Genomic DNA, 144,179 nt, shown 5'->3' on the forward strand with positions numbered 1-144,179 from the left:
ATGGCAACTAAATCTAATCAAGTCATTTACAGTTGCACTGCTTTGAGTTGAAATAAAAAGCGCAAAGTACTGCTTGACTGTGCTGACACTTCTTCACTAAAGGTACAAGCACAAACAAGGTGGATGGATGATTGGGCTTCGCTACTTTTAAACTTGTTTACATACTACAAAAGAGGCAGTGTTATAAATAAGCTGAAGTAAAAATCTACACTTAAAAGGAAGGAATTAAGAACATATAATTAAAATCCCTAAAAGATAATAAGATGGTCAATGGAGATAGAATGTCATGTTCTTAACAGATACGCAAAGGTATGAGTTCAGTGTCTGAATTCTCAGTAAACACTTCAGTTTTTAAAAATATTCTTAAGCACTTGCAGTTTCTATGTCAGGGGAAGTTTGGTCAAGCAGTTAGATTATTTACATTTATTATATAAAAAATGTTAAAACATTGATTAAATGTTTTCTAAAAAGAATTCTGTCTGGTTTGAATAGATCAGTCCTAAGCATTATTCTGTAAAGTAATTGTTTCAGTCTGGATCTGCTTATATGAAGTATAAATACTGTAAAAGTACAGCTTTACCTAGCTAATATCCTCTGAACTATCAACTGACAATTCTAATGCATTGCCTGATGAAATTATACGTTTAACCATGAACTTACAGGCTTGACTTCAGTAATTAAAAAGGTTTCCTAAGGTTTATAAAATAAATATCTGACCATATATCCATACATGGTTGGACTGGATGATCTTGAAGGTCCTTTGGTGATTCTGTGATATGAAAATGGAAGAAAGGCAGGAGTGGCTCAAAAGTCTTACCAGTTGCATGCAATATAACAACACTGGAAATTTGCACTTATTTTTTTTCATTATAAATATGAATTCTGGGGATAAAGAAAAGCTCTATTTATCTACCTACATCCTGCACTTGGCAGTCTGTTCTTCTGTGACAGATTCATCATCTAGGAACCTTAAATTGTTATTTGTGTTTGTCAAGAAATCCCCTTCAAACAGTTTCATTGTTACAGCGTACTTACTGTGGCTTTTTTTTCCTTCAATATTTCTACTTCAAAAATCTAAACATCTAAATATATAGGTGTGTGAAAATAATATTCGTATTATTTTCTCTAACTAAACTGATATGGACAGCTATTAAAATGTAAACAAGGGTCTAACTTAAGGTTTTTTAAGGCAAGAGAAATTAGTACCTGAGGGTTGCTCCTATTTTTATTAAGTTGACTCCACAACATCAGAGGTGGTTGGTGGTGGCATGGCAGTAGGAATTGAACCTTCTCACCAACATCCCATTTCATTTTGTTGCTATATGACAGATGGCAGCAGAGGGCAGTCTGGCAAAGTGATATCTGACCTGGAAGTGCTTATGAAGCAAAGATGTGTCACTGATTTCCTCTACATGGAGAAACTGGAGAAATGACCATTCATAGTCATCAACACTTGCTGAATGTTAATGGAGACCAAAGAGTGGGTGTGAGCACAGTGAGGTGGTGGGTGACGCGTTTCAGCAGTGCAACAGTAGGTAACCTCTGCTGATACAGGTTTTTACCTGTGGCATACAGACTTTTGTTCATCTCTGGTGAAAATGTACAGCTAATGGTGGTGGCTACATTGAAAAACAGCATTTTTGTAGCTGAGAATGTTCTCTATTTGTTAATGTTATTGTTTTCCTTCTATCTGTTGTAGTTTACAGTGAAATAAATGGATCTCACCTGTCTCAAAAGGAGAAAATGTTCCTAGCCTAGGGGCTGGAAGGACTCATTGAGAGGGCTTTAAACTAGGCATGAAGAAGGAAGGGTACAAAATGAGACTCTCTAGAGAGGAGCTTGGGAGAAAATTGCCAGGTTGGGGGTGTGACAAATGACTTAGCTGAAGTGCATTTACAACAATGCATGCTGCATGCAGCATGAGCAATGAACAAGCAGAGCTGGAAGCCATCATGCAGCAGGCAAGCTATGACTTAGTTGCCATTGCTGCAACAGGATGGAATCACTCTCATGACTGGAATTCTGTTATGGACAGATCCGAACTTCAGAAGGGATAGGCAAGGAAGGAGGGGTGGTGGCATGGCTCTCTATGTTAGAGGGTGTTCTGATGTTGTTGAGATCAGGGCCAGCAATGTTAAGGTAAGGCTGAGGGGTAAGGACAACAGGACTGACATTCTGTTTGGGGTCTGTTAGACTACCTGACCTAGATGAAAAGATGGATGATGCATTCTACAAGCAGCTAGCAGAAGTTGTATCAGCCTTTGTTCTTGTGGGGGACTTAAATTTCCCTGATACGTGCTGGAAAAAAATAAAGCAGTGCAGAAGAAGCAGTCCATGGTGTTAATAGAGTGTGTAGAAGATAACCTCCTGATGCAGCTGGTGAGAGAGTCTACCAGGGGATGTACCCCCTTGACCTGCTGTTACAAATAGAGGAAGAATGATGTGAGATGCAGAGGTCAGGAGCTGTCGTTGGCAGAACAACCATGAAATGGTAGGGTTCTCTAGGTGAAATCAGGAGGGAGGTAAGTAAAACTGCTACCTTGGATTTCTGGAGGGCAGACTTTGAACTATTCAGGGCCTTTCCAGGAAGACTGAACACTTCTCAAGAAGAACGTCTTAAAGGCATAGGAACAGGCTGTCCCCTTGTGCCATAAGATGAACCAGAGGGGAAGAAGACTGGTGAACAAGGGAACATTTTCTGAGACTCCAAGAGGAAAAGGGAACACATCTCCTGTGAAAGAAGGGGCAGGCAACTCAGAGAGAGTACACAGAAGTTGTTAAGATAGATGGAGAGAAAATTAGAGAAGCAAAAATCAAGCTTGAGCTCAATCTGGCCATTGTAGACAAAGACCAAAAAAAAAAAAAAAAAAAAAAAAAAAAAAATTACAAATATATTGACAGTAAGAGGATGGCTAGGGAGACTATTCTTACTGGATTATTCTATACCAGATATGATGGGGAATGTGACCTCTGAGGATAAGGAAAAGGCTGAAGTTCTCAATGCTTTCTCTATGGCTGTCTTTAAAAATCAGACCAGTTATCCTCAAGATAGTCTACCCTCTGACCTGGAAGTCTGGGATGGAGAGCAGAAGAAAGCCCCCACAATGCGGATGGAGACAGTTAGAGACTTTCTATTCCATCCAGACTTCCACTAGTCTATAGGGCCAGATGGGATTCACCTGAGGGTACTGAGGAAGCTGGAAGGAGGCAATAGCCAAGCCACTTTCCATCCTCTATCAGCATTCCTGAGAAAGGTCCCAGAAAACTGGAGACTTGCCAACGTAACTTCCATTTTCAAGAAGGGTGGTAAGGAGGATCTGGGGAACTATAGCCCCTCCAGCCTGACCTCAGTGCCTGGTAACGTTATGGAAGGAGGCTGAAGGAACTGGGATTGTTTTATCTGGAAAAGAGAAGACTCAGGGGATACCTTATTGCCCTCTATAACTACCTGAAATGGAGATTATGGTGAGGTGGGGTCCAGCCTCTTTTCCCAGATAAGTAGAAATAGAATAAGAAGGAATAGCCTCAGGTTGTACCAGGTGGCGTTAAGGTTGGATATTAGGAAAAATTTCTTCTCCAGAAGAGTGGTCAAGCACAGAAACCAGTTGCTCTTGGAGGTTGTTGAGTCACTGTTGCTGGAAATGTTTAGATGTCCTACTAAGGGGCATGGTTTAGTGAGAAATATTGGTGGTAAGTGCATAGTTGGACTAGGTGATCTTCCAAGTCTTTTCCAACCTTAATGATTCTATAATTCTGTGATTTTAAATAGGAGGTATTACATTTGGAGAGACCTATATATACGACTAGATTTAATTTCCTGATAATTTCTACTGTAATTTCAGAAACCAAAGTAGATCTTCAGCACCCTTCTCCACTGGCAAACTCTACTGATTTCCCAGGCCTGGTAACACCTCACTGTCAGACAGCTTCCCTCCTAATAAGATTTTCTACATCTACAATATGACAAGGCTTTAAATTAAAATAGTAGATATTTCAGTAATCTTCACAAATGAAAATGTTCTGTGTTCTGTGATGTACTTATTACACATGATTCCTAATAATTGACTAATGATTTCCTAATTTGATCAAGAGCTCTCTCAAGTAGCTTTGAAATAAGAAATAATGAAAGTCTGCAATAAAAGTGTAAAAAGTAAGGCAAACTGTAGGTGTATGGTGCAGTGTGTTACACTGCCACACCACTCTCAGCAACTGCATGCTCTCAGGGCTAATCAAAAGCTAAAGCATATTCTTGAGGTCACTGTACAAATTTGAACACTGAGACATGGGACATCATCTTCCTCTCTAGGAATCCTGATCTAGTGTTTGACCACTCTCAGAGCACATAATTTTTTCCAAATATTCAGGCTGAACCTCCCCTGGGGCAGTTATTCCCACATCCTACCATCTGTTCCCGGGAGCAGAGCTTGGCACCTCCCTCTGCTTCCCCTCCAGGGAGCTGCAGAGAGCAATAAGGTTGCCTCTTGGCCTCCTCTTCTCCAGAATGGACACACTGTTTTCAGCTTCTCCTCACATGATGTGCCTCATAGCATTGCTGCCAGTTGTGCTGCCTTTCTCTGGGTGCTTTTGAGGGCCTTAGTATCATTTTTATATTGTGCTAAACAGAATTGCTCAAGATTTTCAAGGTGCAACCACACCACTGCTAAATTTAACAGTAGGATAATCTGCTTTGGCAAGTTGACCATGTTGTGTTCAATGCACTCCAAATGCAGTTTGTCCTCCTGGTTGCCATGTCACGCGGCCAATTCGTGCTAAGCCTGCTGTCACTAGCACCTCCTTTCTGCAGAGCTGCTCTCCAGCATCTCATCTCACAGGCTGTACCTGTGTCTAGCATTACTCCAGCTCTTCTTATGTGCTTCAGCTCTGCTGTGTGGACATAAGAAAGGTATCTAGGGACAATTAAGAATCCTCCCAGGGCCATGAAGGGAACAGAGCAAGGTTTGGAATAGATAAGGGGCAAAAGGGGAGCTGAAGACTGCTGCCTAGCCCTATGAGTGTCACAGCTGTCAGCCTCAGCTGCTTGAGCTTCTTGTCTGTTCACACCACATGCAGAGCCTCTGGTATGTCAAATTCAGTCTCTGACTGGATGACAAAGCAAGTTTCCCCAGCACTTATCAGTCAAGCAGAAGGCAGGAGAGCTGCTAGTCTATGGAATTGGCTACACCACTTCCCTCACCATCCCCCACACCATCATACTCCACACTTTCCTCTTCCCTCCAGACAGCCAAGCACTCACCTGTGCTTGCTGTTCACACTCTTTGCCCTGTTTGGTTGTATTTGACACTATCACAATAGCGAATGTTCTTTTCACATCACAAAGGACAGAATAACTATACTAACCCATGGAATTTTCTACCAACAGGAGCAGTTACACAGTTTCCATGTACATCCACATCCTACTATAAAATTAAAATGAAAACTTCTTTACCACAAAGACAAGACCAGAAGAATTCAAGAAAAATTTCCCTCTGGTGCTCAGACTGTACTATTTCCTAATATAAATATTTCTTGAAACATAAATGTGTAATTTGTTTCTTTAAATGACACAAGTGGGAAGGAGTAGCTAACTGTGTTCTGAGTTAAAAATCCTTGAAACCCCATAAAGCAAAGGTGCAGTTGTAGTTATAGACCTCTAATAAATGGTTAATTAATAAAACCTTTTTGCACTGAAAGGCAGAGTTTAAAGTATCGTGTCTATTAGACAAAATCTATATGACTATGAAACATAGTACCCTGCCTACCATCTTGAAAACCACACAGAACCTCCAGCATTTACTGTCCTCCAGCATTTACTGTCTTCTATCTTCTGGACCTGTATTGGTGTAGTTGACATTTGCCAACAGATGCTAGGATTTTACCTACAGAAATAACCAGATGAAACCAAATCCTAATTAGCTGATTCCATATTACATTTTGCCACAGATTTTGCTGCATCTAGACAAAGGTTACAAGGGTGGTCAGAGTAAACACAAATCATTTGTCCAGGGGACTGCCTAACTCCCTGTTTTATCTCAGATTTTATTCATGAAATACAACTAGTGTTGCAGGCTACTAATTTTCATAGAAATAGTCAACACAACTTCAAATTCAGTAGCTCATCTTGTCTCTGTTAAGCTGTTGTTTTTGTTTGCTTATTGTTTTTTAGTTTGCTAAACTGCTTTTCTTATCAGCTTAAATAAATAAAATTGTGCACACATTTAGAAAACCTTCTATAAGACATGAAAATAGGGAGATAAAAAAATAATCCATTTCTAAATAGAAATTTACCAGCTTTGCCTGAGCAATTACAGAGAAGAAAGAAATGCATAACTCACACCCCATTTCTAATGCATTTAAATGAACAAGCTTTTAAGTTAAGGACTGTGAACAACTTGGCTTTGAAAGAACACACTAATATATCAGAATCTTTTTAACCTCAATAGGAGTGAGAGATCATAAATTTAATAGTATTCCAGTATTTTTCAAGGAATAAATTCCAGCTATCTCTTCCACTCTTGTAACAGAATAAGGAAAGGACCATTTTTACCACCTGCCTGGGGAAGTAACATTCAATAGGACTGAAAAAGGAAATTATTTTAGCTATTGTTACTGGAAGTTGCAATACATTTTGAACTGAAAAGGTGGTTCTAGATAAAGATGTGAATTTCTGATAGTTTCCGAAACTTTTCTCTCATGCATCATGAGGTAATTATTTCTCTAATATTTACGGCCACATGAAAGAAATTCAGCCCAGAAAACTTTGAAGTCTCAGATCTATGTAAAATATTAACCATCTCAAAATTCTAAAGTATGTAGTTATGTATTCAAACAGCAAAAGGCTATTCATTTCATTGAAAGTACTATAAGAAAAACCTTCATTCCATAAACTTTTCAACTTCCACACCCAGTGCAGTCTTTATTCCTGAAAATAATTCTACCTCCTGGAGATTTATAAAATAAAACAAGAAAGAAATAGCATAAAACTGTAGGGTCTTTAAAATGGTAACACCTTGATTTTGGATTGCAGCAACACACTGAGCAGTGATTTGAACGTTGATAAATACACCTGTGTTTATTAAAGCCAAGTAATTAAGCTTTAATACTGTCTTTAATAAGCTCGAGGTATTAAAGCCTCAAGCTTATTAAAAAATAAAAAATAAATAAAAAATAAGAAATAAAAAGGTAATAACACAAGAACATTCTCCATTTTTGCGAAATATCCACAAAATTACATAGGTCACTCTGAAAATAATCACAGAATCACACAGAATCACAGAATCATAGAGATTGGAAGGGACCTCCAGAGATCATTGAGTCCAACCCCCCTGCCAAAGCAGGTTCCCTACACCAGGTCGCACAAGTCAGCATCCAGGCAGGTCTTGAATATCTCCAGAGGAGACTCCACAACCCCCCTGGGCAGCCTGTTCCAGTGTTCCATTACCCTCACCATAAAGAAGTTCTTGTGCACATTTGTGCGGAACTTCCTATGCTCCAGTTTCTGGCCATTTCCCCTTGTCCTGTCTCCACACACTGCTGAAAACAGTCTGGCCTCGCCACCCTGCCCCCAAACCTTAGATATTTATAGACCTGGATCAGGTCCCTTCTCAGTCTTCTTTTCTCAAGGCTAAACAGATCCAGCTTACTTATCCTTTCTTCACAGGAGAGACGCTCCAGGCCCTTCACCATCTTTGTGGCTCTCCGCTGGACTCTTTCCAAGCGATCCCTGTCTTTTTTGTACTGGGGAGCTCAGATCTGGACACAGTACTCCAGATGAGGCCTTACCAGGGCAGAGTAGAGGGGGAGGATCACCTCCCTCGACCTGCTGGCCACGCTCTTTTTAATGCACCCCAGAATGCCATTGGCCCTCTTGACCACAAGGGCACACTGCTGGCTCATGGCCAACCTGTCGTCCACCAGGACACCACGTCCATAAGGCCTCATATTTATTTTCATGGAAATTATAACAAATACAAAGAACAAAATAACAGTACTTAATCAGTATTTCATAGAGAAAATTCTCAGCTAGAAACCATTATTTTTCACCATCATTAGTTATTCATTTTTACCAGTGATGAACAAGAGCCTGCATTCTGCGCTCATAAAAATTTGTACCAGTGGAGGTGACCAACCATCACTGTCACAACTGCTTAAATGCACCATCCACAACCTCACTGTGCTCACATTCACTCCTTGGTCTCCATGTACATTCAGCAAGTGGCAATGAACATTACTGGGTACAATTTTTTCCACATGGAGGAATTCAAAGACACATCTTTGCTTCATAAATACTTCCAGGTCTGATGCCATTCTGTCAGACTGCCTCTCTACTGCTGTCTGTCAAAACACAACAGAATGTAAGGGAATCTTGGTGGGAAGGTTCAACCTCTATTGCCATACTACCAATATCCACCTCTGACATTGAGGGGCCAATATAATAAAATTGGAAGCAATGCTTTTGGAGCAGCCCTTTTAGTTTCAATTAAACTAAAATTTCTGTGGGAAAACTGCTCCAGAAGTTAACTTTTTTTCTTAAGCAAGTGTAGGAAGGATCACTTAATTCTGTTCAGAGATCTTTTCGCTCAAGCAGTTATTAATCTTCCTCAGGTTTTCTTTGCTTTTTGTATTTTTATGTATATATGAGTTTTAGATAGGTCACAAAGAATTCATTGTGAGGTTTTGAGGAAGGGAACTAACATGATCAATCAGATATGAAAGCTTCTGGAATTAGAAATTATTAGGAATTATGCACAGAACATAAATGGTAGAATACAATTCCCAAAAGATTGCACATTAGATGCAATATTTAAGTATTTGTTTTCAGAATTCTAATTGTGCTAATAGTGCTAATTCTTTACTATTCTGATAGTTTAAAGTGGCACTTCCAGTGTGTATACATTGTATATATTACACTGGTTCTAAATCACATAATTTTAGGAGCCAGATCAAAGTAGATAGCCTATATCTCCTATATAGCCTAGTGCTAATTCAGCAAGGCTACAGTTTTGTGAACATTTGTCTCAAAGGCAATGCATTTCAAAACCCATTTGTGATAGCATATAGTGAAATAGACAGAGGAACAGATCTGAAAAAATAACTCATAAAAACTTAATCTAAATCTGTTCACTACAGAGAAGAAAGTGATATGAAGAACTTATGCTGACACTACCGCTACCAAGGAATGACTGTAAAACTCTGACCAGGGTAACTTATTAGCGCCCTAAGAGATTTCCTTCGCATTTTTTCCCCTTTTCACTAATTATTTTACATTTAAAATACATTCACTCTCTGACCAGAGTCTGTCAATATTCCTCGTATTTCAGTACATATTTTGGTCACAGCCAGAATTTGGTTTTTGTTTTTTGTGGTTTTTTTTTTAATCAAGAGCAACAAGATGTAACAGAAACTGTAACATCCAACAATACCACCAAACCAATTGCCTACTTAGATACCTGATCAATATCTTTGCTGAAACTCCTACAGTACCAAACACAGGAAGAAGCAAGCACTGCAACATACAGGACATTTGAACATTTAATATGCATTTCCAGCAGTCCTGTGGATAAGTTTAGGAGGAATGGAATAAATGTGTCCCCAGTGAGATGAATTGAAAACTGGCCAACGGACAGAGCTCAGAGAGTTGAGATCAGCAGTGGAGAGTTTGGTTGGAGGCTCGTAACTAGTATTCCCCAGGGTTTGGTACTGGATCCAGTCTTGTTCAACATCTTCAGTGACATAGATGAAGGAATAGAGTACACCCTCAGTGAGTTTGTTAATGATACAAACCTGTGAGGAGTGGCTGACACAGCAGAAAACTGTGTTGCTGTTCAGCGAGACCTGGACAGACTGGAGAGTTGAGCAGAGAGGAACCTGATGGAATTCAACAAGGGCACATGCAGAGCTCTGTAACTGGAGAGGAATAACCCCACACATCAGTACAGGTTAAGGTTCCTTTCTGGAAAGGAAATTTATGAATAAGATCCTTATCTGGGTTTCCTGGTGGACGACAGACTGACCATGAGCCAGAGGGTGCCCTTGTGGCCAAGATGGTCTGTGCTATCTTTGGGGTGCTTTAAAAAGAGTGGGGCCAGCAGGTTGAGGGAGATGATTTTCCCCTTCTCCTCTGCCATGGTGAAGTCACGTCTGGAGTACTGTGTCTGGTCCTGGACTCCCCAGCTCAACAAAGTCAGGAGACTTCTAGAAAGAATCCACTGCAGAGCCACAAAGATGATTAAGGGGATAGAGCATCTCCGTTGTGAAGAAAGGCTGAGAGACCTGGGACCGGGGGCTGTTCAGCCCAAAGAATAGAAGACCAAGTGGGGATCTTGCCAGTGTGTATAAACACCTACGTGTATAAATCTGCACCAGCAGAAGTGACCCACCATCATTGTTACAACTGCTGAAATGCACTGTCCACGACCTCACTGTGCTCACATCCACTCTTTGGTCTCCATAAATGTTCAGCAAGTGGCAATGAACATCAGTGGATGCAATTTTTTCCACATGGAAGAGATCAATGACACACCTTTGCTTCATAAGCACTACTGTATCACTGTCATCTGTCACATGACAACAAAGGGAAATGGGATACTGGCAAAAAGGTACAACCTCTACTGCCATACAACCAACATCCACCTCTGACATTGTACGCATTATTTTTGGAGCAGTCTTTTACTCAGTTTTAGGCTCTGGGTGGAAGAGGAAAGACTTCAGGATTCTGTTTGTCATTTAGTTTGTCATTTAGTTCCTTATTTATCTAACTATCAGAAATCGATTTGTAAAAAAAAAAAAAAAAAAAAAAAAAAAAAAAAAAAAAAAAATTAAAGCTTGCAATTATGCAATTTTCAATGGTTTGTTAGCTTCCTGGTGTTGAAAACAAACTGCTTAACTGAGATGACCCTGAATTGTTTCATTAATTACAATTTGGAATATGCTACATATATGACAGTCGCTGGTACACTTGTTCTAAGTTCTTAACAGATAAATACTGTTTCCTGATTGGGGGAATTCATTTATGCCCCTCTTCTCTCAGACTGAATCAGATCGGAGACCATCTAAGCAACCTGAAAGTCCATGGGATACGATGAGATACATCTAGGGTCCTGAGAGAACTGGCAAATGAAACTGCTAAGCCACTATCCATCTATTTGAAAAGCCCCAGCAGTTCAATAAAGCTCTCAATGATTGTAAATGGGGAAACATAAAGCCTGTTTCTAAAAGAGGAAAAAAAGGAAAACCTGGAAGAATTACAGGAGAGGCAGTTTTACTTTTCAGCTCCACAAGATCATAGAAACATAGAATCATGGGACACATTCTCCAAGCCCTTCATCAGCCTTGTTGCCCTTCTTGGGACCATGTTGCATATGCTCCTGGAAAACATGCTAAGGTACAGTGAAAACAAAGAGATCATTGGTGACTGCCAACAAGGATTCACAAGGAAAAATTGGATCAGAAAGATCGGGAGGCCTTCTATGATGCCATCTTGCACAAGGGAAAAATGACTGACATCACATACATTTGATGCTGTCCCACACATCTTCTTTGTTTTTAAAATGCAGAGCCATGGATTTGACAAACTGATCACTCAGTAGTTGGATGGTTGTGTTCTAAGAGTTGCAATCAATGACTCAGCATCCATGTTGGAGACCAGTCATGAGTAGTGTCCCTCAGAAGTCTGCACTGAGACTGAGAGTATTTAACATGGATATGGACACGTGAACTGAGGGACCCTGATACGTCTGAGAAGTGGTCCTGTGAAAACCTCCTGCAGTTCAATAAAACTAAGTGCAAAGAAGCAGTCTTTTGTGTAGGCTTATCTCGAGGAAGATGGCCATCTCAGGAGGTGCTGCACATGACTCTTACCCAAGTGCCAGGAATGTCACAATGGCAGAAGAAGGAGGATTAAAAGGGGACCTACAACCATAAGGTTTAGGTTTTCTGGCAATAGATTTCTCATGAAGAAGAGGTTTCTGACAAGAGAAGCCTCACAACCCACTTCTCTCTCTTCTGGACTTGCTCTGTGCTCTACCTGCATGCTGAAGAAGAACAAAGGATTCTGTCAACAGATTCCTCGTGAAGAAGATGAGGTTTCTGACATGAGAAGCCTCAAGACCTGCCCCTCTCCCTCCTGGACTGGATCTGTGACTTCTTCCTGCTACCATGCTGCTGCTGTTCTCCCCTGCAAGATGCCTGCCATCAGATTCCTTACTACAGAATGCCTGCATGCTGATGGACTCTCCTGAGCCTGCTACCTGAGTCCTGCTGCTTCCTCCCTGATTTACCCTGCAGCTTCTTCCAGCTTGCTGCCCAAAGCCAGCCATGCTGCTGCTTCTCTCCCCCTGCGCTTTTGCCTTGGACCACTGGGACAGTGTGCAACGGGACAGCTGCTAGATCCTGATAGTGATGACCCCCCTTTTATGCAATTCTTGCTTCTTTCCTATCTTTCTAATTCCCTCCTTCCCTTCCTCATCACAGGGGATCTCCTGGATTGGCTGCCACCCACCGTGCCACTATCCCAGCAGATATCCAGGTGGTTGAAATCCCCCATCCCGTCGCCTCCAGCCACAGTATTCCAGTCATGGGATTCATCCCACCATGTTTCCGTGATAGCAACCAGATCATAACTGTCCAAGTACATCAGGTTTCCGTATGGTAACTGTTGAGTCATGGCCTGAACCACTGATTGAGCACGTGGGGAAAGGAACTGGTCAACCCTGGGAGCAGGGGTGAAGGCAATTCACCTGTGTGAGCCAAAGAGGTGAAGCCTGGCTCCACCTCTCTTAGAACTCATTTAAGGACTGGCTGCCACTGGGGAAGGATCTCTGGTTGGAGATCCCCCCCACCCCACCCCTTGTGGAGTCTTTCCTGTGAGCCTAGATTTTTGGATGGATAAACACCTTTATTTTTCCTTTGAAATACCATCCCATCCGCACTAATCCTTTTGCTGTTCCAGTCATGTACTGCCTTTCTGCTGTGCTAATCCTTCCAATTGTAACAGTTTCTAACTCCCTTTGCTTATTTCCCATGCTGCTTGCATTAGAGAAAAGGCACTTCACATGAGCTTTCTGGCACACTACCATTATAGAGGGGCCCTCCCTCAAACCTCAGAAAGAATTCTGAAGTTCTTCCCCCACCGCTTCCTAGAGGGACACGAGAAGGTTTTGGATGGGGGTCAGCAACATTACCTCTTCTGAGGAGTTCCTGGAAAATTCTACAGGACAGTTCAGAGGCTTATCCCTGCCATCCCCTGGGTATGCCAGCTCCACCCCTGCTCTTAAAAAGAGCTTTTTTTGCTTCAGATCCCTAGTGCAGCCTTACTTGCCTTGGAAGCTAGTCTCTGCAGCAAATGACCGATGACGCGTTTGTGGGGCATTTAAACTGTACCACAGTGTGCCGTTCCACTCCTGCTCACTCCTCAGCCTACCCACAAGCTGCCAGCCCCTCAGCACAAGCTCAGCACTGTTACTGGCTTCAGAAAAGCCAGTTCAGCAGAAAGGGATCTGGGGGTACTGGTCAACAGTAGGCTCAATGTGATTGGGCAGTAAGTCTTGGCAGCCAAGAAGGCAAACCGCACTTTAGAATTAATTAAACAAAGCACAGACAGATATAGATTAAGATCAAAGAAGTTGATTCTTTTGCTGTATTTGATGTTGGTGTATGGAGCTTACATAGTACAGTCTTGGTAGTGGGTGTGGGCTCTGTGAGTGTCCTGTATGAGCAGCTGCCTCATGTCAGATCACAACCAGTTACAGCTACTTTAAAAAGGACCCAGCGCTGACCAGAGCTGAGCCATGAGCAACGCAGTGTGCTGCTCAGGCAGAGCAGAATTGAGAAAGGAAAAATACTGTTGCAGAACAGTAGGTGGGAGAGGGGTTTAAGAAATGTGGGAGCAAGAATCCCGCAGCCACCAGTGTTGGTGCACTGGAAGGGCAGAAGGGAGCAGAAGCTCCCTTCAGCCCAGGAGAGGCCTATGCAGGAGCAGGCTGTCCCCTACAGCCCATGGGCACCGTGCAGAGCAGATCTTCACATGCAGTCATGGAGGGGCCCACTGTGCAGCAGCAGTGGCTGTGATTTTTATTCATTATCGTTGAATTAAGGAGAAAGGCATTAAGGCAAGAACCAGTCCCTATGAGCTGAAAGTTGACATTACCTGATTTTTTTTCCCCTTCATATGGGGCTCATTCAGGTAGGATCTCTGCTCTACAGCTGCTGGACAAAAGAGCCTAGAATTATGCCCAGTGTGAAGTGCAAGTGATGCCATAGGCACAGTGCAGTTCAGTTGAGGATGTGGCTCAGCTGTTCTGTTTTTTAATCTAAGGGGTGAAAACTCTCAAGCCTGGGCCTTTGTTATGCTTCTGAAGAGGAATGCAAATGTCCACTAATTTCAGGTTATGAAATCCATGGCTGGAAAAGTCTGAACAAATGCTGAAAGTGGCCTCTCTTCACCTGCTGTTTAGACTATCCATCTAATTCGTTATTTGTCCCATCATAGAGTTGGTCACTGCTGCTGGAGTTTAGGAGTCTTGGAATTTTATCAATAACAAAAACACAAGTTATGAGGTAATAGTACAGCTAAAGTAAACTCATGCTTTATGATGTAAACACACCTTTGCAGGAATAAGATTCCTTTCTCTTCTCCCCTTCTCCTGTTTGCAAACTTGATCTTGGTAATTTTTCCTTCCTCTCTATTTTTAATAGACACAGTTTTTGTTTACTTCCTCACTTCCTCTCTTATTCTTGCCACACCTGCAGGTGGGTCTTCTGTTCTAATTGGAACTGATACTGTCAAAAACCATCTGTGAAATTGTGTGAACCCAAAACTTGAGACTCCATGCGTTGGATTACAGGAGTAGTGTGGATGCTAGATATGTGTGATCAGTGCTTCTCTCTGTGCAGAGTTTGTGTTGTGAACATATATAACTGTGTCAAATCTTCTGAATGTGTCTGCTTATATAACATATGGTTATACAGTCATATGGTTGTGCAACAAAGGAGAATCTGCAATGCAAAGTTGGGGGCTATGACTCTTAGCTTCAGTCCTGTCAGGCAGTGTACACTGACTGCCAAACTGTTTTGAGGCTGCTATTTTCCTCAGTCTCAAAATGCAGAGCTGGTCAGTGAAAAGTTATGGCTGTCCTGTGGGATCCCAGAGGCAGAGAGGCTGAAATGAATTGAAAGATGAAGCTTTCAGGTTCATATGCAGCAACCTGAAGTTTCATGTTCTGTGCCATTTCTGCCTTTGTTTCTCACATTTTTATTTCTCTGGATACTCACCTTGCAGGATCGGGAGATGTTAGGGAGAGATCAGTTTCCCCTAAACTGCTTTTAATACGGCCAATTTTTTTCATTCTCAGAAACTTGTTCCAGGCCTTCAGATTACTAGGTAATACAGAATGCCCTTTTACATACTGATTAGAGACAATGAAAAGACTGAGTAAACTTGAGAACCTAACGTGATGGATGCTTCAGAACTGTAGGACACTGGAGCACAGAAGGGAAGAAATGAGGATGCTGTAAAAACATAGATTTTCTTGAATTCCCTCTAATTTCATAGTCCAATAGGTTTTTCATAGTTGCCTGAGACATTTCACAAAGCACAGATGGAGGAATCTGAGAACCCCAAGGCTAGAAGTCAGGAACCTGATTAATTTTAATCTTTATGGACTTTCCTAATCTTGGTTTAGGTCTTCCAGAACTACTCCAGAGCAACAACAAAACATCAATTAAAAAAATAATTTTTCCATTCTGTTAATTATAGTTTTTAATCTCTGAATCCCATCTGCTGTGTTTTTCTGGGAGAAAGACTTAGCACACTATTGTGTTTTGGGTGAAACTGTACAGCTGATCTATTTAATGGCAGGCAGATTTGGGGTTAACTATTGCATTTCGCATTACATATATACATTGCCTTTTTTGACCCCCAGTTCATCCTGGACAAAATATTTTCACTGAATTATACGTAGTTACATTTTTCTCCTTTTCATACTTTCCCTCAAGTGCCTGGATGCCCATACTCAGCTTGCTTGTCCGGATCAGAAAAGACATCTCCCTCTATAAAGTGTTTTACTACTAATACCCATCTTTCCATTTGTTTTACATGTTTGGGTGAGAGAAAGGCATAGAAGCTCCAGGAAATATTTGTACAATATGGAAAGAAAATAATCCCTTGAGAAGAGGTGAATTCAAAACATTTCCTGTTTGGTTTGTTAGCATCTCGGAGTAGGTATTTTGGAAAAAAAAACATGAGCATGTATCTAAAAGTACTGTGTGAATGGAAAAAAGAGAAGGGAGAGAAAATTTGCTATAATCTTGGCATCATCACAGTGCTCTGAATTGCCATGTCCAATTGTGGACAGTGTTCACTGTTGTGGGTTTAGGTACCGTCAGGGTCATGCACATGTACAATCTGTAGCATTAAAAGAAAGGTAATTTTGATGGCAGACATTTTGCAATGGTTTGCTCAACTAGATGAGTTCTAATTCCAGACCAGACACGTTAGAGTGCAAAATAGACTTGTCTCTGTTGTGACTTTACTGAATATGGGGATTTTCATTATGGAACTCCTGCCTGAAGAGCAGGTAAATTCTAACTTCCAGAGTTCTCCTACTTGGAAACCAACTATTGTGGAAAACAGATTCCAGGAACTAAAAAAAAAAAAAAAAAAAGGAAAAAAAAAAGGAAAAAAAAAAAAAGATTAATTCCTCCTATCACCGGAGAGAAAACTTTAGCTCTTTATTGCCAAAGACAGAATGGTTTTTCCCTTAATATTTAATTTCTTGTTTACATTAGTGGACAAACTGATTTCCAGCTGAAATTCTGTATATGTCCTGCTGACAAGTTTATCAGGCTGCATCTCTGAGCTATTGTTATTGCTTAGCACCAATATACAATGTTCGCAGTTGTGGGTTTGTGTATTATCTGTGGGTTTGTATACTGTCAAGGAGGAGCCCACTGTGCAGCAGTGGATGGGATTTGAAGGAGGTATAACCCATGGAGACCCCCTCAGGATCAGCCTCAAGCCTGGGCTGCAGCCCTGGAGAGCAGCCCATGTGGGCCACGAGGTCTGGGGGAGCTACTGCCCCTGGGGACACATATGGAGCAGTCTGCAACTGAAGGATGGGTCCTGTGGTATCAAGTCATGTTTAGCAGAGCTGCAGTAAAACCCATGCAGGATAAGTTCAGTAAAGTTGGTGTCCCATGGGAAGGACCTCATGCTGGAGCAGAAGCAGAATGACAATGGAGGAGTGGTAGAGATGAAGCATTATTAACTGACTCTCGTACCCAAACCCCTGTGCCTCATGGTAGAAGGAGGTAGAACATGGTGGAAAGTTTTTAGTTTGCTTTTAGTTTATCACTGTTCTTGTCTGTCAGTAATAGGCAATAAATTATATGAGTCTCCCTATGCTGAATTAGCCCATGACAGTAACTGGTGATTTACATCCCTAGCCTTATCTTGACACTTGAGCCCTCTTCTATCATATTTTCTCCATCTGCTCCTTTGAGGAGAAGAGTGAAAAAGCACTATGATGAAGTTTATCTAGACACCACTGCAAAGCTAACAGAAGTAGTGCATCCTCAGCCTGAACATTATGTGCAGTTCTTGTTCTCACAATATAAAAAGATGTTAAGGTGCTTGAAAGTGTCCAGGGGCAACAAAGCTAGTAACAGGCTATGAGAAGAGACTAAGAACATTTGGGCTGTCCAGTTTCCAGAAGAGGAAGCCAAGAAGCAATCTCACTGCTCCCTGCAGCTCACTGAGGAGTAGAAACAGAGGAAAATGCTGGGTTTTAATCGCTGGAAACCAATGACAGGACTTGGGAATGACACTGAACTGCACTAGAGGAGGATCAGACTGGATATTAAGAAAGTAGTCTTTGCTAAAAGGGTGGCCAAAGACATTTACAGGCTTCTTAGCAAAGCAGTTGTTGCCCCACACATTTCGATGTTCAAAAGGTATTTGGATAATGCCATCAGAAAAATGCTTTAACTTTTGTTTAGCCTTGAGGTGGTCAAGCAGATGGTCATGATGGTCTTTGTAGGTCCCATCCAACAGAACTACTCTATTCTGTTCCATTCCATTTTATTCACATTTTCTATCATTCACAAAATCATTTATTCTCAAAAATTGAAAAAGGGATTATGCAAACTGCCAATAACACCTCATCTTTTTTTCTCTTGAAGTAAAACTTTTTAGTGAAAGATCAAAGACTGAAGTAAGATTCCTATTAAAAAAAAAAAAAAAAACAATAAAACTTTACTAAATTCAAAGTCTCTGTCTCTTGACACAGAAATTTTGTACTGCGATGGATGACAACAATGAAATTATATTTAACACAACACCATTGTCATATTGTTATGATTTCTTTTATCAGTATTCCACATCAATGTCACATAGTAGCATGGGAGTTAAAGACTTATGCTTCAGTTCCTGGGACAGTCGATAGCTCTGGGTAAATGGTTCTCAGAAGAGAAGAAGAACTACGTCTCCCAGAAGACTTTCACTGTTCCATTTCTGCTTTCCATTTAAAGGGAAAGATAAAACTGCTCAGGAATCATGAGACTGTCCCTTCTTTCACTGCTCATCACTGCGGTGTGTGCTCACTAGTTGTCTAGCCCTCAGTACTAAAGTAAGACTTTTGGTTTTTGGACACTCTCTTTAATTTATTTATTAGCTTCAATTTCAATTATATTGTATTATACTGTGTTATCTTGCATTCCACTGTCAAATTTAGTAAATTTGTTTTTTCCCTTAATTCATTGCTGCTGTTTTGTTTTCATGCCCATCCCCTTACCTTTTCCCCTTTTTTCCTTCCCCATCTTTTGGGGCATGGTCCTTCCACCCCATTAGTCTCGAAACTGGGCCAAGCCAACCCAAAACCATTGGCAATGTGTAGGATGCATATTTTCACAGCATTTTGCTGGTTAGGACACAAGTAGAACTCACATACATTTACGTTAAAATTAGTGTAACTTTCATTTCACCTGTCCTTACCTACTGGGCTTATTGAATGTAATGGAAACAATTGTATGCGGATAACATTATGTTGGGTTCATGGCAGTGAAGTGAGACAGACAGCTGCAGGGGTGACCCTTGTAAGAGGAAACCAGGGTCTATCTCATGTTGGATGAAGTGTTCTAGCCTGCTCCAAGAGGGACTTACCACTGGACAGAGTTGAGCCCATCAGAGACTCAAATGGCATTTCTGTGATGGCATATCATATGTACAAAATGTTGTGTGGCTACAGCTGAGAAAACTGTGAAAAAGTAGAGAGAAACAGTCCTGCAGACACGAAGGCCAGTGAAGAAGGAGGGGAGGATACGCTCTACACACTGGAGGAGAGAATCCTCTGCAGCCTGTAAAGAAGACCATAATTTAACTCACTACCCACTTGCATTCCATGGAGCAGACCTCTACACTGAAGATTCTGGATAATTCCATGCTGTATCAAGTGTAAATACTCCAAAGGAAGCTACAGCCCACAGAGTGCCAATGCAGAAGTAGGCTCCTGGCCATCCTTTGGAAAAGACCAATGCTAGAAGAGTTCTTGAGTAATAGCAGTCTTTAGGAACTGCTCCAGCAGTCAAATCTGGACCAGTTCCTGAAGGACTGCATGCTATGGAAGGGACCTTACACTGGAGCAAGGAAGAGAATGAGGAGAAAGGAACAGCAGAGACAAAGTACTATAGGCTGACTGCAATTCCTATTCCTATGTGCCTCTCAGGGAGAGGGAGGTGGAAAAGTTGAAGAAGAGTGAACTTGAGCCTCGGAACAAAATCAGGGTAGAAGAGATGGAGATTTAAATGTGTTTTTAGTTTTTGCTTGTTTCTTTCTCACTCTCCTACTCTGCCCCATTTATCACTGGTAATAAATCAAATATATCTTCCAAAAGATAAGTTTGTTTTGCCCATTACAGTAACTGGTGAGAGATCTCCATCTCTCCCATATCTCAATTTATGAGTTTATTTCATCACTTTTTTTTTACCTGTTCTGCTAAGGAGAAAGAGGGAAATAGCAGTGTGGTGCACCTAGTAGCCACCCAAGAATAACCCACCACATCCCTCTTCCCCTTAGGCAGATCAACTTGAGAAATTCTGTGACAAAAACAATCCTTTCTTTCTGAAATTAAAAATATAGGCAATAATATTCTGCAAAAATATTCTACAAGTAAAATAAGATTCACAGTAGTCTGCAGGGAATACTAATCTCACCCCCTGACTATTTTTTACATCAAATTTTTCAGTAAAATATTAACCTGGACTTAAAGACAGTTTGCAACAGAGAACTTACCACAGCCTTTTGTTAGTTCTTCCATGGTTACACTTACTAAAAAAAGGTCATTTGTTTCTAGTCTCAAACTATGTGAATTCACATTTTAGCCTTCTGCTTTACATTAATTTGCTGCAATGAATTTTTTTCCTAGATCATGATTTTTCATTGTTAAAACTGCCAAAGAAATAGACTTGTCCACTATTCAGTTAAGCTTAAAGTGCATGTTTTCTATTCTTCTTCAGAATGTTCCCAGTTTATCTCTATCCCCTTTGTTTTTGAACTCCAGAAGTGGTACACCTTCTTTCAAGTAAGATTAGCCAAAATGTTAGATAAGTACAATTTCTCTATTCTGGTGTACTTTCTGTTTATGTATTCAACAATTCTGACAGTATAACTTGCACTAGGAATAAATATTTGGTTAATTATTTTTGAATCTCTATGTTTTTTGGAGTTTCAAAACTCATAACGTACATCTTTCTTCTGTAAATACAGCTGTTATGATTCTGTACATGTCTATGATTTTTCAATGGGTCATTTTACACAAAAAAGACCTCTAGAAATAGAATTTCAAGCAATGTCAAATCAGACATCTTACAGAAGTTTATTCCTTTGGTATAAACACCTAATCAAGCAAATTTATAATTTTGCTGAGAGAAAGATCTAGGTTTATTTCAGATAACTTGATTTCCATAAGCCAACTACTTTATCATATTTCAATTGTTTTTTATTAAACCTATTTCAGATCTCCCATTATTCTGTTTTGGATGATTGTCAAGTTGATAGGCTTATAATTGCTTGAATCATTCCAATAACTCTTTGAAAAAAAAGTGATATGATACTGGCTTTTTGCAATTTTTTGAAACTTTTTCATTGTTCCAAGACTTTCTTAAAATCAGCATTAACACTTAGAGACCAAGTCTGGAGGGTTTCCTTGTGGGTAGTAATATGACTGCTGCAGTTTGTGGCTAGAATAAAAAACAAAGCTAGTTCTTAAACTTTATTTCAGAAGACCTAATTCTAAAAGTTTTAAAAGAGAACACTTCAAGAACAGTATTTTTTTTAATGGAAATCTTGGGAAGAATGCCCTTTGTTGCTCTGATTTTAAAGTATGAATGACTTAAGTGTAATCAACTGCACAAAATTGGACATAATTAATAATATAGTAAAAAAAATAAAGATGTAAATATAATTTCTCCTATTTGCATGTACAACATTTTAAGATTATTTAAATTCTTCCATTTGAGAATAAATTCTCAAAGTCCCAAGTTTTTTCAGATTAAAAAGTATAGCTTTATTAGACAAAATTATGTAGATGTAGATTCCTACAGTATATACACTTACAGTTATATATAAACTATTATATTATTAAATAGCAAGTATAACTTTATATCAGCAAACACATTCTTACACAGATTAGAAACTTCCCATCATTGTCCACAAAATCATGTATTTTGAAACTAATAGTGAAATATCTTTATAATCAGTTTTACAGATGGTACTTGTTCACACTGTTTAGTCCTTAAAATCTTATTACCTACAATGCTATATTATAAGACTGTTTTGCACAGAAGTTTCAGCCACATTGGTAGTTGAATATGTGAACAGGGAAAAGTCTACAACATGCTTGAAAAAGCAGCAGAATAGATCTACAGGATCTATTTGGAAAATAATGCAAATAAATATTGTTATATATAAATGTTTGTGTTTTAAATATTGCAAACAATTAAATGAGTAATTTGGTCTTAAGAGTACAACAGATCATATCCACCTCCTATATTAATCATTCTCTTTTATGAAATCAGATTCTTTTCTACTATGATTTATGTTTCAGTATTTCATCAACTACAGTGTACAGTGTCTTTATCCTGGGGACAACTGCACTCACATACATTTTCATTAGGACAATTTAGGGCTTGTTATGGTGGACATAAAAATATATGTGCATTTAGAAGGGTGAAACAGCATCTCATGATGGCTCTTCCACTTTTTGCTTTATCTGTAGTTTCTAGGAGTAGTAGTGGCAAATAATAAGAAAAATCCATGATGGTTTTGAAGTGCTTCAGGCAGTCTAATTTTTCAGTTGGATAAAAATAGAATTATTCTGGTATCCCCTAGTGATTTAAAGATTATTGGTCTTCAGAGCTGAAGACTGAATAATACTTTCGTAGTGTAGGAAGGAGCAGAATCTGTGGAAATAAAAAAATATATATATCAAACTTTAGCTATATAACCAAGCATAAATAAATAGACCCTTAGCTAGAACCAGCTAAGTCTGGGTTTGTTTCAAAAATATTCTACAAATGACATTTATGTAATTTTCATGTAAAGAAATTCACTTGATCTATATTATATAGCAGCTACTGCTTTTCCAGTATGCTTTTCACAAGCTGGCATTGACATAATTTATATCAAAAGAGCTCAGAATCCATGTGTGAATCTCAAACTAAATAGCATCAGTAAAAAAGGATGGAGATAAGTTTAGTCTGGAAAAGCAGGAATGTCTCCCTAAGCTGTTTTGGTCCAAAGATGTACAAAAGTCGTCCATGCTGAAAAAGATTTATTCAGACAAATCCCATTGCATTTCTTTACATTTATATTTTACCAAGTACCACTATATAGACCACTTAACCATAAAATCATAAAATCTTAGAATGGTTTAGGTTGGAAAAGATCTTTAAGATCACCAAGTTCCAACCCCCCTGCTAAATCCAGGGACGCCTGCCTTTAGAACAGGTTGCTCAAAGTCCCATCCAGCATGGTCTTCAGTGCTTCCAGGGAGGGGACATCCACAACATTACTCAACAACCTATTCCCAGGTAATCCATTCTTGCTTTCATGCCGCATAGACTTTCTTTTTGTCAAGTGACAAAATACAAAAAATGAAAAGGTCTCATAGTATTCATTTCAAAAATATTTTTTTCAGAAATAATTGTATACGTACAATCTCAAAGAGACTTGAACAGCCTCTACATGTATTTTGGCTCACAGAAAATATTCCCTCTTAAAATACTTCACTAAACAGCACTCAAGAGACTGACAGTTATTTCACAATAGCAAAATAAAACAATAAATAAACTCTCAGGAACTGAGTAATTAAAATATATATATATATGTGGATTTATTACATTCATGTTACACTGGTTAAGTAAGCAATACTTTCATACAAATGCACAAAGAATGGTCTAAAAGAAAAGAACATTTATATATAGTTTATACATTTTATACTTCTTCCTCAGGAGAAGAAGCACTTTGCAGAAAACTCAAAATCACTGATGCTAATTCCAAGACATGTAACTAAATCTGGAGAATAAGAAAAATCACTGCATATGTTAGCAGTGAAATAAGGCTAATGTGGATGTACAAACACATCATTAGGTTTCTACACATTTGTTCAATTCCAAGTGAGCTGAATATTTAAAAAAACTCTTTTGAAATTTTCACTTTTAGTCTTATTTAATACCACAATTGACAGTTGCTGTCTAACAGTGCATTGCTTGTACTTTTAAAAAATAATGTTCTGAGTGTATGTTTGCATTTATATTCCAAGGCAGCTACCATAAGTTACCACTTACCTCTTTCCTTTAAGTCTTCAATATAGGCTTTCATAAACTCTTTCTCAAATTGCTCTCGTTCACGTTCACTTTCTATAATTTCTTCAGTGTCTTCACATACAATAGTTTCAACTGGGCTGTTCTTGAGACTTATAAATCTAAAGAGAGAAATTAAAGCAACAATATATGCACAAGTTTCTGAGCATCATAGGGCAATATGAATATAATTTTAGAAGCCGCTACTAAAGCCAAAAGGGGAAATACAAGCAATATTTATTCCATTTATTTCTTTAAAAAGACAAAAAATACTTTCTAAAGATAAATCATTCCAACTAATCATACTGCTTGTTAATATCTCATTAATTGCTCTGTCTCCATCTGAACGTCACCTGCAGAAATGCAGATTCACAGTAAATTCAGACAAAATGATCTTTAGTTTTATCTTGAAATTAGCAACAAAGTTCTGTTTCATAGAAAAAGGTGCATAAATTAATACATTTACATGGCATTACTTATCCTTCTAACTAGCTGCATTTCATTTCCAAAAGCATACTTCCTATTTCTCTTACTTTTACTTACTTTAAACCTGTGGTAGACTCACACACAGCCGTGGGTATCTCAACCAGATCATCACCACTGACAACTAGCAAACTGAGTTTTGACATGTTAACCAACGCTCGTGGAAGATAAGTTAACTTGTTTTTCTGTAGGAGAAGTGTCTGCAGTTGATCTAATCTATAAAATTGTAAAGACAAAGATAACATTAAATATTTATTTCAGACATTTATTTAGATAGAATCATCTATCTAAAATAGTAGTACAAACTTAATTTTGTGGGTTTTGTTGTTGTTGTTGTTGTTGTTTTAAAAAAAAAAAAACAACTATAACTCACATCATCTATGGATTCTGAAAAATTACTTGTAGCACACTTTTCCCAAACATTGTCTTCAAATTTAGTGTAAATTTCCATAAAGGGTTCAACAGTATAGATATTAATAGCATGTCTCTGATGAGCACTCAAAACAAATATTACAAAAATTACTGTACTTCCATACAGAAGTGTCAATAGAATATGATATAAATTCTTACCTTGAATATCCAAGAACAAATGAAAAACTGGGGTCACCAGCTCACACCTTTGCCTATATTCTGGTTTCTATGAATTAGATATACCTGTGCTAGGCAGTATATTCCCAGCTACTGTTTTTCATTAGTAATTAGTACTGTAGGGAGCAAAAGAAAGACCAGCTCCTGATCATGTGGTTCTCACATGTTGCTCCACTGAAATTAATGTTATGACAGTGTTTTGTGGAAAAATGTGTTAGAATGCTTTTGCTTTATTTGCTGCTGGGGAGCTTTTCCAAATGAACAGCAATTTATAGCTCTGCACTTATTCCTCAGAGTAAATAGAAGACAAAAAGGGAAGCAAACTGATGAAGACAGTTTGTTTCAAGTGACCAGAAGGGTTCATTCTCAAAATACTGTTTTAAGCTAATGCTGATGAGGCCTGTGTAGTTTGTCTGAATTCAGGGAAGGTATTAAATAAAAGTTCAGTATACTGCCAACTTACCTTTTTTAATCACAGATGACATGGTAATTTTTGACAATCTTTGACAGTGCAGCATTGAAATCAAGACATTGAATGAGAATATATATTTACACTAAAGAGGTAAAGAATCCCAAAATTCTCTAGTCTTTAGAACTTGTCTCAGTTGCCTGATCCTAAGAGCTCTAAAAATTCAGAAACCAAAATCAGATAATAAAAAACAGTTTTGTGATGTCTAGGTGCTTTATTATTGAGGTTTGCAATTCAATTCTAAGTGGTAAAGAAAAGGAGTATTTTAGAGATGAATACATATAGGTTGAAAATTTTAAAGAAAAAATAACTGATAAATCAAATTGTATCCTTCAACAAAATAAAAATATTGTCTTACAAGCTCTTTTGAATTAATCAAATCTCTGCTCATATTCCTGGGAGCACTGAGGAAGCAGCTTTACATTATTGTAGCTAGAGTATTTTACTGTATTTGAATTACTAATACACACTGACACTTCAGACTTTCTATCAGAGAAATATGATTATGCAGCGTCCCAGCAAAGTCTTTTTACCCAGCCACATAGTTTCTGTTTCTCCCTTCCCTTCCCTTCCCTCCCCTCCCCTCCCCTCCCCTCCCCTCCCCTCCCCTCCCCTCCCCTCCCCTCCCCTCCCCTCCCCTTCCCTTCCCTTCCCTCCCCTCCCCTCCCCTCCCCTCCCCTCCCCTCCCCTCCCCTCCCCTTCCCTTCCCTTCCCTTCCCTTCCCTTCCCTTCCCTTCCCTTCCCTTCCCTTCCCTTCCCTTCCCTTCCCTTCCCTTCCCTTCCCTTCCCTTCCCTTCCCTTCCCTTCCCTTCCCTTCCCTTCCCTTCCCTTCCCTTCCCTTCCCTTCCCTTCCCTTCCCTTCCCTTCCCTTCCCTTCCCTTCCCTTCCCTTCCCTTCCCTTCCCTTCCCTTCCCTTCCCTTCCCTTCCCTTCCCTTCCCTTCCCTTCCCTTCCCTTCCCTTCCCTTCCCTTCCCTTCTCCTTTTTTTTTTTTTTTTTAATAAACTTTAGTTAATATGAGTTTTGTAAAGTTTTCTAAACCAGGTTACAAATGGATTTCAGAGTAAATAAATGGGCCTGGAGAACTGCATTTTTAAAAAACTATTTTGGAATACTGTTGACAATTCCCTATAGTAAGTCCCATTTGCTGGTATTGCAACACACATACAACCCATGAACTTCCCAAACAACACTGTGTGAATATGGTCATAAATTATCATAACTGTGGCAGAGAATGCAAGTTAACTGAAGAGCAGAGGAACTGACTGTACAATCTAACATCAGTGAGCTAGGAAATGTAGTTTATGTTCTCTGACCCAGTCCACAAATAAAAATAGCAAAGCAAAAGTGTAAAACTATCAAATGCAATGTGAACTTTTTCATGTGATTTTTATTAATGGTGTCCTCTGGAAGTTTGTTACTTTCAAGATTTTCTTGTAGTTCACAAGACTGTCCATGAATTAAAACATAAACTACCTGTCTATGTCTTCTGGGAGATCTCTCAGGTTGTTGCTGCTAATGTCCAACCACTGCAAATTAGACATCCGGAGTACACAAACTGGAATAGAATGGAACTTGTTTGCTGACACATCCACAACTGTGACTTGCTTCAGGTTACTTAGCTAGAAAGAAGTTTTGCTTTATTTTAGTTACATTTTGCAAATACATGAAAACATTCTAATCTTCAAACACCCTTTGTTTTCTCAATGCATTTAGAAAAAAAAAATCATTTAACCTTTTAACAGTCTTTCATTTTAGTCATCAGTACATTAAAAAACAATTTCAGGAATATCTACCTCAAAATCTGTTCATCCAATTTTTAACATCATCATTTTATTGAATGAAATTTCCATTTTTAAAGATACATATAATTTCAGTCATCAACAAAAAACAAAAAATGCCTTGAATTTTACCTAGGCAACATGCGAAGTAAGTTCCAAAATGAAAAACTGCGGTGCTGACAACTAATAGATGCAAAGTTATTATTCCCAAAACCAGAGGTTTTACAATTCCATTTAAAAAAATACATTGGTTTCCCTCTTTTATGCAGAAAGAACATATTACAAGGGAGTCTTTCAAAATGAAATTTCCAATTAAAGCTAAATGAAAATTCTGTCCAATATTTTCCAAAGATCTTCCATATTCCAAATTTTAAATGAATATTTCTGTAAGGAATTACATGTTTATTTGAGTTATAAATATTAGTATGATGAAGGTAACTACAAATGTACCATGTAATTTTTAAAGAAATAAAAGTTTTAATTAAAGCTTTCCATGCTCTGAATCAGCAACTCACACTATCAGTTTTCATAAAACCATGTAGCTAGGTAATGTGAATTATATGTCAGTCTGTTACATTTAATTTGACCATTGCCATTGAAAATGCTCATATTGGTACTGTGGCAAAGCCTGTTTTTTTTGCTTGCCTGTTTTTTTTAACACATATTGATGCTAGACCTTGCAATTCAGGGAAATCTTTTCAGGGAAAATTACTGAAAATACCATATGACAAATCACTACACAGATATATTTCAGAAACATAATGGAGTTTAAGAGTCTCTCTGAACTGCCCACCACTGCATTAAAATAGCCTTGGTGAGGTGTTACTCTGGATGTGTCTCATTTCTGATTGAGAACAGGCAAGTACACATTTTATACTGACACTTCATTTTCAAACCTTTTTTCACTTTGAGGACAGACTGCTAGAAATGAACACACTTTCTCACTCCTCCACTGAAGATTTTCCAAACACTGACTTTATTTTTCCCCAAAATAAGAAAACCTCCTTTTGCAGAAGTACAGCAGAGTGACTTTTTCAGACATTACCAATAAGAAAATAGAGGAAGCAATTGACACAATTTTTACATGGCATTTACTTTATGATTTCAAATAATTTTCACAAGTCACAAATCTAAGCAAGTATTTCAAATTTTTCTGCACTCAGAACAAACTGTTTCTCAACAAGAAAAGTCAATCTCTAACCACTGAGACTATTGTAAAATACATCAACATCTTGGTTCTTCCAAGTTTCAAATCACTTTGCTGCCATATGCAGTCACTCATCATGCTGAAACATCTCCGTAATATTAATCATATATGGTAAGATAATATTTCTACAACAGCAGGAACTGGTTTTGTATACTTTCCCAAAAGTACCTAATTGCATTAAATATTAAAAGCATCTATATAGTAGTTATTATTTTTTATGATTATTTATGCCATTTTTCATACAGTATTGGAAAGAGATTATTTTAATAGTTCATTAGATCAAATCTTGCATTATTCAGGATCTTGTGCTCCCAAAAATATATCAACAAAATATAAGGCTGTCTTTTTATGAAGTTTGGTATAGCGTTCCACAGAATATATGAAGCAATGGTTTTGCTGTGTATCTGCAAGCTGCCAGTACTTGCTCTTCTAGGGTAATTCTTAACAAAATCTGTCCATTTTCCATGATATGTTGAAACGTAATAGAGCTTTTATTATCACAGAATCACAGAATGGCCAGGGTTGGAAGGGACCTCAAGGATCATGAATCTCCAACCCCCCTGCCACATGCAGGGCCACCAACCTTCCCACCTAATGCTAGACCAGACTGCCCAAGGCTGCGTCAAATCTGGCCTTGAACACTTCCAGGGACGGGGCATCCACAACCTCTCTGGGCAGCCTGTTCCAGTACCTCACCACTCTCTCTGTACAGAATTTCCCCCTCACGTCCAACCTAAATCTCCCCTCCCTCAACTTAAAACCATTTTGCCTCATCCTGCAGATATCAACTCTTTCAAAGAGTTGATTCCCCTCCCCTCTGTAGGCTCCCTTTGGGTACTGAAAGGCTGCAATGAGGTCACCCCGCAGCCTTCTTTTCTCCAGGCTGCACAAGCCCAGCTCCCGCGGCCTGTCCTCATAGGGGAGGTGCTCCAGTCCCCTGATCATCTTTGTGGCCCTCCTCTGGACCCTCTCCAACAGTTCCCAGTCTTTCTTGTACTGGGGGTTCCAGACTTGGACGCAGTCTCCAGGTGGGGCCTCACAAGAGCGGAGTAGAGGGGAACAATCACCTCTCTATCCCTGTGGCCACCCCTCTTCTGATGGAGCCCAGGATACCATTTGCCTTCCGAGCCACAAGGGCACACTGCTGGCTCATGTTAAGCTTTTCATCTATCAAGACCCCCAGGTCCTTCTCCACAGGGCTGCTCTCAAGGACCGCTCCTTCCAGTCTGTAGGGATGCCTGGGATTCCTCCAGTCCATGTGCAAAACTCTGCACTTTGCCGTGTTGAACCTCATCAGGTTCACCCGGGCCCACCTTTCTAGCCTCTCGAGGTCCCTCTGAATGGCATCCCGTCCTTCAACCGTGTTGACCGCACCACTCAGCTTGGTGTCGTCAGCAAACTTGCTGAGGGTGCACTCAACTCCGTCATCGATGTCATTGATAAAGATGTTAAAGAGCACCGGTCCCAAGACAGACCCCTGGGGGACGCCACTTGTTACCGGCCTCCACCTGGACACAGAGCTATTGATGACCACCCTCTGTCTGCGGCCTTTCAACCAGTTTCTTATCCATCAAATGGTCCACCCATCAAATCCACATCCCTCCAGTTTGGAGAGAAGGATGTGGTGGGGGACCATGTCAAAGGCCTTGCTCAAGTCCAGGTAAATGACATCACTCACTCTGAAATGTTCCCAAAAACCACTTATGATATATGAAGCACTGAAAATTATGGCATCTATATATTACATTTTCTAAATGAAACACTGTGCATTTTATTTCATTTTTGAGAACGGATGGATTTTTGTACTTCTTATAACATTTCATTTTCAAACAAGCGAGGCTCCCTTATCATATTTATGTTAGAATTTATTTCTATTTGATGTTGGCATTTGTTATTTTCCTCTATTATCTCATTTTGAATCAATCAGTATATAAGCTTTATGGAAGTTCAATTTTAAAACATAGCTGTATTTCATAGTCTAACTACCTAGACGTACTTACTCCTTATATCTAATCTCTGTTATCATCTTTATTTGAAAAACGCCTTCATTTTGTTCATCTTAATAAATTTGTTCATAGAAATGAACCAGATAACACTCCACTGCTTTTCTTTCCCTATGACAGTTAACTTTTAGTAGAAATAAAAGAACACCATATCCCAGGATGAAGAAGTTATGTGATAAATTTTTGTGTTTCTGTTTGTGTCTGGCTTTCTGTGTGTATGTGTGTGTGTTTGTTCTGCTTTTTCTATGAAAGGAATTTACTGATAAGATTGTATACAAATTTATCATGAGTTGCCTACTGCTTAACATCAACAAATAAAAAGGTGTAAACTCATGTCAAGTTTCACCTCAAAAATATTGTTAATTTCACTTACACATATATCTTCTGTGCCATAAAGAGTATCCAAGCAAAGTCAGTATATGACAAGACATAAGGATTAACCAACAAATTTCAATCAATTCACTGTTCTGCTTTTGCTCACACTTTTCATTGATTCATTCATTACAGTGAAGTCAAAGGACATTTGAATAATTTCAGTAAGACCAGATTGCCATGTATGGCAGCTCCCAAAAAGCACAATCTAGCACTCAGTATCTTGGTAGTGTAATGAAAGCACTATAGGATATATAATCCTAGGTGTGAATGGTGCATTTACCCAATTTGTTCTCACGCATCCCCAGCTTTTCTTTCACGAGGAAGTAGATGTAACCTCATCCATAATTTCACTGACATTCCTGAAGAAAAGCACGGAGTAAGAAACTCTGTGCAAGACTATATTTAGAGACAGAAAATACCTTTCACAAAGATAGGCTGTATATTTATAACATATTCTAACACAAGGTTTCCAAACCAGACTCTTAAATTAGAGAAATCAAAAGTATTTAACCAGTCACACTTTACCATCAGGGTGTTCATTTGCATATTTTTGACTGAACTCTTTGAAGCATAGAAATAAATGACTCCAAGTAGCATTTCATTTTGTGATAACTTGATAAGCTAAGTAAAAAATATGTATGTGGAAGCAAGTCTTCACCTAAGTGTTATCATTCTGATCTTGCAAAGCAAAAATCCTAAATATTTTGCAGAATTAATTCACAAGTAGATGCTGTTATTCTGATAACAAACTGTTTACTTGGAAGTTTAACATTATCTTTGCATTATTACTGTCATTAGAAAAGCTAATGTTTAAATTCTAATGAAGTAGTTATAACTAGTGATGATAAATATGGTAGTTATAAATAGTGATGATCTAAGCATAAATAGTTCATAGAAAGGGACTTCGTATTTTACTATAGACATTTTTAGACTATAAACAAGAAGGAAGCTGACTGAATAAGCAATAGTCATAACAACATTAGGTGTCAATAATTCACAGATAATTGTGGCATGGGATAAAGCCTTGAAGGGAAAAAGGAGCCCAAGAATGCTAGTCATTACTGAAGGACAATCTACTCCAAGCCCAGAAGCAGTGCATCTCAAGAAAAAGGAAGCTAGGCAAGAATGCTAGGAGGCCGCCATGGATCAAGGAGCTCCTGGACCTAACTTAAGCACAAAAAGAAAGCCTATTGCGAGTGCAAGCAAGAATGGATTACCTGGGAGGACTACAAAGAAGTTGTCCGAGTACCCAGGGATCAGATTAGAAAAACTAAAACACAGATAGAATTAAACCTAGCCAAGGAGGTAAAGGGGAACAAGAGGAAATTCTGCAGGTATATCAGTGATAAAAGGAAGGCCAGGGAAAATGTAGGCACTTTCCAGAAGGAAATTGGAGACCGGGTCATGAGGGATATGGAGAAAGCTGAGGCAGTCTGTCAAATAAAGATGACAACAGCGATTAAATATAAGGAGTAAGTATGTCTAGGTAGTTAGACTATGAAATACAGCTATGTTTTAAAATTGAACTTCCATAAAGCTTATATACTGATTGATTCAATGACTTCTTTGCCTCCTTCTTCACCAGCAAGGGCTCTAGACACTCTGCCCAAGATGCAGAAAGCAAAGATATGAACTTGGAAAAGGAAGATCTGTCTGCCTTAAGTGAAGATCAGGTTCTAGACCATCTGAAGAGCCCGAAGGTGCGCAAGTCCATGAGATTGATAACACTCATCCACAGGTTCAGAGGGAACTGACGGATGAATTTGTCAAGCTACTGTCTATCATATTTGAATGGTCAAGGCAGTTTGCTGAAGTTCCCAGTGATTGGAAAAGGGGAAACATAACCTCAATTTTCAAAAAGGGAACAAAAGAAGATCCAGGGAACTACAGGCCAGTCAGCCGCAACTTTGTGCCTGTCAAGACCATGGAGCAGATCCTCCTGAAAGCCCTACTAAGGCACATGGAAAATAAAGATGAGGTGATTGATGATAACCACCATGGCTTCACCAGGCACAAGTCATACCTGACAAGTTTGGTGTCCTTTTATGATGGAGTTACAACATCAGTGCGTAGAGGAAGAGCAACTGACATCCTCTACCTGCACTTGTGCAAAACATTTGACACTGTCCTGCATGACATCCCAGCTGCCAAATTGGAAAAAGACGGATTTGGTGAATAAATCACTGACTAGACAAGGAATTGGCTGGATGGTCGCACTCAGAGAATTACGGCCAATGGCTCAATGTCTAAGTGGAGACAAGTGGCAAATGGAGTTCCTCAAGGATCAATGGTGGAACCAATTTATTTAATATCTTCGTAGGTGACAAGGACAGTGGAATCGAGTGCACTTTTAGCAAGTTTGTAGATGACAACAAGCTGAGTGATCCAGCTGACACACAGTCAGAGGGACTTGGACATGCCTGAGAAGTGTGCTCATGTCAACATTGCACAATACACAAAAATACTTGAAGGACCAGTATTCAAATGATGACGTGTCAATTTTGATTCAAACATGCAAAATAGTTGGTTTCCAAGTAGGAGAACTCTGGAAGTTAGAATTTACCTGCTCTTCAGGCAGGAGTTCCATAATGAAAATCCCCATATTCAGTAAAGTCACAACAGAGACAAGTCTATTTTGCACTCTAACGTGTCTGGTCTGGAATTAGAACTCATCTAGTTGAGCAAACCATTGCAAAGTGTCTGCCATCAAAATTACCTTTCTTTTAATGCTACGGATTGTACATGTGCATGACCCTGATAGTACACAAACCCACAACTGCGAACACTGTCCACAATTGGACATGGCAATTCAGAGCACTGTGATGATGCCAAGATTATAGCAAATTTTCTCTCCCTTCTCTTTTTTCCATCCACACAGTATTTTTAGATACATGCTCGTGTTTTTTTTTCCAAAATACCTACTCCGAGATGCTAACAAACCAAACAGGAAATGTTTTGAATTCACCTCTTCTCAAGGGATTATTTTCTTTCCATATTGTACAAATATTTCCTGGAGCTTCTATGCCTTTCTCTCACCCAAACATGTAAAACAAATGGAAAGATGGGTATTAGTAGTAAAACACTTTATAGAGGGAGATGTCTTTTCTGATCCGGACAAGCAAGCTGAGTATGGGCATCCAGGCACTTGAGGGAAAGTATGAAAAGGAGAAAAATGTAACTACGTATAATTCAGTGAAAATATTTTGTCCAGGATGAACTGGGGGTCAAAAAAGGCAATGTATATATGTAATGCGAAATGCAATAGTTAACCCCAAATCTACCTGCCATTAAATAGATCAGCTGTACAGTTTCACCCAAAACACAATAGTGTGCTAAGTCTTTCTCCCAGAAAAACACAGCAGATGGGATTCAGAGATTAAAAACTATAATTAACAGAATGGAAAAATTATTTTTTAATTGATGTTTTGTTGTTGCTCTGGAGTAGTTCTGGAAGACCTAAACCAAGATTAGGAAAGTCCATAAAGATTAAAATTAATCAGGTTCCTGACTTCTAGCCTTGGGGTTCTCAGATTCCTCCATCTATGCTTTGTGAAATGTCTCAGGCAACTATGAAAAACCTATTGGACTATGAAATTAGAGGGAATTCAAGAAAATCTATGTTTTTACAGCATCCTCATTTCTTCCCTTCTGTGCTCCAGTGTCCTACAGTTCTGAAGCATCCGTCACGTTAGGTTCTCAAGTTTACTCAGTCTTTTCATTGTCTCTAATCAGTATGTAAAAGGGCATTCTGTATTACCTAGTAATCTGAAGGCCTGGAACAAGTTTCTGAGAATGAAAAAAATTGGCCGTATTAAAAGCAGTTTAGGGGAAACTGATCTCTCCCTAACATCTCCCGATCCTGCAAGGTGAGTATCCAGAGAAATAAAAATGTGAGAAACAAAGGCAGAAATGGCACAGAACATGAAACTTCAGGTTGCTGCATATGAACCTGAAAGCTTCATCTTTCAATTCATTTCAGCCTCTCTGCCTCTGGGATCCCACAGGACAGCCATAACTTTTCACTGACCAGCTCTGCATTTTGAGACTGAGGAAAATAGCAGCCTCAAAACAGTTTGGCAGTCAGTGTACGCTGCTTGACAGGACTGAAGCTAAGAGTCACAGCCCCCAACTTGTATTGCAGATTCTTCTTTGTCGCACAACCATATGACTGTATAACCATATGTTATATAATCAGACACATTCAGAAGATTTGACACAGTTATATATGTTCACAACACAAACTCTGCACAGAGAGAAGCACTGATCACACATATCTAGCATCCATACTACTCCTGTAATCCAACGCATGGAGACTCAAGTTTTGGGTTCACACAATTTCACGGACGGTTTTTGACAGTATCAGTTCCAATTAGAACAGAAGACCCACCTGCAGGTGTGGCAAGAATAAGAGAGGCAGTGAGGAAGTAAACAAAAACTGTGTCTATTAAAAATAGAGAGGAAGGAAAAATTACCAAGATCAAGTTTGCAAACAGGAGAAGGGGAGAAGAGAAAGGAATCTTATTCATGCAAAGCTGTGTTTACATCATAAAGCATGAGTTTACTTTAGCTGTACTATTACCTCGTAACTTGTGTTTTTATTATTGATAAAATTCCAAGGCTCCTAAACTCCAGCAGCAGTGACCAACTCTATGATGGGACAAATAACGAATTAGATGGATAGTCTAAACAACAGGTGAAGAGAGGCCACTTTCAGCATTTGTTCAGACTTTTCCAGCCATGGATTTCATAACCTGAAATTAGTGCACATTTGCATTCCTCTTCAGAAGCATAACAAAGGCCCAGGCTTGAGAGTTTTCACCTCTTAGATTAAAAAACTGAGAACAACTGAGCCACATCCTCAACTGAACTGCACTGTGCCTATGGCATCACTTGCACTTCACACTGGGCATAATTCTAGGCTCTTTTGTCCAGCAGCTGTAGAGCAGAGATCCTACCTGAATGAGCCCCATATGAAGGGGAAAAAAAATCAGGTAATGTCAACTTTCAGCTCATAGGGACTGGTTCTTGCCTTAATGCCTTTCTCCTTAATCAATGATAATGAATAAAAATCACAGCCACTGCTGCTGCACAGTGGGCCCCTCCATGACTGCATGTGAAGATCTGCTCTGCACGGTGCCCATGGGCTGTAGGGGACAGCCTGCTCCTGCATAGGCCTCTCCTGGGCTGAAGGGAGCTTCTGCTCCCTTCTGCCCTTCCAGTGCACCAACACTGGTGGCTGCGGGATTCTTGCTCCCACATTTCTTAAACCCCTCTCCCACCTACTGTTCTGCAACAGTATTTTTCCTTTCTCAATTCTGCTCTGCCTGAGCAGCACACTGCGTTGCTCATGGCTCAGCTCTGGTCAGCGCTGGGTCCTTTTTAAAGTAGTTGTAACTGGTTGTGATCTGACATGAGGCAGCTGCTCATACAGGACACTCACAGAGCCCACACCCACTACCAAGACTGTACTATGTAAGCTCCATACACCAACATTAAATACAGCAAAAGAATCAACTTCTTTGATCTATCTTAATCTATATCTGTCTGTGCTTTGTTTAATGAATTCTAAAGTGCGGTTTGCCTTCTTGGCTGCCAAGACTTACTGCCCAATCACATTGAGCCTACTGTTGACCAGTACCCCCAGATCCCTTTCTGCTGAACTGGCTTTTCTGAAGCCAGTAACAGTGCTGAGCTTGTGCTGAGGGGCTGGCAGCTTGTGGGTAGGCTGCTGAGTGAGCAGGAGTGGAACGGAACACAGTGGTACAGTTTAAATGCCCCACAAAGGCGTCATCGGTCATTTGCTGCAGAGACTAGCTTCCAAGGCAAGTAAGGCTGCACTAGGCAAGGGATCTGAAGCAAAAAAAGCTCTTTTTAAGAGCAGGGGTGGAGCTGGCATACCCAGGGGATGGCAGGGATAAGCCTCTGAACTGTCCTGTAGAATTTTCCAGGAACTCCTCAGAAGAGGTAATGTTGCTGACCCCCATCCAAAACCTTCTCGTGTCCCTCTAGGAAGCGGTGGGGGAAGAACTTCAGAATTCTTTCAGAGGTTTGAGGGAGGGCCCCTCTATAATGGTAGTGTGCCAGAAAGCTCATGTGAAGTGCCTTTTCTCTAATGCAAGCAGCATGGGAAATAAGCAAAGGGAGTTAGAAACTGTTACAATTGGAAGGATTAGCACAGCAGAAAGGCAGTACATGACTGGAACAGCAAAAGGATTAGTGCGGATGGGATGGTATTTCAAAGGAAAAATAAAGGTGTTTATCCATCCAGAAATCTAGGCTCACAGGAAAGACTCCACAAGGGGTGGGGTGGGGGGGATCTCCAACCAGAGATCCTTCCCCAGTGGCAGCCAGTCCTTAAATGAGTTCTAAGAGAGGTGGAGCCAGGCTTCACCTCTTTGGCTCACACAGGTGAATTGCCTTCACCCGTGCTCCCAGGGTTGACCAGTTCCTTTCCCCACGTGCTCAATCAGTGGTTCAGGCCATGACTCAACAGTTACCATACGGAAACCTGATGTACTTGGACAGTTATGATCTGGTTGCTATCACGGAAACGTGGTGTGATGAATCCCATGACTGGAATACTGTGACTGGAGGCAATGGGATGGGGGATTTCAACCACCTGGATATCTGCTGGGATAGTGGCACGGTGGGTGGCAGCCAATCCAGGAGATCCCTGTTGTCTGTTGAGGATAAATTCCTGGTCCACATATTAGATGGACTGACCTGAGGTGAAGCCTCAGTGGACCTGGTGCTCACCAATGTAGAGGAGAGCATCAGAGAGGAGAACATCAGTGATCATGCCCTCATGGAGCTTATGATCTGGCAAAAAGTAGAATCAAGACCCTGAACTTCCAGCTGCTCAAGGGACTGATGGGTGGGATCTCCTGATAAAGTGTCCTTGAGGACATAGGAACAGAACAGAGCTGGCAGCTCTTTAAGGACACCCTTCTGAGAGCACAAGAGCTCTCCATCCCCCAGTAGAAGAAACTGATCAGAGGAAGTGGGTGACTGGCATGGCTGAGCAAGGGCCTGAGGTTTAAACTGTGGGAAAAGAGGGAAACATACAGGATGTGGAAGGAGGGCTGTGTAGCCTGGAATGAATATAGGGATGTTGTCTTCCTGTGTAGAACTAAGATTAGGAAAACCAAGGCACAGATAGAGTTGAACTTGGCAAGGGATGTGAAAAATAACAAGAAGGGGTTCTACAGGTACATAAGCAGAAGAAGACAGACCAAGGATAAATGAAGACAGAGGACTGCTTTCTCAGACATGGAAAAAGCTGAGGTGCTCAATAAGTGCTTTGCCTCAGTCTTCACTGGTGGCCAGGCTCTTCCCCACGTCTGCCAGGACCCTGAAGTTCTAGGTGTGGGTGAGAGGAACAGATTCTGTCTCACTGTAACAGTAGAACAAGTCCGAGACCTCCTCATGAAACTGAATGTGTATAAGTCCATGGGGGCTGGATGATATCCATCCTAGGGTTCTGAGAGAGATGGCTGATCTGAGAGAGCCAAGCCGTTCTCCATCATATTTGAAAAATCATGGCTGTCCGGTGAAGTTCCTGATGACTGGAAAAAGGGCACCAGGGTCACTCCCATTTTTAAGAAAGGGAGAAAGGATGACTGGGGAACTACAGGCTGGTGAACCTCACCTCTGTGCTTGTGGGAAGATCATGAAGCAGATCTTCTTGGCTTCCATGCTTAGTGATGTATGAGACAAGGAGGTGATCCCAGATTGCCAACATGGCTTCACCAAGGCAGATCTTTCCTGACCAAACTGGAGGCCTTCTGTGATTGAGTGATGGCATTGGTGGACAGGGAAAAGGTGACGGATGTAATCTATCTGGACTTCTGCAAAGCCTTTGATGTGGTCCCTCACCACATCCTTCTCTCTAAATTGGAGAGGTGTGGATTTGAAAGAGGGTCTGTTTGGTGGATGAATTGGTTGGCTGGTTGCAGTCAGAGGGTTGTGATCAATGGTTCTGTATCAAGGTAGTGGCCAGTCACGAGCAGTGTCCCAACAGTACAGGCCCTAGAATTAAGCCCTGTGGACAGCACTGGTAACAGGCTGCCAGACACATGTAGTCCCATTCACTAAACCTCATGCGGTCTGTTGTCATAGCATGAACCTATCTCACAGTTGGAGCTGGAAATTAGCTGAGCCTGGATCAATCTTTTTATCTGCACTTGCATCTCAAACAATCATAGAACCATGGAATAGTTTGGGTTGGGAAGGATTCATGTAGTTCCGAGCCTCTGTTGCCTTTGGATTCATCGAGATTTTGAACCATTTAGAGAAAGTAAATCTGGAACAGTACCAAGCGTACTTTCCAAGGACAAAATTATTTTACAATTAGACTCATGCTTTTTGTGGCAATATAGCTATGTTTTTCTTCTCACATTATACCCTCTTTGTCATTCTTATGAGTTGCCTAATCCTGTGAAGCTATTATAGACAAATTTCATTCTGTGAAGGGTGATGTTACTTTTACTGAACTTGTGAAAGGTTAAGGGAAAGCTCATCAGCACCATGGCATGAAGGTATACATGGATTGGATCTCTTATGAAATCATCTGTTGTTATTAGCTGCTGACTTGCTCTAACAGTGAAGTGTTTTGACGTGATGCTAAACTAACTAGAAGACTTCAGAAGCCCACTGTCAAGAACAGGATCAACTGATACACTTTCCAGTGCCTGACTGCATAATCCTGTTTCCTAGAAACATTCCCCCCCTTTAACTCCTTGTTTATTAAACCATTTATGAAAGGAGCACTAAGGTCTCCACGAGTCTTCTCTGACACCTAACACCTTTGCACCTGCTCTTTTGGGTTTTACACCCCTGCTGCTAATGTTTGATGTTACGTCTTTTACCAGCTCCATAAAGCAGCTGTTGCTTTGAATGGATTGACAGAACTTTGGCCAGCCGTGACCAAAAGCCCCTCACTGTGAGCATTAAACAAATTTGAGAAGAACACCAACACTGAGCAATGGTTCGTATGCATTGACTGGAATGTCAAAAGATCCATCCAAAAGATGGAAACTCTTGTGTTTGTACATACATTTGCTCTTTCTTTGGTAAAGTATTCATATACAGTGACAGTCTGCCTCATTTCCTTACTTCAAAAAACCCAAACCTCTCAAAGGATACAGAAAGAATTTCAGATTACTTGGTGCATGTGCTGAAGTGTGGCAGTGAGCACTTAGCAAAGCAGAATAATTTCATAAACACTTCTTTAATTGATTTTGAATATGCCTACATCTATATGAAACATTTTCAGCTTGTTGCTGATGGAAGGGAGTGATTTGCCTGCCCTGTGACTGACAAGATGTACCACAACAGATGGCATATTTGATAGAGGAAATTAGCATTTTTTTATCTTCCCTTTCTTCCCACTGAAGTTCCTCCAGCTCACATCTTTCAATACACTTGGCTGATGTAGCACTACTAACAAAAATCAGTATGAAAGAAGATGTGGCACTTCAATACAACAAAGTTATCTCTGAAATATCAGCATAGAGCAATTATTGTGCCATGCTCAGGAAATATTAATTCTGTGATTTAGTAAATAAATATAAAGCAATAGTTTTTGAAGGAAACACACCTCAAAATGAGGCCGGAACAGCTTATAGTAGAAGTTACATATAATTTATAATACTGTTGTTGTTGTTTTTTTTTTAATAGAAATACAAATTGCATGAATAACATGTGTATGAAAACAACAGTAAGGAACTCTATTCATCACCAATAAAATACCAATATCTTAGTAATTCTTAAGTTCAGTTATACAAGTATAAATGGTACAAGACATTTAAAAACAAGTCTATCCATCCTACTTTCTCTGTAGCTGCAGAGCATGGCACCTAATATAATCCCACTATGGTAGGAAAACTGGCTAACATAGAGGAAGGGCATGCCACACCTGAGCGTCTTAACTGAGAAAAAAGTTCACCTCAAAAAAGAAATTTTGTAAATTAAGTATCATCTCAAGGAAGACTGCATCTAAGCCTCATAGTGCATCCTCTCCTTTCAAATCTGGTTACTAAGGTCGAGATACAAATTTAGTAACTGGCTATGTAAAAGTAATACTGTATAGGTTACTTTTGTGGTATTTACATTTTATTTCAATTCATATTTTAATCCAAATCCAGTGACTGGCAATTTTAATTTACAAACATTGCCAAAACAGACTGAATTCAACTGCAGGTTAATAAACCTATACTATAAAAGGACTAATTTTTCAACTACATAGGTAGTCCAAAAGTAATGCCTCCTGTATATTTGCATAGAAACTACAACAGATATAAAAATACTATTTGACAGAGCAAATATTCTCAGCTACAGAACATATTTTTCAACATAGTCATAACCATTAGCTATGCATTTTCATCAGCAATGAACAAGAGCCTGCAAGCTGCACTCATGAAAATCTGTACCAGCAGAAGTGACCCACTGTCACTGTCACCACCCAACACCTCACTGTGCTCACATCCACTCTTTGGTCTCCACAAACATTCAGCAATCATTGGTAAATGTCATTGGATGCATTTTTTTCTGCATGGAAGAATTCAGACACACCTTTGCTTCATATGTACTTCCATATCAGAAGCCATTTTGTCAGACTGCCCCTCTGCTGTCACCTGTCCCACAGCAACAAAATGTAATGGAATATTGTTGGGAAGGCTCAGCTTCTACTACTACCATCATCTGCCTCGGACATCGTAGACCAACATAAAAAAAACTGGAGGCATAACATTCAGTGTAGCCCTCATAGTATTAATCTAACATAAACTGAACTTTTAAAATACAGAAATGTTAGAGATTCAATGATGAAAGAGAGAAAAATAGATACTGAAGCAATTTGTTCTTGCTTAGTCAAGATACGGAACGGTATGAAATCCTAAGTGTTAAAGTAAAAACATGAGAGCATACATCTTCATTTTGTTAATGAAGAATCAGATCATCCCATTTTAAAATGAGCAAAACGGCTTAAACACTGCTGAGAGTGGCCTTTAAAGGCAGATAAAGAGTTTTATACCAGAAATGAAGACCACACATACATGCACCAAGGTATTGTCACCAGATACTGAATCTATTTCACGTAGAATTAATGCCCATGGGATTTCAGTAGTCAAAGCATTTTGGCATACCTCAGTTTAAAATGTCTGCATTCAAAAATTAAATTGTTAGACTAAAAACAACAAGTATGTGCAGTATACATATTGTAAGCCTCGTTAAAAACTGCAGGTTGTCTGAAAAGTAGTACAAGCTAAAACTGCTTAGTGTCTTCTCTTTCCCACTTTGCACAACTTCTTAACATGAATTAGCAGACTTAACACACTTTGTAACAGTTTAGGAATTTCTTATTTGGCTGACAAAAAAAATCAGACATGGGAACAACTTATATGATGGCATAAATTTATATGGCAGTTATCTTCAGAAATTACTATCTTCACTTCAAAATTGTTATTTGGTTTTATTGTATAGTTTTGTGTAATGGTCATGTGTTCTCCTCCTCCCATTTCTGGGTACTAACTACACTCACATTTTATGCGATCCATCTCATTGAGATTTCTCTACCTAAAACTCTTTTTCTAAGGAACAAACAACTGAAACATATAGATTAAATCTCCAAGTCTTCTCTTTCTTGCATCTGTCCTAGAAAATTGATAGCAAAGTAACAGGGAGACTGATTACTGAAGGTGTAATTCAGTCTTACAGTTCCAATGATCTCATAAACCTTTATGAGCCTGTCAAAAACTCTTGACTAAATTACAGCATGTTGTCAATCTCTGTGAATCCATTACTGTATATGTTATTGGTGTGTCTCTAGGCACTACTCTGTGCGCAAAACCTAGGTAAAATTAGACAGATCATTTCTGTTAGGTTGAATTTCCCTTTATTTCTTTTAAGTAAGTTTTGCACTAAAGAACATTGTTGCTCTTCTTGTGCATTTCTTTAACCTCAGAAGAAGCTTTTAAGAATTTGAAAGTCAAACAAAAACTGAACTTCCTAAAAGATGATAAGCAGAAAACAATTTTAGTAATTCTCTACCTTATTTTATGCATCATTTGCCGATTTTGCTCTTTTGATCCTAAAGTTTTCAGGGATTTTATCAACATACTAGAGCAGAGCTTACATGTACTTGCTACCTTACATTCTCCAGTTCTCACTATCTACCTCACTTGGGAGAATGGTGACCAATTAACATAAGCATTTCACTAGAGTAATAAATCTGAGCAAAAATTTTATTAGATAATTGAATCTGTGTAATGTGGGGTCATAAACATTTTTCTTGATCTCTGTGGCAAGGTGTTGGCATGGAGACTGTTGTGAAGCTTCCCTCTTTGAAGTCATGATTTTAATAAAGGACGGTGTCATGGTTTTAAGATTTTTTGTTATCAGTATTCCACATCATAACATCATATAGTGCACTGGGAGTTGAAGAGTTAATGCTCCAGTGCTGGGTAACTGTCCCAGAAGAGAAGAAGAACTACATCTTCCAGAGGATTGTTCACTGTTCTGTTACCTTTTCTGCTCAGAGGGAAAAGACAAAAGTTCACAAAAGTTCACATATCAGGAGATGCCCCTCTTATCTTTTCCGCTTGGCCCAACTAGCTGTCTTGCCTCAGCATTAGAGTAAGGCTTGCAGTTTCACACACTCTCTCTCATTGTATTTGATTTATTAGCTTCAATTCAAATTGTATTATATTGTATTATAGTGCGTTATCATTATATTGTATTATAGTGTGTTATCTTGTTTGTTATCTAGTGTGTTAAATAAGATATTCCGATATCTTATTTAGTAAATTAGTTTGTTTCTCCCCAGATCGCCACTGTTTTTTTTTTTAGGTCTATCTATCCTTTCCCCCTCCTTTTTTTCCCCTTTTCCCTTTCCTTAGGTGTGTGTTCTTGGGTCCCCCCAAACTCACTAAATCACAGAACTGGGTCGAATCAGCCCCTAAACCATAGATTGAGAAAAAATGACAGACAGGCAGAGGATGGGGAACAAAAAAAGTGAAAGAGCAGAGAGAACACCAAAGTCTGAGCAGGAGCAGATGCTCCAGTTTGGAGCAGGCTTCTGTAATGCATCCCACAGAAGACTCACACTGAGCAGATGGATATTCCTGAAAGAACTGCAGATGAGCCCATGCTGGAGCAAAGGAAAAACATGAGGAGGAAATATGAGCAGAAGCAGCTATGTATTGATTGCAACTTGTCCCCATCATTTTGCACTTCTCAGGACAAAAGGAAGAGTCTGAAGTGAAGCAGTGAAACTGAGATCTGGAGAGGTTTAAAAAAGGTGTGGTTTTATTTTCTTTCTTTTTCAATACTTGAATATGTGTTAGTTGGCAAGAAATTAATTCATAGTCCCAAGTATGGTCTGTCTTGCCCATGACAATAATTGGAAAGCAGTTACCCTGTTTCTATTCCATCTCATGAGCTTTCTCATCCTATTTCCTTCAAGTGGTATACTGAGGAGGAAGGACTGAGCAATTGGGTGTACATTTGGCTACTAGCCAAGGTTAACCTACCATTACACTTAACAGCATGTGTGTTACCTTTTTAGACAATAGATGCTCATTCAAGATTTTAATTCATAAACCTGCCAGCGGCTACCAGTTTTTTGCCCGTTTGCAAATCAAGCATCAAATACATATTACATTAGCAAGGATACTGATACAATTGCTCTGAATAACATCAGCTGTATCTAGTGCACTGAAGGTTGACACTGCAGCTTTTAAAATCATTTGACAAAAATGTTCCTCTAATTGCATGTTCAGCTTCCAAAGCTGCCCTTGAAATGTTGACTCTGGGAAATTAATTGTATAAACTAAACCAGTGGAGTTTATGCAGCTCTCCCACCAGCTCACTTCAAGTATAAATTAGCTGTCATCCCCCAGAAAAAAAAAAAAAAAAGAAAAAGAAAAAAAAAAAAAGAAAAAAAAAAAAAAAAGGAAATATAGTAACTAATGCCAATATTTGTCTTGATTTTTTAGATCATACTGACAGGATATTACTTCTAGTTATTGCTATTTTATAAATAGCCATTTGCACTTACATGTGCGGCTTCATAAACAAAGACATGGGCAAGTCTTTATGCTATTAGGCCTTTAGAAATAACTGGGAAAATTTTAAAACATCAGTGACTGAGACTGCTCTGATCCATGAGACTGAGTATACTCACTGTTCTTAGATGGTTAGACTTTACAACTCCACATGTTCAATATCTACTTTTGATTTATATTTAAAGTCTACTTTTGCTAAACTGAAGGAAAAGAAGATGAAGAAAAGAGAGACCTGCAACTGCATTGTCTGTGTTGCTTCTAGCATTTCTAGGCAATTGCCCATTCGTCACATGAAATCTCCATATCTTCCACATCATTTTTGAACAGTCTTTTGCCAAATGAACTCCCTTACAGCAAAAAGCCGGAGAGAAAAGTTCATTATTATTTGTGTTTCCTTGAAACAGAACATAAGCATGGCCTAAGCAGACTTCACATAAGTTTAAGTCATTCCAATAATGCCTGGAAATCACTCATAACAGATATTTGGAGAGAAAAAAAAAATTAGAAATCAGCAAAGAATAGCCTGACACTTTTCACTGATGTTCTTCTCTGTTATCATCCAGAAATTAGGAGTATGAGAACCTTAGAAATATTGATTATATCTGAAACAGTACTCATGTATCAGCGAATGGTTTCATTTCTTGGTGAACAATAAGACTCTTAGCAGCCAGGACAGAGAACATTTATGCATCCAACACAAGCAAATGTTGGTGCATGCCTGGAAGTCATTTTCTCAGTCTTCATTCTATATTCATACCATGCCTCACATGTAATATCCATTTTGGACAGACATTTATACTCATAGCAACAATCAGTATTTTTTATATGTCTCTCCATACTTTTTTTAAATAAAACAGTCATTGGGAACAAATGAAGGTTAGTATGTGAATTTGACTGTCAAGGCACACTTTGCTAAATAGCTATTTGCAGCTTTCTCCTTATCACTACAGGCAAAATTCCCTTTGGAATCTTGTCCTCCTTCATATATCAAAACAAATATGAGTGAAATTTAGTCACTTGAAAACCGAAACAAAGAAACTTCATCCCGTTTAGCTGACACTAAGGCATTTTCAGTGATATTACTGCTATAATTTTATCATGAGAAACTAGAAGGAATGTGATTTAATCTGTTTGCATTCTGAATAAGAAGGGTAGAAAAAACATAGTTTATTGTCTTACTTCAAATGGAAGCTCGCTTATTTCCATATTTCCAGACAAATCCAGTTTTTCAAGATTCTCACAGTCACCCAATTCCGGAGGGACAGACTTCAAATTATTAAAACTCACATTGAGAACTTTGAGATTTTTTAAGTGGCCTGTTAGAGAAAAATAATTAAAATCAGTGAGGGAGGGGGAAAATAAAAATGGAGATAATAAAATAAAAGGCTTATTCAACATAACGTATTAAAAAACTCCTTAATGTGGTGATGAGTAAGAAATGAATAAATGAACAAATACCTTCTGTATACCACTAACATTGGAGGAGTAGGAATTAAAAGAGCTTTGTTATATTCATACAGTTTTGTTAATCATAATGACAGTGGTCAAGATTTGTAAGCAGTAACAACTTGTTAAGACTTTGGTCCTACCAGGGAAAAGATACCTATGGACCTCAGCTAAAACTAGAGAACTTGGTCTCCATCTCAGGAGACTTGTCTGATGACTGGGAAACATTTTATTGCTTGTTTGAGAACCTCTTGGTTGGGAAAAGCTGTTCCTACCTAAGTTACCATATGAACAGTTCTGTCTCCTATTTACAGCATTATGTATTTTTTATTATAAAAGATGGAGGATGTATTTGTTTTGTTATTTGTTTCATTGCAATCCCTCATTATTTGTCAGCTTTATTTTAGGACATCAATAATATTTTAGCCTATATTTAGCCACATTGTATTTCCTGCTTCTTCTGTTACAGCATTAGACAAGCTTCGGCAGAAACAGGTTTGAAAGCATTATTAAAATGCAGAACACATTATACTGCAAAAATGCAAATTATACGGTGACATAGGGGAAGGAAGTAAGAAATCTGAAGATACTAAATAGCTGATGCATTACAAAGGGATCCTTAAACACACACATAACGAAGTCAAGAGAATTTTTTTTGGATAGCTGTCCTGCTGGATGATACATGGGCGATACTACATGGATGACATTCCCCTCTAAACAGTGACAAAATATAGCAATCACAATAGAAAGCACTAGTAAGCAATTTAAATGTGATTCAGCAAATGGAAATAAGGAGAGAGCAGCATCTTTTTCAATAGGTTCTCAAAGACGACTATATGTTGGCAAACTAGGCAAGCACAAGGAGTAAAATTTTATATCATCTTCTATTTATAATCAAATTTTAAAGAAAAAACCTAGAGTTTCTTGAGATTTGGCTAACAATGGAGAGAATCTCCCTGCAATGTATCACAAGTGTTCAAAACACTCATAATAACAAACTATTCTTTATGGCACTACACTTAATTATATTCCCTTCAGAGCAAGATATACATGGTGCTGCTCAGCTATTGCAAGGCATGGAAATGGCTGGAAGCCATTACTGGAAGCTAGGTGGTGTTTGCAAACAGAAGAAAGTGCAGAGAATAGAGAGTCTCTATATGTTTCTCTGAAATTTTTTTGGCAGAGGCAGAGGCATGCAATCTGATGATCAATACTAGCAGCCTCAAATCACTTAGGCCTGCAGCATTTTGCACAGATCACATAGTTCCTCTTGGAAACAACATTATCTTCAAAGCATAAATTTAGATGGGCCAGTATCCATATAAATGTTTCTGTGAATTTGCCAGGCTGAATATGGTCAGAACAGCTTGGAACAGAGAAAAGAAGTTTCCACACAGTTTTCTCTCAGTTCTAGTTCTGACAGAAATAGAAACCGAGGTGATATTTCAAAACCCAGCTCTGTCCTTTTAAGAAGATAGCTTTGTCATTTCTCTCTGCTGTAAAGTCTTGTTTTAGCTAAAATAGAAAAAAACATTTTCTGTAGGATCACAACAGGCATTGTTTTGGTAGTATAATATCATCCTACAAGGGTCTGTAGAGCTGATGAGAGAGTAATAGAAGCAATCCAAGGATATAAATGAGTGAACCTCCTTTTTTTCTGGCTTAATAAGCACATCAAATTAACAAAAGATTGATTAACCTACCTATGATGAAACCTTGCTAAGTTTAGTAGCATGATAAACAAATGAAGGTTCTACATCAAATGATTCATCTGTCTTTAAACATCAGATCAGTTAACCTCAGGGTACTCTATCCCCTCACTTGGGAGTCTCAGATGGGGAGCAGAATAAGCCCCCCACAATTCAGGGGGAAACAGTTAGAGACCCATTACTTCATCTGGGCTGCCACAAGTCTGTGGGACTGGATAGGATCCACCCAAAGGTGCTGAGGAGTGTAGCAGAAGTGACACCCAAGCCATTTTCCAGCGTCTTTCAGTGTTCCTGGTCATCTGGAGACGTCCCAGAGGACTGGAGATGCCAAAAGTGACTCCCATCCAAAAGAAGGGTGGTAAGAAAGAGCTGAGGAGCTACAGACTTGTCAGCATGGCCTCAGTGCTGGAGCAGATAATCTTGAGGGAGATCATATGGCATGTGCGGAACAATCGGGGGATCAGACCTAGCCAGCATGGGCTCATGAAAGGCAGGTCCTGCTTGATCAACCTCATATGATCAAATGATTCACTTCATGGATGAGGAAAAGGCTGTTGATGTATTCTACCTAGACTTCAGCAAAGCCTTCAATACTGTTTTCCACAGTATTCTCTTGGAAAAGCTGGCAGCCCAGGGCTTTGACAGATACACCCTTTGCTGTGTAAAGAACTGACTGAATTACCAGGCCCAGAAAGTGGTAGTGAATGGAGTTAAATCCAGCTGCTGACAGGTCATGAGTTGTGTTCCTCAAGGGTTGGCATTGAAGCCTGTCCTGTTAAATATGTTTACCAATGACCTAGATGAGGGCATTGAGTCCACCCTCAATAACTTTGCAGATAACACCAAGTTGGCAGAAAGTGTTAATCTCCTTGGGAAGGAAGGCCCTACAGAGAGATCTGGGCAGGCTGGATCACTGGACTGAGGTCAGTTGGATGAAGTTCAACAAGGTCAAGCAACAGGTCCTGCACTTTGGCCACAACAATTCCAGGCAGGACTACAGACTTGGGGCAGAGTGGCTGGAAGACCGTATTGAAGAAACAGACCCAGGAATATTGGTCAGTGCTCAGTGCTTGACTGAACATGAGCCAGCAGCGTGCCCAAATGTCCAAGAAGGCCAATGGCAACCTGGTTTCTATTCAAAATAGCATTGCCAGCGGGAGCAGGGAAGTCATCATCCCTCTGTAGTTAGCACTGGTGAGGCTGCACCTCAAGTACTGTGTTCAGTTTTGGGTCCTCACTACAAGAAAGATGAGGTCATGAAGCATATTGAGAGAAGAACAATGAAGCTGGTGAGTCTTCTGGAGTACAAGTCTTATGGGGAGCAGCCAAGGGAACTGATATTTAGTCTGGAGAAGAGGAGGCTCAGGGGTGACCTTATCGCTCCCTATAACTACTTGAAGGGAGGCTGTGTTTAGCTGCGAGTCAGCCTCTTCTCCCATGTAACTAGCAATAGGACTAGAGGGTCAGTAGTGCCAGGGGAGATTCAGGTTGAACGTTAGGAAATAATTCTCCGACAGTGGTTGGGTGCTGGAATGGGCTGCCAAGGGCAGTGGTGGCATCACTGATCCTGGAGGTGTTCAAGAAACATTTATATGTTATACATATCACATATGGTCATGGTCATATAACATATGGACACAGTTTAGTAGGAAATATGGTGAAAGGTGGATGGTTGGACTGGATGATCTTGTAGGACTTTTCCAATCTTGGTGATTCTATGATTCTATGACTCTATGATCAGCTCAACACCTTATTGCAACAACAAAAATCATTGACACAGAGGTCCTCAAAATGAAATAGAAAATGAGAGAGAAAAAAATTCTTCATCCCCAAATTCCCCTTAGTGAATAAAAGCAAGTCCCATTGAAGGTAAAAATTAACTGTTTCCTCATTAACACAGGAATGTTTTATTTTCTCTTTTAGGTAAATAATATTCTCTTTCAACGAAGTAATATTGTATTCAAACTCTCTGGGATAGAGTTAATTTTCTTCCTAGAAGCTTGGATGATGATATGCTTTTAATTTGTGATCAAAACAGTGATGATACTACACTACACAATATTTTAACTATTGCTGAACTTCATGTACTTACAAACCATCAAGGCCTTCATTGTTTCTCACTCCACCCAACCATAAACACACTTCAGATGGGGACAGGCTGAGGGCTGGCAAGAGCAACTCACCAGAAGAATAACATCCACATAATATCTCAAAATCTTAAAGGGGTGTTTTTTAAAACAGCTATTGTTCGTGACTGGCTACACATCAGTTAGCTGGTGGTAACTGATTGCTTCCGCTTCTGCATTACTTGATTTCTTTTGCTTTTTTTTTTTCTTTTTTTTTTTTCTTTTTATCCTTTTTCCTTTGTTCATCATTAATCAAACTTTTTTTCTCAATTCAAGACATTTCTCATTTTTGCTTTTTTTTATTCTCTCCCTTCACTGCAATGGAGTGAGTGGCTTAGCTGCCTATCAGGTTTAAACCAAAACAGACATATTGCTGACTTTTCAGCCACCACAGTTTCATTTCCACTTCTTTCTGAACAACTAATTGTAGACAAGGCACCCAGGGCCACAAACATCCTAGGCATCCTTTTGTCTAACTCTGCTCAGAAGGTGTATCTACAACACATGACTAACAGACATGGAGCAGAATTAGTAATAACAAAAGCATAAAAATGTAACTGCTTTTTATAGATAGTCTGATGGGCAGGAACAAAGGTTCCTATTTTGACTTTTCTGCCTTCTGAAATCACATTTTGCTACTTTTTTTTTTTTTCTTCTTTTTTTTTCTCATTTTCCAGTTTCAAATTTATATGCTGATGTTCACAATATTGTTTGCCCCAGCTTGAAGGTATGGGAAAGCAGGTAAAAAAAGATGCATTGCATTTTCTCCCTTTCATATAATCTCTCTCTGATCTGACAGAAGAGTGTTACAGAATCAACAGTCAGTAACTAATAACTGCAGTGGCTAAGGTTATTAAAATTACTGGATAAAGCCGCATGCCTTATGACTGAATTTAATTCAGTTATGTCACCTGACAGCTTAAAGGTAGATAAGCATTAACCTTCCCTTTAGAACCATAAGATGTTAATAGGGCACACCGGGATGTCCTTAATAAATGCCTTACACCACTACTTCACATAACTTCATACATTTATTTACCACATTCTATCTTAAAATTAATTTGGCTTTTGACATCTATTCCTCTAAAGGAAAAACAAATTTGCAGAATTTCACTTCTTACATTATTAGAAATAGACTTCTAATTGCTAGTTTTAATTTATTTATAGAAACCTTATAGCCATGAATTACTTTGTTACTTTTATATTTACATAACCCTCTTCCACGCTTACTGCTTACCTCTCTGACATTTTCATAAGCAACACACATATCAAAATTTCTTTTACCAGTCTAAACAAGCCAATTCTTCCATTTTCCACTCAAAAAATAAAAATATGCCTCCTCAAATTGTCTTATCAGATCTTTTTTTAGCATCTGAATCCATTACAAGAAACTTCTCTTGAATCTAGGTGACTACAACTATGTAATACTCCATAAAAACTCTTACTGTTGTCTTGTATAATGCTAATTAATGATTTTTACTTCTACGGAAAATATCTTGCATTTAACTTATCTTTTACTGCCTTCTGTGTATTTATCACACTGAATTTTTCTTCTGTGACTGTTACAATAAGGATTTCTCTTCATTCATTATTCCACTTAAAGAATGCATGACTTGCTGAAGAAATCAGTAGCTTCTGACTATATGACCTTGAACTCTGCAGCTCTGAATTTAAACTCTTCTTTCTTTGAAACTCATATGCTAATCCAACTTCTCATATTTTCTCCAATTTATGTAGTGACAAAACTCAGAAACTATGTTAGCAGAAGATTTCGGTAGCCCAGTTCCTCAAAATAATTAAGAAAAAAAGCCAAGACTGATTATTTGAGGAACTCCGCAGATTACCTTTTCCAATTCTTCCTTGCAAACACACACATTTATCCAGGCCTGTGCTAGGTTTTTCAATTGTTGTATCAAAGTCTATTCTCTTAGGTTCAAACATTCATTTTCATAGAATAATAGAATCAGAATCATTAAGGTTGGAAAAGACCACTCATCAAGTCCAACCATCCACCCATGCCCACTAAACCATGTCCCTCGGTGCCATATCTACCCTACTTTTGAATACCTCTAGGGATGGTGACTCAGCCACCTTCCCAGTGCAGCCTTTTCCAATGCTTCACCACTCTTTTTGAGGAGATATTTTTCCTATTATCAACCTGAACATTGCCTGAAACAACTTGAGGCTATTTTTATGGGATGCCAGATTGACAAAATCTACTACTTGATGCTCAATCATTTTCTCACGAGAAAGACATACACTAAACAATTTACTACACAAATTATTTTTTGTGCCATTCAGAGGGACCTAGACATGCTTGAGCAGCGGGCCCAGGTGAACCTCATAAGGTTCGACAAATCTTGCATCTGGGTCGAGGCAAATCCCATTACCAATACAAACTTGGAGATGAAAGGATCAAGAGCAGCCCTGACAAAAAAGACCTGTGGGTAGTGGTGTATAGGAAGCTGGACATGAGCCAGCAATGTGCTCTTGCAGCCCAGAAAGCCAAATGTATCTGGGCTGCATCAAATGATGCATGACTAGCAGATCAAGGGAGGTGATCCTGCCCCTCTACTCTACTCTACTCTGTTCGTGAGAAGTCACCTGGAGTGCTGCATCCAGAAGTGAGGTCTCTGCATAGACCTGTTGGAGCACGTCAAGAGAAGGGCCACAGAAATGATCCATGGAATGGAATACCTTTCTGGTGAGGGCAGGCAGAGAGAGATGGGGTTGTTCAGCCTGGAAAAGAGAAGGCTGCGATGTGACCTGATAGCAGTCTTTCAGTATCTAAAGGGGAGCTACAGGAAAGAAGGAGACAGAAGCTTTAGCAAGATCTATGGTGATAGAACAAGAGGAAATGGCTTCAAGCTCAGGGAGGGTAGATTCAGTTTAGATATAAGGAAAAAGTGAGTGACGAAGCACTGGAACAGGTTACCTAGTTCTGTGGTTGATGCCCCATCCCTGGAGACTTTATAGGTGAGGCTGAGTAAGGCCCTGAGCAACCTGATCTAGTTGTGGTGTCGCTGTTCACTGCAGGAGAGTTGGACTAGATAGTCATCAAAGGTCCCTAAGGATTCTATGAGTCTATGATTCTGTTTTTCTTTTATAAACTTTTAATTTCAGTAATTTTAATATTTATCTTCATACCTCTAATTACCTCTTCCTCCAAAAAACTGTTTTAAATTATTGCAATCAATTAGAGTTGGAATTATACTGGAATTGGATTATATTGGTTTGTAACCGAGGCTATAAAGAATTAGATCTTTTCCTTTCTCAGATGAAAAGAACATGACTATCACTTTCTTTTTAAACAAGGTTGCTAAGTTATCTTTGTCAGAAAACAATTGCAAAAAATATGTATTTGTAAGACAATATTCATGATGAATCAAAATTCTGAAATTCAAGTGTCTTAGTCAAAGGAGCACAAATGGAGAAGCAGTGGATTTCTAAGTAAGAACTCTAAATTGTCACTGCTACAACACTGCTGTTAACTGTGCTTCACAGCACTGAATTTTCAGGTCTATTTAAAAATTAAAAGTTAATAGTCTATTTAAGAGTTAAGCATCTCTGTGTTTTCCAAAGAGAGGCAGTAAAAGCAGTAATGAAACCCATGGCTTCCATAATACTTTCACAAAGAAGAATATTTTATTTTTAAGTGGGAGCTTCAATACCATAGTTGTTACTTAAGCTAGTGTTTATTCCCAACTTAAATTTTTAATTTGTTATTTTAAAAAAACCAGTAATTAAACTTTTAATCAAAATTTTTGATATGCAATGCAGTATTGCAATTGCAATAATGCTGATGTAATTTCATCATTTAGACAAGCCTACAGTGGTGATCCTAATAATGTATCAGATACAAAATGCAGGTCCAGTTACAAAGAGTTATTATCTAAAGAATTCATTCAATGCAAATGAAGACCTACTTTAAAAAAAAAAATGTAGTAAGACACAAAGTAAATTTTTTGCATTGATCTGACACTGTCAAGCCGAATTAGTTAACACAGAAGTTCGCTGTAGGTCAAGACAAACAGTTTCCTTTTTCCAAACTTCTCTGCTGAATCAGTGACATTGCCATTGATTTATTGGAAAGGTAAAATTGATGTTCAAGCTTACAAGTGACAAGGTCCATTCTTTTTTTTTCTTTTTCTTGTTTTTTTTTTTTTTTTTACTTCTAATCAAAGCAATCAAGCCAAGAGAGGGATGAAATATGGAGTCTCCTTGCACTTCTTTAAAAGAGTAAAAATAAAAAAGCTGTTGTTTTTTTTTTTTTTTTTCTCTAGGACTTATAGCAGATTGACCTTGGGCAGGTAGAATCTCAATCATTATTAATCAAGCTACATGGGCTCAGTTAATGAGCAGGTGGACGAACTGCTCAGCCTGGTGGTGGAGCTCAAGGAGGAGGTGCAGAGACAGGACCATCGGGGAGTGTGAGCAGGAGATCGAGTGGTGGTGGACCTCCTGCCCTGTCGCAGTCAGGCAGACCTGACTGATGAGGAAGGTTGGAAGAGAGTCCCGACTTGGTGTCACAGGAGACACCCCCACCTGCCTAGTCCACTTCTCCAGCTCCCTCTAAGCAACAGATTCCAGTTGCTGGAGGTTGAAGGGGAGGTGAGTGGAGAGGTAATGGAGGATCTGCCTAGGAAAGAGCCTAGGGCAAGGTGGTCACCCCCATGCCTTGAGACTTCTCCAACAGGAAAAAAAGAAGGGTTGTCATGGTGGATAAGGGGGAAGGGGACGAAACAGGCCTCACAAGAGATGAGCCTAAGGGAACAATGCTTAAGCTGGGGGTGAGGCAGATGACTCGACTGAAATGCATCTATACCAATGCACGCAGCATGAGCAACAAGCAGGAAGAGTTGGAAGCGATTGTGAGTCAGGCTAATTATGACCTTGTTGCTATTACCAAAACATGGTGGGACCACTCCCATGACTGGAGTGCTGTGATAGATGGCTACAAGCTCTTCAGAAGGGATAGACAAGGAAAGAAGGGTGGTGGTGTGGCCCTTTATATCAAAGACTGTTTTGATGTTGAAAAGCTTGGGGTTGGGAATTCAGAGTTGAGTGTCTATGGATAAGGATCAGGGAGAAGGCCTGTAGGGGCGACATCTTGGTGGGGATCTGTAATAGACTGCCTATTCAGGATGAAGAGTTGGACGAAGCATTATATGAGCAGCTCACGGAAGTCACACAATCGCCAGCACTTGTTCTCATGGGAGACTTTAACTTCCCTGATATATGTTGGAAATATAATACAACACAGAGGAAGCAGTCCAGGAGGTTTCTAGACTGCGTGGAAGATAGCTTCCTTATGCAACTGGTAGGAGAGCCTACCAGGGGTGGTGCCCTGCTAGACCTGGTCTTCACTAACAGAGAAGGACTGGTGGGAGAAGTGAAGGTTGGGGACCATCTTGGGCAGAGCGACCGTGGAACTGTACAATTCTCTATTCTTGGAGATGTCAAAAGAGTGACCAGCAAAACTACGTTCTTGAATTTCCAGAGGGCAGACTTTGATCTGTTCAGAGCGCTTGTAGCACAGGTCCCTTGGGAGTCACTTCTTACGGGTAAAAGGGTCCAGGAAGCCTGGATGCTCCTCAACATGGAAATCTTAAAAGCACAAGAACAGGTTGTCCCTGAGTGCCGTAAGGCGAGCCATTGGGGAAGATGACTAGTGTGGATGAGCCGGTAACTACTGTTGAGACTCCGAGAGAAAAATAGAGTCTATGTCCTCTGGAAGAAGGGACAGGCTACTTGGGGAGATTACAAGGAAGTAGCTAAGGTATGCATGGAGGAAGTTAGGAAGGCAAAAGCCCGACTTGAACTCAGATTGGCCACCGCAGTAAAGGACAATAAAAAATCCTTTTATAAATATATCAATAAAAGAAGAACCAAGGATAATTTTCATCCTATACTTGATGCAACAGGGAATGTGGCCACTGAGGACAAGGAGAAGGCTGAGGTCCTCAATGCCTTCTTTACATCTGCCTTTAATAGCCAGACCAGTTATCCTCTTGGCATTTTACACCCTGATCTGGAAGTCTGGGATGCTACTCAGAATATACTCCCAACAATTCAGGTGGAGACAGTCAGAGAGCTCCTCCTCCATCTGGACTGTCACAAGTCCATGGGACTGGATGGGCTACACCCTCGGGTGCTGAGGGAGCTGGCAGGGGTGATTGCCGAGCCACTCTCAGCCATCTATCAGTGCTCCTGGTTAACTGGAGAGGTCCCAGAGGATTGGAGGCTTGCTGATGTGACTCCCATCTTCAAGAAGGACCGTAAGGAGGATCTGGGGAACTATAGGCCTGTTAGCCTGACCTCGGTACCAGGGAAAGTAATGGAGAAAATAATCTTGGGTGAGATTACACAGCACGTTCGTGGTGTCCAGGGGATCGGGCTCAGCCAGCACGGGTTCATGAAAGGCAGGTCATGCTTGACCAACCTCATCTCCTTCTATGACTGGGTGACCAGGCTGGTAGATGAGGGAAAGGCTGTTGATGTAGTCTACCTAGACTTCAGCAAAGCCTTTGACACGGTCTCTCACAGGATTCTTCTGGGAAAACTGACTGCCTGTGGTCTGGACAGGTATGCCCTTCTTTGGGTAAGAAACTGGCTAGAGGGCCGTGCCCAATGGGTAGTGGTTAATGGAGTTAAGTCCAGATGGCGACCCGTTTCAAGTGGTGTCCCCCAGGGGTCTGTACTGGGGCCTATCTTTTTTAATATCTTTACTGATGACCTAGACGAGGGAATTGAGTGTACCCTCAGTAAGTTTGCAGATGACATCAAGTTGAGAGGTGGTGTGGATCTGCCTGAGGGTAGGGAGGCCCTTCAGAAGGATTTAGATAAACTGGATCACTAGGCTGAGGTGAATGGGATGAGGTTCAACAAGGCCAAGTGCTGGATCCTGCACTTTGCACCCATGCAGCATTATAGGCTTGGGGACAAGTGGCTGGATGATTGTGAGGAGGAAAGAGACCTGGGGGTGTTGGTTGATGCTCAGCTGAACATGAGCCAATAGTGTGCTTGGTGGCCAAGAGAGCCAACAGCATCCTGGCCTGCTTTAGAAATAGCATGGCCAGCAGGGGCAGGGAGGTGATCGTCCCCCTGTACTCAGCACTGGTGAGGCCGCACCTCAAGTACTGTGTTCAGTTTTGGGCCCCTCACTACAAGAAAGACGTTGAGGCCCTGGAGCATGTCCAGAGAAGGACAATGAAACTGGTGAGGGGTCTGGAGCACAAACCTTATGAGGAGCGGCTGAGGGAGCTGGGATTGTTTAGTCTGGAGAAGAGGAGGCTCAGGGGAGACCTCATTGCACTCTACAACTTCCTGAAGGGAGGTTGTGGTGAAGAGGGGTTTGGCCTCTTCTCCCGGGCAACAAACAGGACCCAGGGAAATGGCAGCAAGTTCTATGAGAGAAGGTTTAGGTTAGACATAAGGAAGAACTTTTTCTCTCAGAGAGTGGTCAGGCACTGGAATGGCCTGCCAAGGGAGGTGGTGGAGTCGCCGTCCCTGGCAGTGTTCAAGAGGTGTCTGGATGAGGAACTACAAGACATGGGTTAGTAGCTTGTGGTAGCAATGGTAATGAGGAGACGATTGGACTGGATGATGTTATAGGTCATTTCCAACCTTGTGATTCTATGATTCTATGATTCTATTTAAAAAAAAAAAGATCTGTAGAATGAGATGGCAAGCAAAAATATAAAAAATAAAGCTGGGGATTTGGGTCTACGGACAGAAGAGCATTAGTACTATGTAAGAAGGCAAAAAAGTTTTCTTGTAGAAATGTAGGGGTTAAAATATATTTCTTGTGAGCTGGAGATACCTTCTGGAAAAAAAAAAAAAAGTGTAGGGTAAAGATCTACTGAAAATGCTAAAAAGCGATGTAAACAAAAATGCAACTAGCTTAACTGAAAATATTTTGGTACAAAAGAAATATTATAGAAAAACCTGTGACTTCTGTTTTCCATATGAGTAGATAAGCTGAAATAAGGACTCTGTTCTCCTTTTGGACCCCCCCAAAAAGTGTCATCTTGCAAGGGTAAAGCAGAGAAGAGGTCTTGTCTCTGGTCTGGAAAATACCACCTGAGCAGCCAAACTAAACACAGGCTGTATACAGAATTGAGTTGTTGCGCATATAGTGAATAAATGACAGGTGTAAGAGGCCCACAACTCCTCAGAACTAGACTGCACTTAAGCTTAAAATCTGTATTTTCTTCTTTGAAATTCACACACTACTGCACCAGGAAACTTATTTATAGAAAATGCTATTTTAGGTATCTAGAAGTCATTTAAAGCTGTATTACTTGTAGATTTCCTCTCTGAGTTCTGGGAAATTGAATTAATAGTATGCACAAATGAAATTTTACAGTATGAAGGAGGATACAAAAAAAATCCTTAGATTTTGTCTCAAAAGCACATATATTTTATCTCTTCAATATTTGTCATGTCAAAAATTTTAGAGAACGTAATGAAGTACAAAGATTTTATTAAGATCTTTTTGAGATATCTAATGAAAAATCTGTGGGGAAAAAGAATTCTGATATACCCTCACTATTCCAACCTGGCACAAAAGTTTAAGGATCACATGAACATTTGGATCACCTCCTTCTTTGTAAATATGGGGAACATACTCTATTTGTTATATTCAGTGACAGCAATTAGCAGTGCACCAGCACCAATTCATGCACAGCCACTGTACTGCACCCATGCAGTCAGAGTCAGAACATTAAATTCACCATGAAGCTATAGCTCAAGAAAATCCCTGGATGCATTCTTCTTTATGGTATTTTCTTTTTTCTTTTTCTTTTCTTTTTTTCTTTTTTTCTTTTTCTTTTTTTTTTTTTTTTCTGTTCATTAGAAAAAAACTAACCTGACAAATCTGAGCTTTGCCCCTTATTGCAGAGTTGTCAAGTTTCTCCATTTTTGGTCAATTGTTTTCCATGATAATATCTGGTTTTATACAAAAAGAGCAGTCAAAATTATTCTCATCTATCTTCTAACTTAGTCTTTTTAGATGAATAGATGATTAGAGCTGAAAGAGAGATCTGAATTATGTGTGAATGGATTCTAGTCTTTCTTTTCTGTTTCAGAATTGAGATTTGGTAAAACAGCTACACAAACTTAACATCTTTCAGATGCCTTGGTCCACAGACTGCTACTGCAGCAATAATTTATTTCAACTGAAAATATTAAAATGATCTCCTATTCTCTCATACCTTTAATGCCATCTTGTTAGAATCAAAATCAGCCCAAACACAGCTCACCAGATTAGCTTCTGCTAGATGACTTGTACTAAACTCAGATTCAGTTCTGACTGAAGATTAAAGACACAACAGCGTGCTTGTCACTGCCATCTTTAACCATCTGTCATTACTCTCAAGTATGTTTAGCTGTGATATTTACCTCCTTGCAGCTGTTTTGTAAACAAAACACGAAATGATAAATATCTTAGCACTTAACCTTTTCAGAGACCTTACTTTCTGATTTAGCACCTAATTCTCACTCCTTACTTATGTTCCCAAAAGAAACCCACATAGATTATTTTCCCTGCCATAATTTAGCAGTTAGAGGACGAGAGTCTGAAATTTCATTTTGAAGCAGCATATACAATTTAAAAATATTCAATACTTTTCTTGATATTTTCTTATTAAGATAATAGGTATTTCTGGTATATATCCATATATACCTGTATATAGTCTGTGTTTGTGTGTACATTACAGGAAATAAGAGAATACTACCAATTAGAAGTACAACATTGTATCTGTCCATAAAGGGGGAATTATGCAAATTGAGATAAAAAATTATTCATAATTAACACCATAATAAGAACAGCATCATTGTGTTACTAAAATGTGGTGAACCAAAAAACTCAAAATCATCAGGCAGTTTTGGAAAAAAAGAAAAAAGAAAAAAAAAAAAAAAAAACTGTTAAACCATTCAGCTACAGAATCCAGGAGTAGCTTTTTTGTATTATTTATTTTTAAACTTCATCAATGAGTCTGAGTCTTCGTCTGGAAAAAACTGGAATTGATGTTATGATGTTGAACTACTGAATATATGGCATTTAAAACTTAACAAATATGTTCTATCCAATAATAGTTTCACATAAATTGATGTGATGTTTCAAGAAAACATAGGTTTCAAATACAGACTTCTCTTGCTGAGGATCTAGTAACAGTCATGCTTGCTCTCATCTGGTGAATCTTGGGGAAAAAAAGTCAGAACAAGAGTTCCCTGTTAAAATTAGGATGGTGAATGCAATAACATTGTGTCAAAGCAAACAAACAGTTTTTAATATTCACTGGCCATTCCTGACAATTTGTATTTTACTTTATTTTATTTTACTTTATTTTATTTTATTTTATTTTATTTTATTTTATTTTATTTTATTTTATTTTATTTTATTTTTTAACAGCAACAAAAGTACTGAAATAATGCAAGTAACATCTTGGGCTTACTCTTCACAGATGAGCATAAGTTGGAGGGGAATTAAATGAATAGAAATAGCACAAAAACTAGTAAAGAGCAGAATTCCCATTATTTAAATGCAATTGAAAGAATAGTGATAGTTAATCAGAGCATCTGAAACTTAAAACACTAATTTTAAGATTTTAAAGTCTCTGGAAGGGAATCGTTTTTTTTTTTCTTTTTCTTCTTTACTGCCTAGTGAAAGGTGTTAGTCCATTAAACTCAACTGACTCATCTGAGTTCTGTGATCAAAGTGCTTACAAAACAGTTATTGTTTATGTCCATTATTTTCTGTTTTGTTTTGTTTTGTTTTGTTTTGTTTTGTTTTGTTTTGTTTTCCCTTTTGATTTGTTACAGTATTTAGTTGCCAGGTTGAAACTTTAAAATGTATCTCAGTGTCAGTGGGAAATTTTATGTGTAAAAGGAAATGTTAATAAATAAATAAATAAATATTAAATGATCCTATCACAGTTTCTGTACGTCAGGATGCCTTCTCCCTTTCTTCCTGTTTTGTTTGTTTGTTTGTCTGTCTGTTTGTTTGTTTGTTTCAAATAAACATATGATAACTTATAGAGAAGAAGGTTTTAGTCTCTACTCATTATGTGAAATACGCTAACTCACAGTGTTAGCGTTAAGTTTAGGACTACTACATTTAAAAACAAGTAAAGACTTAGTACACCTGCTGCATGAACTTGACTCTCAAGGACCCCCAAACCCCTAAGTGTGCATAGTTTCCACAACTCTCAAAGGTATGACTAGTATAATCTTGCCTTTTTCTACCTGTCCATCCTGTGAGGAACATGAAACAACACCTATTCTCTATGTATTCAAATACAAGCCACAGTTTTTCCATATTCAAATAGGAAAACTGCAATAGTTTTTCCAATGTTTGTGCCTTACTAAACCCATCCAATTAATCAACTACAGCTATAAATTGCTAACTATAAAAATTTAGACACCATTGTTCACCTGAAAAAAAAAAAAAAAAAAGTGAGATTATCATTAAATTCATAAGAACATCCATGAATACTCATTTTTCTGAAGTTAATTAGATAGAACACATATAAATAACTGAATAGTTTTAACCAACTTACCAATTTCTACTGGGAGGCAGTTGATTTGATTTTTTGATAGCTCCAGAACTCTCAAATCTTGAAACAAAGCAATGTAGTTTGGAATTGTTTGAATCAATGTATTGCTTACATGCCATTCTTTCAGATAGGTATGATCTTTCAGAGACTCTGGGAATTCCTGTAAATTAAATAAAATTATATAAATAGAAATAAAGATACAATTTTGTTCAACCATGTTTCTAAATAGGATAGAAAGAGCTTTTATGGCCAAACCTCAACACTTCCCTTCTCTTATCTTGATGTAGAGCAGCAGTTTGCCACATTCTCACAGGACTTGTTTTCGTTTGAAGCACTGCAGCTGTCTGTTAGCACATAGTCATTTGCTCTAAAATTGATACCTATCTGAAGCATTCACGTGCTTGGTCTTCCTCATATTATCTCCTTTTACCAGCTTGAGGATTTTTCTAAAACACATTTTTGTGCTTTAATTCACAAATCAAGATACAGCCAAATGCATCACAGGAACAGAAAAGCGGGTGTATGGAGAATATCTAAGTGGCCACCAAAACGAAAAGTGTGACTGTATTCTTAATATTGCTGAAGGACTAAATTTGTGTGCCAAGATGAAACATAGTCAAAGGAACCAAAGTGTTTCAGATCACTTTTGGAAAGTCATATTTAAAATCAGTGAAAAAAAATCCAGTCATTTCAGCAGTTTGTGGTATTTTGTTCTTTTTTTTTTTTTTTCTTTTATGAAGAATAAAAACATTCAGCATTTATGTCAGTCCATAATTGCAATTAGTTCTTATTTTAGTCATACAAAATATTTTTTCTTTAAAATTTCTAGGATTATTTCAAATACACAGAAATTAATTTTCCTTACGAGTAATTTTTATTCAATATTTTACGTGTTCAAAATCTCCTGTCTATTACAGTTACACAAACTGAGGTTTTTAAAGCCCTTAATTCTTAATTCTTAAAAAAAAAAAAAAAAAAAAAAAAAAGTTTTATTTAACATTTATTTAACATATTTATTATTCAGTTCAGATATACGTATCTTTGAATTATGCCACCAAATCCATTAAACTTGAATCAGATAAAAATCCATTCATAAAACTGATGGTCAGATCATTTAAACTCAGCTTTGTAAACCAGCACATAATTTACCAGTTTATATCTAGAACAAATAATATGAACGAGATGCTATTTCTGACTTTATTACATTAGAAGAGAAATAATAGTTACAGTCTTTAACTATTTTATATCTTACAATATTGTTTGCTGTGCATGAAGAGCTCTACAAAGTCTATTTTCTTCTAAGTTTCATAGATTTCCCAAGACATTGACTAGGGTGAAGCACTTCAAATTTTTCATTTGCTTTGTTTTTTAATTCTGGATTTAGAAGATTGCTCCTTAACTTGTATCTAAATTAAAACTTCTAATTAATCAAAGCTATACTTGACTGTTGATCACAATTTGCTTTTAGTTTAGTTATTTCTATCTTAAATGTCAGTACTTTTCAAATTTACACATGCAGACACTTAGCCTGAATATGCAGTTCTGCCTTGCTACCTTTCCTTTGATGTTTGATATGGATTATTTCATTTCTTTCTTCATTTTCCCACTACATGTAATTTCATTATGATCCATCCTCTATATCTGTCTGTTTCTGGCAGCTAAAATAAAATCCCTGAAATGCCTTAAGGCTAGTAATGAGAAATCTCTCCACCTTTCTGGTGTGAGTTACTGCTACGACACCTTCAGTCTGCACATTTTTTCTACAGCAAAATAAAACAAATAAATAAATACCAACAGACAAATTTAGTTAGTATTGTTTTTCGCACTTCCACAGAACTGAAAATGCATCACATAGGAAATAGTATTTATCTGGAGCATCAAGGTGCTACTGTAAGCAAGAACACCAGTTCATCAAGAAAGTAAATGCACAACATTAATACAAGAGAGAAAAACATCTCTGTGAAACAGACATCATTTGCAACTCTATGTCTACTATTATGCCATAGTTTAGGTTTGTCTTGGTTTATTCCACTGATGTACAGTTTTTTTCTCCTGTTATCAAAACAGTCTCCAGCTCCTAACTGTCAGATGAAGCATGGAGCAATGGGATTTGCTTCTTGTGAAGCAAATAAACTTGTTCTCCCAGAATGAAGGGGGTATCCCACAAATTTCTTGATACATTTGAAACACATTGCAAAACAAAAATCACTCTCAAATAAAAATCAAGCTGCCCAGCTTCTTCATGACTTCAGAAAAAGTTACAGCCAAAGTATTTTAAAGTTTATGATTAATTAAAAAATGCTCAAAAAAGAACAATATATCATTATTACTCATTGTTTAAATAGCATCAGGATATTCTTGTGCAACTATTAACATAAATTCAGGCATAACACTCAAGGAATGGAACCAGACTCTATTATTCTACTACTTGCCCAGATTTATTTTCTGTCTTCAAATTATTTCTTTATATAATTTTCAAGGAAGAATTTCTTTACTGTCAGAGTGATGAAGCACTGAAACAGGCTGCGTAGAGAGGTTGTGAAGTATCCTTCCCTGGAGATACTCAAGATCCGTCTGGATACCCATCCATACAATCTTCTGTCAGGGATCTGTTTTAGCAGGGTCTTGAACTAGATGATCTCTAGATGTCTCTTCCAACCCCTACAATTCTGTGATATTTACATTTCGCAAATGTAATTTTACAAATCCTTTGCTATGATGTGCTTTTCTTTAGCGTTCTCAATCTTACCACACATTTGGCAACATTACTGAAGCATAAATTGATGTGATATTTTACTTCATTTACAAATTAGATAGGGTTGAGCACTGCAATTCGCAGTTTTATGTCTGCTTTACTCTCTGATTCCACTATATTCTTTTGTAGTCCTCTGTTGCCATGCTAAAGCTGGCAGCCTGCTGATAAATTACTCCTCAAAGACTGGCACTTGGATGATAGCCAGGATTTCACTTTAACAGCAAAACGTCCCCAAGTACTTTCATTTGGAAAAAAAGAAAAACAGTGTTAAAAGGAAATAAAAAGCAAATGTAAAACCATTGCCAATTTTACTACTTCCAATTAAGAGAGAATTTACCTGCTAGATATGAGTCTGAATTAAAACTGTGATTGAATTATTCAGCTGTGAGAAGTTTACGTTCCTTTTCTATTCCTAGCCCTGCCATCTGATCCATCATTGACCAAAACAAAACTTTGAGTCCAGATCTGTCTCATCTCTTAGCATCTTTGGATCTTTGGACCCAAAACTGGATTAGGCATTTTGTAAAATTCAGGGGGAAAACCTCCTCTGGAAGTGAAAAAAATGAGACATTTTGTCTGTCCATTCATTACATTGATTCAACTCAGTCTCTACGGTAAATACATCACTGTCACTAACAGCTGGAATTAACAAGTGGAAATTATCTGTTCCCACTGAAAAGGGAGTATAATTCAGATGATAACACTGGCAGAAAAAAAAGTATAAATGTAATAATTAATCTGCTGCCATTTTCTGAGAAGAAATCATATGAGGAAGGCCACAATTGACTAGTAAAGAATTTTCCATCACTCAATCATCTGTTTTTTGTGTGAAATTTAGTTGTTTAAATCTGCTAGATCCAGATTATGTTTTGAGGAAAAGTAGAATAGCCAAGTGCAGTTCTGCTCTGTATTTGAGTGAACATCATCTAATTTATTTGCCAATACTAAGATCAAAATTCAAAAAATTGCTTTTCCTGAATATTTTCTGAAAATCATTTTAAATTTATTTATCCACTAAAGAATAAATATTCATTCATTAGGAGGAGAAAGCAAACACTCAGAAGGGAAATAATAGAGTTAAATTCATTTAAAAATTCATGAATATTCATGGCATTATTTTCTAGTTTTAATTCAGCTATAATGGCAGTGCTGTTTTTCTGAAGAAGTAGTTTAATTCAGTAGATATATATTTACACACACAAAGGATCTCAATTTAGAGTTTCATTAACTCTCCATTATTTTCTCCCATGCAACTAATTCAAACGTACAGTTCAAGAGTCCAAAGTCCCTAAAGAGCTTCTCTCTATGGTGGGTTTGCCTGAAAAACTGTTAGAGAAATAAGAAGTGTTTCTGAAACATACTTTCACAATCTTGAGTTACTTGTAGAACAGTATACTTTTCTCATGATGACAGGTCTCAGGGCCATTGTAAGCACGACAGGAAAGAGAAGAGAAAAGCCTACCTGACTTCATTCATACCATCAACTTATAAGACAAGCCTGTTTGTTGTTTTAAAATCTTTTCTTTGTTACTTTCTTGTATCAACAGCTAAATATAAATACTAATTAATCCCCCATCTTGCACAAGGTTGCACATAGGGATGTAGACACTTGAGACGTAAACATTAGGTTGGTATACTGAAAAGGAGCTAAGGGTCACTGAACTTTATGGGTGCCATCACAGAGACTCTTCAAGATGGAGTTGTGACAGACGTAAAGCTATTTCATTACTGCAGTTACCAACCAGAGTTCCTAGCCAAAATCTACCCATTCTGAAGAAGCACGGTCAAACTAATAGTCAATTTACTCTAAGATTCAGAGAGACTCACTGAGTCTAAGTTACACAAGGTTAAAGGTTTGATATTGGTATTGCTTATAGTATTTTTGCTTAGAAAATTTCCAGTGCAACCATAGTCTTATAATAAAACTATATTGACCTGAGACATCAACTGGCTGAAATTAGCCTAAAAGTGAAGCATAATTATTAAGAATTTGTTCCAGCATGGATCTGCATACATGGAATACATTTCGTTACAATCATATACTGTAAAATTGAGTCCTACTCCATTTATCTAAAAGTCTGTGCCAACTTATTTAACTTAATATTCATTGTATGAATGATTGTCTCAGAGATGATAAAATAATTACTTTATAATTTAAATGAACAGCAGGACTCCACTTAATTAAAACACAGTATCATTTCCATGATATTTAAGAAGTGGAACAGAGGTGACACTGATATCCTGAAGGACAGAACTCCCATTCAAATTGTGTGATTTACTCTGAATTCCTCTACTACTAAGCTTCTCCAAAGGAGACCCAAGACAATTTTCTTAAGAGCACTCTCCAGATGATTTTCAAAATACTTGTACCCATTATTGAGCTTGTACTCAACAGTGCTGAATCACTGAGCCACATCTACTGCTATGCTGTATAGACCTAAAGCATGAGACAATGAGTAGCATCTTTGTTGTAACATTTTCACCATCCATGTAGGTGAAAGTAATGCCTCCTATTTATTTCCATGGAAACTACAATGAATACAAACAGCATGATAACACAATTTGATAGAACAAATTCTCAGCTACAAAACACTGTTTTTCAACATTTTTGCTAGCAATGAACATGTGGCCTCCATGCCATACTTGGAAAAGTCTGCTCCAGCAGAAGTGATTTACCATTTCACAGCTGCTATTCCAGCATTTTTGCTAGAAAAATAGTTCCCCAGTCCAACTTTCATCAGCCCAAACAGATGAAAGTAAGAAGGTACTAAATCCGAACAATACAGTGGGTGTGGTAGGACAGTCCTGCCAAGATTGGCAAGGTGACTGATATGGGGCCTGGTGTTATCATGCTGCAAAATAAAAGCCATCTTCTTCTCTGGAAGCGTGAGACTTCAGTTTAGTCGGTGTAGCAATGTAATGATCAGCATTAGAGTTTGTCCAGGTTTCAGAAAATCCAGAAGGATCACACCTTTTCTATTACAAAACACAGTGCACATCACTTTATCCACTTAAATCTGCATCTTGAACTTTTTCTGTGATGGAGAATTAACACTCCTGTTCTTTTGACTCTGGCTCACAGTGATAAACCACGATTTCTCAGCAGTAGTGGTATAATCCAGGAAATTGTCTCCTTCAGCCTTGTACTGGTTCAATAGGTCCTGACAAACTTGTATACAGTGTTCTTTCTCTTCCTGACTGTGCATTTGTGGGACCCACCTAGCACAAAATTTGCAATATTCCAGTGATGCCAGCAGTTTTTCCATTGTACTGAAGCCAGTATACAGCTCCATATAGTTTCCTGGTCAGAGTCCATCAGTTTGCATGGATGAGCTGATTGAGACACTTCACTTCATGGTGTGACAGCTGCGCATGGCCATTCTGAACATGGCTTGTCTTTTGCATCCCTTCACCACTGCTGAAATATACAACCCACTGCCTCACTGTGCTACATCCACTGTTTGGTCTCCAGTGATTAGCAAGCATCACTGATTGTCAGTGGGTGCAATTTTTTTCAGCATGAGGGAATTCAGTTCCACACCTTTCCTTCATACACTCTTCTATGTCAGACGCCACTGTGTCAGACTGCCCTTCTGCTGCCATCTGTCACACGATAACAAATGTAATGGAATACTGGTGGGAAGATTCAACCTCTACTGCCATACCACCATCACCATCTGCTTCTGATGTCATTGGCCAACATAATGAAAAAGGAGGCACTACATTTGGAGTAGCCCTCATAGAAAACATGAGCACTGATGATATCCAGTAAAAGCTACTATTCTAGTTTAACAATGAAATTTGACATTGAAAATAACTCTATTAGATTGTTTGTGTGCTCTTCTCGTTTGCCACTGAAGTTTTCAGAGAGACTTTACTTGGAGACCTCATAAAGATACAGCTAATCTACTTTCTTCTTGCAAAATCCTTATTGCTGCCAGTTATTGTTCTGTGAGACTTAAGTTTACAGCATTCAGAAAGAAAATTGGTACATCCCATAAGAAAGCCAGTTCCCAAAATTATGTCTGTAAGTCAAAGCAACAATATAGTTTGATACGTCTACTATCAGGACGAAATATCCCTGCCTCATTGATAAAAGTAGAAATATAATAGAAATACTTACGAGCTAAAAAAGAGGGAGAAAGAGGACTCAGCAGTTAGTTCCCTAATGGATACCTAGCAGGGCTTTTCTGTTTACCATTGCCAAATTAAGAGGTTACTTAATGGGAAGCCAAATTGGTCATATGCTTGCAAGACTACGTAGGCAACCCCACTTTCGATACATTTTACTGTCTGAGTGTTTAATTGTCCAAAACATAGTCAGTGATGAATTTATATGCAAAATCTGTAACAGAAACTAGAATGTTATTAATACTACCACTCCTGGCTAAATAAACTGTTTGTAAAAAATTATGACATGTTTACAGACATTTTTATATAGAAGTTGTCAACTAGTACAGCTTTGGTAGCATAGTCTGCAAAATCATTTTCCATACCTGTACTTTCTTTTAATAGAATTATAGAGAAAAAGATGCTGTGTCTGATTCTATCTTTGGTTTGGGCAAATAATAATAATAATCATAAGTTATATAATCTTTCAACAAGACATATCGTACTTGAATGCCATGAAAAACATTAAATTACATGCATTTGTTTTTTGCCTCCTAATGTAAACCATGTTTGATATGGCAGAGTAAAATATTAACTATTTGGTAAAAGAAGCAAGGAAGGGAAAACTTTTAGCAGCTTTCCACTCCTTGCTGTGATGTAGACATTTGTTCTTAAGTGTATGATATGAAACTACACAGCTTTAACATCACTGTAAGTATCCAAGGTCTTGAAACCTAAGACATGACAGTTCTGCAGCAACTAATCCCACCATTTGAATGACTGGCATCACATGAAGAAATGTTGTCCTTACTAGAGTTAGATAGTAACTAGAATTTTTACTTTTTGTTTGTTCAGAAGAGAAGTAGGATCAGAAAGGAACCGAAGAATATACCTTTATATCCAAGTTTGGGACGAAGTTGTATTTCAGGTCAACCAAAACAGTTGTTTCCATAGCATTTACTGACCCTACTGTTTGACTTTTTAATTTGCAATTTTCATAATGAAAAATTGAGAATAATTATATCAGAATTATAAACTGAAGAAAAATCAAATTTCTAATTTTACTGTCTCCTTAATAAAGTCGTATGTATTCTAAGTAAATTTCAGTAAAATCCTTAACAACTGCAGAGAACTTTGGTCAAACTCTAACTCCGCTTTTCCTGAATTTCAAACTAGCACTAAATCAGAACTCATTTTTACGTTTGTACTTCACATAATACTTAACAAGAAGAACTAAATTCTTTTTACAAAAGACAATTGTGTATTGACTCTAACATTAGTTTTGATTAGAACACAGCTTGAAAGAAAAGGTTATAACATTAGAGCAAGAAAACAGATTTCCAACTAGTAGAAGAAAAAAATAATTCAAAGATGAATATTATTTTCCGTCCTTCCATTCATTAGGAAATTACAGAGAAAGATACCTTATTGCAATGTGACTGCTCACTCCCACAGTTTTTGAGAGGACTAGACTTCATATATTAGTAGAAAATTTAAAATAAGTATATTTAAAACCTAAACCTCTAGTGTAGTGTGACATAGGAACATTTTTATCAGTTCTAACACAGTATTATTATAACATGCATAGGCAATGAAGAAATATTAGAAGCATTAAGAGTTACAGTGTCAAGCTACTTAAACTCCCTAACAATAATAGCATGCTTGCCATTATATTTACCATCCACTGTTCTCCTGAAAGCTGAAAAATAAACTTGTTTTTCTCCTTATTTGTTTCATCTGACAGACTACGTCTCTTCTGTAGCTGAGGAGTCTTTCCATATGTGTCCAAGATTTTCTCATCAATATCTACAAAGCCATTCTTGAGGTATTTTGACTGGGGAATGCCTTTCTTCCGGCACTCTAGTATGAAATTCCATTCCTGCTTTATCCTGAAATAGTGCGAGAAAGTTTATGAGAATCAGATTTGTTTGCACAAATAACTTAAAAAAAAAAAAAAAAAAAAAATGATCACACACCTAAGGTATTTAGAATAACAAATGCATTCTTGGAGTCATGCTTAGATTTTCTAGGCTGACATAGATTTCAGATAGTCAGGAATTCATATAGTTACAATCAGACAGTGACTTCCTGGGAATTACAGAGATGTAAAGACTGAGCCCATTGTCACATATCTCAGCGTGAAATATGCCCTTTATTAGATATGAAATTAAACAGAGAGGTGATAGGAAATACATTCTTAGAGAACAAGTTATGTGCATACAGAGACAATGATCTGATAATATATGCAAAATCTGCAGTTAAAAGAGAAGGCATTTGAATCTGTTCCCTTTTTCCTGCCCTTTCCTGTTCAAGTATAATGATCCACTTCCATTTTTATAATATTTTCTTCCAACATCACCTTAGGAGAGAAAAGGAATTAATTTCAGATTAAACCTCATTGCAATTTTAGGCTCACCTCCAGGACAAAATTTTACCCATATAACTTCGGGAACAAGTTCAATTTCATATAGTTAGGCAGTGCTAAAAGGTCATGCTTTATTTTAGGAGAGATTTATTTCAGCTTAGTTAGTTAAGAAACAGACTGATTAACAGAAGTAAACCTTTCTTATACCAAAATAAAACTCTGCAGAGCCCCTTGTGGCATAAACCTTTTTTCACATATGGAATGCTAGATTCTTCTTGTATGTAAGGTTCAATTATGTGATTTCCACCCACTGGCAGAAATTTCAAGCTAAAGATTTGAAGAAAACTAACAAGTGCGGATGGGCACAAAAGATGAGGATACAGTTCCCTTTAGAGAATGTCATGAATGGCATGTCCTAGAAAGAGAAGCAGATGTAAGAGGGTAAACTTTAAGCAGGAAGTAGTTAAACCTATAAACATATTCCCAGTTAAGCATGGGATTTTCTCTAAAATGTTAAACTGCTGAAACAATGCCATATGAGCCACAATATCTGGTTTTCAATTGTGTACAGGGAATCAGTTACAAAAATAAATACAAATATCTTGAAAACATGATGAAAATATGCAATTTATTGATACTCAAAAAAAGGCATAAGAAACATAATAACAGAGTATATTTTCAGGAATATGACACTGTACATTGAAAGTCATACTTAACATATAACTTTGATAGAAGAATAAGCAAATAAGATCAGAAGTGCTTACTTAAATAAGGAAGAGTATTACTGAACCAGCATTAAAGTGTCTAGTGCAAATTGCTGCACTTACTGAAAAATAAGGGAGTGCTGGAATGAGCAGAAGGCAGAGAGCACAGCAACAGTAGGAGAATTCAGGTATCCACAGAACACTGACACAATGTAGTCACTTTCTTTATCACACATGGCCTTATCAGAGGCAGCTAGTCTGAGAAACCACACGGAACATGACTTGGTTTCAAGCAAAGCATCCCATGCAAGGGTCATCAGGGAACTACAGAATGCCTTTGTAATAACAACCACTAATATTCTTATGCAACACCCTTATAAAGAAAAAATAAGAAAGAATATTGTTTACAGATATCTAAGAAGATAAACTACATGTAATGCCCAAGTTCATTAACAATGTAGCTCACTGGGTGAAGTAGCCAGACTGCAGAAAGACAGCACAAACACAGAGTAACTACATTCAAATGATGGGATATTTTTTTTCTTTTATTTCTGAAACCAGAGAAAAGCTAAAAGAGAAAATAGCATTTGTGTTTAAATAAAGAAATTAGAAGGAAGTAGAACTCAACAAATTAAACACAAAACCACAAAAAGACAGATCACAAAACGATGAACAAAGGTATACAGATAAATTGGAAAATAATTTCAAGTATATCAAAAGCAGAAAGTCTCTCAGTAAGATGGTGGGAGCAATAACATCAATATATGAAAGAAAAAGTTAAAACTTTAAGAATCCTGTGATTCTGTAAAAAGAAGTTATTAAGAGAGCAGGTTGTTAAGAAGGCTGCAGAACAGTTAAACTCACCCTTGGCTTCAGTATTCTTAGAGAGATCAGTATGCTCTTTATGAGTAAAAATGTGGACAACTTTTAAAGTGTCAGCAGAATAGGCTCGAGAATAAAAAATAAAGTTAACTAAAGCAAATATCCCAGATTCTGTTAATGCCTAATTGTGAACTGCTTTACCTAGCACAGTGATCTGTAAATGAGCAAAGAAGAAAAAGTGGCCAATAAAAAATGAACCTACTAAAACATTTCCGCTCAGGAAGTCTCAAGTGGGGAACTGAAGTTGCCAGCATACTCAGAAAAGACTCCAACAGCATCTCAAAATCTTTTTCTAAGGTACTTTATGTAACAACAGAAAATGGGTTAAAGCAGGGATAGTTGCTTAGCCCATTTTGTGATCCTTCAAGAAGTTGTATCATTTACCTCTAATAACAGAAGGACATATTCCCATGTATGCAATTGCATTAGGAAGCTCTACCAAAGAATATTCCCTTCAGCTGCAGCCTGGAAGAGAACAACAGGATTTTCCTTATCAGGAGATATGAGAGTTGAAACATCTCTTTTAGATGCTTTGTCATGACAGCCAATTCAATATTAATGTTGATCTTGCCTATTCAGTCAGTCATTTGAGAGATCACTAATAAAGTAGAAAGCAGACAATGCAATATCAAGAGTTCAATACGAAAAGCTAACACATAACATTTTCATATAAGAAAAATAAATAAGCCCTAAATACTTACTCATTATTTTCTACTGAGCTCACCTAATTAACTATAAAATCTCTTTATTACTGTGTAAGGTGGGTGGAAGGTGAAGTGTGAAGAAAAAAATACTGAATTGAATCCCTCAGGAAGAGAACAAAAACAAACAAACAAAAAAGGATCTGAACCATTAAACAGAAGAAACTGAAAAGAACCAAAAACCTGGCATTTTTCTTTTCTAAAATCTTCTACATAATCCTAGCTTTATATACAACTGCTCTTTCTCACATCCTCCTCCAGTTCTTTACATGCAGCTTTTCAATCCATCTGTGAAGTTTAACTCTGCAGTACTGCACTCTTCTTTCTACTAAATTCCTTCATTTTGAACCAAAGAATTAAGCATTTTTGAACCAAGGACCTTAGGAATAGAAGTGTAGAAGGTTTAGATCTAAGATTTTACCCTCTCACAATGGATGCTAGAGGAAAGGGTAAAAAGAGAACTATGTTAAAGATGGAAGAATACACTGTCCTTTATTAGTAACATATACAGAATATAAAACTCAGGAGAAAATGATACAATGTTAGACAAAAAATAAAATACACATTAACAAAAAATACTGTTAATCAAATTAGTTGGTGAAATGTTGACTTCAGATAGAAGATAGACATTAAAAATAAAATATGGTGAGGAACTCAGCATGGATATATATGTGGAAATCCTATGGCAAATTTCTCCATTATTCATACATCAAATTATGGCTATGTGCTTTCTTAAGCTTTTAAATAACGCTCTCTTATAGTCACCAGGCTAAATACTACATACAAGCACATTTTGAGCTGGTGGAAAGTGAATCAGTAACTGAGCAACAAACACACACAATTTTGTACAGAATGAAGACATGATATATTCACATTTACAGTCCCTGCTTGTATTCATGAATCAACATGAATCTTTTTGGCCTGGAGATGTAATTTGTGTCAAGCCAATATGTACATTAAACCAAAGATTATGCAGCAGTAATTTGCATGCTATATTTGAAATCAACTCAAATGGATATATTCTATTTTGGTATCACAGAATCAGAGGGGCTGGAAAGCACTTCTGGGGACCATCCAGTCCAACCTCTCTGCTAAAGCAGGTTCCCTTCAGTAGATAGCACAGAAAAATATTCAGGTAGGTCTTGAATGTCTCCAGAAAAGACTCTACACCCTCTCTGGACAGCCTGTTACAGCGTTTTGTCACCCTCAAAGTAAAGAAGTTCTTCCTAATGTTCATATGGAGCTTCCTGTGTTCTGGTATTTGACCATTCCCCCTTGTCTTGTCACTGCACAGCACAGAAATTTGACTCCCACACTTTAGATATTTATAAACATTAGTAAGATCCGTCTCAGTTTTCTCTTCTCCAGCCTTGAAGGCTATTACACGAATCTTCAGATCTTCAGAAAATATATATTTATACACATACACATATATGTATATGTGTGTGTGTTTACACATATGCATAAACACATAAAAAATCAGCTTTTAGATGCGCTAATATTCTTCTAGAGAAATTATATTTCACATCTTGGCACTTTAAAGGCTACAGATATTCCAGGACCACACTTCCATATATGACAAACAAGTGAGATAGCTGCAAAATTACAGCTCTCCTGAAGTTTATGGCTTCTTATTACTATAAAAAAATAGTAATAAACTATTTTTATCTTCCTCCAGATCTTAATTTAACTACTGTAGTCAGATCAAAAAAAAAAAAAAGGCTTGTTTTTTGTGAATGTTAGTCAAGTAAAGCCCAGTGGGTTTTAGAAGGCATATACAGAATATTTTTTCTGGGTTTAGGATCCAGATGAGATCCAGCTCATCTGGCTACTCCAGTATGTCAACATCAATCACGAAATTGTCTGATTATCTGTAACAAGACTTATTACATGTCATTTGTATGTGTCAAAAAAGGCATATGTTTCTTATCTTTATAACACAGTACTATGAGTTTCACTGTTATCCTAGTAACAGGAGAATAATTGGGTTTTTTTGATTGGTACTTCCTTTCTCAATTACTCACTGCTCAATGTCAGTATAGGAAGTCTTGAGGAAAAAACTAAGCATCTTAAGTGAAGAAATGAAGTTTCATTTAAATGGCACTCTTTTCTCTGCACCAGGATGGAAGGAGTAGACATAACACCAGATGGCACCAGTTAAGTACTACTCAGTTATATTTAAATTAGAACCACTAGCCATGTAGGATCATTAAATAATCCTATGGAATTTTTATAAGAGCAGCACAGTTAGACTAGAGCTCAGTCCAGACTAATATTACTGACAGATGAGTAACATTTCCCTCAGTTTCAAATGGACTAATTTAATTTCAATTCTTCTGCCAGACTCTTCCATAATTTGCTATAGATTGTGGATGAGCAGCAACTTTTATCTTTCAACTCACTTGCAAGCATTATATTAAATGTAAGTTCTGTATGCATAAGTGCATAAGAGAAATAGCAAATAATATCATGAAATCATAGAATCATTAAGGTTGGAAAAGACCACCAAGATCATCTAGTCCAACCATCAACTGAACACTACTGTACCACTAATCATGTTCTTCAGTGCAACATCTCCACAGTTCATGAACACCTCCAGGGAGAGTGACTCTACCACCTCCCCGGGCAGCATTTTCCAATGCCTCACCAGCTTTCTGAGAGCAAATGTTTCCTAATATCCAACCTGAATCTTCTCTGACACAGCTTAAGGCCATTACCTATCACTATTTCCCAGGAGATGAGGCCAATCCCACCTCTCTTTTTGATCTCTTTTCAGGTTGTTGTAGAGATTGCTAAGGTTTCCCCTGAGCTGCTTCTTTTCTAGACTACAAGATCCCAGTCTCCTTAGCTGCTTCTAATAAGATTCATGTTCCAGACTCTTCACCAGCTTTCTTATCCTTCTTTGGACAAACTCCAGGGCCTAAACAACTTTCTTGTCATGAGCAGCCCAAAACTGAACACAGCACACAAGGTACGGACTCACTAGTGCCAAGTACAGAGGGAAAATCACCTCTCTAGTCATGCTGACTACACTATTTCTGATGCAAGCCAGAATGCCACTGGCTTTTGTGGCCACCTGGGCACACTGCTGGCTCATGTTCAGCTGGCTGTCAATTAACACTTCCAGATTCTTTTCCACCATGCAACTTTTCAGCCACTCTGTCCCAAACATGTAGTGATGCATGGGGTTCATGCTGAAGAACTGCTCCCAGCTTGTTACTTCCTGCTTGGGACTAAGAACTCCCAGCTTGATTTTTAGTCTTCCTTAGTAAAATTTCTGAATTGAGTATTCAGAAAGGAAATAAATAAAGATAAATAAACCTTTAGCTCAGGTACAAATAAAACACTGATCTTGAAATTGAGAGAGAGAGAAAAAAAAAAAGCCAGTGAAAAGGGAATAAGTGAAAGTTTTCTTTTGATTTTACATTCAAGGAATGCATAGCTCAGAAAAGTTAAACAAGCATGTCTAAATTAAGAGAACTTAAGAGGAAATTTTGGAGAGAAGATGTACTGATGGAAGAGGCTGAACTAACCGCTATCTTTGCAACATGTTCAACTGGACAGAGGAATCTGTGTCATTTCATATTGAAAATGTAGATAGCTAATGTGGGCAAAGAACTCTGGCATTTCCATACTCAAATGTTTAATTCCTTGGTCTTCAATTTTTAACTTACCTGCTTTTCTTACAGAAGACAAACACACTGCAGTCCTTCCAAAATATCTAATAAAGAGTAAATTTTCACTCTCTTTCCCTTTCCAAAAATGAAGAATAAAATGACAAAAAGAGAAGAATAATTAATGAGGAAAATTATTACATCACATCAAGTTACTCCAGTAGCATTCAGAATTTCAGGAAGCAATATGAGATTGTTCACCATCATTAGAATCTAAGAAATGAAATAGAAAACAGTGCTTTAATACACACTTCTTTCCCTAATATGGACTTTCATAAGCACATAGATAATCACAGAACTGACTATTTTTGTAATAGCTCATGTTTTATATTCTACAAAGTGGGTATGTCTAATGGGAGGCCACAAATAAAGTTAAATTACTCTTCCACAACAAAGTATTGTTTGTCTCCTTTTTCTGTACTCATTGATTTATATACACATCTTAGAAATAGGGATCCTTAAAAATTGTATCTCTACAGCCCCATAAAACTAAAGGAAAGATAAAGGACTGGATTAATTCCATCCAAAGTAATATGATACTAATAAAAGTGATCTAATGCCAGGCGCCAGAAAAGCACCTCTCCTATGAAGACAAGCTGAGATATCTGGGGCTATTTAGCCTAGAAAAAAGAATGGAGCCACTATAGTAGCCTTCCAGTATTTAAGGGAAAGTACTTGCGGGAAAGATTGAAGGAGCTTTATCAGACAGTAATGATAAGACAAGCAGTAATGGTTTTAAAATGAAATAGGGTAGATTTAGATTAGATTTTAGGAAAAAATTCTTTACCATGAGGATGTTCAAAATCAAGCTGAATGGAGATTTGGGCAAACTGAGGTAGGGTAGCATTCCTGCCCATGGCAGCTAGATGGCCTTTAAGGTTCCTTCCAACCCAAACAATTCTCGGATTCTATGGTTCTACTTCAGAGGGCTAGATACAAGTCTCTTGCAATATTCTCACTTGCAATATTTGTATACTGCTCTCAAATCAGGTTTCACTAGCCTGATGCTTTAACATGTAGCTGTAAATTCCCCAGATCTTCACATGGTCTCACCATTAATGTAAACACAGTTCAAGCTTTGACTTTATTTGTGAAGTTTGTTTATTTGAAAATCTTCAGGCAAGAACAAGAAATATATTACATGTGACTGTTTACTGACCTTGGATGAACTAAATTGACTTGCCTCAAGACAGAAAAAAGTTCCCTGGAGGTTAATTGAAAGCTTTTCCTCAAATAACACATACTATATTTCACTTTATTCAAGTCATTTTTCATAGCAACATGTCTGATGAGGACCTGCACAATCTCAATGGCATTGGTGAATTTTAACCTCTTTGAGAGTAAGCAGGAGTTTGTTTTTTTGTTTGTTTGTTTGTTTTTTGCTTAAAAGCAGCCTCAGCAGGCTAGATTCCAAACTCATCTGTTACACAAGTAGGTCTACAGAGAAACTATTAACTTCAGTCTTATTTGGTAATTCACTCTGGCTGCTGGCTAAAGAAAATACCCAGAATATTAAATGCTGGAATGCAGTCCTCAGTTCAGGAAAATGCCTTCTTTTAATATCTTTGTGGTTTTGAGCTAGCATCTTTTCAAAATACTGATACTATATTCACTATCAGTAAATTCACTGATTATGAATTGACAATGTGTTCTAGCAGTGATTTCAACTGTCTTATTTGACAGTGGATTTTAATATCTCAGTTGGATACAAGAATTTGGCACAAATGCATTTTACTAAATTAATAACAAAAAATTTCAGAGAGTGAGACATTATTTCTGTTATGTTTAACCATCGTTACAATTATCTATATTTTCAAGTTAACAACAAGCACAATCTTCTCCTATCCTTCACCCAATCTTTGAAAGCATTGAAAAGCATCTAAGAAATAACCTGTAACCCAACCTTTAGAAACTGCATACCTCATGAAATAGATATTTCTTTTAATTAACTTTTGCATTTTATTATCATTATTTCTGTGACTTTGATCATCATTGTATCAGATGTATCCACTCTGCAAAGCCCATATTATAAGAATGAACAAGAACTTTGACATCTATTTCAGCAGGTGAAACACTATTTTCTCACAGCCAGGACTAAAGCCTGATTATTGATATAATGAAGATATGCAACAAGACAGTACTGTGTGCAAACTGCAAACTAGTGGAAGAACACACATTTTCTGAATGCTTCAGATGTGCTTTGAACTCTGCATCATGTCCTAAATTTGCCATATAAAGTTGATGCAGTAAAATAACAGAATGAATTTGAATATAAGTTGTGCAAAAGAGCAGAAAAGTCCACGAAGCTTTACCCCTTTAGCTGAAAGGGTTCTGACAAATAACCACAGATGAAAACAGAAAGGAGAAAACATTTTTTTAATGGAATACTCAGCTTAGAATAAAAATTAGTCTTAACCAACTCTATTAACAAAAATGGTAAGAGCTGTAATTAGATACCTCAGAGCATACAAGGTTACCCTCTTTCCCTCTTCCATACATAAGCTCCCTTTCTGGATTCCCTTTGTATTACTGAATTTAGAATCTCTCCTCTGCATCACAGAAAACCAAAACCCAAAGATCTTGGTTTCCAAGCATGTTAACACTGGAACTGACATCTCCTCAGTCCCACAGATTAATGCATAAGCAGTTAGAGTTACACTATCTAACCGTAATATTCTTTACATTAAGAAGGCTGCAGAAGCACCCATACAAACAGTAGATGACATAAACACAGGTAATATAGAGACTTCTGCTTTACCTGCCATGTAACTGTACCAAAAACAAAAGAAGAAAAAAGATGAGATGGCAGACCTATTCACACATGGCAATGAAAAGACTGATATTGAATGCCTTTTTTTCCTCAGACTTCGTCAGGAAGACAAGACTCCTGGAAGGTCCCAGATACCAGGCTGAAAGGCTGGATGAAGGAAGATGTGCCTTTGGCAGAATAGGATGAGGTTAGGGAATACTTTAGCAAAGTAGGCAGGCATTCATAAATCCATGGGCCCTGATGCAATGCATCCACAAGTCCCAAAGAAGTTGGCAGACGTTGTGAAGCCACTCAGCAATTTGGGGTCAATCATGGCAAGTGGGAAAAGTGTACAAAGTCTGGGTGAAAATAAATGTCACTCCAACCTTCACAGAGGTCAAGAAGAGGCCTGGGGAACTGCAGGCGAGTCAGCCTGACCTTGATCTTTGGGTAGGTGGTGGAACAGCTAATACTAGAAACCATCCAGTTGGATGCCAGTCACAGTGGTGCTCTCCGGGACTCAGTCTCCTCTTTAATATATTTAGCAATGATGTGAATAAGGGTATTAAGCTGCAACCTCAGTAAGTCTACAGACAACAAGAAGTTAAGCAAAAAAGCTGCTCTGCGTGAGGCTAAGAAGGCTCTACAGAGGGATCTTAATGGGCTGGACCAATGGCCCAAAGCCAGTTGTATGAGGTTCAACAAGGCTAAAAGCCAGATACTGAACTTGGATCACAACCAAGCCTATGCAGTGCTACAGACTGGAGGAAGAGTGGCTTTAAAACTGCCTGGAGGAAAAGGACCTGGGCTTGCAGCTTGATGGGCAACAGAAATAGCAGTGTGCTCAGGTGACCAAGAAAACCGACACCATCCTGCTGGGTTGTATCAGAAATAGTGTGGCTAGCAGGACTCAGGAGATGATTGCACTCCTGTATTCAACTCTGGCAAGGCCACATCTTGAATGCCGTGCTCAGATTTGAGCATCTCACTAGAAGCAAGACTTCAAGATACTGGAGCATGTTCCAACAACATGGCAACAAAGACAGTGCCAGGTCTAAAGGGCAAGTCTCACGAGCAGCAACTGAGGGAACTGGAGTTATTTAGCCTAGAGAAAGCGAGACTTAGGGAAGACATTATTGCTCTCCATGACTACCTCAAAGGTGATTGTAGTGAGGCAGTGATCAGTCTCCTTTCCCAAGAAAAATCAGCAGGACAAGAGCAAATGGCCATAAGTTGCACAAAGGAAGGTGTAGTTTGAGTATTAGGATAAAAATATTCACTGGGCGGGTTGTAAAGCATTGGAACAGGCTCTCCAAGGAAGTGGTTGAGTCATCATTGGATAATATTTGAAAGACATGTAGATGTAGTGCTTACGGATGTGGTTTAGTGATAGACTAATGAAATGAGCAGCCTGATAGATGAGGGGAGAACAACTGTTGTTTTCCTGGACTTCAGTAAGGCCTGTGACACTGTCCCACATAAGATCCTAATGGATAAGCTGTTGAAATATGAGCTGGATGAGTAGCAGTGAGGTGGATCCAAAACTGTTCAGTTCCATCTGTGCCTTGGCATTTCTGATCCCCGCTCTATAGGTCCAGATAGGACTCCTGTACTCTTCCCATGGCATTCTGATAGTGCTTTTATTCTGTCTTTTTTATCCAGAAGCAGCCGCGTGTCTCCATTTATTTCACTTATTCTGTTTCTCTTTCAACTCAATAAAAGATTTAATGTAGTACATAGTACTTTTATGAACATGCTTTCATGAATTCCAGAATAAAAACTATAATTCCATATAGCATGAAAGGAATAGAAAGGTGCAACATGTCTGATTTTTCTCTTCAAATTAAATATTCACATCTTGAGGAATGTGGGCCAGGGAAAGAGTGGGGCCTTGCAGCATTCTTGGTCCTGGCATATTTAAAATAAGAGTTAGTATTACTTTTTGCATGATGTTTTCTCAAATTCTTGCATGACCCTTTCCACCCTTCCCTAAAACCTTAAACCAAATATAGAATCACAGAATTGCAGGAGTTGGTAGGGACCTCTGGAGGTCATCAAGTCCAACCTCCCTGCTAAAGCAGGTTCCCTGTGGTAGATTACATGGGAAAGTGCCCAGGTGACTTTTGAATACCTCCAGGGAAGGAGATTCCACAACCTCTCTGGGCAGCCTGTTTCAGTGCTCCAACACCCTCACAGCAAAGAAACACACTGAATGAAAAATAGGGTCAGGCCACTGAACTTTGGGAGAGCAAACTTCAGGCTTTTTACCCTTCTCTGTTAAGGAACTGCTGGACGAAATCTCCTGGGAAGCTGTCCTTAGAGACAAAGGAGTGGAGGAAAGCTGGCTATTCTTTAAGGATGCCTTTCTGAGAGCGCAAGAGCTCTCTGCACCTCAGAATAAGAGAGTGGGCAGGGGAGGCAGGAAACCAGCATGGCTTGGCAAGGACCTGCTGGGCAAACTGAGGGAAAAGTACAGATTGTATCGGCTGTGGAAACAAGGGTGCGTCACCTGGGGAGAATACAGGGACACTGTCTGGATTTGCAGAGAGGGGATTAGGAAAGCCAAGGTGCAGATGGAACCAAACGTGGTGAGGAATGTTAAAAACATTCTACAGAAGAAGGGATTCTACAGGTAAGTTGGCCAGAAGAGGCAGGCCAAAGAGAGCACACCTCCTTTGGTAATTGAGAAAGGAGAACTGGCTACAACAGATATAGGGAAGGCTGAGGTACTAAATGAGTTTTCTGCCTCGTTCTTCACTGGCAACCCGGATTCTTGTATTTCTCATGTCCCTGAAGCTCACATCCCTGGGCCCACCCTAGGTGGGAACTGAGGGATTAAACCTCTCTCCTCTCCCTGCCTATCCCCCCTTCCTCCCCCGTAAGCCCCGTATGGGCAGAGCAATTCTAAGACCACCTCATGAGACTGAATGTATACACGTCATGCCAGACCTATCTGGTAGCCTTCTATGCTGGAGTGATGATAGTGATGAGCAAGGGGAAGGGGACTGATGTCATCTGCCTAGATCTATGAATGGCCTTTGACATGGTCCTCCACCTCATCCTTATCTCTAAATTGAAGAGAAACAGATTTGAGGGGTAGACTATGCCGTGGATAAGGAATTGGTGGAAGAATGTAGATAGAGGGTTGTGAATGGTACTATGAATGTCCAGGTGAAGGCTAGTGATGTGCAGTGTCCCCCAGGGTTCTGTCTTGGGACCGGTGTTCATCAGCATCTTCCTCAATAACATCAATGACTGGCTCTTGTATGCCCTCAGCAAGTTTGCCAGAGTCACCAAGTTGAGTGGTGTGGTTACACATTAGCAGAAAAGGATGTCATCCAGAAGGACCTTGACAAACTCAAAAGGTCAACTTTATGAGGTTCTACATAGCAAAGTGCAAGGTTTTGCACTTGGGTCGGAGTAATTTGGGATACGTATACAGACAGGGTGAAGAACTCCTTGACAGTAGTCTGCAGAGAAGGACCTGGGGGTCCTATTGGATGAAAAACTTAACATGAGCCAGCAGTGTGCTCTTGCAGATCAGAAGGTCAATGGTATCCTAGGCTCCATCACAAGAGGAGTGGCCAACAGGGACAGGGAGGCGATTGTCCCTGTCTACTCTGCCTTTGAGAGGCCCCATCTGGAGTACTACGTTCAGGTCTGGGGCCCCCAGAACAGAAAAGATGAGCTGTTGGAGAGGGTCCAGAGGGGGGCCACAAAGATGATCATAGGGCTGGAGCACTTCCCTTGTGAGGACAGGCTGAGGGAGTTGGGTTTGTTCAGCCTGGAGAAGAGAAGGCTGCGATGAGACCTCACTGCAGACTTCCTGTATTTAGAAGGGGATTATAAAAAGGAGGGGAATCAACTTATTACTTGGGTAGGTTGTGATAGGACATGGGAGAATGGTTTTAAGCTCAAGGAAGGAAGGTTTAGATTGAATGTCAAGGCAGTTCTTTGCAGAGGGAGTGGTGAGGTGCTGGAACAGTCTGCCCAGTGGTGTTGTGGATGCTCCATCCCTGGAGGTCTTCAAGACCAGGTTGGATGTGGCCCTGGGCAACCTGGTCTACTACCAGATCTGGAGGTTTTTGGCCCTGTCTGTGACAGGGTGGTTGCAACTGGAGGATCCTTGGGGTCCCTTCCAACCCAAGCCATTCTATGATTCTGTGATAACAATACTGAATTTAATTTAAAAGAATATCAGGATAGTCTACTTACTTCTCTAATGAGCTTTTTTCTAATCTTTCTTTCTCTTTTCTCTGACGTTCTTTGTTCTTCTTGACTCGAGCCTCCCAGAGTCCTCTTATGAGAGAAAAGTCAAATATTATCACCTGATGCCCCATACTGTTGACATTAAGCTTCTCCTGCAAGAACAAGGCATCATGAACACTTAATGCAAGCATTAAGAATAAAATAGGAAACAGAATCATCGTGTTTTAATAAACTTTCCTGGGAAAAAAAAGAATCCAAAATAATAGTAATACAATGTGCTCTCTACCTTATACAGTTTTTCTAGAGTTTTGTACCCACAGTGATCAATGTATCATAGAAGAAATTTCCACACAAAATCAACTACAGGCTAGAGCTAAATGTTGAATTTTCTGGAGCCCTTGCACTTTTCCCTTTCAAAAATAAATACACAGTTGCAAAGAACTACTAATCTGATGAAAAGAATTTGAATGACTTTGTGGTTTTTTGAAATCTAGGCAACAAGCATTAAAAGAACTAATAAATTATTTAATAATCATAAATCATACACTTCAGCTTGCGTTCTCACCATACTGATCTTTATGCACCCACATTAATTCTGTCCCACAGTAATTGTGTCCATAAATATATACTTATCTGTGAAAGGTGTTAAAACACCTGCCCTACAACATACAGTGAAAGACTAACTATTGTTGAAATAAGTTAGTGTTTGTGAACACGTTACCAATTTATATGTACATGTAGAGTTTCCTTCCAGCAGTTCAGAGTATAAATGCATTAGGTTCTGAGACCATCTTTTAACGTGCAGTTAAGAACTCAACTGAACTAGAGGCTAGTTCATCAATCTTTCTCTGTTGAATTAAGAAGACAGAAAAACTTCTTGCAAGGAGCCTTCCTTTTCCTGAAGTCAGTGATAAAGTACTCATTCCCTTTAATAAGCATCATGCTTGAGCTTGGCCAGATAAGAACTCTAATGTCTTTCAGCTCAAGGAAAAAAATCTACAGTATCTTTAATAAGAGAAAACCTTATAGTTACACCTTATGAAACATAGTTCGACTAGCAATATAATGTTCCTTCCTAATCTGTAGCAATGGTTCAGGGGCAAAAAGAGAAAAAAACACCCTTGATATCACTAACGTAAGTACAGATATAAATTTTCATAAGTAAAGCAGCACTCCCTTAGTCTCTTGCTTGGAATCACTGGTGAGAGTGCAAGCCTCACACCACTGTTTTTTTATTAAATGCAGCTACATCATGTACCACTGACTTCTGTCAAGTTTAGTCCTTCAAACTTAGATCCACTAAATCACCGTGAACATGTATTATAAAATAGAAGTTTGACGGATTTTAAAAATAATTGCTTGCACCAAGATAAAAGAACTTTGTTTAAGGTATTGTTAGATGCTACTTTTATTATACCACTCATAAGATTAAAAAAATGATGGAAAGAATGAAACTTGACTGAAATATCTACTGCTAATTGAGAAAGCCTTTTTCCTTACAGGATATTTTTAAGATTTCTGCTATTATGCTTTTCTCAGACCTTCTGAGATCTTTTTTTTTTCCAGGCTCTAAGTCCTTCAATTGGGGCTGTTTATTATCTGTCTTTCTGTTATAATACTGAGGAAGAAGTGGAAAATATTCTCCCCTCTACAATGTTCCTCTTGTAATTTCATAACTGCCTCTTTTTTCTTCACCTCTCTTTACTTCACAACATATAAAATGTAAAATATATTCTGGGCCAGAAAACACCCTCATGTCCTCTGGAAGACACAGAGTGTGTATTAAAATTAATTATGCAGACATACACTAAGAAGAAAGGTTCCTAATTGTCCACCTTATTTGTCATATTTGTAAGACTACTCCAAATGCTGGCACAGAGATACTGGTAAGAGATCGATATTTTTACAAGACAAAGTCTTTTTTACCTTAGTATGGTTCTATATCTACTATCTTTGTTGTTCATAGAGGTTGTTTATATTTACAAGCACTAACAATTACACAAAAAATAAGTTTATAGCTTATCTGGTACTGGCTGCTGACAAAAGACAAGTTAAAAACCTGTTAATAATAGTGTAAAGAGAATGATGACCTTATTCTCAGTTGAATGGTTTATCTATAATCAGATGTACCTTTTAAAATTGCTTTCATCTGTTATCACCTAAAATAAAACACTCTCCTCAACTGTCTAAACCAAGAAACAGCAGCAAGGACTTCCTCCTCACAGTAGCAGCAGTCATTCTGCAGGCTCTCATTCATTTTAATAGAACAATTCATAGCTCAGTATTTTGGTAGGGCTATTGCGGTAGCTGAATTGCTGAGAGACAAGTGGCAGCTCAGCACTCAAGCTCTGTTGGAACTAGATGGCCTTAATCAACAAAAGTCTGGATGAATTCTATAAGTACTTTATTTTTTTGACTTGTTCCCCACCTTCCTGTCTGCCACGTTAAGTCATCTGTTCTTTATTAAGACAGTGATTTATTAGAGATTCAAGATAGAAAAGTTCATATGACTTTCATCCGCAAATTGGATTAGATTGCAATGCATTGGGATTTCTCTTCAATTGTAAAACCAGGTACAAGAGGAATACAGCTAGGAGTTAAGAGGTGCCCATCAAAACTCCTGAGGACTATTCTGTTCGAATTGAACACGGCCACAAATACGTTGTGAAGACAGCATCTACCAAGGCATAATTAGGTGGTTGACAGTTTAATACCATCTTCCCTGGGTAACAACTACATCTGTAGTCTGGTGGAGATTATCAGTTCACCTTTCTTATCTAACATTCTACAGATGTTCTTTCAGTCTTATGAATTATTAGTGAAACACATAACAAAGGAAAGGCTCTTCAGCAATGTGAGAGAGATACAAAAGTAATGTCTCCTATTTTATTATGCTGGCCTATGACATCAGATGCAGATGTTAGTGGTATGGCAATAGAGGTTCTACCTTCCCACCAATAATCCTTCACATTTTCTCACCATGCGAGTGATGGCAGCAGAGAGGCAGCCTGACAAAATGTTGTCTGGCATGGAAGTGCATGTGAAGTAAAGGTGTGGAACTGAATTCTTCTGTGGAAAAGGAAAAAAAAAAAAAGAAGAAGAAAAGAAAAAAAAAAAAAAAAGCACTTATTGACGTTCACTGATGCTTGCTGATCATTCATAGAGACAAAACAGTGGATGTGAGAACAACTAGGCAGTGTGTGGTGTGTTTCAGAAGTGGTGACAGCAACATGAAAGATAAGCCATGTTCCAGACAGCCATGCACAGCTGTCACACCATGAAATGAAGTGTCTCAATCTGCTCATTCATGCAAATCAATGGATTACAACCAGGAAAGTGCATAAAGAGCTGAATCTTGGCTTGAGTGGAACTGATGGTAGCAACACTGAAATATTGCAAATTCTGTGCTAGGTCAGTGCCATAAATGCCCACACAGGAAGAGAAAGAACACCATATGCAAGTTTGTCAGAATCTATCGAACCAATATGAGACTAAAGACAATGCTGACTAAGCTGAAGGCTCACTCTTTCTGAGTCAGGACAGAGAAGAATACAAGGTTCCTCTTGCTGTGTGGTAACACAAGGCCCATATCAGCATGAAGACCATGGTGCACATTGCCAGCCTTGGCACTACCATACGCACCATATATTCTGGATTTGGCTCCTTCTGACTTCCACCTGTTCAGGCCAATAAAGTAAATAAACTGTGTGGGCAATACTTCCCTTGCAACAATGCCATGACAGCAGCTGTGAAACAGTGAGTCACCTCTGCTGCTGCAGATCATTACAAGCACAGCATGCAGGCTCTTGTTCATTTCTGCATGGCTAATAGTGATAGCTACATTGAAAAATAGTGTTTTGTAGCTGAGAAATTGCTCTATCAAATAGTGTTACTGTGCTCTTTATATCTGTTGTAGTTTCCATGGAAATAAATAGGAGCCATTACATTTGGAGTGATCTAGGCATCATGATGAGAGTACAGAAAAGACACTCAGTAACATACAGAGAAGAAAAAGTTACCATTTTCAAGAGAATCATTTGTAGAAAAAAAGGTTTTCTGTGTATGTCTGGGTATGCGGATAATCTTATCCCTCACCATTTATACCTCCTAAGAAGTAATCTACTGACTTCCAAGTATGTTACCTTTTAAGGATATTGATTTCTTAATATCCTTAAAAGGCAACATATTTAGAAGTCAGTTTATTTTCTTCTCTCTTTCTGTCAATGGTTAGCTCAGAAATAAAGCTGACTATTCAAGTTAAACATTTTTTTCTAATGATTGCAAGATTTTCCTTTCAGAAGCTGGTACACATTACATTTTAGGCAATATTTTTAAGCAATATATGTTTTAAGTAATTGAAGTTAAAAGAAAAAGAATTCTAATAATAAATATTTGAAAACTATTTTGCAAACTAATAGTAGAGTCCAGAGAAACTTGAACTAGTAGCAGACGACAGAAGTATCCTTTTACTTCTCTCATTCCCTTTCTTCATATTTTTTATCAGAAAAGAGGGAAAAGTAAAAAATAAACATTATCTTTGCTTAAATAAAAGATCCCTTTTCGTACTATGGCCATTGTAGCAACTTCTGTTCCCATAATTAGTCCAGGTCACCTCTTATTTTCATTGATAACACACACAAAAGAATCCTTAACACCTTTCTGCATTCTAAACTAGGAATTTACAGTTCTACCCAGATTAGCCCCTCTCTTTCGCAGCTGTATCTGCTTGTTGTACTGTGGGCTTCATATCAACCCTGAAGTATTTTTTTTCTTTGTTTGTTTGTTTGTTTTTTCCTGGGCAATTTAATAATTCCCCAGATCTCTGGACCAGCTGAAGTTGAACAAAAGTGCTTCAGCTTCATCACACAATAACACTCTCAATCAGTATTTAGTTCTAATTTTCTGATTACCATGTGCTGTTCCTGAATGCACAGAACAAAACAAGTGATTTTACAGACATTTGTGAGATTTCTAGTATTAAAAAGAAAACAGTACTATGCCTTTACAATCTTGCAATCATTTTTTTCATTCAATTATATATGTAAATAGATCCATTGAAATCAAAGACAATTTTTATGTGTATAAGGATACTGATACTGAAGCACTTGGAGGATTAGGTGGCAAAAAGAAACCAAGATCTCAGTGATCATATTTTCACTTAAACAATTAAATGTTAACACCAAATGTTATCGGTAGTAAAAATATCTGCTTAAATATCTACATGGAATATTTTTATTTTATCTTTTATTTTATTTTAATTTGTAATTTTCCCTAAAGATATTCAGATAGTTCTCTAGCACCTGCCTCAAATTTTTCTTCTTCCTGTTGCATGAGGACCCAGAAGCCTAGATTTAAAGTAGATTTAAATCTATTCATTAAGGTGTTTAAAAACCACAGATTGAAGAAGGTATCTGCCTTATAATGTCTGTATTCTTTATTACTTATTATTTATTGTTATTTAGTAAATCTGGTATGCTACCTCTTTAAAAACTTTGTTCTCTATAGCTACTGATATCTCCAACCATTTACTGCTCTACCATAGACCTGCTAGACAATTTCAAGGCTATCTTTGAAAATAGCCAGTACTCTCTCAAGTCTGCTCAGTTCTATCCGTCCTCACTAGGCCCTTGGCCCCCATTACCAATGCAGTTTTTGACTCTTTGTTTTGGTTTATTTTTCTATTTTGTTTCTTTTACTGGGTTTAGGAAAGAGGAGGAAAATGACCAATTGCACTACATCTGGAGGTGTTACAAGCCTCTGCTACAAAAGGCCACTCAAGCAAGTGGGTTTTAAAATGTTAAAGGAGATTCATCTCAGTTAGCAGTTCATATACTAGCAGATGCCACAACATCACACTCCCTTGAGAATCAAACTGTTTAAGTACCCGTATGCTAGTAACACTGAAATCCTACAGAAGTTCAAAGAAGTGCACTTCAAAGGACAAGCTGCATTGGATTAACAATATACAACATTTCTGTAATAATTTTAGCACTGTATTGATGTATAGTCCCAATGAGGAATGTACTACACAAAATTAAGGACAAGATCTTCTTTCAAAAGTAGTGGAGCACAGGGAAAAAGTGCTCTTAGATATGAAAACTGTACAGCTTTCCAGGACTGACAATACCAAGTCTCCTTTGCTGTCTATCAAAGTTATCCTTGTCTTGAGTGGTTTGAAAACAGTTAGTCAGATGGCAAAACTAAAACAGTTTTATTATATGACAGTTAAGCCTCCTCTGATCAATTTTAATATCAGTGTTAATAATGGCCAACAAGTCTGCACTGTGCATTCGTAGAATAAGACCTATGTCTTCTCTTTAGTCTCAAAGTTGTACAACATAGTTTTGATATTACTAATCAGACAATATTAGTTAGTGTTAAAGCCCTCCAGAATCTGAATGGCCCCTTACTGCTTTCAGAACCAACACCAGGCATACCTTCATTTGCTGAGTTACCAAAATGTTAACATTTTCATTCTTCAATTTGTTTAACAGTCTTGTTCAATTGATATTTCCTTTTAGATAATCACTATAGGAGACCTGCTGTAATCTTATTACTGCCTGGATTACATAGGGGAAAATATGAGTGAACGTCTTCTAGTAATCCTGCAAATAATTTCTTAGGAAATAAGCTGACTCACACAGTCATCAAGTCATTTATCCCATGGGACTTTAAGTAATTCAAGAGAACTTGACATTTGGATAGGATCTGAACACATTTGTTTCTTTCTTTATTTATGTACTTATTATGAAAGAAAGATTACATTACAGAAATATGCTGAAAGAACAGTAGAAATGGTGACAATGTTCAAAGTTTACAACAAACACAGCTCAGACGTGGGTCACTGTTACACTATGACACTTTGGGAGAGGGAAGGAACTGCAGAACAGGAAGCTGCTCTACCCTTCCTCGTCTTGCTGCTGAAAACAAGCCCTTGTTATACACACTCAGGGCATTATTCTCTGCACTGGATTTGCAGGTAAATTTGTAGCTAAACTCACCAAATATGCAGATTTAATAGTCTGTTTTAGGGAAGAGATCAAATTTGGTTTGTATTCTTCAATCACATATGCATCCAGGTCTGTAGAGATCCAGAAAATAATGCTACACCACAGAATAAATAGAAGTGGAAAGGGACAAGCTGCTTCAGGCTGGAGAAAGTCATCCTGACACTTGGACACAAGCCTAGATGTTTGGGGAGTTTGAAATATTCCTTCCTGCTCCCTCAAGAGCACATTCTAAGCCAGCCAGCTCCTAGATAAACAAACACAGACAGTGACACTTCCAAACTGTTAGTACAGCTTTCACTGAAGTTAATTTCAAAAATTAGTATCTTTGTGTATCACAGAGTTTAATCCTAAATGGCCTGATAAATCTATTTAATTTTGAGTTTTCTACTTATATAAAATAAATTTTTAAGAACAGAATCTTAATTAAGACATTAGCCTATTTCACACGCACACACACACACACACAAAAAAAACTTTTGCACTGTTTGTATACAACAGCTAATAGAGCAAAGATTTCATATCTTTATATATTCCTTATTCTTTAGGTAGGGATAACTATGAACATCAAAAATTAAAAAGATATGTGAATACAGACATGAAATTCCTCAGCTTGGTTCCTGCACATTTTTATACATCGTTGTTCAGTTCTGCAGCACAATTACTGACAGTTTTCATTAATCTGTTAATATTCTAGATGTAAGTTAGTCAGCCTCACAAACTTTATCACTGCATTCTTCACACCTTGATTTTCAGACAATTTTTTGCAAGTTTATTCATTAATCAGGTCTCTAATTATGTATTAATTAGCAGCTGAAATACAATGATCCTTATGCTTTCTCAACTCTTGTAGTACTAATATGTTTGCCATCAAGCATGATAGATGTTACATATGCAAGGATATTTATTATAGATGTACTCCCTTTGCACTTCAGTGAACTGACTAATTATTCAAAGAAATTTTTCCATTGACAATGTAGATAACAAAACACTGGACTGTGGCACAAATGCATTCTTTATTTTTTCATGGAGCATTAGTAAAGACAAGTATAATACTCATAAGATTAAGGAGTGTCTGATGTATTTGAAATGAATATCTTATATTTTAAGATATTTTTGTCAAAGGATGCCGGTGAGCTCAAAAGTGTATTGCATATTTTTAAGGTTGTTGAATCTACAAATTTAGCTGTAGTCAGCAGCCGGAAAGAATTGTTATAAGTAAACCTGGAAAGCCTGAGTCTGTCCAATAGTTAGAGACTCCCCACTTCATTAGTTACAAAAATCCACTGCAAATAAAGATACAATGAACAAAATATGGAGGCTTTCATATATGATTAGATGGTCTTAATTAATCAGAAACCTGAGAGAAGAGTCTCAGGTTTCTCAAATCTGTTCTGTGTCATCAGATCTTTTAGCAATACCTAATTGACTTATTCTCATTCATCATAAGCTTAGTGGACTGTGGCCAACCCAGGAAATGGGGCTGCTATTGTTACCTTTTGTGCACTGGAGTTATCTGTTCATGGAGTTATCTGAATGGATGATAATCTCATAAACTATATTTTAGATTGCCTTTTCTAATTGAGAATAGACACAGAATTGAGAATAAAATTTTGATGATGTCCTTTTGTTTCGTGTCCATTTTCCATGCAGTGATCTAACAAGAATCCTGTACTACCTTCTGCATTTTCCCTTGTTGTAAAAGCAAAGCAAAAATCCATGACTGAACTATAACATTGAGCTTTTTAGTCATTTCTTATTTACACATATTGTGAGTAAAATGCTCATAGCCATTTCCTAAACACTCAGATTCTTTTATGTAAGATGATAAGCACAAACAATTTAGATAGGCAGGAGAAGATAGTGTTTAAACTACTTCAGCAGCCAAGATATTCCAGCTCAAGTGGCTCAAACTCTACCTCACAGCAATGAAGTAGCACTGTATTCTCTCACTCTCCTCACTGACTAGAGCTTTATCTTTAGACTTTCCCAACAAACTTTCCAAAGCATTTGGATAGGAGGTACAGGTGACAAAGACAGATGGGCATCCTTCTTGTAACAGTTCTTCACCCTCACTCCTGTGAAGAGCAAAGTGGATGAAACTCCAGTAGGATCTGCCTCTTTGGTTAATACCTCTTATCTATCACTGACCTTCTCAAGTTAACTGCTCGCTAAGTTAACAGCTACTAAGAAAACTAGTCAGTACCTTAGCATAGAGTGTTTACATGTCAGTGACAGACAGCACTAAATACTCAATAGCAGCAACAACAATAATGACAACATTTGACTTTAAATGATAGGTTTTGCTCACAAAAAGATTTCGCAGGTTAGATTTTCTATACCATGCTAGATTAGCTTGTGGCCTTAGTGGCCTTCAGAAACAGAACCTCTATAGCTCTTCTTAAGTTCCACTCTAAATTTTGACAAACAACATAAATAAATGACCAAACTCTCCAACCATTTTTTTTACTGAAAATCATTCTACACCAGCATATGTCCTTGAGATGTAATAGCAAGGGTTTATTACAACTGAGTCATGAAGTGAGCAAGTAGCTGGAAGTCTTGTAAACCTTCCTAAATTATAAAGTTTGGATTTGTCACAGATGTAAATCTTCTTAGAGAAATGACATATATACTATGAGTCTTACAATCTTCAAAGGCACCCAGCAAATACACCGCTTTGGATTAATGTTTTCATCTATTTATCCCATATATATTGGCATTTAAAAATCTACAATACAGTAACAGCAGCAAAGAGCTGATAAAGGCATTTCAGTTTCATTACTTCCTACCTTGACCCCACACAACTGAAGAAACACAATAACCAGCAAAATTGACACTTACCTGCTACTAAAGAACACTAGTGTCCAGAAGTCCTGGGTGTACTCTGTGGTTATTTAATTTGAGACACAGAGGTTGTTTATAGCAGCAGCATAGCTCATGGCCAGCCAAACCTATTTGAACCCACAGCGTGACTAGCCCTCCAGATGTACTAATATGCTATATTTGTAAAGTGATAACATGATCTAAGGTCGTCCAGCAGAGACATGAAGAGGATAAAATATCTACACTGCATGACTCAACACAGGACAAGAAACAGCAGTGTAAAGAGAGTAGCATCTCATTTGCACCTAAGAAATTGTGACAGAGCTAATGTTATCCATGTTTATGTGTTTTCCTTGGAAAAGGACAAAACAATAAAAGTACTCTGTATTCCTCTTAGACACTCTTTTCTTCTCCATGTCCACACAAGTGTGATAGATTGAATAGACAACTGCATCATTGTGCAGCTGCAATGAGTGATTGATTTATAGCAAATACTGCTTTTACTTGCTCATTTTTTTATGCCTAATGCTCAGTATGGGTGTCTGTACACCTATGAGTGTTGCCTGTTGTCTGTATACCTTCAGAGTGTTGCCTCTGAAAGAAATATCACTTTGGTACACAATATCTGTCAGAATGCTCTGAGAACTAGCAATTCCCTTAAGGTTCCTCAGGTGTTACTGGCAATGGGGCTCCCCATAGGAGTGGCCTGGCAGGATCTGGCAGCTGGGCTAGTCCCATCTCATCAACCAGAAGCAGGACAGCAGAGGGCTGCACCAGCACCAGCACCAGGCACCAGGATGAGAAAGGGACAGAGGCTGGGCCTGGACTTGGGCCTGTAAGTGGGCTTAGCTCAGCAGGGCCCATGGTTGGGTTGGGCAAAACTGTGGGAAGCTGGGGACCCATGTGGCCTCACTGGGTCAGGCAGGAGGTGATGGCCCTGATGTCTGAAGTGAGTCCTGGGTGGAGGGCATGAAGGATGCTGAAATGGTGTGCTGGTCTTTGAGCATGTGACAGAGACCTCAAGGGAAGAGAACAGGGATGGGGATCATGAGTGCTGTGACACGATTCAGGACTCTGGCAATTTGGCTTAAATGATTGAAATGTTCAGATCCTTATTTCCTTAGTGAAGTAAGACTGTTCATACCTAATTATATATTCTTAGTCAAAAAATAACTGGTTTGTACCTACAAACTGACATTTTCAAATGATTTCTGTTTATTATTCATCTCTGCCGGTAATAATAAGCATCAACTGCAGCAGCTGGACTTGGCTAAACTTCAGATGCTAGTTTTGCATTGGGGTGTTTCCAGAGTCTTTACTGAAAACTCACTGTGTTAGTACAAGCAGAAGAAGAAAATCTGGGAGAAACAAGAATGGCAAATGTAATCATTCAAGTTTTTCCTCAAGCCTGGAGGAGATATCAGGATTCATCCTGATATTATTTTTGCCTTGGTGGAATGCCTGAAGAGTCTGTAACACAAGTCCTTACCATTTGATCAACATATTTTTAAAAAATATTGGTAATAAGAAAGCGCATTGCTCATCACTACCACATCTGAGTTACCAAAGATATATCTGTTGAAAGCAACATCTGTTCACCTACGTGCATATTTCTGACAAATAGCTCTCTGGGTTTCCTAAGTAAGTGATACTTATTAGACCTCATCTGCACAAGCTGGCAAAGCAATTCGTAATGGAGGCAATAAAGAGAGATACATAAGAGAAGACAAAACACCACCCTTGTATAATCAAAAGCACACTACTACTACCCTTACTCATCAGTATCATCACTCCAGCAGAGAAAGCTACCAGATAGGTCTGGCATGACGTGTATACATTCAGTCTCATGAGGTGGTCTTAGAATTGCTCTGCCCATACGGGGCTTACGGGGGAGGAAGGGGGGATAGGCAGGGAGAGGAGGGAGGTTTAATCCCTCAGTTCCCACCTAGGGTGGGCCCAGGGATGTGAGCTTCAGGGACATGAGAAATACAAGAATCCGGGTTGCCAGTGAAGAACGAGGCAGAAAACTCATTTAGTACCTCAGCCTTCCCCATATCTGTTGTAGCCAGTTCTCCTTTCTCAATTACCAAAGGAGGTGTGCTCTCTTTGGCCTGCCTCTTCTGGCCAACTTACCTGTAGAATCCCTTCTTCTGTAGAATGTTTTTAACATTCCTCACCACGTTTGGTTCCATCTGCACCTTGGCTTTCCTAATCCCCTCTCTGCAAATCCAGACAGTGTCCCTGTATTCTCCCCAGGTGACGCACCCTTGTTTCCACAGCCGGTACAATCTGTACTTTTCCTTCCATTTGCCCAGCAGGTCCTTGCCAAGCCATGCTGGTTTCCTGCCTCCCCTGCCCACTTTCTTATTCTGAGGTGCAGAGAGCTCTTGCGCTCTCAGAAAGGCATCCTTAAAGAGTAGCCAGCTTTCCTCCACTCCTTTGTCTCTAAGGACAGCTTCCCAGGAGATTTCGTCCAGCAGTTCCTTAACACAGAAGGGCAAAAAGCCTAAAGTTTGCTCTCCCAAGTTCAGAGGCCTGACCCTATTTTTCATTCACTGTGTTTCTTTGCTGTGAGGGTGTTGGAGCACTGAAACGGGCTGCCCAGAGAGGTTGTGGAATCTCCTTCCCTGGAGGTATTCAAAAGCCACCTGGGCACTTTCCCATGTAATCTACCACAGGGAACCTGCTTTAGCAGGGAGGTTGGACTTGATGACCTCCAGAGGTCCCTACCAACTCCTGCAATTCTGTGATTCTATATTTGGTTTAAGGTTTTAGGGAAGGGTGGAAAGGGTCATGCAAGAATTTGAGAAAACATCATGCAAAAAGTAATACTAACTCTTATTTTAAATATGCCAGGACCAAGAATGCTGCAAGGCCCCACTCTTTCCCTGGCCCACATTCCTCAAGATGTGAATATTTAATTTGAAGAGAAAAATCAGACATGTTGCACCTTTCTATTCCTTTCATGTTATATGGAATTAAAGTTTTTATTCTGGAATTCATGAAAGCATGTTCATAAAAGTACTATGTACTACATTAAATCTTTTATTGAGTTGAAAGAGAAACAAAATAAGTGAAATAAATGGAGACACGCAGCTGCTTCTGGATAAAAAAGACAGAATAAAAGCACTATCAGTATGCCATGGGAAGAGTACAGGAGTCCTATCTGGACCTATAGAGTGGGGATCAGAAATGCCAAGGCACAGATGGAACTGAACAGTTTTGGATCCACCTCACTGCTACTCATCCAGCTCATATTTCAACAGCTTATCCATTAGGATCTTATGTGGGACAGTGTCACAGGCCTTACTGAAGTCCAGGAAAACAACAGTTGTTCTCCCCTCATCTATCAGGCTGCTCATTTCATTAGTCTATCACTAAACCACGTTCATAAGCACTACATCTACAAGTCTTTCAAATATTATCCAATGATGACTCAACCACTTCCTTGGAGAGCCCGTTCCAATGCTTTACAACCCGCCCAGTGAATATTTTTATCCTAATACTCAAACTACACCTTCCTTTGTGCAACTTATGGCCATTTGCTCTTGTCCTGCTGATTTTTCTTGGGAAAGGAGACTGATCACCGCCTCACTACAATCACCTTTGAGGTAGTCATGGAGAGCAATAATGTCTCCCCTAAGTCTCGCTTTCTCTAGGCTAAATAACTCCAGTTCCCTCAGTTGCTGCTCGTGAGACTTGCCCTTTAGACCTGGCACTGTCTTTGTTGCCATGTTGTTGGAACATGCTCCAGTATCTTGAAGTCTTGCTTCTAGTGAGATGCTCAAAACTGAGCATGGGATTCAAGATGTGGCCTTGCCAGAGTTGAATACAGGAGTGCAATCATCTCCTTAGTCCTGCTAGCCACACTATTTCTGATACAAGCCAGCATGATGGTGTCGGTTTTCTTGGTCACCTGAGCACACTGCTATTTCTGTTGCCCATCAAGCTGCAAGCCCAGGTCCTTTTCCTCCAGGCAGTTTTAAAGCCACTCTTCCTCCAGTCTGTAGCACTGCATAGGCTTGGTTGTGATCCAAGTTCAGTATCTGGCTTTTAGCCTTGTTGAACCTCATACAACTGGCTTTGGGCCATTGGTCCAGCCCATTAAGATCCCTCTGTAGAGCCTTCTTAGCCTCACGCAGAGCAGCTTTTTTGCTTAACTTCTTGTTGTCTGTAGACTTACTGAGGTTGCAGCTTAATACCCTTATTCACATCATTGCTAAATATATTAAAGAGAAGAGGAGACTGAGCCCCGGAGAGCACCACTGTGACTGGCATCCAACTGGATGGTTTCTAGTATTAGCTGTTCCACCACCTACCCAAAGATCAAGGTCAGGCTGACTCGCCTGCAGTTCCCCAGGCCTCTTCTTGACCTCTGTGAAGGTTGGAGTGACATTTATTTTCACCCAGACTTTGTACACTTTTCCCACTTGCCATGATTGACCCCAAATTGCTGAGTGGCTTCACAACGTCTGCCAACTTCTTTGGGACTTGTGGATGCATTGCATCAGGGCCCATGGATTTATGAATGCCTGCCTACTTTACTAAAGTATTCCCTAACCTCATCCTATTCTGCCAAAGGCACATCTTCCTTCATCCAGCCTTTCAGCCTGGTATCTGGGACCTTCCAGGAGTCTTGTCTTCCTGACGAAGTCTGAGGAAAAAAAGGCATTCAATATCAGTCTTTTCATTGCCATGTGTGAATAGGTCTGCCATCTCATCTTTTTTTTCTTTTGTTTTTGGTACAGTTACATGGCAGGTAAAGCAGAAGTCTCTATATTACCTGTGTCTATGTCATCTACTGTTTGTATGGGTGCTCCTGCAGTAGAAGACTGGCACTAGTAAGTGGGAGCTAACAGAGGAGCTGGTGAGAAATTTGTGATGATATGGATAACAGGAAGAAAGGATTCAGAAGTAGATAGTGTGTATAAGCCTATAGAAGCAAGTTTGGTCTGCATACAGTCAAACATCATGACAGGCCTGAGCCAATTCATGGTATGCTTAGTTGACAGAGGCTACTTCCCTCAAAACTATCCTATGCATACTGCATCCTGACACCACAGCTGACATTGTCCACCAGAGCTGCAAAGTCTCAGACACAGTTACTGCATTGCCCACTACGGTGTTAACCTGGGATATACTCCTCATTGAGCTTATGTAGTAGACTCATTTTGGGTCTCTGTGTACTCATGCAACATTGCAGTTAGATCACCTTCTTGAACAAAGAATATTGCATGTGTAACAGTACCAAAACAGTTATTTCATAAAGATATAGGTCCATCATATCTTCTGGTGCTAATCAAGATTGGAGCTATCACCAAATGCGGTTGGAGCCTGTGTTTAAATGTTTGGCATCCCAGTCTTGAGAATAATATGCAAAAATATCTAAGCTGTCACTATGTGAAGCCTGCTGCTCCATGAGACAGCAGCTATATGACTTTCAATATATAGCCCACCTTGAAAGCTATAGTCTTTGTCATGAATCAGTTTATTTGTCTAATCTTGCTTCTGTCCTAAGATAGAAGGTCCTCTACACATGATATTGATAAAACCACAAGTCAGATATGTGACCAGGGTAACCAAGTGTTGCCTATTAATGCATAGATCTTCCTAGTCTTCATAGTCTTCTATTGTGCCACTTTATAGCAAACTCACAGTGTAGACAGCCATCAAAGATGCTAACAAAACAATCTACTTAATAAATGATTGCAATAGATATTCTCAGTTTTCTGTCATTTTTTCTTTGTGCTTTCTAATGTGGATAATAATGTGCCACTGAATTAATGTCAGTAGAAGATTTTAGGCATTCAGAAAACACAGACTCCAGAACAGACCTAACCTAGGCAGAAGCGAAAAGATCATTTGGTGTAAACAAGAAACCTTGACACTAACACTTCAGAGAAGAGACTGAGAACAGAAGTTCTTCTAGCATAGCTGTTGTCAAAACTCCTACCATAAGGAAGCACATGGCAATTAACAGATCTTTAGTGACATATTTTCCAGAGACATCCAACAAAGCCAGATTTATTAAAAGTCTTACACAAAGTCTGAACTGAAGAGGAGATAGAAATTCCTATACAATTTTCCATTTGCTGAAAAGAACTCTGCAAAACCAAAATATTTTTGCTTGTTGCATTATTTTCATACTGTCTATGTGACCTTTAGTCTCGAGCTGTCAGAGCTGCAGAATGACGGTAAAAACACTGCAGAATCCACAAGTCCAATTACATGTCAGTTCAGCGGGGAAGATTCTTATATCAGTGACCTTTCAGTCTTGAGGTGTTAGCCTTTTTTGATAAAGTTTCAGTAGGTACTAAAGGAAAGATCCAATTTATAACTCATGGCAGAGCTACAGCTCAGAGGTGGCTGCTCTGAATTGTGCCTGGAGCATTAATTCAATGGTCAAAGTCTCAGGCAGTGTTTGAAACTATGGGCCGTGAGTCACACTGTCTTATTGTCTGACTTGTGCTAGCACAGATTTAACTCTGCTGTCAAACAAGTGCAGCAGGATTGACTTAAGGTTTGGGGTTTTTTTTGAAGTTTCAGAGCCCTGCTGAAAAAGCCCTTCCAGTGCTACTGAGCACTTCATTGGGGAATCTTGTTGACATAACAAGTGAGTCTTCTAGAGTCACAAGTCACAAGCTACAGTGATTTGGGAATAAGAGATTCTCAGAGGACCACAAAATATCTCAGGATTTGTTCCTGGTGTTTTGTGAATGTCTTAAAAATCATTTCAGCTTGTTGAGGCTGTCTTTCCAGAAGTAAATCACTCTCCAATAAATGTGCAATGACCTTAAAATCATGAGAGGAAGAACATCTAAGTATTCCTGAAGAATTTTGCATGCACTCTGGGGAAGAAATACTACACTTAAAGTCAAGAGCTGTCCAAGAGTTTATAGACTTTGCCAATTTCTTTGAGTAGACTACAAGGCTTTGATTGGTTGAATGGATATAGTCTACCTTGATACTGTCTCCCACAACATCCTTATAACAAAGCTGAGGAAGTGTGGGATAGATGAGTGGACAGTGAGGTGGGTTGAGAACTGGCTGACTGGCAGAGCACAGAGGGTCGTTGTTGGCGGTGCAGAGTCTGGTTGGAGACCTGTAACCAGCGGTGTTCCTCAGGGGTTGTGCTGGGTCCAGTCTTGTTCAACATCTTCATCAATGACCTTGATGAGGGGATAGTGGCCACCCTCAGCAAGTTTGCTGAGGATACGAAGTTGGGAGGATTGGCTGACACTCCTGAAGGCTGTGCTGCCATTCAGCGAGACCTGGACAGGCTGGAGAGCTGGGCAGAAAGAAACCAGATGAGGTTTAACAAAAGCAAGTATAGAGTCTTGCATCTGGGGAGGAATAATCGCATGCACCGGTACAGGTTGGGGGATGACCTGCTGGAGAGGAGCTCTGCGGAGAGGGACCTGGGTGTCCTGGTGGATGACAGGTTGGCCATGAGCCAGCAGTGTGCCCTTGTGGCCAAGAGGGCCAACGGCATTCTGGGGTGCATTAAAAAGAGCGTGGCCAGCAGGTCAAGGGAAGTGATCCTCCCCCTCTACTCTGCCCTGGTAAGGCCTCATCTGGAGTACTGTGTCCAGTTCTGGGCTCCCCTGTACAAAAAAGACAGAGATCTCTTGGAAAGAGTCCAGCGGAGGGCCACAAAGATGGTGAAGGGCCTGGAGCGTCTCTCCTATGAGGAAAGGCTGAGTGAGCTGGGTCTGTTTAGCCTTGAGAAGAGAAGACTGAGAGGAGACCTGATCCAGGTCTATAAATATCTAAGTTGTGGGGGGCAGAGTGGCGAGACCAGACTCTTTTTCAGCAGTATGTGGAGACAGGACAAGGGGAAACGGCCGAAAACTGGAGCATAGGAAGTTCCGCACAAATGTGTACAAGAACTTCTTTACGGTGAGGGTGACGGAGCGCTGGAACAGGCTGCCCAGGGAGGTTGTGGAGTCTCCTTCTCTGGAAATATTCAAGACCCATCTGAATGTCTACCTGTGCGACCTGGTGTAGGGAACCTGCTTTGGCAGGGGGGTTGGACTCGATGATCTCTGGAGGTCCCTTCCAACCCCTACAATTCTGTGATTCTGTGATTCTGTGAATACGTTCCAGGAGGATGTTAGCAAGATTATAAAGGATTCCAAGATAAAACTGTATCAGTATAAATAATAATATGAACATTAGCATTTGATGATCAATTCTCATGTGAAAGATACACTAATATGTTATGTGGAACACAGTTTTACTCAGCCTTAGGCTCCTTTTCAAGCTAACTACACTTGTACTTAATTTGAACTGAATTTAAGAAACATTTTCTGAGCAAAATAATGGAGGTTATCTATCGATCTCTTTCTTCTTGCATTTAATTGTGCAACAAATCAAAGACACAAGAGCCTGCTAGTGTGAAGGAACAGAAATTAGGTATATGTTACATTTGTTTGACCAGCAGTTCCTGAGAATAGGAGGCTCTTTTGTAGGAGCCAGACTCAGCAGACAGCCTCATTAGATGCATCACTAAAAAGAGCAAACCATAGCTATTGAGGGGGTGCGTATCTTCATCAAAGTGTAGTAGGGTGCTATCACGGGATACAAATATACTGTTTTCCAAGATTAAACCTGGAAGAAGAAGGGAATCACAGGAAAGCTCAGTTCCCTCTAGCTACCTTTGTTCATTCAGAGTACAGGGAAAAACAATCCAGTGGGCTATCAAATGCAAAACCCTGCCATGACAAATTATTCAGAAAATACTTTTGAGAGGGTGAGATGACTTGCTGAACCATTGCAAACTGCATCATCCCATGGATCCCCATGGATTTACAACTTGCACCCATTGCATTCCACTGTGGTACATAAAGAACATCAAAGAAGTATTCCTACTCTGAGCCCACTAAGAAGCAGTGCTGTTGTCACTTCTCTCTTACTGACCTGAGCTTGGCAATACTACAGCAAGTGGATGTTTTAAAGAATGAAACAAATGATGCCATCTACTGTCCAAACAACAGGAACATCTAGATCATTTGCACACATAGCAATTAATCTTGTGAGTTTTCTGCCTTCAAAAATACTGTTGCTGAGGAATGAATACAAATATTTGCTTTTTCCTTTATTTCTGTGTATGGTATAAAGGCCACTTTGGCAGCATAATTTTAAAAATGTATGCAGGAATATGTTACTTGTATGTAATTCTCTGTTGTGAATTCCCTGTCCCAGTAGTATCATTGTCATCCTATAAACAATATGCACTACTCAGGGGTCTAGATCTGTATTACCAGATTATGGGCAGTAATTTTGACAGAGGAATAGTGTGCATGAGCAATCAGGCACAGCTACAAAAGAGAGAGATAAACTGTCTTTCTTTGTCTTCTAATCCAGAAAGGTGTTTTTGTTTTAATTTCTGACCTACTATAGTATGAACATATATATGAACAGTTCTCCATGTGCAACCATTTCTACCTAACCATTTACTGCAGCATACTTTAAATAACTCATGCTTGATACTAATTATAACAGACCACACAAAGGCAAGTAAGAAAACAGAACTGGCTTAATCCATGGGCAATAAGCCTACATTTAGTGAAATACAGAAATGGAGACACACATGAGTTAAAAACAGGAAGACAAAAGACCATTGTAGTTTATCTTGACACCTCGTCAGACTTCCATATGAGTCATGTCAACAAGTGAGGAAAAACTGACATCAGAGAAGAAAATTGCCCTAGAGTGCCAAGTGCTTGGTCTTATCTTTACAGGGGAATAAGTGTAATCTGACCTCCTGTTGCCATTCTAAGACATGATAAATCAAGTAAGACTCACAGTAAACTTTAAGATTCTGACTCATGTCTGAGGACTGCCCACTGAGACAGTAGACGGCCATACACTACTGCCCATTATCTGCTTCCCCCAGTAATGTTTGTGTCTAAGCAGACCATGAAAGAACTCTGAAGCATGTTTGCAAACATTTTGAGATTGGTAAACACCAATTTCAGTTTACTTATCTATAAAACCAGATAGTTTTGCTAGCTCAGGAGCCACCTCTTGGACTACACATCAGATAGAAGAAAGAATTAGTTACAGTGAAGATGCAACCTGAGGCGTAAATGGAAATTTTGTCTCAAGAATTTATAAAATTTGCTTCTTGTGGATGTGCAGTCAAACATATTTTCTGGCCTCTGCAGCTGCATAAGATTTTTGACATTTTGCCAAATTCTTATCATAACTTTATAAGGCAAAGTAAAGCCATGGGGAAAAGAAGTTCTAATCCATACCTGCAAACTACATGCAGAGAAAGCAGGAATCTGAACATGATCTTCTCTGACAGAAACAGCTTTCAGATAAGCATAGCAAAAAAACTTCTGAGTTCTAAATTCTGTGTCTGTCTACCTATTATAGTTTAAATTCAAATGACAGTGGCATAACCCAATAAGCATGTCAGTAAAGGTACAGGTAAGTTTACTGTGCTTGAAACCAACACCAGAGGGCTATCAGATAAGAAAAAAATCTGTATTTAAAGTGACACATAAGAAATTAGCTCAAACTAAGGCAATAAAACTGCATAAAAAGTTTGTTCTCACTGAAGCTACTGTGCATCATAGTCTTATTAATTCTGTAGTGTTTTATTCCCTGCTCTACTTCCTATTTTATACTATAGACAGCACTGAAATAAATTACACAAAATAAAAATTTGACCTCAATAGATGCCATTTTAACATTTCAGGTGTAAAGAGTTCCATAAGAGACCTGAAAGAAAGAGGAATAACTTGATTTTGCCAGTCTGCTGGGATGTTAATGGCTTTCACTCATATACAGAGCTGGGTTTTAACTTAAGAAGAGAGAAGACGAAGACCAAGAATAAGAGTGAAGGCCTAGAGGTGAAAGAAGGGTTTTAATTTTATGAATATTCTTTACACATATTAATATTGATGAGATAATTCACCCAGAAACAATGAAACATCTCCCAGTGCACATAACTCATGGGGCTAGTTAACAGAAGCTGGACGCCACTGAATCAAATATTTAGCAGTAGTGGAGTAGACTCTGGTAAAACACTTTTTTAAAAGGAAAAATCTGCCAAGTTTGCTGACCTTGATGCCTATACATCTTCATATCAAAGCCAAGCAATATGTATTTCTGTACCGTAGACACCGTAGGGGTGAGCTGTGTTTGCACAGGGCAGAGGTGAGGCTTAGCCCCAGGAGTACCACCACTCACATGATAAAGAGACAGAACTGTGTTTGGAAGATGCCTCAGTCTGATACTGAATGCTGACCTTGGTCCTAACAGTCCTTTCTGAGTACTCCCATCCAAAAACACATGACATGTTCGTGTACTACAGTGAAAATAACAAAATATCCCTAAAAGAAGAGGCATTATCCAAGGAGCTTTTTTTGGATAACCACTGTGGTGAAAGCATCTTTTAAGCTGGTTTCTACAACCCTCTTTCAATTTTGGTCCTCTAATACTACTGTGGGCATCAATGTTTTTCACCAGTGAATGAAACTCCGTCAGTTGATACTGAAGAAATAGCTATTGTAGAAGAGACTTCAATATCTCATTTCCTTGGAGCTGAGGAGTCCTCTCCTTGTATTCTACATGTACTTACTCCCACCCACTTCGGGCTGAGACAAATTGCTGGGTTATGTGGAGACTTGCACAGCTCTGGCCCACAAAAGCACAGAAGATAGATAAAGCAGGCCTTTGTCAAACTCCTTGACTCTGTAACAACCAAACAACATAGGATGCCAAGAATAAATCAACTAGGAAAAATTCAGTGTGGGAAACAGAGCAATTAGGTACCCATGTTGCTCTGTAAATGAAAAGGAAAAAAAAGGAATTTGAGGAGCCCTTCACTCTATGCCGACAGGCACTAGGTGCCAGAAAGAGAGAAAGGGAGACAATGGGTTGTTTTCTGACAGTCAATAATTCTCAAGTGTTTCTTTTTTTAAATAACTCTTTATTTGATCTGACAAGGCTAAATACAATACTGTACCTCAGAGATTCGAGGTGCGCATTGCAAGCAGTGAAGAACCATGGAAAATGAAATATTTTCTTTTAAGTGAAAAGAAACTGTGGGACTGATTAAGGGATAAATGAGACTCTTGATAGGGAGCAGAAGAAGCTGCTTCAAAACCTTCCAGAGAAAAGAAACCTACAACAGCTGCTTCAATCATCTCACCTCTTTTTCTGTCTCTCCCCTTGGATACATACATCCACCTATCTCTTGTGCTGGCACCAGCACTTGCATTTTGCCAGAGACAGGAAGTTTGGGGAATTCAATCAGCTGGGGAAAAATATGCATATTTTCACAGGGTTAGTTTTCCATTTGGTTAACTCCCTGCCTGGCAAGCCCCTGCCATAGGTGTGCACCAGCATCAGCAAAAGGAAGTGGCCCTCTCAGGTACAGGTCGTAGCAAGCAGAACAATATCAAAGCCAACTTAGCTGAGGTCTTAAAGTACTGAAATCTCAGCACAATCTAGGACAAGCAACTGCAACTGGTTTGGACCACTGAGTTAATGACCTTATTGCTACTGAACATATTTTAAGAGGTTCAGAAAAGCCCCTTTAGCAACCTCAAAGACTATTCTAATCTCTATCAAGAAATTGTGCGTTTGTATTTGAAATTTTACAATTGTAATTTTTACAGTTAACTATAAATATTGGTAGGTTTGTCTCAAGAGTTGTTCACTGTATCTTGAGGATCTAGTAAAGATGAATGGGAACTATTGCAGTATGCTGTTCTTGTCCTCTACAGACATCAGTTAAAATCCAGACACCAAATGTATCAGAACTCTGTTTTAGCCTGTGTAATTTCTAATCGACACCTCCACAGCGTCTTAGGAACAACTATGTCCCTGCTTGTGCCTGGTCAAGGCAAATGACAAATTGTCAGACTTAATAATTGTGAATTATTGTTTTGTTGTAGATGATAGAGATTGATGTTCCAAGTTCTTAGGATTCACGATTTCAGACCTGTTTGCTTAACCATCTGTATACCAAAGGTGAATTTCAGTAGGCTGATGCAGATCTTGCTGACAGAAGCCAAGCTTCCTGTTTCTTCCTTTTTACATCCTCTTGTCACTACCTAGTTTGGGCCAAGAAATACCCAGCCCAGTGTCAGATAAACCAATTTGAGAAAAAGAGATATTTTTTCCTGTTGTTGAATGTATTTTCTATCTGAAGGGATGTTAGAAAGTGATTAGCCAATGACTAGAAGCACCTCACTGGACAGAAACACCTCAAACATTACCCCATTAAGAGGCATGCCCTTCCCAGTCTAATTTAGAACAAACTACATCATACCAGTAGCAAAGAATACAAATAGCCAGGAATACAAAATTCTACCCTCACTTGAACATCAGAAATCCTTTGCATTTTCAGCACTATATGAATGGTGTCCTGGCCAACACGTTAGCTTCATTGTTAAAGAACAACCTCTTTGAGTTCTGTTGCGATAGTGAAATGGTGTGAACTGCAAGAAACCTAGTATGAATTTCAGTCTTGAAATGAAATAAAAATTTACAATCACAGTTCACCGTGAGAAAATCAAGTGTATTCAAATGCAGGTCTATCTGAATTGTTACAATTTGCAAGCCAACGCAAATTGGCTGTTAGACATATACATACCTACATATTAAATAAATAAATAAATCCCTTTTAAATCAAATTTGGGAAGGTTCACACAGATGGAAAACTCAAGACATTTCTGTGGAGCAGCTGATAACTACTATCACTGCCTCCTCATTCACTCTTAATTGGCAGCTTCACACTTTTTGCAGTTCTGCAAGCATCAGTTTAAGATGGCCTGTAACACTGCCAGCTCGTTTTAACAAGAGCCCTCAGCTAGTAAAAGAAGAAGGAAAAAGTTGTGCAAGTTCTGCAACGGAATCCACGACTTGAATTTATTACACAGTAGATCCTGGAAGAGACATTGCTGCTGCCTTCCTATCTATTCCCTTTTTGCTTTATCTGAAAATCATGGGAACATATAAGCATACAAGGAATGTTGGTAATGTGAGTGAAATTTTAACGATCACTTATTTATGCATGTATATATCCTTTACAATTGTTTTCCCACCATAGCTAGCCATAGTCATTTCTCATTTTGCTCTCATAGCTTTGCACATGACAGAAAGAGAGGTATGTTTTTCCAAAAATGACAGTATAATCACTCTCTTTGTACTAAGAAAACTGCACAAAGTCTGTGAAATCCATCCCAAATTGTAGCAAATTACAATGTACATAAAATACTAACATTGGGTACCCTAGGGGCCACCACTAATTTCAACAATAGTGGAGTTGGCTGACTGTTAGCCCCCAAATGAAATTACATTTCATTTTTTAAATAACTCTTTTGCTTCATTGAGTTATGGATTCTAGCCCTTTATTCTCTATTGCCTTGACCTTGCATTGCAAAATGAGTGCATAAATACATATTGTCATACCACTTCTTCCAAAGGCCTGGGACCTTTGACATGGCAGTTTATGTATAATTTATAATGTCAATGAAGCTTCCGTAACTTGGGTTAAACCTGCCAGACATTCACCTGATAATTTGTTCAAATTTAAATTTTGCAGGTGCAAATTTCCTTGAGGCAGGCACCAATTTGAATGTAAGGCTCTCCATTTCACATTTGCTTGGCAGATCCATAAGTCTACCTAGAGATGCTGTGATGTCATGAGTTTTGACCAAACTAAGCTCCAAGCTCATATACTGGTCAGGACCTCCATCTGGGAAAAAAGGGATCGGACAAAGTTTCAAAATTGTCTATTACCAAATTTACTTCCAGTTTAGACATCCTAGATTTAATGTAATTAACATTCATCTTAAAGATGAGACGTCATTCAATTAATCAGTGCAATGTTTCAATTTATAATTAGATGTTCCCTTGAATATGTTACAGATATTTTATTTACAGAATTATCTTTGCTCTACCTGCTGGCTTTTCAAAATATTCCTGGGGCAATTTGTGAGTGCATAAATATAAATAAATCTTCGTGTATATTGGTGAAATTGCATCTCCTTCTACATCTGCTGTACAATATGTTCAGTACTGCAGTAGTGCATCCCCAAAATAGACTAAAGCAGCCTGTATCTGTTGTGACATGTGCTCACTCAGGTGTGTGGTCGTGAAGATATTGGGAGTAGGGGGTAGACAGGTCATAATTGCCTTTCAGTTGCTTATCAACTGACTATCTAGGCAAGAAATCAGTAGTAGCAGTTTTTAAGTCTTACAGAACACAACTGTGGAAAGCTGCTTTAAGTTCTCAGTGTAATTGTTCTTTAAACAAACGATGATGAGCAGTGGCTAAAGAGATTAGATAACAAAATACAATTCTTCCATTATTTTGAGAGGCTACAGAAGAATAATGAGAAAGAGCCTCCTTACTAGGTTGGGAAGGTCAAAGTCCTCTTTACAGCTCTGTCTGTGATCTTGACTGATTTTTTTTGCTAAATGATGGATGTCAATGGTTTATGGGCTGTATCTGCCCAGTTCCATGACCAGTAGGGCAGAGGGACCTGCCCTGGATGCATGCCCTGGAAAAGAGAAACGTGGGGAAAAAAGGGTAGAGAGATGAACCTAAGAAAAAAAAAAATCAAAACAGCAGCAACCATCTGAGGAGAAACAAACTATTTTACTAAATAAGATATTGGAATACAAGATAGCACACTATAATACAGTACAATATAATTAGAATTGAAGCTAATAGATCAAATTAAATGAGAGAGAGTGTCCAAAAGCCAAAGACCTTACTCTAGTGCTATGATGAGACAGCACCCGCAACAGATATGAGCCAGACAATCAGAAAGAAAAGATGTGTCAGGTGACTTACCAAGGCCTTTTATCTGTTCCCCTGAGCAGAAATGATAACAGAAAGGCGAACAGTCCTCTGGGAAATGTAGTAGTTCTTTTCCAGGACAGGTACCTGGATCTGGAACGTTAACTCTTTAACTCCCAGTGCACCACATGATGTTACGATGTAGAATATCGATAACCAAAAATCATAAAACCGTGACAACAGGAAAGCTGACTGATTAATGTGAACTTTTGCTTTTTTTTTTTTTTTTTTTAATCAAGTGCATAGCTGTTATAATGGATTCACACCTCTCTCCTTCACACCTCTCCTGAGCCCCCTCTTCTGTCTTAGATCCATTTGTAAATATGCACTGGAACAATCTTGCTGCCATACGAATTGTGGCAACAACGAAGAGTAATTCAAACTGAATACCTTGGTGACATTTTCTTCTCCCTCTTGTTTTGGTAATTTTCTGTGAGCAGACTTAATTCCTATTAAATTAGTTATTAAAACATTAAATTATTCATCTATGTTTCCTTTCTACAGTTTTGTTTGAGTTTTTATAATTGCTCTATATGTCTCTTGCCCTTGCTTAGGATGATTAGCTCTTATTTTAAAATCATATTTCTAACATGAATGTTATTATAAGTGGATTTCTAGGATCATTCTTATAGGAAGGTATTTCTGCTGCTACTAGTTTTTTTCATTTTGAAAAACTCATAATGAAGGAAGAGCACCAGTTCTGACAATTCAAGTGTGTAACCTTGCTGTCTATCCATCAACCTCTTCTTGATATTTTAAAAAGTCTTTCACAGTGAAAGTCAGGTTGGGCTGGTTTTTTAAAAGAATCTATTTTCCAATCACTTGAAGTAAATAGTTTTTAAAAAGGAGAAGTGATGTAGGAAATGAACTAGACATGCTGTGCTTTAAAAATAACCTTCTATGTATTAGAAGAGACTTGCTTTTTGTAGGGAAAGTTCAGTAGTGGTAAGTGAATGAATGTGTTATTTCATAATCAAAAATTTAAAACTTTGGCAATATCACATAATTATTTCCTCAAAACCATTTTTAGCTGTACCTTTACTTGAAAAAAAGGGTCAGAAATTTTTTCTGCATCCTTGTGAAAAGCGATATTGGCAGTAGATTAATACAGATCCCTGACCACTCCAGAAAGGGATGATTTTTTTCTAAAAAGTTTTATGGAGCCATTTCCTCCTTTCACCCTGACTTCAATCTGTGTTAGGCAATAACACAAGGAAAATAAAGTACTGTACTCCAATCCTGTTTCTCAGCTTCTGCTTAAAGATTATAAAACAATTATAGAGCCACAAAACATAAGGGAGACAAGACATCAATAGGCCACTTATCAGCTTGCCCTGTGGATCAGGATAGGCTAAAGAATACTCAAAAGCAATATAGTCCTTGTACGAAGACGTTTCTAATATGTCACTGTTTGTTTGTTTGTTTTCCTTAGCTTATTGCAATTTTGTATAGTGGAAGAAATATCATTATTTAAAACTTTTATATGATGAGAGATTTAAGAACACTTGCATATGTGAATGTAAGATTCAGGAGTGCAACAGCTTTTAGCAGAATTTCACAAATAAATTGTTGAACTTGTTAAATTTCTCTGAAAAAAATGAAGAACTTGTATCTTTGGTAAGTTTTTGTGAGTGTACTAAATATGTCCTAAATATGGCTGATATCATGATTTTGGTGGAGAAAAAAAGAATAAAAAGGAAATTTTTTAAGTAGTCTATCTTCTTGCCAGCAGGCTCATTTTAGAAACATTCCTGTGCTGTGTATTATTCCATGTTTAACAGACTCTGATATTGTTATTTGTAGTGTGAAGAAACTAATTCCTCTCTATACAAGCATGTTTTTCATAATATCCCCTCATATTTCAATACAAGTGTGGTAAGTAAATTATATTCAGTCTGAGACAACAGATATAGAGTGAGCATTCTGTCACTAAGCAGGATCTTAAGCTGTTCAACTGCAGTGGCTGACATCAACTTTGCAATTAGATCATTAAGCATACCAAAATGAATCTTGGAGAAACCTGATACCACAAGACAATGTTCTAGTTAATTGAGGAAAATCAGAGATCTGTACTAATGAAAGTAAAAAATAATAATAAAGTGAAATGTAGGTTTATGAAAAGACTGATTTATTAAACTACCTAGATTTCAAGAGTCCGACTTTCGCCTGGGAAAAAAAAAAAAAAAGAAGAAGAAAAAAAAAGTTTGGGAGAGGGAAAAGCCCTAATTTCTTCTGAATGCCACTCTTGGCAGCTATTCACAGGTCCTTTCGAATTTCCTGTGCCTCTGAATGCCCGCCAGAAATGCATTCCAGTGGCTCAGAAAGGTTTTTAAATAGGAGAAAATGTACATGTTCACTACTAAAAGAACCCCTCCTTTTGATTTATGCCTGCAGAGGAAGGCAAGGATGAAGAGTAGACTCTCTTACCTATAGAAAACATCTGTTTTTCCACACTGCTTGTACTCTCCTTTACAGTATGGAAGCAATTCAACTTGTTTCAGGCTTACAAGTGAGACTTCAGAGTTGGGTTTTGTTCCTTTAACAGGAACGTTTTATAGAACATAGCTAACAGTATCAGCTTCCCCCACCTGCTCTAACAGTCTGTTGAAATTAAAGGACATATTTCTTCTAAAGCTGCAGTTTATCACATTTACAGGGATCTGTTTCCACCGCTATACAGGATGTAGTGGAGAAGCCAAACGAACTGTTAGGAGTCACTATCCAGGGACCTTCACACCTTTCTGTGAAGAAAAAAAAAAAAAAGGAAAAAGGGGGAGGCTTGGTGGGAGCTGTTTACAAATAGAGATTTTGACACAAGATGTCAGGTTCTGGAAAGCTATAGAGAAGGTATTCATTTGTCTCTCTTTTTTTTTTTTTTTTTCCCCCCATTGATTACTGAAGAAGACTATTTGTTGTATCTCTAATTTCCCAAATATTTCCCAAATAAAAGAAATTAAATTTTTAAAGCAATGTTTTGGGGTTTTTTCTCCCAAGGTCTGCAAGGCAAAAACATACTTTTTGTTTGTTTGTTTGTTTGTTTTTAATAAAAGGCACTAAGGGTGTAATATATTAGTCTCAACGACAGATCTGAAGATATAATGGTGAATTATATAATGTGATGCTCAACTAAATAATTAAAATAACTAATTATTAAATCTTTTTTTCCTAGGGATGTTGGTGACTTTTTTATGATTTTTCTATGGAACGGTGACTCACCATGCCCTGGAAGTTTTCATTTCTATGTCTCCAACTCATCAATAAGTTTAATTTGAATACCACTATACTTTAGACTTTTCTGACCTTCTATGGTCAGAAGCATCTGTGAGATTAATGTTCAAACACATTTGAAGAATTACACATTTAGTTGTGTTATAACCTGGTATTTTAGCTACTTCAGTATGCTTCATTCATGGCAAAACAAAGAAAGCCCGTCATGTTTTTCCAGGGCCTCTCTTCAATTATTTCTGGTATTTTCATATGAAAAACACAGATATTCAATAAAGAAACATCTTCCACGCAAAAGCAGTAAAAGGTGAAGTGCTTTTACAGCATAATACTTGCTGGACTGTCAGAGCAGAAGACTTTAAAACATGGTTGATTTTGATCTCTATGAGGTCATTTCTTGATTTGCATATTCCAGTAAATCTGAATTTTCTTTATGCCCACACAGGCAGTGTCTTGTAAGAATGTCTGTAATGGGCAATAGGCTGTCCTCACAACTGCTAATAGGCTGTGGTTTTCCATGAAAAAACAAATTCTCTTCTGCTGCAGGGCTGTATTAGGATGGCCAGTCTTTGTGTCTATCAAAGCAGTGGTTAAGTATAACTAAAAGACCAATTTGGAAATCCTCTCATCTATAGCTTCCAATAATGTCCTAAAGTGCTGACTGAAGGGATCCCCTGAAAATTAGCATTATGGATTTCACATATATCTTAACAATAACACCTTGGCCTACAGCACAGAAAAGTTTTTTATAGAAACATTTTAATATTGAGAGGATTACATCTCCAATCAAGCAGAACAGATGGTTTAGGGAGAAATTAAAAATCACCTTTGATTTAAAGCTTCAAAACTGAGATCCAGAGACAAAGTAACTATAGAGCAAAAGGTGCTTCTGAAGAACACCTCGCTAGATTTTCTGAGGCCCAGAACAGTCTCTGCCCTGGAGTCATAGGTACAAATTAAGAAATCCAATTGCTGAAGCAGGCTTAGATATGATGTCACCAGTGAAAGTCTGGAAAGTACAGCTTTCAGGTCTTTATAATCCCAAAAATATATAGTTATGTAGCAAACACAACTCTTGCAAGAGCAACAATTAGTCAGTGAAGGGGTATCACTGGGGACAAAAGTTATATCTCCTAGTTTTTTGTATTATCTAGACATTAACGTCATTCAGAATCTAGCTAGTACATGACTATCTTTACAGGATTACCTCATATCAAGTGGCCAGACCCATCTGTGGGATAATATGAACTTTCTTTCTATATTTTCTTTTAAAAGTGCCAAAATTTTAAATTGCTCAGGAGTTTCTTGACTTTTACTTCTCTTCCAGCTTCCTTTCTTTTTTCTAATCTCATTATTACCATATGTGCCATCTAAATAGGTTAAAAGACTGTTACCATGGAGCACTGAAATTCTGTCTAGGCAATCAGTCATCTGTTTAAAACTCTCAAGTGAAGTTTTAAATTAAACATGAGGCTTGAGTCAAAATGTTAAGTCTAAGCACCTTTACCCCATGGGACAGCTTGGATACTGGGTCATCCTTTCTGACCCTTTTCTGAGCAGTTACCTTTCTTCTCACAACCATCAATGAAAAGTTCTCACTTGCTCTTTGAATGTTTCTGACAGAAAAACAAATATTCAAGCAGAGGTATATTAAATAGAAATACTGAATGCTACTTAATATCAGATATAATCTGTTCAGCAGGAGAACTGAAAAGTTCAACAGCCTATATATGCAGAATATGGGCGGTTAAGTTCAGATTCTCTTTGGTGATTAGGCACTGAACACCCTTTAGTTTAGGTGGAAAAGTAAGATGTGAGTGCCTTTCCGTAACTCCATAATTTAAATCAAATTGTACAGTGGGATGAATACATGAAATGAAAAGTGGATATACCCTATTCTGCTCCTGGACAGAATTTCTGTGCAGTGGACATCCCTGAAAAACTAACAGATGCACTGATTCAAAGGAACTCAAATGCCACTCAGTGTCCAGATTAAATAGTAGCAGGTACAGTGTGTGGAAAGGGAGAATGACAGCACTATTATCTACTTGATCTTGTACTAAACATTGATGGGTGTGAAAACCTTGTCTTAAATGATCCACTTATTAACAGTATTCCTCATTTGAAATGAAACAAAGCAGTTTCGAGGAGTAGGCCTTACTCCAGCAGTTCCTTCCAGAAGATGTAGTTGTAACAGGAGGTGAGGAATTCTGGCTACAGTGTGCTTTGAGAGAGTCGTCATGATGTTGTGACAAACTAGAAACAAAGTTGAAGGAATTCCAGCTAATACCTCACACTAGATGTGACCTTTCTCAATCCCAAATCTGACAAAAATGGCTTGAAGCAAAAGTCTGAACCAAAACCCACCTCTTCTCTTTCTGCTTCTCAGAATAATTTCTCACAGACAGATGACAAACAAATGAATGAATGTACTCTGGCACTGTTTTTAGAAACATGAGAAACTCACTGCAAGTACATCCAAAAGCAGCGCAATGCTGATCTTAAATGGACTTTGATAGTACAAGTTTGGAGGAAGAAACCTTATCAGATCTTTATTCTGACTGATACAGTTTGCTGTCTGTGAAAAAGTACTTTCAGCAGGATCCACCAAATTCTCTACTGCAACTCTGACCACACCACAGATTCTCTTTTTCTTTATATCTCTATTCAGGTAGCTGAAAATACAGCTATGGGTTCTACTGACCCTCAAGGGGGGAAAAACTGAGTATCATTTTGTAGTGTTTTTTGTAGCCATGATCATCACTACAATAGATTTTTCTTTTTTCTGCTTTTCTAGCTGAGAAAAAAAAATTCTACCAGCAGAACATCTATACAGAGAGATAAAGTAAGACAGAAGAAGTGTGGGGGGGCATGGGGTGGGAGGGGCGGGGGGAGGTAAGGGGGGAGAGGGGAGGGAATTTTATGGGACTTTTGCTGTTTTTGATGCACTTATTTGGGTTTTAGAGTAGGATTTTTTTTTTCTTTTCCTAGAAAAAACAGGACAACATCTTTAATACTGAATCAGTACCTTTATTTTTTGCTGTTTTGTTGTCTTTTTGCAATCTCATTTTCGGATGGATCCATGTCTTCTTGACAAAGCCAGAGGTAATAGTTGTTCCTCAAGGGATCTGGAGAAATTCTGACCCTTTTTAGTGTCATTTGAAAAGATGCTTTATTTTGGAGGGGATGTGCCTGCTGTGCACAGCAGGAGGTGGTGCCAGGCGACAAGTCACGGGATAGTTTCTGACAAGATCTGTTTTTTTCCCATGTGTTAAAACTTAAACCCTCATTAAAGTTTGCAACTGCCGTCATTGTTCTCAGTTTTTAATTGTAATTGAATGCCATGCTGATGGAATAATTTGTTATTAGAATGGCTTTATTTTTCTTTCTTTCTGACGGCCAGATACACTTCTTTGTTGTTCCTGTTAATGTTTGGCAACTTTTTCGTTCTACAGACAAAATCATCGATCTTACAAGTTGATTGCTTCTTTGAAGATGCTGAGTGATCATCTTAAATTGCTGCTGGTAATGTGAAGCCTTAACGTTAATTGTTTGCTTGACCTTCTTAAGACTGAAAGTCTTAGATTTTTATTTATTTATTTATTTATTTAATTCTAATTTTTTTCATAGCGATGTATTTATTTTGTAAGTGGAAAGGATTCTCCTCCCAGTCTCACTTTACTCCAGAATGAGAAAAGGGGGCAAACACTGAGTTTTTACAAGTTTTATCACACTATCTCATTAAAGAATTGTTCAAGTGTTTGAAAAAATGCACAGTCTTTCATTTATGTTGCAGTTTTGAAAGATGTGCTATGTTAACTACATAGTTAATACTTACACATTACCTAGGCAGGTAAGTGCCACTTACTTAAAAGAAATAAAACTGTAGCAGTTAAGAAAAAAAGTTTTATAATTACTTCAAAGCAATTCTATAGTAGAAGTACCCTACCATATATAAGTGCACAATCAAATAAGGATTTATATAAGGAAATCACACCTCCCACCTAAGTAATTGTAACTACAAAACATTTAAAACTTTAGGCTAGTTAAAATGATTCTGCTGAAACGTCTCATGCATTATTTTCTTCTCCAGAAAGGTTTTCTGAAGGAGGCTTTTCTTAGAAAGGTGTGTATAAGAGAATTAAAAGTCATAGGCATTATCCTATGCTATAGCATAAGAAGGGTAGAGATACTCACCCCTTTCAGCAAGGCTTAAGTAAAATGCATTGTTCTTTTCTGTAAGATCTTTCATAAACCTTAGATTTGGGCAGAGGAGGAGGTAAATCCACCTATTCTGTGTCTCAAACTACAAAAGTTGAACAAAATTAAATAGTGAGTATGTCAAAATTACTTATACATTGTGTTATTTTACCAGCCTCAGTCTTGGTACCAGATTTCAGTCAAGTAGCTCTTCAATTTGCCTGGTGTTCCTCAGCTCTTATACTTGGCAAAACGTAGTGTGAAATTACAGTGGTAGTCTCATTGTTCATCCACATTATATTTTGTTCTTGTCACATTTGATTTAGCAGGTTTGAACAGGGATAGTGTGAAGGAGAAAGTCATCAATGCAAAACATAAGAGAACTGTTCTTAAGCAAACTCCTTTTGTAGATATTTTAATGTCTTTTTTGTCCTAGCACTATTTCCAAAGACTCAAAAACATCTTTCATTCTATGTTTCCATCAGTTTCAATTATTATTAAATCATTTTTGTACCAAGGCTCAATAACAGATCTGTGGGGACGCTCGTTTTTGAACAAATAGGATTTTACCAATGAACATAACCAACCTCTTGGAGGAATATGTACACAAAACAAAGACAGTGGCAGCTGCACAATAACATAACTTTTTTGAAATAGTTTGTAAAGACTGCATTTATCAGCTTAAGCTGCCTTTATTTCCTTTGTGCTTTCTAAATTTTTCAGCTATCACACATAATTCTATATAATACATCCAGTCATTCTCCTTGATAGGCAATGAATTGAAAATAGCAACTGTTGAATTCCATTCCAACTAATAATTTTTCCTGTAGCATTTATAAATTTAAGCTAGTCAGAAGCAATAAACTGATTGTCTAATTCATCTTTCTAGTTGGAGACATGAGCTATTATACTGGCATAAATCCAAACAGATGCTATTAATTTCAACACTCAATTTGGACATCCACAGAAGGAAATAGAAAACATGTTCTTTAAATGAAAATTTACACTAACTACAGCCTCAAGTCTCCAAACTTTTTGGAAACCAGAATTTTTAAATCCAGAGAGTTAAGAAGTGTTTCATTAATGTCAGGTCCTTCTCACAATACATTTTCATATTTCATGAGCAGTCCAACAGATTAGTTGTGAATTGTCTTCAAGAAGAAAGTCATAAATAGGTTCCTCAAAAAGTTGAACTCCATCAAAATGAATAAATGAGAAATGCAGAGTTTCAGATATCAGAGACAACATAATCTAACTACAAGTAGTTTTTGACAACTAAGTGAATATAGATAGTACAGAAAGTGAAAGATTCATACTGCTAGGAAAATATTTCTAAAATATGTTTTACTATTACAATCTTTAATTTTTAATAATGATAAAAATTATTTTTATCTGAAATGAAGAACTGAAAAATCTCAGCAAATGCTGTTTGCCAATTTTTCATGCCAAAAGGAGAACAGACCCCTGTTTCAGCAAGTGTGTTCAGTTGCATTTAGATACATTTCTGTGAGTGCTTGAATACAACAATAGCTATTCCATAAGTTTTCACTACTTCAGAGAAAATAACACTCATAGAAGTCAATCTAGACTGTTGAGACCATGGGAGGTGTTAGTTAATAAGTGCTAGTCTCTGTAGTTGAAGACAGGATCCTTTATAGAAAGGATAAACCTACAGTGAAGTTATGTCATAAAAAGAGACGCTAAATGGGGAAGGTGAAAAACTGCATATGTATAGAGAAGATCTACAATCTCTAGTGTATGTTATCTGCTGCTGACTTTCTTGTCATTCATAGGCAAGCACTACCTAAATCAATATGAAAATTTTGCTCTCTGTATCTAGTTTTCACATGTGTATGTAGTTAAACAAGCACATATGGTCTTCGAGTAATCAAGTAATCAGATCTCTTCAGATGACTAAATTTAATTAGTTTTCTGATTCTCAGCTGGTAATCATCTTTATATAAACAGCTGCTCATCTAGGATGATGTTTTTAGTTTAAGCACCTCCCATTTATCTCTCTTATACCTAAGTAGACAGCTGTAATCTTTATATCAAAGCTTAGATATCAGCAGCTTAGATATTTGCTGCAGCTTACCAAATGCAAATATGAATTGAACTTGGATGTAAAAATTTTAAAAGCGTTACTCCAGTAGCAGTAAAATGTATGTGTGTGCATATACTTGCAATGGGGATGAAGAAGCCTAGTGTCTGGAAAATAAACTAATTAACAAAAAGGGAGAGATTCAGATCAGATTTCATTTCATCGCCTGCAGGCGTTCCGTTAAGATTTTTTTCAAAACTTTGAACAAAATATTATCCTTTGTTTTCCCTGACAACTTCTGTTAGTACTCCTTTTTATTTCATCCTATATTTTTCATATGGTTGCAGAAAAAAATCGGTTGTTTTGTTCTTGCAGTTTGTCCTGCCCTGCTGGAGCAATTAAACATCTGAGCCACAATGAGTGCAGCCACGTGTTGGACCAGTAACTTGTGATGGCCCCTATACTCACAGAGGAAGCATCATTTCTGTCTCCATCCAACACTCTGCCTAATGCAAAGCCAGAGCCAGATGCAGCCTTAACACAGAGAGGGTACACATAGATCACAGCAGATAATTCTATGTGCTTTACCTACTGTGTTGCAGCAGTTTACTTTCCCTTACCTCCCCACATCTGCATTTGGGAATCAGAAGAAAGAACATGTACTAAAACCAAACTGAGAACACCAGAAATTATTAGAAAGAAAAAAAGATCTGCATAGATACCAACAATTTGGTTGCAGCTAGCTTCTGTCAGAATAACTGATTTGGATTAACACAGGGCAGAAGAGCTCTACATTGCTCCCAATTAGATTTCTCATGATTGCATAAATGGGCACAGTAAAATCATGATCACTGCAGATTTTAATGGTAATAAAGTTAATAGGTAAAAATTGGCTAAATGTCAGGTTTTCCTCATGTTGATATCAGGAGAAATATTGTGCCAGACAACAAGAATCCACTAAAAACCCATTTAATTGTACAAAAAGTATGCTAAAACAGACTGAATCCATGTACTGTCCTGGATGCCCTGGATGTCAGATGTGGTCTGGCATGAGAAGAAGCTCAGAAACAGTCTAGACACAGCCAAAGCCACATATAGACACAAACCTGAAGCCTAGTAAATATAGCCTCCCTCCATCTCATCCCTGATTTTTTTTCTGTAAATCAGCTAACTTGATTTTTTTGCAAAAGCAAGCTTGCTACAGAAATAACTGTGCACTGTATCTTTGCTAACTTTGTGCTTCACTCTAAATTCAAAATGGAAATTTGAAATGGAATTTGTTTCAGTGTGTATGCTGCCCCCAGTTCTCTCTTCCTAGGCCACAGTTAAATTTTAGCTGTCTACCTAATGTGAATGTAGGAGTAAAGAGTTAGATAATATGTACATTGTCTGCAAAAAGGGTCTACAAAGAGAATGGGTATGGTTTGGATTTTTGGTGTGGAAATGCTGACAACCTTCTTCCCTTCTCACTGCAGAATGGAAAAAAATTAATGTCACTTGATATTATTTTCTACCAATTTTCTTGCTTGCATTTACACAATAACAAGGTGATGTGGATCAATAATATAATCAATAACAAGAATTAAAGAAGAGTATGTTAAAATTGCTACAATTACCTTCTAGTCAAAGCTGTGAAGAAAATTGATTCTCTGTTCTTTAAACGTTGAGTTTTAAAACATCTTTCTCTTGGCATGTTTCATCAGGACAGAGCTAATTCTTTTTCTTTATTTTCTGGTGCCAAAACAAAAGGAAAACCCACTAAACACAAAAGACAGAGGAATGTGAAGACAGATGAACATAGAGATTTCAAAATATCTAATATATTTTGTTCAGAATACTCAAATTACATTTTTATGAAAACCCATACCCACTCTTAGACTAAATCAGAAAAACTAGGAATTCAAATCTGGGTCTCACTAGTCCTAGCTGAGAGCTACAGCTGTCAAGTTATTTCTCCATTTTGAAGGTGAGTCCCTTCTCTTGAACAATTCTCTGTCAGAACAATACATTTCCACAGCATCTAATTTGGACATCAGACCTTTTCCAATTTGTCAAAATTTCCAACCAGCCATAGCTACAGGACTGCAGTCTTGTTGTCAAGCTCACAGAATGGTTGCCTGAAGCTACTTCAAGCACAGAAATTCAACCTGGCATAAAGACAAAGTATTTTAATTTTTTTTCTTAGAGTCTTCTTTTTGCCAAATCAACACTTGGGAATGGACATTTTCTGACAGAGCATAACCTTAACACAGAATAAGCTATAGTGAGAGTAGGACTCTGCTTTCAAAACAATATAACCAACCAACTTTATTTGAATTTTTGACAATTTTTCTATCCTTCATTCTCTTCTATTCAGGTGAAATAACAGTTTATAATTTTCTCATTTCCTCTTCTCCTTTCTCCAGTCTCTGCAACAGGGTCTGTCATCCTCCCAGACATGCATGCCACGCAAGGAGGCTATCCAATATACTAGCTGGGAGAAAGTGATATTTCTGAAAATAAGTTCTGCAGCAAAATCTGTTGTGCATCCAACTTCCCTTTTTCTTAGTACAAATTCACAGGTAGGTCTCCAAAAGACAGGAAGATAACAGAAGAAGACAGGAGGCTGTTGTAGCCCATGGTTTTACTCACCTCTAGGATAGAATTCCTTCATGCACAGACTGAAGTATGCAAGAATTTAAAACTGAGGTTCAATCATCATCGTCTAACAGTAATATTAGCATAAAATCAGCAAATTTAGCCCTTCAGAACAACACTGGAGCATGGTTGAATCCAGTGGTAAAAACAGTCTTGCAGCATTAAAGACATTCCAAGGTAGCCCTATCTGTGTGGTTTGAGCATCACAAATCAAAAACAAAGAAATGAACTGTATCTAGTGTACACAACAGTGTTATATTTAGCCTACATTTTGTGACCTTGGTTTCTTGAGGATACTTTTCATGATGTACATTTCCTTTTCTCTTCTCTTTCTAAAATAAAGTGTTCCCTGTAGAAAAAAACAAACAAACACAAAAGAATGATTTCTCCATCAGAAAATTTTTAATGTCTGATATTACAACCTAATGATAAGAGTTTCTAAAAAGATTTTTCTGAAATGTCAATCCATATGTTAGGAGACTCTTTTCAATTGCAGGAGAAGGGTGGTTTGCAAAGTCTATAAAGCAGCAGAACATCCTTCAGAAAAACCACGTAATATCAAATTCCCCATTATGTTTTGAATTATTTCTTTGGTATTTCTGTTTTGTTAATGTATATATGAAGTCTCAAGTTAGCAGCAAAGTGACAGTGAATGTAAGGGAACATATGTGGCATGGATCATTGAAAGAGCTGATTTATGTAAAATAAATTTTGTTCTGGTCCTTTGTTCTGTAGAGCAGAGCGTTATAGACAATTTGGTGAAGTTCTTAATGCCACAAAACTCTCAGCTACTAATGAATATTTATACTGAGCATACAACACAGAGTAACTTTGTGTCCTGACCACTGCCCCTTTTTTCCTCCTCTGCACAGTCTACAAGTGAGCAGCATGCACCTTGCCATGCACAAGCCTTCATATGAGGGAGATAGGAAGCATACAAAAGAGGTTAACCAGGGTGAGAAGTGCACACCACTACATTAAAGTAAGTTTTAGCATCAGGACTAGTTTAGAGAGGTTGGAAAGACATCATGTTAAAGGAGTCTATCTAAATATGCCTCAAGATTGATCTTATTTGGTAGTAGACTAGTTGGTAGATTAGAACCACAGAATAGTTAAGGTTGGAAAACACCTCTAAGATCAACCAGTCCAACCATCCATCTACTACCAATATTGCCTGCTAAACCTTAGTATCATAGAATCATCAAGGCTGGAAACGACCTCCAAGATTATCTACCTCGACCATGCACCTATCACAAATATTTCCCACTAAAATACATCCCTCAATAAAACATCTAAACATTTCTTGAACACCTCTATTGATGGTGACTCTACCACCTTCCTAGGTAGTCCATTCCAGTGCCTGACCACTCTCTCAGAGAAGTTTTTCCTAATATACCACTTGAATCTCCCCTGGTTCAGCTTGAGACCATTCTTTCTAGTTCTTTTCCTGGTTACATGAGTAAGGAGGCTGTACCTCATCTCACCACAGCCTCCATTCTAGTAGTTATAGAGAGCCATAATGTCACTCCTGAGTCTCTTCTTCTCCAGACTAAATAATTCCTGTTCGCTCAGACCCTCTTTATAAGACTTGTTCTCCAGATCCCTCACCAGCTTTGTCACCCTTCTTTGACCACATTCCAGGTCCTTAATGCATTTTTGCATGTCTGTAAGTATCACACCTACATGCTTCTTGAACACCTCCAGGTGTGGTGACTCAATCACCTTCCAGGGCAGACCATCCCAGTGTCTGAACAGTCTCTCAGAGAAGTTTTTCCTAACTTCTAACCTGAATGTCCCCTGTTGCAACTTGAGGCCATTTCTTCTCATTCTACTACTGTTTCCTAGGAGAAGAGAATGATCTCCACCTCATCATAACCTCCTTTCAGGCAATTGTACAGAGTAATAACATCTGCCCTGAATCTCCTGTTCCCCAGACTGAAAAATCCCAGTTCTCTAAGCTGCTCCCTGTAAGACTCGTGCTCCAGTCCCCTCACAGCTTCATGCCCTTCATTAGTGCTTTCAAATGTAATTTGTTTCCCCTTTTCTCCTTATTTATCTTCAAATTGTAAAGCTAGAAATTAAGTACTTAGTGATTTGTAAGCACTGTGGAGCAGAGACTTTTATATATATCAATATTTGGTTGACTCCTAAATAATGATGAGACTCTGGCTGACCACCATCAAAACAAGCAGAAGAAATGCCCAAGAGGGATGTAAAATGCAAATTGTACTGATTGGTGCAGCTGTTAGCCTCCAGATACCCTGATGAACTTTCAGCTTCTGTGACAAATTGCTGCCAATCCTCCAATTCAGTGTAGGAAAGGTTTAAAAAGCAAAATGATCACAACTTTTTTTTTTCCTCATTTGCATAAGTTGAGAAAAGCAAGCTCACTTTAATACTTGAAGTGTGCAGGAAGGATCCCCATCCCTGCATCGGATAAAGAATAGGTACAGTCCCTTCCCACAGAACAGCAGTACCTATAGAATTAACAAGCCCTTTATTTTGACATATATGCATGTTGTTCTGATATTTCTAGGTAAAAAATAAGCTGAATGGAGACAGTTTCTCAGAGCAAAATCACTGTGAAGATGAAGCACACATAAATATTATCCTGATAGTCTGGCAAGGTCAGGCACATATAGATGGTTGTTGGAAAAAAAACACACATCAGAAGATGTCCCCAGAAGCACTGCTAGACTGAATATTTATTAATGTAACTCTGCATCTAATTTGCACATTGACCTGACAGATGTTTTGCTGTAGTTTATAGATATCTGTCATTATTTCGTTGAGTACATAAGATGTAATTTTGATAAGAGTATTAGATGTGTGTATGCACGTACACATTTACCACTGTGAGGCTGCTAGGCAGGAGTGCTTCAGTGACTTTAGCCCCAGCTCCACAAACACTGTCACCAGGTGATACAACACTCCTATATATCAGAAGATGTATCATGACCACTGTGTTCCTCTCCCACAAATGTTCCTGGACTTATGAACAGAATTGCATAGATTTAATCTATTGAAATATATACACATAGCCAGGCCTACAGCTGTAGATGAAATTTTATTTCACTAGAGAAGCATCAACACAATTTAGTAAAAGAAGTAGCAATTTTTTTCTTGTCAGTTTTATGTGTGGAAATGAAGGGCAGTTTTCCAAATGATAAACTGTCATAGTCCCTTGGAAATCTGTCTCTGTAAAAATAGAAAGATTTAGCAGGAAAAATGATAGATTTTCACTTTAAGAGGAAGTTTATAAGAGTTGCCAAAGCCTCTATCAAGCATCAGTTAAAATTAATCAAGCTAGGACAATTTTCACCGTAAGTGTTAATCATATACTTAGCTCAAGTTGTAAAGTCAGCACAAATTTGCAGATAATTTCTCTACCGTCATTGCCTGGAAGAGGTTTACTGCTCAATAAAATTCATCAGCTACTTCAATTTCATCTTTAGCCAAACAAAACTCCATTAAAATATACCATGTGCTCATTTCAGGTCCTTATATCCCTTGGAGACTCAAGACATAGTAGTAAGCTATTAAACTGTTTCAATCTTTTTTTTTTTTTTTTTTTCCCCAAGCGTGGCTACAAGCAAACACTGTTGAAAATCACCATTTTTATGGAATTTCAGTTTTTTTCAGTCATTTATGTATGCCACATTTGGAGGAGTTAAGCACACATGTGAATGTTCAGTTCAAATACAGCTAGATAATTCAATTTTTGTGAGGCTGTGTTCTATGCAAGATCTGTAAAATGACCATATTTAAATGAAATAATTGGAAACAGGGATGTTTTTACTGCTGTGAATGATGCCTGAACAGTTCAGGCAGCACAGCCGAGGAAATAGTAATCTGCAAGAGAGGAAACAAGGCAGAAAGCTTATAGAAATGAGCTTTTCTGGAAAAAAAACCTGACCACTAATCTTTGAATTATTTCCCTGTCTACTTTTAAGGTGCATCACCTGGCTAAGTAAAAAATTCACTCTAGTTTCAGCTGAAAACACTGAATAGCTAAGCCAGGTCAAAATATGCTATCAAACTGTAGTAATTTTTTTGTTATTATTATTATAGAAAAAGATAGATTTTCATGTAGACACCTAATGTGATTTTACATTAAAGATATAGACTGGGTGCATGATTGCATTAATACAATGGTCCCAAATGGCCCCCTTAGTAAGGTAACATACATGTCAGTAGAATTTTTTTGACTAAAAAGAGCCTATTCTTAAACCTGAAATGTTAATACAGTTTCCTGAATAGCAGGCAAGGTAGAGGCATACACCTGATATTGTGTGGAGCTGAAGTACATTCAGCCCAAATTATGGTAGAGCTCAGTACTACTTACTCTACAAAAGTACATTTTGGTTCCCTGCAAAGCCTAGGTCAATGAAAAACAAGTTTTCTTTTCAAACTCTGAATGAAATGACTATGCAAACTCTTGCTTTTTTGACTCTTGCTTTTTCTTTGTATTTTCCTTTTTTTTTTTTTTTTTCAATAAAAGATGTCTTGTCTTGCAGTCTTTTGATATTGGTGTTGATTCATTTGTCAAAGAACCTTTCTCTCAGAGGAAGAAGACCTGGGTCTTCTTATCATTTTCCATATATACCAAGAGAAACAGAATTTGTTGGTTACTGAACATAAAAGACATAAAATACAGACATTTTTATTATAAAACTCTTTTATTTGTACATTGACTTTTTCATACAACTTAATGATTAACCTCTAGACTCAGTAGAATGAATATCTACAGAATAATCTATTATGATGCGGGTAATAACCATAAATTTATGTCAGGCTGTGACAGAACACTGCTAGGGAATTACATCTTTGTACTGCATCTGCATAAGATTTCTCCTCCAAAGAACTGTTAAAGCTGTTTTCCTCTCCTTTGATAATATCACTTCCGTCTTGTTTCCACTAACCTTTATCCATATGCTGTCAGAAGGTTGCAGAATGACTGTTCTCTTCATTAGTTGGTGCCAATAGTTTGAAAGCACAGAAGGTGGTGTTGTTATCATGTGGATATATTAGGTGTGAGTTATTTTCCAAGGATGAGAATGGGAATTCAAATTTATGAACTGATAGCTGTTTACAGACACTACAGTCATTTTAATCTGGTACAAATCATCTTTGCTTCAGAAAAAAGCTACCATTTAGCTGGGCACAGCTCTTCATTCCTGTCTCCTGCTTCGGCCACTGGTAATTATCATGTGGCAAACCATAACAGGGAACTGATCCAGGTGAAATTAACCATTTCTGACAGCTCAGTTTTCAGTCAAAGTAACTCCCTGTTATAACTCACTCATAGATCCATGAACAGTAATGGTGGTGTGAGCAAGTCAGTATGAAGGAATAGCCCATGCTGTGAGACTGAGGGGAACTCATTTTTTTAGCATCAGTAGCCATTTATCCTCCTTAAGTTGATCATGGTCCAGTGGCTTTAATTAAACTAGTGCAGATCACTATGCAGATTACTTTATTTTCCTCCTTCTTATACCCTCATATCAGTTAGTGACAGATCCAAACTCAAGCAGCCATTCTTGATATGGTGTTAAAAAAAATGTTTCTAGGGGCATTTATGCTGCCTACTGAAACCAGTGGAAGCTCTTGTGCCCAGATCTCCATTTTATAATGAGGCACGTATACCAAACCGTATACACAATCCCACAGAATGTCCCTTGTGGTAATGACAGCTGGTCTGACCAGCTCATATTGAGAAAGTTCTGAGAGACCATACAAATTATTCATTTAAGCTGTGTTAAGTTTTATACAATTTTAAAAATCAACAGCTCCTAGGTAGCTATCAGAGGACCAACAAAAAAATGAACAGGTGAGAATACAAATCTCCATCTGGCTCCTATTATGTCTTTTCAGCCAGCATCCTCACCATGTAATTACTTAAGTGCACTCTGAGCATTCTCCAGCTAGACTGCCTGGACTCTTCACTTCTTCAGGGAATTCTAAGTCACCCAACCAGGCTGCCAACTTTACTTCACAGATGTCTCTATTCCCAAGACTTCAGTAAATGCCTGGGGAGGCAACTGCTTTCCACTGCTTTCCGTAATACTCTACATAACTGATTTAACAGTGCCCAATCTTGTCAGAGATCTGGTCCTAGCCCTAAGCTGGAGTTTTGCAAGTCAAAGGTTTCTGATCAGCAGACGCTTTGGCTGCACTAGCCTTCACTGAATTTCGCGTACCCATGAACAGTTTGAAACCAAAAAGCCAACAGAGTAACTTGCCATGCCAGTGAGTTATGTCAAGTAGGTATTCCTTTTATTACAGTGCTGGGTTCATGGGGATCACTCCACCAACATGCACACTGAGAGAAGCAGCGACTTCATATTGAAAGGCATAGAGTATAAGTATTCATTACATTCCAAGGATATGGGCAGAAATTCCAAAAATAATTAACATCTCTTGTGGTCATGGGATGAAGGATGAAGTCATTCTCATTGTAAATTTCCAACCTTTTAGGGGGGAGGATAATCCAGACCTGTTCCCACTGATGTTACATTGAGCTGAGGCATCTGTTTTGCCATCTTATCTTCAACAACAGGTCATCTATTTTACTTTCTTATCTTGACTTGACAAGTTTTGCTGCCTCCAAATTCCGTTCTTGAGCTTCCATTTATGCAAGCCTTCTGTCCTTCAGCTTGTATCCACTCAAGTTATGCAAAAGGCTGTTCTCACAATATGGAAAAGCTGTTTTCATGATTCAACTTTTTACAGTACGTCTCCCAGGAAGCCAGGAAAACCAAAGTTTTTCTCATTTTTGCTGCTACTTTTTTCTTCTTTTTCTTTTTTTAAATACTATAGTGCTCCTAGTCTTCAGGAATTTATTGATCCTGAAGCTCTCAGAGATACTGAGTATTATACACTTGGAACTAGGTACTAATACAGCAAAAAACAGCATTGATTCTTCACACTTCATCTTTCAGAATAGTCTTCCATTCACACATTAGGAACTGAAACCTGAGGAGACTGCAGACCTACAATTTCCCAGATGAGCACAAGGGATTGTATGTACTAACAAAGTAACACCATGTTTTAAAAGAAGACAGCGATAAAAATCTGAAAAAAAAAACATCTGATTTGCTCACATCCTGTTTGCTGGTACATACTTCATACTGTGCATTTCTTCACAGTGCTGCTTCTTCCAGAAATTTTGCCAGAGGTAAGCTGATTTTCACCATACTCTGGGAGGCACTGGACATGCAGTGCTGTTAAACCTCTCATAACCTTCAGAACTGTGAAGGAACCGTTGTGATCAAGACTTAAGGAGTTATTCTATCCTAGTTGTTAGACACATATTAACAGCAGAATAACTGAGTGGCATCTCTTAGAGATCATCCAGAGGAGTGCCACAAAAATGTTGTAAGGAATGAAACACCTCTTCTGTGGAGATAGGCTGAGACAGCTGCAGATGTTCAGACCAGAGAAGAGAAGGCTCCAGGGGGATATCTGATAGTTGCTTTCCAGTATCTAAAAAAAGACTATCAGAAGGAAGGGGACAGATACTTTAGTGGGTCTGTTGTGATAGGACAAGGGAAAATGGTTTCATCTAAAAAGCGGGAGGTTTAAATTGGATATGAGGAGGAAGTTTTTTACAGAGTGCCAGTGCCTGTGAGACACTGGTACAGGTTGCCCAGAGATGTGGTGGAAGCCCCGTTCTTGGATACATTCAAGGTCAACCTGGATCAGGCTCTGAGCAACCTGATCTAGCTTTAGATGTCTCTGTTCATTTTGGGAAGTTGGACTAGATGCCCTTAAGGATCCCTTCCAACTCAAACAATTCTGTGATTCTAAGTTTTTCTTCTATCCTTAACCGTATGGACCCCTTGACTTCCTGTAAGAAACAACAGTACTGTACAGTAGGTGTACTAACAGTACACCTAATACTTAACCACCTGTTATGTACATAGTGCTCAACCAAAATGCTCTGGACCAGCTCTTTGATTTGCTCCACTCTTATCTTCATTGTGGTTCATAAAGTGGATGTGTGGCTCTTACTACAGTTTCTCTCAAATCCCTGGACAGAAGCAATTTCTTTCTCACAGATTCTGTCATCAAACAGCAGTGCTTTTCTACATTGACACACCAACATCATCTCCATAGTGTAGTAAGGCAATAGCAGCATCTGAGCAATTTATGTTGTCCTCATATGTTGTCTCATGTGTACCTTTTCACTGAGACTTTGGGGAGGAGGAAGGAGGGAACAAGGTATCACAGTGAGAAATGTTTACCAACTGCTTTACAGTTCCCCAGGTTGTTAGCTCTTGCACTTACAGAGTTGACTTCTGATCCTAAACAAATGGTACAAGGTGTTAAAAATGATCAATATTTTTTTACAACAATCTCCATTTTGAAAGTTATCTCCACTGTGATGTTCGGAATCTGACACCCTGAAAAACTCTCCAAAATAATTATGCTGGTACTGCATTTACTAAAAGCAAATAAACAAAAACCAAGAAGTGTGATATTCTTGTGTTTCCTTATCTGTATTTATTTTTTCCCTCCTTCAACCTATGGGGAGGGGAAAACTAGGAAACTAGATGCTAGGTGACAGCACTTCAGCATCTGATACTGTAACTTAAAAAGGTGCTACCAGTTAGACCACGTAAAAAATGAGTGTTTGTTCCTAAATTAATAATAATAATAAAAAGAAAAAACAGTAAACAAATGTAATGTAAGTACAGGTGTTCTATTTTAACTCAAAACTCTAATGCACAACACAGCTGACAAAAAGGCTTGAACTCAAACTAAAATATAAGTTGTTTGAATTGGAAATATTTTACATCAGGAAACATTTTCATTTGCTGATAAACTCCAAACATATACATATTATGAATATGCACAGAAATGATGTATCTTTCATTTACTGTGAAACATCCTAATTAAGAATAGCATCTGTACTCACAGCAGTACATGTGATGGCTTTTATGCCAATACCAAGGAGCTAGCTTACATTCACAAGAGAACAGTTGAGGTTAGATCAATCGGAGTCAACAGTGTTGCTGGTGCTGTGAATGCTGTTCCCAGGAACAAAGCAGTCTTTCCTCCAAAATGTAAGCAATCTCTGTGGAAGGAGCCATTTCATGTCTCCAGACATGCAGTGCTATTCTTCCATTGGATATCAGCATCCTCACAGGAGACACAAGATAACATGCCCTCAGAGCATTCTCAGTTTACTTCAGTGATACGCCAGTTGACTAAATTAGAAATATTCCCTCATAAATTAAACTGGCTTTTTTACCTCATTGGACGGGGAGTGTTTGCTACTTCCAAACCACTTGTCTAATGAAGACAAAGCTGCCAACCTTCAGCCATGATGTCTTACAGACTACAAGAGATGGCAATATTTTTAGCCAGTACAACCAGTTCTTCATGAGGGTCTAGCTCATATATCTGATGTGGGTTAGCCATGCTACTGTCTCTGTTATCTTGATTTGTGCTGGTTTAATGAAAGTAGCCCTCTTCTACATGCCCTCGAAAATAAAACCTGCCTGCATGGCTGAAGTTTCCTCTTACAGTTTAGATAAGAACAATATGCACTGCAGGATATTTTGGAGAAAAGATGGCCAAAAGCTGTTTTGTTTTTTTTTTTAACCACTGTCCAAAGCTGCAGGTGTTCTTGTCATTGTTGCTGAGGCATTGTAAAGTTGTGAGCATTCCTAGACCCTTTTAGTATACACTGATAAATAAAATCAGATCATCTTGCATGGACTAGGAATGCTCTCTAATGGGTTTGTCACTGCAAAAAGTTTCAGAGATTATCTTCAGAATTTATGAATTGTTGTGAAACAACAGATATCTGTCAAGAACTTTGTACCGCTTTCTGTAGTGTCTCTGATAGCAACCTATTGTGCAGGCTCTCTCCCTCAAAAGACCTCTCTCAAAAAGGCAAAATTTTATAAAGCTAGAGCCCCCTGTAGGAACCGTGGTAGAGACAAGCTTTGTTATGTGCTTTCTGCAGTTCACCATACACCTACAACAGTTCTGGAGAATTTTTTCCTATGCAATATGTGATGTCAGTGTATATACACTTTTTTTTTTTTTTTTTTTTTCAATAAACAAGTAAATTGGAGTTGAGAACTTACTGGCTTGCACTTTTCAGTGATCACGGTCCCTTAAATCTCTACCCAGCTGCATCTAACTCCACTTTGCTCCACCCTTTAGCAGCGCATGTTAATCAAGGACAGGATAGGGAGTCCCAGTCCGAGACCCCACTCCCTTCCTGGAGCTCAGTGGGGGCTTAACAAGAGATACGTCTGGGAATTATGTCTTTTCTACATTGCTGTGAGCTGCACAGAAAGAGAAAACTTTCCTCCATCAACCTTTCTGCCTGTCTTGGTACTGTATATGGTGCAAGGACAACTGCATGTAGCAGCCCTCAGTGAGGGATTTTGGACCTCTGCTCAAGCTTTCCTGGAGGAATACACAGTATTTCAGGCTGCGGGAAAATGTACTGGCGAAAACATGTTAGGTAAGGCTGCCTTCACTGCCGAGTAACTCTTCTAGATTAAAGATGGTTTGTCTTTTAATAGTACTTACTTTGATTGTGAATCAGGACAGGATAATGAAAGGAACTAACGTGCCTGGAACCGAAGGTGAAGGCAAATGTTCCTCTCTTGCTTTTTCTGCTTCTGTAACTAGACGGTAGTAACTCCACTGTGGTAAAGAAATGTACGGAAAGAGGACGTTTAACTGGTAGTCATCCAGAAAGTATATGATATCTGTATTTTTCTGGAAGAAGGCATAATCATTACATAGGTAGTGGGAGGATAGTTAGACTAGATGAACTTGAACATCCTTTCCAACCTTGTGATTCTATGATTATACACATCCTTGTTTCTTCTTTCTCTCCCGTCTGTTTCACTTCTATTTTTTTTTTTTCACTTTTTTTTAATTCACAATCTTGAGATTGTTGGTGTGATAATTGTGATAATTACTGTGGTTATGAAATATTTATAGTTTATAATTCCAGTGCTAGATAAGTCTTCGAAAATGTTCCTTCCCTTTCTCAAAGTCCAAACATCTTTTTTGTTCCCAGTGTCGTATTAACACAAATCTAATTCATTTATTTGACTTTTGTAGAATTCTTTTCGCTGTGACTCTGATCTGGCAGGCCATTCATTTAGGAAAAGGTAAGGAAAAGTTTGTTCTCCCACTGCTCCTTGTTTCTTTTACAGATTTATGGTATGTATTGCTTCATTACAAGCTATCCTTTCATTTTTGCACTCCATTTCAAGGCCGCGAAGAAGACGAACATGAAAAAAATGTGAAAAATCTCAGCATCACAGCACAAAAGCAACTGCCTAAGAATTCGGTGACAATTATAGATGCTTTCAGTGACATGAATCAGAGTTATCAAAGCAGAAAGCAACAGGATTCCAGGGAATTTGTACCTTTCACTGGGATTACAGAGAGTAGGTAACTTTTTTCGTTTAAACAATGTCATAAAATCGATCGGTTTTTTGTTTCTGAGGTTTTGTTTGTTTATTTGTTTTGAATACAATATCATAATAATCTTTTGATTGTTCTCCCGGGCCCTGAGTTTGCAAAAAGCTTCCAACCTGTTGGTTTTCTATGCAGCCTTTAAATTTTCCCGTGGCCTGTTATGAAATGTTGCTAAGAATTTAAGGTAAAAGCAGCGTTCTCTCGTCTGTAAAATGTTTCACATTGATAAAACAGAACGTTGGGAATTAAGAAACGTTCGGGCTCTTGGACTTGGAAAGGAGTTCGTAAAATTTTGTAAAATCTTCTCTATTTTGTAAAATCCACCGTGACCAAAAACTATTTCACGGGAACAGAAGAAATTGAGCAGAAATAGTCCTTCCCAGGTATCACAGAAATGCCTGCGGGAAAGTTCCCTTTCAGATTCAACACTAAGCGGCACTTCTCCCTAACAATGCCTCCTTTCTTCGAAAATTAGCAGCACTTCCCAGTAATTGCTCTCTTTCTTCGTGTGACTGAGACATGCCTCAGTCAAAGTGAAATAATTCACTTGGATACGTGCTGCTGCTGTGGGACATGCCGGGCCTTTCTTCTTGACCATGGTGTAATCCCTGGTAGTTTGCTTCTAATCCCTAACCAAACATCTCGACCTAACTGTGCAAACACTCTTAACAAGCAGCTAATTTTATTGTCTCTAAAGACAATAAAACTAGGTATCTTTTGCAACTGGAGAGAAGTGAGGAAAAAGGGACGTTCACAGCCCATTGAATGCTTGGTAGACCCAACATTGTCTTGCTTTGTAAACTCCTTAATACTGTCTCGCAGGTAAAAATCTGAACAGAAACTGCTGCCAAAACGGAGGGACCTGCATCCTAGGGGCTTTCTGTGCATGCCCGAAGCATTTTAGTGGTCGACACTGTGAACTAAGGTAAAGACTGAAGCAAAACCAGGGAGCTCCAGCTCTGCCTGGCTATATCTTGTGGTGGTAAATGTCTCCCTTGTCCTTGACAGAAAGTGCGGCAGCATTGCCCATGGCGACTGGGTGATGAAGGGCTGCTGGCTGTGTCGGTGTCTCTATGGCACTCTGAAGTGCCTCTCTCAAAACACGCAAGACTACTGTGGTAAGGGTCAGTGGTAAATTGAGGGTTTATTTTATTTGTTGTGTTTTGTTTTGTTTGTTTCTTTGTTTTTTGGTTGGTGGGTAGCAGAACTGTCTCCTGAAATATTGGCTTACTTGAAGGAATGCTGGATGTTTTGTTTTAACTTCTGAGGGCCATGGTTTGCTACAGAGAATATGTCAGTGAAATAGTGAATAACACAGCTGTTGCTCTGAATAACATAACATACTGGGAAATCTTTATAATCCTGTTCAGCGGAAAACTATTTCTCCCATTTTAATTTGAAGTTACAGGGATGAATATTTTCCTGCAAAATCTGCATATGTTTGAGTTTCTACACAACTAAGAAATTTGTATAACAAAATTGTACAGGAAATATATATATATATATATATGCATATATTTATTTTTTTAAATCAGAAGCAAGAGAAAACATAGATGTAAACTACTGTAGTAGAAATAGAAACCAATATTAAACTAGAGAAATAAGTACTGAAAATTATAGTATAAGCTGCTCAACACATATAAGTGGCTGAATATTGGTCTGAATTCCAATCTGTAGCTTAATTCTCAGAATACAGCTCTATGAAGTTCTAACACTGAGCATTCTACACAAATAATAGACAATCAAAGCTCTGGCCAGTGTACAGTAGTAGCATACAATCTCCTCAAATGCACTATATTACTTTGTTGTCTTTAGAGTTCAGTTGATTAAAAAACAAACAAACAAACATATAAAGGTAAAGGTCTGAGCATTTTTAAATGCAATATATCAACAACATTGAAAATTTACAAGATTGCTCTGTATATACTTACTTTCCATGGAAAACTGAAAGCTTTTATAATGAACATTTTCAATATCCTGAGATGATTAATAAGAGTTTAATGTTATTTTGTCTCTTTTGGCAAAGTTAGAGCATAATATTCTTGCTGTCTTCCATTCTTAATGTCTCACTCTTATCTTGTCAGCATCAAAATTACAGTTTGGCACGAGAGAGAAAATTTACCCAAATAGTCTCATTTGTACCCGAAAGAACTACCAGCCTCTTCTTTCCTGACCAGATTTCTATCTGTGTAGCACTGCACTGTGAAGCTGTGACTCCTGAGTTATATTACCCATCCAAAAATAAACTTTATTTAACAGCTTGAGTCTCTCAAGTCTCCTGAAAATCCCAACAACATTACATGTTATATGTCACAATCTCAAGGAGATGAAATGCAGAAGAGAGGTGAAATTCTTATATTTGCAAGCCACAGATAAACAAGAAATCAATTATAAAAAAGAAAAAGAAAAAAGAAAAAGAAAGGAAAAAATAAAAATCACCTTTGGCCCTCAAGGTTTTTTTGTTGATTAACTACATGAGACAACTAACTGGCAACAGTTAAGCTCTTCTGAGGAGTTAAATGTTCTAATGTTTTAGCTCTCTTTAGCATTCATTTTTGAATCGATTATTTCCTGTAACAAAAGCAAAAAACTGAACAGACCTGGCCATGTTCAGTAAAAGCAGTAATGTTCAGTAAAAACTGCTCTCCAGTTCCACTTAATAAAGACTGAAAAAGTAATACTCGAAAACCAGTTGCTCATACTTCAAGCAGAGATTCAATGGCTTTCACAAGCGTGAGATTATGGCTTTCTGGTTTTGCTGAGGATTGAAGGCTCATTCTCTTAACGGTAGGGTTAAGAGTCTACACGCAGACTTGGTGCTTCCCTCTTGTGAATATGTTGCTTTTGCTTGGTATTTACTTTTGATTATTCTGAGATTAATGCCTGCAAGAGCTGATAAGTGATATCAGTTGCTCCTCAAATGATCACTGATGGGACATCTATTCACAGACTCTCTCTTGAGAATAGCATCTTTGATTGGTTTTAGCAGCTGATACCTTCAACTTCAGTGAGACGTTTCAGAAGTTCCAAAGTATGTTGAAAATCCTGTTATCGTTAACAGTTTTATTTTCTTGATACTTTTATAGAACTGAGAAGGGAAGAGGAAATTATCAGACTATATTCTAATGGCCCAAGATTACAGCAAACAATGTCTGCACTGATCTGTCTTCTCACCTTCCTCCTGGAGCTTTGCGGCTGGCAGTTGTGAAGCTGAACAGGAAGATTATATCATGGTTCCTGTTGCCTTTAAAATGAGTTGAACAACTTCTTTCTTTAGTAAACTGCAGAAGACACTTATATATCTGAAGCAGATTACGAGGTGTTAGTTAATGATGAAATGCTTGGTTTATAAATACAGATTATATAAACGTGAAGTATTTATTATTTTATTATTATTATATTGCTACTTCCAGTGTCTAATTCCAACAGTTCTTTAGTTTTAAAATACTGTTCTTTCAGTGGAAGAAGTAAAAATGAATTATCTATGCATTAAGTATGGTAAATTACTTCAATTTCCTTTGTACACGATACAACTACTTTAAATAAATAACAGCGTTTTTCTTTGTTTCTGAAGAGCTTCAATGTTTGGTTTTATTTAACATGAAAATTTTGACTATCATCTGGTTACCCTATTGTATTCAGTAACAAAATGGTAACAAAGGGGCAGAGTAAACATAAACAGTCTGAAATTTGGAAAGATCAGGAGGATTTTAACAGTAAGTTTCAAACACTATTGTTATGGAAGAACTAGAAGTTAGATGGCTTTTCAGTTATTATTTATTGTAGCTACAATTGTACCTATGCATATTATTAGGCAGGAAGTAAATGTTTCTGTAGAACACAGAGCTGATAATCATTTGTCCTTTGAGAGTTTATTTTGTTTTGCATCCTAAAAATAAAAGTTCTTTTTTATATAAAGGGCAGTGAAGGGCAATCTCTTTAATATTTTTCAATAGGAGAAGTATTTGTATTTGATGTCTTATAAACTTGCATCACACGTTTATTTAAAAGAAAGAAGCAAAAAGAAGCAAATATCAGCCTAAATGTTCCTTTATTCTCTCTGTGAAGCTACTGCATAGAAACAATCAAATTTTAATTTTACTGGCTCTAACTATGCTACTGATTTATAAAATCACCAGGAGGACCTTAATGACACTCAAAAATTAAATAGGTGCAATTCTTAAATTTTTAAATAAATTTTCTTGGTGCATCAAACCAAGACAACAATCCAGTTGCTCAGCAGAAAAAGATGCATTACCAACAAATTATTTTTAATAAGTTGATAATAAGTTGAAACTATGACTATTCCTTAGCAGACTTTTATAGGGAGCCACAGTTTGAAAACAAGGGCATACAAATACTACGAACTATTCAGGCTGCTCCTTTGGACACCTTGGAGTTAAGAAGTAAGGTTTTTCACCACACATGATACAGTAGACCAGAAATGGCTTTTTTTTCTTATATCACTTACCACTTACTTGTCTGTACTCATATACCTGTGTTTGCACAAGCTTTAAAAAGAGGATGCTATCTTAAGGAAATTATATATCAGAGAGTAAAGCTTGGAGGAAAATAGATAGTCTTTATTTATCAGGTGCTGACTTTTGGTGAAATCCCATCTTTGTTTACCATAAAACATACCTGAAAAGAAATAGTGCATGTAAGGGGCTTTAAATATGCTTCACTTTTTGAGGGAAAGTAGTAAAAGAAGTGGAAAGTAGACTGTACAATTTTTTATCTCTATAGAAAACATATAGAACCATAAGAAACTGCAGCTGACAAAAGGAAAGAATGACCTAATAACAGGATTTATGACAGAAGATCTATTTCTGTTGTAATAACCCACAGCAGATTTTACCAGAAAGACCTGATCTGGAGTAATACCTTATGCAGATAAGCCTATGTCCCTGCAGACTCACCCTGATGGAGCTATACATTATCAAATCAGTATATCAGTGTACCAAAACAGTAGCCCAAGGCATGTAATTAGAAGCATCAAGGTATATTTTTAAAGCATTGCGTAGAAAACCTAGTTGTGTAAGTAATTCCAGTTAATTTCAGTGTAAATTGGTGCTAAATCTAAATGCTAGGATTTGAAAAAGTTATCATGTGTACCCAAAAGAACTGGCAGACTTTTTTTGTGTTTGCTGTTTTTTTATGATAAAAATTTTCCCTATTTTATGCCATTTAAATTTCTAGCAAAATTTTACTAGCATACCTGAAGATTATTGTTTTAGTACTGTTTGGTATCTACTGTATTATAGCAAAGTACATCCTCAGGGTGAGTTGCAGAGGTATTTGCCTGGCCTGTGTGTCAGGGCTCTATAAGATGCCATGAGTAGGAAGAGCAGAACAAAGAGTTTGTTATCCTTGCATATTTCTGAGACAGAAATGTCCACAGGAGTTGAGTTTGAAGTGAAACAAGTATCTCATTAAGTTAGGGAAAAAGAAGGACAAAAAAAAAAAAAGACACAAAAGAAAGGTTTCAGGATCTGATCAATAAATAGTCTTCTACAAAAATTAAATTAAAAAAAAAAAAAAAAAAAAGAATGAAAATTGAAAGTTCTGAAGAACAAAGGAAAGCATGTAGCCTCTATCTTGCTTAGGTTAAATCTGTCTCCACTTTTATCTGTCTCCAGCTGCTTGCAAGAACAGATGAAAGAAAGCATTATTTTCTTCCCCTGCTATCATGTAGGCCTGGCCAACCTTCAAACACCACAGTTACAGTCACTTCAGTAAGGTTTGTTTATAGCAAACAGTGGTGCTTGCTCTCCAGTCTCATGCTAACTTTTTATGGGCCTCTCCGTCAAACCTAACACATCCCAGCAAAATCTGTTGCCACAAGCTCATGCATGTGCCCTTTGTATGTGGCCACATTTGGACAAGGGAAAAGCTCTCAAGCAGAAGTATTTATTAAGTGCTTCATTGGCCCCACAGCCATTAGACCTTCCACTGTTTGCAGCTGACTCCAATAACAAAACAAATGCCTGGAATCCACAACTTTGCCCCTGCAAATGGTGCAACCCCCTCCTCTCCTCAGAGCACAAGGCTGACAAGAGCCCCAGACAAGGATACCTTTATGGTAGATGGGGCAGCCTTCTTCATACCACATACCCTTCAGTTCCATGCAGCAGAAATGCAGCAGAAGAGATTCACAGAATTACAGAAACACCAAAGTTGGAAAAGACCTACAAGATCATCCAGTCCAACCACCTACCTATCACCAATAGTTCTCACTAAACCATATCCCTCAGCACAAAATCCAAACGTTCCTTGAACACCTTCAGGGTCAGTGACTCCACCACCTCCCAGGACAGCCCATTCCAGTGCCTGACCACTCTTTCAGAAAAGCAGTATTTCCTAACATCCAGCCTAAATCTTTCCTGGCACAGCTTGAAGCCATTCCCTCTCATCCGATCACCAGTTACAGAAGAGAAGAGGATGACCCCCAGCTCACTACAATCTCACAGGCTGCCCAGGGAGGTTGTGGAGTCTCCTTCTCTGGAGATATTCAAGACCCGCCTGGACGCCTACCTGTGCGACCTGGTGTAGGGAACCTGCTTTGGCAGGGGGATTGGACTCGAGGATCTCTGGAGGTCCCTTCCAACCCCTATGATTCTGTGATTCTGTGATTCTGTGATTCTGTGATTCTGTGATTCTCCCTTCAGCTAGTTATAGAGATCAGTAAGGTCTCCCCTGACCCTTCTCTTCTCCAGACTGAACAATCCCAGTTCTTTCAGCTGCTCCTCATAAGACCTGTGCTCCAGACCCCTCACCCTTCTTTGAACCCACTCCAGGGCTTCAATGTCTTTCTCGCAGTGAGGGGCTCAAAACTGGACACAGTACTCGAGGTGTGGCCTCACCAGAGCTGAGTACAGGGGGAAAATCACTTCCCTGCTCCTGTTGGCAACACTGTTTCTGATGCAAGTCAGGATGCCATTGGCCTTCTTGGCCACCTTGGCCACACTGCTGGCTCATGTTCAGCCGAGCGTCAATCAATATCCCCAGGTCCATTTCCTCTACACAGTCTTCCAGCCACTCTGCCCCAGGCCTGTAGCGTTGCCAGGGGTTGTTGTGGCCAAAGTACAGGACCCAGCATTTGGTCTTGTTGAAACACATCCCATTGGCTTCAGCCCGGCTATTCAGCCTGTCCAGATCCCTCTGTAGGGCCTTGCTGCCCACAGGCAGATCAACACTTCCTGCCAACTTGGTGTCATCTGCAATCTTACTGAGGGTTCACTCAATACCCTTATCCAGGTTGTCAATAAAGATATTGAAGAGGACAGGCCCCTGCACCAACCCCTGGGGAACACCACTCATGATCTTGAACTCGTGAATCTTGCAGGGAAGTCTGCCATCTGGTCTAACACACTGTCAATGTAAAGGAAATGATCCATTTTGAATCTAGTGCACCACAGCTTTCTAATGCAAGCCTAAAAAAAAACCAGCTTACTTCTACAGACAGTAGAAAAGTGTAACTTCTTTAGGTCTTTAAGTATCTGATGGTCATCTCTCAAGGCAATTTTTTTTTTTTCCCAACTAGGAGAAATTAATTTATACTGTGCCTGAGAAGAATTAATGGTGCCCATAGATGCCAACAGCCTTCCCTCACCTGTAACTGTTAAAAAGAGCTTTTTTCCAGCCAGCCAAAACAGAACCAGTCATTCCTTCCAGAGGTTGGCTTGTTGTTTTATTTTGTTTTCTGCTTGTTTTGTCTTAATTGCCATATGTAAGATTTCTAAAGTTTACCTTCACACATTTCATTCCTTGTCTTTCACTGACTCAGCAGTGTCAGAAGGCTGAGTGTCTGGGTCATTGCACCCACAGTTTTCATGTGCACGAGCAAGTATGAAGCAACATTATACTTTGGCTTCTGTTTATTAGAAAAGTGACTTAGTACAGCATACTGATTCACTGAAAGTTACACGCACATGCCATGTGGAAGTCTGTCTAGTTAATTAGCAGTCATGATCTGTAATTCACCACCTGTCTCACTTTTTTACAGTACGGTAGTGTATGAGCATGGGAGAGCCAGGACAGCCAAGTAGGTGTATGCTTGTGTTCTGAAGAATAAATCAAGCATTGTGAATATTCCTTGTGATAGCAATGCACATTCTTGATCAGAAAGGACATCGAAACAACAATCCATGCCTGGCTAATAGAACTTGATCTTGGCTGGTGCCAAGCTGTATGGGAGACTTCTTGCTAGAGCATGATGCTACCATGTGCCGGCAGAATAAAACTAGAAGCCTTATACGTGTTGGGCTTTGCAACTGTCTTCAGGTTCATGCAGGCTCTGCAATAGCTTTTCTTAACAACTGTCTTCAACTGCTGTTGTCCAAATATACATTTACAGGTTTACAATTTATGAGGCAGCCCATGAGGCTTCAATTCATACATTATCTATATAATAGCATCTGGAAGAAATACTGGGACTGTACTATTAGGCAGAAACATCAGTAAAGGTTTGAAAGCAAATAGTCAGAAAAGCACCCGCACTAAAGAGACTACATTGTTATGACTGAGACCACTCAGCAGATTATTATTCTGACAACTAAAGTATTCTTTGAGCTTCCCCGGGGCATATCTGACCATCTTTCACTAGACACAAGGATGTTTGAGCAGAATCAGACACGCAATTTATGAGAGCCCAAGTCACCTTTCTCACTGACCTGATACACATGACGATGGTTGGAATGGGCATGCTTTTCACCATGGTACAGTCACCAAAAGCAGCTCCCACCAACAAGGCAGCCAGTACCCATGTGGGGAAACACTGTTTTTAGGGACACAATTCAACAAGCTAGTGTTCAGACTTAATGAGCACTCTCAGAATTTATGTTTTCTCATGTGTAGGACCTCTTCTGAAATCTGACAATTTCAAGTCTTTGCTTTGAATCCCTATTAACTAGAATCAAATCAGTGGTCTTTACTGTGTTTGTCTTTATTTCTACTTCCTTATTTTGCATGTCTTTGTGGACTACATACTCTATAATTTTAAGATTAAGGATAATAATTTATCCACAGCTCACAGCTAATATCTTCCTGTAAAATCAGTACTTGAGTCGCAAGAACTGGTGTTGCAGGACTATAGGAAATATTTGTAACTCATCCATCCAGTGTTTTCTAGCATCAGATAACAGAACAGTATTGAAAACAAACTTCTTTTGTAGGCATGTGCATAATATCCAGCATTTCTTATGAACAGCATATATTTCTGCCATGAGACGTATCAGGTAAAATCATTCTCACTCTACTTTATACACATAGAAAGAAAAAAAAGTTAGAAAATCTAATCTTATAGATACATAAGAAATAGGCACATTCAAAACAAGATGCTTTTCATGTCTAAGACAGTTGGAAGGAATCTTCAGAGGGACTTACTTCTTTTCTTAGACTACAAGAAGAGCTACAAGAAGAGCTGATGTAATAAGTTTAGTTTGGAACCGTCTATTCCAGGTGGAATGTCACAATACAGAACAAAAGCAGTACCACACATGAGAATTTGTAATTGACTAAGAAATTCTCTGCAATAGTTCAGTGTGGGCTAGATTTCAGCTATCAGTATGAAGATGGTCTGGTACTTCTTATGTAGACAAAACAAAGAAAAATAAATTTTATATTCCATGAAAATTCCCACTATTCAGAGTTTTATTGTGCATGGTGCATTGGAAATGACACCTTACCATGCTGAGGCATTTCCTAACACAGCTTCTCAGCAACAGTATGACAGGCCATCCTACACCAACACACTTGTATTAAAATCCACTTTATCTTTCTTTCTGGGCAGATGATTATACTTAGTAGAGTTTTCTCTTGGAGGAGAATAAAGACTGATCTAGGTGAACATATAAAGACAGAGATTGAACAAAAAGAAATCCTTAGACAATCCAGAGAAACTTTCATTGTTCAGTGTGGCTAGAAACAACTTTGGATATTGAACATTAGGGCCTGGGAGAATAAAAAACCTTATGAAATTTAAGCAATTCAAGGTAGGATAAATCTACTTGCAAATTTTAATAAATATTGTTTTTTTTACTGAAGTTTTCAAAAAATATGTATGGATCAAAAATATATGATAATTTCATTACAAGGCTAAGAATGGAAAGATATACAGTATAAAATCACTCTGTTTAATGATGTCTCATCATAAATGACTCCCTGTGTCTGTACACAACAACATTCCGTGTGCTTTTCAAGAGATAAAAATGTTGGGAAACTGCTCAGTTTCACATAAAATTCTCATTGATGGTATAGATTAAAATTCTGCTCTGTCATCACTTTCTTTGTCTACAGTTTGCACAAATCATTTGATAATTTCCAATATGAACCATAAATGTTATTGATTAAATTTAGTAGTTCAACATCAGCACAATAAACAGAAAAGTAGAGCTCAATTTTTTCAAAGGATCGTAATCTAGTTTCAAAGCAAAGAACAGTGTTTGATGATACTTCTCTTTGTTTTTCAGTCATGATCTTCTAGATAATTAAAAAGAAAGCTGGAAATTTCCTACTGCCTTTAACATTGTTCTTCAGAAGATGAAAGCATCGCAAGAAGAAAACAAGAAAAGTAGGAGTGTGTTTCCTTCTTTTGTCTCTCTCCCTTCCACTGTTCTTCACAGAGGCTATACTTCAGTTCTATTTGTGTAGAGACGTGAGCAATAACTTAGTGGAAAAAAAGGGCTTGTACAGAAGCGCTGTGCAGTACAATATGTCCATCAGCACAATAATATACAGCAAAGGCTAATTCAGTACTTTCTTGTGCCATGTTTTTCTTTCAGCTGAGCACATCTTTTAGTGATGTGACTGTCAGGAACAACACTAACCAAAAACAATTGCAAAAGTTAACCTGTACAAAATGGATGTGCTAAAAGATACATAGGCCAACAGTCAGTCCATTAGTTACAACAGACAATTATATTCACAGATAAAGCTGGATAGCAAATGAAATTTCCATGTTCAAATTATATCTCCAATATTGCAATCCTCTCAAATATTTTGATGTAATAACAAGATCCACAGTTGTGTATGCTGTACTCTTTGTAGTGACATCAGGCACAGCATTCAGCCAGATTTTTCTTGCTGTGTTTTGTTTGTTTGTTTGTTTGTTTTGTTTTGTTTTTGTTTGTTTGTTTTTGTTTTTATTTTT

The 144,179-nt window shown here is 38.3% G+C and overlaps 2 protein-coding genes across 4 annotated transcripts; one reads left to right on the top strand and one right to left on the bottom strand.

Moving 5' to 3' along the window:
- Nucleotides 1-21,640: 21,640 nt before the first annotated feature.
- Nucleotides 21,641-120,662, bottom strand: LRRC2 (leucine rich repeat containing 2). Of its 3 annotated transcripts, none has more exons than XM_090131012.1 (9): nt 120,550-120,662; nt 83,812-83,957; nt 70,200-70,410; nt 61,660-61,816; nt 45,997-46,133; nt 26,865-27,010; nt 24,394-24,549; nt 23,836-23,972; nt 21,641-22,449 (listed from the first exon to the last, which is right to left on the bottom strand). In XM_090131012.1, the coding sequence occupies exons 2-9, from the start codon at nt 83,934-83,936 to the stop codon at nt 22,400-22,402; spliced, it is 1,119 nt and encodes a 372-aa protein (XP_089987138.1). In that variant the 5' UTR covers nt 83,937-83,957; nt 120,550-120,662; the 3' UTR covers nt 21,641-22,399. The 3 variants fall into 3 exon arrangements, with proteins under 3 accessions (XP_089987138.1, XP_089987139.1, XP_089987140.1); XM_090131013.1 differs by lacking the exon at nt 120,550-120,662 and adding an exon at nt 109,017-109,177; XM_090131014.1 differs by lacking the exon at nt 120,550-120,662 and adding an exon at nt 93,657-93,812.
- An 11,087-nt stretch (nt 120,663-131,749) lies between these two features.
- Nucleotides 131,750-137,173, top strand: LOC116238475 (cryptic protein). The gene is made up of 6 exons (XM_031608187.2): nt 131,750-132,056; nt 132,668-132,717; nt 132,823-132,999; nt 133,853-133,955; nt 134,039-134,148; nt 136,117-137,173. Exons 1-6 carry the CDS (start codon nt 132,034-132,036, stop codon nt 136,236-136,238), a joined length of 585 nt encoding a protein of 194 aa, XP_031464047.1. The 5' UTR covers nt 131,750-132,033; the 3' UTR covers nt 136,239-137,173.
- The last annotated feature ends 7,006 nt before the right edge of the window (nt 137,174-144,179 follow it).

The sequence above is a fragment of the Phasianus colchicus genome, chromosome Z, assembly GCF_987193195.1.
Source record: "Phasianus colchicus chromosome Z, bPhaCol1.hap1.1, whole genome shotgun sequence".
NCBI classification, from domain to species: Eukaryota; Metazoa; Chordata; class Aves; order Galliformes; family Phasianidae; genus Phasianus; species Phasianus colchicus.

Coding starts and splice junctions, on each gene's coding strand:
- LRRC2 (XM_090131012.1), bottom strand. CDS start 83,936: ATGGGGCATCAGGTGATAATATTTGACTTTTCTCTCATAAGAGGACTC. Junction 24,550..26,864: donor CTCCCAGAAGACATAGACAG/GTAGTTTATGTT, acceptor ACAATTTTATAG/ATTAGATCAACTGCAGACAC. Junction 22,450..23,835: donor TGAAGACTTAAAGGAAAGAG/GTAAGTGGTAAC, acceptor TTATTTCCACAG/ATTCTGCTCCTTCCTACACT.
- LOC116238475 (XM_031608187.2), top strand. CDS start 132,034: ATGTACTGGCGAAAACATGTTAG. Junction 132,057..132,667: donor TACTGGCGAAAACATGTTAG/GTAAGGCTGCCT, acceptor TGACTTTTGTAG/AATTCTTTTCGCTGTGACTC. Junction 133,000..133,852: donor TTTCACTGGGATTACAGAGA/GTAGGTAACTTT, acceptor ACTGTCTCGCAG/GTAAAAATCTGAACAGAAAC.